The sequence below is a fragment of the Mobula hypostoma genome, chromosome X1, assembly GCF_963921235.1.
Source record: "Mobula hypostoma chromosome X1, sMobHyp1.1, whole genome shotgun sequence".
In the NCBI taxonomy this organism is placed as follows: Eukaryota; Metazoa; Chordata; class Chondrichthyes; order Myliobatiformes; family Myliobatidae; genus Mobula; species Mobula hypostoma.
Window position 1 is genome coordinate 12,242,694 of NC_086128.1, and position 118,277 is coordinate 12,360,970.

The 118,277-nt window shown below is 42.4% G+C and overlaps 1 protein-coding gene across 9 annotated transcripts; it reads left to right on the forward strand.

The window, feature by feature from the left end:
* The first annotated feature begins 535 nt into the window (after positions 1-535).
* On the forward strand, positions 536-116,957 carry LOC134340328 (cysteine/serine-rich nuclear protein 2-like). 9 transcript variants are annotated; one of them, XM_063037421.1, is made up of 8 exons: positions 10,175-10,266; positions 24,977-25,153; positions 31,816-31,972; positions 41,587-41,747; positions 82,625-82,792; positions 92,966-93,225; positions 102,185-102,481; positions 106,871-116,957. In XM_063037421.1, exons 5-8 carry the CDS (start codon positions 82,639-82,641, stop codon positions 107,852-107,854), a joined length of 1,695 nt encoding a protein of 564 aa, XP_062893491.1. In that variant the 5' UTR covers positions 10,175-10,266; positions 24,977-25,153; positions 31,816-31,972; positions 41,587-41,747; positions 82,625-82,638; the 3' UTR covers positions 107,855-116,957. The 9 variants fall into 9 exon arrangements, with proteins under 9 accessions (XP_062893493.1, XP_062893492.1, XP_062893494.1 ...); XM_063037423.1 differs by lacking the exons at positions 10,175-10,266; positions 24,977-25,153; positions 31,816-31,972 and adding an exon at positions 536-1,795; XM_063037422.1 differs by lacking the exons at positions 10,175-10,266; positions 24,977-25,153; positions 31,816-31,972; positions 41,587-41,747 and adding an exon at positions 536-1,795.
* The last annotated feature ends 1,320 nt before the right edge of the window (positions 116,958-118,277 follow it).

Genomic DNA, 118,277 nt, shown 5'->3' on the forward strand with positions numbered 1-118,277 from the left:
AGAAGCTGTTCAGCAACAATCTCCTGCCCCAACTAAGCGGCAAAGTGACCCAAAAAAAATGAAGGGAATCAATGTTATTTTCGATGTACTTGTTCCTTAAGAGTTGTCACAAATACATTGCTGCCCCGAATAACTGATGGACAAACTAACCAGTATCTAACAAATCCATGAAACTTTGGCTAATTGGGCCAAAATATACTGGTCCCAATGTGTCCCAATTAACTGGAATCCACTGTATATAGTTAGTGGCAGGATGGGGTGGGAGGGTGGGGAAGATGGGCATCAATTTGCAATTCGGGTTTTGAATCTTCCCCTCAGAACGAGAGCTATTTGCTAATTATGTGTAAAATATTTCATGCATTTGAAGTACATGATCCAATATGTAGATAAACACAACTAATACAGATAAATACAGTAGCTGGCATGAAGGGCCCATTTTTGACTATGACTCCATGCAACATTTCATCCATTATAATACAGGGAACTTGAGTGTTACCTGCACTTCAGCAATAATGCACCCATTATTTAAATGGAACTGTATAAACTTAAAACCATTATCGAAATTGAAACATTCACACAACAATTGGAGTTTTGTTTAAAGAAACTATCTATCTCTCACTACAAATGGCCATGATGCTTATACTGGCTCTGACCTGAGGAAATTGTAACCTTAAATACAACTCACACTTTCAAAAATCACACTTGTTCCTCTTTAGACTATATTATGACGAAGGGAAGGGGATTTCAATTTCATCTATAACTTCAAACAAGTGTGTTTGTCTCTATCTCTCTCCGTGGGGGTAGGAGTAGGTGAGGAAAGAAATATCAGTTTCAACACTGCATGGACAACATTTAGGTCTGTATTTTCTGGTAGCTTAGGATATTTACCAAGTCTCTAGAACAGAGTTTCTCAACCGGGGTTCTGTGAGAGGTCACTAGGGGCTCTGCGAAAGATTGTGATAAAATAAAAATAAACATTGTTCTTCAAACTTTGCGCAACTTGCGTGCAAGCATTCACAGTGGTGGGCAGTGACTGAGCAGCTGTGTTAACAATCTTTAGATCGAGGTCGCTCAGCCTAGTATGGCAGTGCGCAGTAGGACTGTATTTATTTGTTGAGTTCATTCTCAGTTTTTGACATGACAGAGAGGAGGCTATTCTCCCGCTACGTACAGAAATCCGATGGAAGAGTTCTCAACAGGGTGTCTGAACTTAAAGGTGAATTGCAGGAGTACTTAAAAAAAAAGTATGCCAGATTTTACCGAGTGCTCTGAAGATGAAGAATGTCTGCAGAAATTAGCCTACTTAACAGCCATTTTTCATCACATGAACCAGTTGAACAGGTCCCTGCAAGGCCCTGGAGAAAATGTTTTGACTTCAATGACAAGATTCTTGGATTTAAAAGGAAACTGACTCTTTGGCAAAATCATATTGCAAAAGGAAATCTTGAAATGTTTCCACCACTGCTTGGGCGTGAGGAAAGATATCAGAAAGTCTCGAGTGTTATCGAAAACCACCTGGAAGAACTGCAGAACAAAATTGAGCAGTATTTTTCCTCTCTTTCAACACAAGTGTATAACTGGATAAGGGACCCTTTCTCAGAGTCTTCCGCTCAGACTGATATCCTGACTTAGAGAGAAGTGGAAGAACTTCGTGTACTGAAGTCTGATTGTGCATTCAAGATGAGATTTACTGAACTGTCCCTGGACAAGTTCTGGATTTCTGTGAAGGAAGAGTATCCTACCAGTCATAGGAAAGCAATGAACATTTTGCTGCAGTTTTCAACTTCTTACATGTGTAAGCAAGCTTTTTCTTGTTTAACAATCATCAAGAGCAAGGATAGAAATAGTCTCATTTGAGTTGAAGGTGAAATCCGTGTGTGCTTATCTCAGTTCGACCCAGGATTGAGAAATTTATCATGTTTGCCTTATGAGTTTTTAAAATGTATGAACAAAAAATAAAGAGCAATTTCAAGAAAAGTAAGGTAAGCTAAGCTAAGCTTAACTATCTGTTTCCCCCCCAAGAAAGGTTAGCTAAAAATTCATTCTCGACTCAAAAGAGCATTGACAATTATTTTTGGATTATTATATCTACAACTTACTGATCAGCCTAACATACCGTGAGCTTTGGATATAATAATCTTTATGCAGGGGTTCCCTGAGGCCTGAAAATTATTTCAAGGGTTCCTGCAGGGCAAAAAGGTTGAGAAAGGCTGCTCTAGAATAATGACTAAGTGGCGTACTGCATTGATTATTCCATCACTGTTAGATTTTATCAAATGTACTTTAAAGTCCAAACAACATTACACCTCTGGCCATGCCAAACACTACCTTTGATTAGTGTTGATGATAATATTCACTTACACCAGAGGCAGCTTTTGAACTGAGCATTTACAATCGACTTCTTGAACCAAAACAATCGATCAGAATACTCCTTAACTGGAGATGTGACTAAATTGAACAATAAATAAATGTCAAGAGATTCTGCAGATACTGGAAATCTGGAGAGAGAGACAGCTGGAGGAAATCAGCAGTTCAGGCATCTATGGATGAAGATGAAGGGTCTCAGCCTAAAACATCAACTGTTCATTTTCCTTCACAAGTGTTGCCTGACCTGCTGAGTTCCTCCAGAATTTTCTGTCTATTACAACACATGCCCTAAACTTTCCAGTATGCTCAATTTAATTATTTCATCATACTTGTGTCTCATCACTGAATATTTCATGTACAACAAGTCTTGTCTTGATATGCAATGCCATCCAAATTATTCACATGTTTTGGGGAGCATTTGAGTTGGGAGCATCTTGTTACATGACAGATTCAACCTTCTGGAGAAACTTTACAAGAAATTCAAGGCTAACTGAAATGAGTGGACTGACAAAATGTGGACTAAAAGGAACATTAGAAAATATGATCTGCTAGGTTTTTCCAGTATCAAGTTTCTAGAAATGTTAGATTTTTAAAAACTCTTTGCAGTTGTTACCTGGAACGTTGTAAACATTGACAGCAAAAGTTCTAGTTGGAAGGTGGCAAAGGGACAACTAATCCTTACACAGTATCAACACATGTATTTATAAGCTGCTGTCATATTTCTCCCCACACGAACAGCAAGGGAACCTTGATGAAGGAAGTAGAGAAAAATTGTTTGAACAGGAGCATGGTTAGTAACCAGAGGCCAAGATGGCAAAAGAGCCATGGAAGATAGGGAGAAAAGATTTGCTCTTTTCAAAACAAAGGCTAGATATTATGATGCTACTATGGCCAGAGTAGTGAAATGGAAATCATTTTATCAATCAACCTGTTTCTTGTGATCAAAATCAATTTTAAGCACATATATCTATATTTCTTTCATATTTTGGAAAAATAACTGCTTTTATCAATTATAAACCAATTGTTTATTCTGACTTGACTGTTTGTTCAGTGTCAATGAACAAACACATTGCCAATACTGTTAGCCAACTAAAGTAACAAAATTTCTGTAAGCTATCATTGTAATAAACTGTCTTACGTATTTAAGAGAGAGGTCGGTACACTTTTGAAAGACTGAAGAATTGAAGGCTATTTGAAACTAGCATAGAAGAGGAGCCAAAGCCAGAAAAGATTAGCCATGACTATATTGGGGGAGGTTTGACAGACTTTGTGTCCTTATCTTAAAGGATAGCAGACATACACACGAGGTTAGCAAAGTGTTGAGAGTGGGACTGACTGTTTAGAGTGCTCCTTCAAAATGCCAGCACAGGCACAATGGCATGAGGCAAGAACTGAACTAAACCATTGAATTTGGAGGATTTATTCAATGCCCCAAAGTGGAAAAAAACAATCGAATGGCTCCCTTTAAAACACAAATACCTTCACCGAGATTGTGAACATTGATCTGCACTTTAGATATCTATCAACCTCAAGATAAAAATATATCCCAAGTAAGCTGTTCCATTGACACATCAATATTTACAACTACAAAAATTAATTCATTCACCTGCAGTTAGAGGAACAAACCTAATTATTCAGCAATCGAAAGCCAGCTAATTCTTCCCAAATACTTCCCAAAAGTGAATCACCGAGGTAATCTAACCAAGATAGGAATGAGCAAGTGAGGAAGCAAAACATTACACAATACTAAATCTTTCAAATCTGTATTAGTACTACACCCATATTTTGCATTTCATAAAATCCTATCACCTTTAAATTAAAGTCAAATAAATAACTCACAAGAGCAGGGTTGCAGCTATTCTGGGTCCCACCCAACAAGTCATTACTGGTATTTAGAAGTTGAAACTTGAATGAATACAGGGCACTCAGGAACTGATAACCAAACAGTTAGAATCTCAGGAACTCTTGAACCTCTCACATAGTTTTAAGAGCTGGTGTTTCTGATGATATTTTATTTTACCGACTGCAGTAATGCTGTAACAAGGTTCTTCATGAAGGACCATTGTTGGCAGAATTTCAGATAGTGATGAAAAGACATACAGGAGCGAGGTATACCAGCAAGTTGAGTGGTGTCACAGCAACAACCTTGCAATCAATGTCAATAAGATGAAAGAGCTGATTGTGGACTTCAGGAAGGGTAAGACAAGGGAACATGAACCAAGCCATATAGAGGGATCAGAATTGCAGAGAGAGAGCAATTTCAAATTTTTGGGTGTCAAGACCTCTGAGGATCTAACCTAGATGCAACATATTGATGCAGCTTTAAAGAAGGCAAGACAGCAGCTACATTAAATCAGGAGTTTGAGAAGATTCGGTTTATCAATTAAAACACTTGAAAACGTATCTACAAATGTACTATGGAGAGCATTGTGATTGGCTACATCACAGTCTGGTATGGGGAGGGGGTGGTGGAGGTGGGTACTGCACAAGATTGAAGTAAGTTGCAGACACTTGTAACATTAGTCAGCTCTATCACAGGTTCCAGTCTCCATATTATCCAAGACATCTTCAAGGAGTGGTGCCTTAGGAAGGTGGCATTCATCATTAACGATCCCCACTACCCAGGACATGCCCTCTTCTCACTGTTACCATCAAGGAGGAGGTACAGAAGCCTGAAGGCACACACTCAGCGATTCAGGAACAGCTTCTTCCCCTCTGTCATCAGATTTCTAAATGGACATTGAACCCTTGAACACTACCTGACCACTTTTTTTTATTTCTGCTTTTGCACTACTTAAACTATTTAATAGATATACTGTATATACTTACTGTAATTCATTTTTTCCTCTATATTTATACATACTGTATTTCAGTGTCCTGCTGTTAACAAATTTCATGACAGATACCAGTGATATTAAATCTAATTCTAATTCTTGTGCCTCAAGAGGACTCAAGGAGCTGGCCATGATTTCAGCCCCACAACCTACAAGGTTGGGCAGCTCATTCATTTTTGTAAACGACAGCAAAATACAAGCTCCCATCAAAGAAGTGGAAAATAGTGACAATTAAAAAAAAACAAAGCTATATCTTGGTTTTTCTTAAGTTTGATTCACTGTAGTTTCTACATTACCAGACACTCAGGTACTTTCCAAATACAGCCAACTACAGCCTGAAGTTGGGACAAGCACTGAGGCATGCAAGAATGATACACAGTTTCATACTGGGCAGTCTCTCAATATAAGTCACCAGCAGGTGAGACAGAGGATGATGAGGACTAAATGCTCCAGATGAGGAACTCTAAAACATCACACTTTCTAAGCAGGAGTGAGGTCAGGGCATGAAGGGATATAGGGAGAAGGCAGGAGATTGGGACTGAGAGGAAAATTGGATCAGCCATGATGAAATGGCGGAGCAAACTCGATGGGCCAAATGGCCTAATTCTGCTCCTATTTCTTATGGAAATATCCTTAAGCCAAGTCAGCTTGCATAATTCAAAAGATTAATCAAAGTAGCAGAGTAGTGGGTGGGTAGAGGAAAACTATAGGTGTATGTGTCATGAACACAAGAGATTCTGCAGGTGCTGGAAATCCAGAGCAACACAACAAAGTGTTAGAGGAACTCAGCAGGTCAGGCATCTATAGTAAAGAATAAACAGTTGATGTTTCAGGCTGAGACCCTTCAAAGTAAATTTATTATCAAAGTATATATATATGTCACCATATACAACCCTGAGGTTCGTTTTCTTGCGGGCATAATCACAAATCCAATTACCGTAATAGAATCAACGAAAGACCACACCAACAGGGTGGACAACCAGTGTGCAAAATACAACAAACTGTGCAAATTCAAAAGAAAAAATAAATAATAATAATAATAAATGAACAATAAATATCAAGAACATGAGATGAAGAGCCCTTGAAAGTGAGTCTATAGGTTGTGAGAACAGCGATGGGGTGAGTGAAGTTATCCCTTTTGATTAGAGAGCCTGATAGTTGAGGGGTACGGACTGAAAAGGAAGGGGGAAGAAGCCAGAATAAGAAGGTGGGGGGGGGGAGGAAGGAGTACAAGCTGGCAGGTGATAGGTGAAACCAGGTGAGGGGGAGGGGGTTAAGAGATGGGTGGGTGAGTGAGAAGGGATGAAGTTAGAAGTTGGGAACTAATCTCCTGTGGCATTATTTTGCTGGATATATGGAGTTATGAACACCTGGCACGAGGCATTTATCCTACCCGCCTCAGAAAAACTATATTGACCCAGCATTACTATCTTGACAAAATTATGTAGCACCTTGCACACTTTCAGGATGTTCCAAAGTATTCCACAATCACTCTGCAAGTAAACACAGCAAGATTTTATTTTAAAAGCCAGTGTTTATCGTAACAGGTAACCAAATGTCCAGGACACTGGCAGAAGAACAGCTCTGTAATTCTTCCAGTCCTGCAATGAGATCTTGATCAAGTTGGCAGCCATGGGGGCCTTAAGTTTAAATGCTTTATTTAAAAAAACTTTTGCAGCAACACAGCAGGCTCTTGGTGGTTAAATGAAAAATCGCCAGTCTGGTTAGTGTGCTCTAGTCTAAGAAGCATGAAACCACAACTATCAAAAAGCAAGCAGGTCAACACCAGAGAAGGGGCCAGTGCTCCATTGATGATTGCAAGATTGAGCTGGAATAATTTCAAAGGAACTGAAATTAAATAAGGGGGATAATTGTAGGTGAGTTAATGCAATGAAACATTCTGGAAATACAAGGTGGTGAGAACCCAGTGATTTTATTTCTGTGGTTTCCACCCATCCTAATCTGGTTTCTAAATTACATCTCATTACAGTCTCTGTGCCAGGAAACACTTCACATGTTTCACTGTCTATCATGGACAATCAAAGAAAATTGTTCCTCTCACTTTCCAAATAATTGCCAAGTCAGAGAGGAAAAGTGGAGAAATGCACAGTTGCATGACAGGTTGAAGGTGACAGTCATTTGGATTAATTTTTTTCTCAAAAAAGGCAAGCTGACTTTTACAGGTTTGTTGCACAACTGGAAAATGAGAACAGCAGCTGTTGAATAATAAAGAAAAGCAACTTTTCAATACTATGAAACAATCTTTGGCAGATCAACAAATCAAACCTTAAATGTGGAGTAACGTAACTATTTTGGAGCATAATTTGCTGCGCTGTCACACTAACCACTACGTAGACCATTATGTTCTTTTATATGTAATCATAACTACCATCCTCTTCTCCCAATAGATGGTGATTCATTTCTCATCACATTGTCTAGACAATGAAGTGTCTGCTGGCTCTTTGATGAGGAGAGACAGAAAAATTGTAGTGAAATCCAATTCTCCTCTCAACTGACAACTTCACGGTGGATGAAACATTGGCTGATGCCTGGCACAGTACTCATTCTCTTGTCTAATCCAAAGGAGTAGCCAACTTTCATTTAAATTGCTAATGTCCAGGATGCTTTTAGTGCAAATCATTGTTGTGTAAGCCAAAGTGGTTGTACGCTTGCACCACCACAAAAGCAAGTCAGACTAATCTACGTAGAGGTACTGGAAGAGGGGAAAATATTCTGCCAAGGATGTGTTGGTAATTAACCAGAGATTATGGGGCATTTCCTTACACCCCCTCACCCAATCAGAATAGATAGGTGCCTGTGTTTAAAGGTGAAACAAATGGAAATTCCTATCTATACAACACCCCACAGTCAAGCTCTTAAAGAATCAACAGGAGCAAAGCTTGAATCTTTTTGCTGAGGTCATTTAAATAGAAACCAATGGATTAGCCTACACTTTAAAAAAATAATCACAACTTGGCATTGCACTCAAACATCTGGTACAATACATCCTTAAGTACACAATTCATAAGACTGACTCACCAGGAAATGGTGGAAGGGATTTTCAGCCAAAAGTAAATATTTTAATCCAGGTCTATCAGATTTTCCCTTCATCAGTGTTAAATCAAAAGGACAATGCATTATTTTTAAACAAAATGCCAATGGGAACTACCAGTTTGGAGTTAGAACTTGTAAAGATGTTTTCATACCCAATTTAGAGCAACTAACCTGCTGTCCCTCCATTACACCATATGACTGAAGTGACTTTCAAACCATTTCCTCAGAAGGGAATACTAACTTGCTCTTCTTTTAAAAGCATTATTAATCAGCATTCTTTTTACCTCTTTCATCCACTGACCAATCAAAGGTATCAATAAAGAAAATTATTTCCTCAATACAACATGGCAATCTATCTAAAAAAACATGCTCCTAAAATTAATTGATTCAAATTACTTAGCAAATGCTACAACTCTTTTCCATTGGTTCTTCCAGAATCATTCATTGTAGCAAAAATTTCATTCCAAAATGTTCACACTGAACAGTCCCACAGAAAGACACACAAAATATAAACTCAATTACATGTACAGAAGTTCTTGATCATTATCAAGAGATCAGGTGAACAGTGGCGCTATGCTCAGCTAAATACGCTTCCAGTTACCAAGTAGAGACAATACATATATACTGCAGGTCTTCCATGGAGGAAAACTATTAAATTTTAAGGCACATTTGAAGTTCTTATTTAACTCAGTGTACATAATGTCAATACAAGCATAAAGGCAAAAGCCAGCAACTTCCTAATTAAGGACATTAGATTTTAGCTGGATGCTTTACTTTACATTCAAATAATTTCTTCAAACACATTTCAACCAAGCTCCACAATTCAGTACTACATGTACACACACGTTAGACAGTATCTCAATACTGTAGTCATTACCAGCTCTGTATCAAAAAATTATATAGAAATAAGAATGTATCCATTACAAGTAATCAACGATTAGATAGAGCCACAGAACATCAGTTTTAAAGTATAATTGTTGCACAAAATACAGTATATCAAGAAAATGAACATCAGTAAACCCTTAAGTAAACTTTCATTTTTAATTTGGAAATTATCCATTAAGTCCTTCGAGTTACTAAGGTAGAATTCCGAGAGAAACATAGACTCCTACTCTGGAAGTAATCATTAAAATTAAAAGGACTGAATAACCAAATGTGGTGGTACCTCAGTAAGTGGATTAGTACATGCAAATACAGCACTGAGAAAAAAGTGAGGTAACTTCAGTTAATTAAAATTAGAAAAACCAAAACGCAATTTCAGATTTTTAAAAAGTCATTCATCAGTAAAGATCCCGAGAAACACACAGCAAGTATAATTTTAACCACAAGCCCAGAGAACGCCTTGACCTTTTTTACTGTCTCGGTCCGGCCAAGTTTTGACATCTACATTTCCCCAACATCACACACTTTTTGGTCATATTTATTTTCTCTTTACCTGTTCGGATATTCTTCCTCTGATTATTTTCCAAATGTCAAGCGAAAATGAACTTTTCCGGCAAACGATCACTCTCTCACGCGCAGCTCGACCAACACACCTGCCGCCTCTGCCCTATTCTAATTTCCCAGACTGACGGCGCTGCCTCGAGTTTTGAAGCCACGCACCAGCAAATGACCTCAGCGCGTCCGAGTCAAGGATCCGTCATCCTTGCGAGTCCTCCAGACTGTAGAGGGCGCTTGAGTTTAACGTATGAATTGGGATAAGGTTGAAGTCCGTTTTAATGAGTACTCCCACTGGTCCTCCGAGTTTGAAAAGAGTGTTGCAGTCGCAGTTGGCTTGCGATCGTTCGGTCCCTGACGTCAAACTCTGACAACAGTACCCCCTAGAGGATTGGGATATTTTAGTGTTCAGCGGAGATACGCCGTCCGCTGGGCTGTAGTCGTATTACCATGCTTTCTTGCAACATTATGGAATGGTCGAGATTCAGGGTCATACGGGGAGAACATTCGACCTTTGATATCAACGCCGGCCGCTTCATCCCATTACTCAGAACTCATTCTAAGTTACAGCACAGTAAGTGTTCAAGTTTATCATTGTCATGGGCATACATACCCTGGGTATAAATGCCATGAAAATTATCTTTTTGCAGCAACAGTACAGTACATTAGCAAGTGTTCATCCAGGTGCATTATAAATATGATGAGAGGGTTCTATCTCACTTTCAAACAGTGAGTTCCAGAATCTCACCAGTATCTTGGTGAAAATATTTTTCCTCTAATTTATTACTTTAAATATTTCTGGTCAACACTAGTATCACATTGAATGGCAGAGACCCCTAACCAAGGAAACACTCTTCATTGGTAACATTCAGTAAAGATTCATATGGAAAAAAAGTCTTAAAGTGAAAAAAACTTTCGAAGTGACTAAAAGATACTCAATTGGCAACTAAATAAGACTTAACAGCAACTCCAGGCTCAAAATCATTCCCATGATTTTTGGCCTCTGTTAATGTTAACTGCAACCAAGATAAATATACCAAATCAATCTACCACAGTAAGCATCATTAGGTGGCCAGATTGTTCCAGAGTTAAATTACTTTGTAGAGTCAAAATTTGATCCTATAAAATAATTCTGGAAAATGGCGGTGTACTTGGACACAGCGGCCACGGGGTCCAGTCAAAGGTGTAGTTGTTCATCTTGTCTGTCTTTTTTGCAATCGCAAGTCACTACTGGATACTAAGAACATCAAGTACTGCAGAACTATCCCATCAGTGAGTTGCTTGGTAGCGATGGAGCTGGACTTAATATGTACCACTGTTGTTGTCACCTGGACTTGTTGTGTAACAAGTTGTTGGACTTGTTATCCAACAGTGCATTGGATGGTGCACAGTCGGGAAAAAAAAGGTGCAAGTGATTGCCTTGGACGTTTTTATTGTGATCGCAAGATCCTGTTGGACATTAGTAACTGCAAGTCTGGTTTACAGATTCATTGGTAAGACCAATGGCAGGGGAGTTGCGTTGCTTCAGTTATGGCGAGGACTAGGCCTAGGCCTTGGCCTTGGGGTCACATGTTGCAGTCACCCAGGGGAGGAGACACCGAGGCAGTGTAGGAGAGGCCTCTGGCATGCTGGAATCCATTATAGCTTGGGGCCTGGCCCTCGTGTCAGTGCTGCCCTCTGGTGCTTGCACAGTGGTAGAACAAACTGGGCACTCGGACTTGGGCTATACTTTTTTTTCTCTGTAACTGTATGCTTTTCTGAAATTGTACCCATATGTGTTATTTGTGCTATGTGCAGTGTGCTGTGTGCTGTTGGTAATGCGTTTTGGCCCTGGAGGAACGCTGTTTTGTTTGGCTATATTCAAATATGGTTGAATGATATTAAACTTGAAATAAAATGGGAATAGTGTACAGTTAAAGTAACTGGGTTTTTGATGGTTGGCAGATTCAGTGGGTTGAAGGGATTGTTTCCATATGGTATAACTCTATGAAACAATATTGACTGATTAAAATCCCAAAATTCTGATCAGTCATTGTCTCCAAGTTCCAAACTATATTAATAAAAATCTTCACACTTAATACTCCCATGCCAAAGTGGCAATTGTGTACTCAGAAGCAAATTACAAGAAGATCAGGTCCCAGAGTTATCTCTGCAGTATTATGCTCGATAGTTGTAGAGCTTTACACTGCTCCAGCTGAGATGATTTGACTCCTTGCAGACTGGGGGTCAAATATGAGAGCTTCGTCCTAAGAAAAGCAGATATCATTAGACATCACTGATGGCTGCAAATCTTACTGAATTTGAGAAAGGGTGGCACGATGGACAGGCAACGGAGCTGCTGCCTCACAGCTCTGGCAACCCAGGTTCAATCCCGGGTGCTGTCTGTTTGAGGTTTTTCGATTCTCCCCGTGACAGATGGATTTCCTTTGGGTGCTGTGGTTTCCAACCACATCCCAAACATATATTTCATAGATTAATTGACCATTGTAAATTGCCTCGCGCGGTAGAGTCTGAAGGAAGTCTGGAGAGAATAAAATGGGATTAGTGTAGGACCTTGTGTCTATTCAACCAACATAAAATGATGGAGTGGAGACCAAGTTTACAGATCAATTCATTAATTGGTTGAATTATTACTTCAAGCATCACCGGAAATGCCAGGAACAGATAATAAGCTCCCTCATGTGCATGGGGAACCCATTGATTGGTGTAAACAAAGCTGGATTGCAATTGACCAAAAAGACACTAAGATAGCACTCTAACATCATAATTATTACTAGTTATGGTTGTGAAAAACTGAAATAAGGAACTGAAGTCTGTTGATGTTATTTAGGTTTTATTGAAATAGGGAAGACATTACCAAAAAAAACCAAAAGCATAACACTTATGATGAAGCTCAGCTGTGATTGCAGCAAGAACTTTACCTCTGCTGAAGGAAATTAAATTTGCTTGAAGATGTGTCAATTGTAAAGGCCATATTTTTGTCCAAGAGCAAATGTGTGAATGGCCTCTCCTACCATACTTATCTATGTATTCATCACCATTTGCTGAAAAGAATTCTTTCTGGTGAAGAAAATATTGATGAAAATATGTTTAAGCAAAATTGTAAGAGTTAAAATTCTAGCTAAATTCAACTAATTAAACTAAAAAACATCAGGAATAAATCTCATTGATGTTAGTCACACAAAACCACAGGTTGTCATAAAAATCCACCTGGCTTTTGGGGAGGAAATCTGTCATCCTTACCTGTTCTGGTTTGTATGAGACTTCAGAACCACCAATGTGGTTGACTCTTAATAGCCTTCTTGGCTCATGGGCAAAATAGGGATGGACAATAAATGATGACATTGCAGGTGACCCCCACATCCCATAAGCAAATTAAAGCATTTGCAAATTAAAAAGGAGCAAGAAATAGTTCCAGATTTAAGAAAGTAATATCAGCTAGGGGCTTGAAGGTACACCAGGGCAGGATGAAATGCTTGAAGTAGACAAGACTGAGACCTTGCATCAACCAGTATACCTTGAGGGAAAGGATGAGTAAGTCAAATGAAGTTCAGCGGCAGGATGGAACCCAAAATCAACAGAGCATCAGTAGCCCAGGCATGGTCTCAGAAGAGCACATCAGCACTACAGACCACGGCTCACAGGAAAGACAAGGCCAGCCAGCAGAAAAGAAGTTGCAGGTGAAAAAGCCATGTGTGAAATGGCTGAAAACCTGCAACAAGAAAGAGTGGGCAACAGTTGACGAGGATCTATGCAGACTCCTCAGTGAACTAAAGGGCTGATTTGGGAAGAGAACTGAGAGGATGGGCAACCTCATATACAACTACGGAATAGAAAGATTTGGAGTGGGGGAAATAATTAAGACAAAGCTGTCAGCACAGCCCAAATCAAGAAGACAAAAGGAGATAGAGGGTGTCATTAAGAAGAGACAGCAACTGAAGAAACAGTGGAGAAGATCAACAACAGAGGAAAGAGAAGGAATCAGCATCCTGCAGGCAGAACTAAAGGCACAACTGTCAACTCTAAGGAGAGCAGAAAACCTCAGGCTTCAAAGAAAGAAGAAAGAACACACTGGAACATGATTCTATAAAGGACCCCTACAAGTTCATGAAAAGCATTTTCACAAAGCAGAAGAATGGAACTGCTAAGTTGTCAAAGGAGGAGTTGGAAGATCATCTGAAGCTGAGATACTCAAACAGCTGGAGAGCTGAACACATCTTAATACCTTCAGATATGCCACCCATCCACCCTCCACATCAGCAATTTGACCTCAGTTCCCCCAGATATAGTGAGATAATAAAAGTAGTAAAGCGGGCGAGGGCTGCTTCAGCACCAGGGCCAAATGGAGTTCCGTAGAAACTCTACAAAAATGCACCAAGAGTCCTGAACCTCTTACGGAAACAGATGAAGGAGGTATGGAAGAATAAGCTTATTCCTTGAGAATAGCAGTAGGCAGAAGGAATTCTAATTCCTAAAGAAAAAGATTCCTCAGAAATTGGACAGTTTCAGCAAATAAATCTATTAAATGTTGAAGGGAAAATATTTTTCAGTGTCATAGTACAAAGGGTGTCTATTTATCTGGAGAAAAACAACTTCATCAACACACATGTGCAGAAGGCAGGGAGACCGGGTTTCTCTGGCTGCTTGGAACACACACGTATAATTTGGCATCAAATACAAACTGCTAAAAAGGAAAGAAATGACCTCCATGTCTTGTTCTTACACCTAGCCAATGCCTTTGGGTTGGTCTCACATAACCTCCTGTGGTCTGACATGTACTAGAATGTGTTACAACCCTGGTCAAAGCCTGCTTTCGAGATCTCCAGTTCTCATTGATAACCGCAGAGTACAACACAGCCTGGCAGCCTGTGGAGACAGGCATAAGGACATGTTGCACCATCTCTCCACTGGCCTTTACTATGGCAATGGAAGTAATCAGTAGAGTTTCTAAATGGGTAGTAGAAGGAGAACGACTGGTCAGGACTCTGCCTACTGCCAATCTGGGCATTTATGGATGATTTAACCATCCTGACAACTATCATCCCATATACCAAATGGTTGCTTAAGAAGCTCCATTTAAACATCAAATGGACCTGAATGACAATTAAAACAAATAAGTCTGGGAGCATTTCTATAGTCAAGGGAAGGCTGGTCGACTATAAGTTCCATGTGGATGGGAAAGTAATTCCTACCGTGTCAGAAATGCTAGTTAAAAGCTTGGGGCGTTGGGGTGTTGGTATGATGTAAACCTCAGTGATACAAATCAAGTGAAACTGCTGAGAGAAGAAATCATCAAGGGGCTTAAAGCCATCGATAAGACCTTGCTGCCAGGTATCCTCAAGCTCTGGTGCCCTCAGTTTGGATCGCTCCCTTGGGTGTTGTGACCACTGACTCTGTATGAAGTCCCATCACTCATGTTGAAAAGCGAGAGAGGACAGTAAGTTCCTTCACTGAGAAGTGGATGGGCCTACCAAGATCACTAAATAACATCTACCTGTATGGCAAAGGAGCTCTGGAGTTGCCCGTCACAGGGCTGACTGAAGAGTTCAAGTGTGCCAAGGTGAGGCTTGAGATGACTCTCTCTGAATCTCATGACAGAGTTGTCCAGGATACTGCACCCAGGACCCTAACAGGGAGAAAGTGGTGTCCAGCAGAGTCAGTAAATCAGGCAAAAGCAGCACTCAGGTTTGCAGACATGCTGGGCCAGGTGCAATCTGGAAGAGTGGGCCTTCACACTGGCTCAAATAGGCCCATTTGGCAAAAGGTGATGACACAAAAGCAAAGGCGAGTTATGGTTGTGGAGGAGGTACAGCGACAGGAGGAACAGATGAGGTATGCAAGGGCAGTGTCTCAGGCAAAACAGAGACAGTGGACTAGGTGGGAAAACATTGGGAAAAGAAAATTCAGCTGGAAAGACTAATGGGAAAAGGAAGGAAGAAAGATTAGCTTCCTTATAAGAGCTGGTTATGATGTTTTCCTAACTCCCAAAAATCTGAACCAGTGGCTCAGTGAAGACCCAGCTTGTCCAGTCCATGGAAGAGTAGCAAACCTCAAGCACATCCTCTCATCTTGCAAGATAAGCATCACTCAAGGAAGATGCACATGGAGCCACAATCAGGTCCTCAGATGTTTGGTATCCATTGTGAAGAAGCAAAGGCTGAATAACAACTCTAAGCCCCATATGACTGGAAGAACCACCATCACCTTTGTCTGGCAAGGACAGACAGAGCCACCCTCAGTGACATGGTTGGTGTCAGGCATACTGGAGTCTGCTCGTGACTGGAACATGGCTGTTGACCTTGCCAAGAGGTTAATATTTGCCCCGGAGATAGTCACTACCACCCTCAGACCAGATTTGGTCTTGTGGTCCAGCAGTCTGAAAGCTGAGGTAATCTCAGAGCTCACAGTGCCCTGGGAAGATGCAGTCTGCGAGGCGTACGAGTGGAAACTTGTAAGATATGCTGAGCTGGCCACAGATGCCAGGCAGCGTGGATGGAAGGTGCAGATTTTCCCAGTAGAGGTTGACTGCAGAGAATTTGTGGCTACTTCCATGGCTAGATTGCTGAAGGGATTGGGAGTCTGAGGCCAGGGCCAGCGGCAAGCTATAAAGGACCTTCGGAGGTAGCCGAGTGAAGCAGCCACTGGTTATGGATGAAGAGGAGAAATGGCAGATGGGCCCTAAAATGACCCATGGGTGGCCAGATGTGAAGGGGGTGCATCTGGGATGCCAGGTCGCACTGTTGAGCCCTCTGGAGATGTAGTGGGCTTAAATTGACTTAACATCCGGGGGTGGGCGGGGTTGCACACATGATGACCCCTGGGAAGCATCTGCCACCCACCAAGCCCCACCTCAAGATCTCTATGCTACGACCCGAGTTAAGATCTGCTTATCAAAGGGATTGAAATATCTAGTCTTATGAGGACCTCCAGCACCCAGGGCATGCCCTTTTCTCACTGTTACCATTGGGTAGGAGGTACAGAAGCCTGAAGGCACACACTCAGCGATTCAGGAACAGCTTCTTCCCCTCTGCCGTCCGATTCCTAAATGGACATTGAATCCGTGAACACTACCTCACTTTTTAATATACAGTATTTCTGTTTTTACACATTTTAAAAATCTATTCAATATATGTAATTGATTTACTTGTTTATTTATTATTATGTTTTATTTTATTTATTATTATTTTTTCTCACTGCTAGATTATGTATTGCATTGAACTGCTGCTGCTAAGTTAACAAATTTCATGTCACATGCCGGTAATAATAAACCTGATTCTGATTCTGATTTGAACTATGACAATTTAGTGGGTTTAATTGCCCTACTGTATCCAATTAGATTAGATTCAACTTTATTGTCATTGTGCGGAGTACAGATACAAAGCCAAAGAAATGCAGTAGGCATCTGACCAGAAATGCAAAGAGTAGTGTTATTTACAAAATAACTGCGAATAAAAAATAAGTGCTACAGCACACAAATATAAAAGTACTGAGACAGTACAATATGAATGCAATACTGCTTAGCGCTGTGATGTGAGGTTCAACAGGGGTCACAGTCTCAGGAAGGAAGCTCTTCCTGTGCTTCCTGGTGCGGGGGCGGAGGCTCCTGTAGCGCCTACCAGATGGGAGGAGAGTAAACAGTCCATGGTTAGGGTGAGATGCATCCTTGATGATGCTTTTCGTCCTGCCCAGGCAGCGTTTATGGTAGATGTTCTCAATGGTAGGCAATTGGGTGTCGATAATCTGCTGGGCAGTTTTCACCACACACTGGAGTGCTTTGTGGTCCGATACGGGACAATTGCCATACCACACTGAGATGCAGTTGGTGAGTATGCTCTCAATGGTACAGCGGTAAAAGTCTGTCAGTATCCTGGGACAGAGGTGAGCTTTCTTGATGCTCTGCAGGAAATAAAGGCACTGTTGCACCTTTTTGATCAGGATGGAGGAGTTCAGGGACCGGGTGAGATCCTCAGAAATGTGGACACCAAGGAATTTGAAGCTTGATACACACTCCACTACAGCTCTGTTGAAGTAGGTGGGGACGTGAGTGTGGCTCCTTGCATGCCTGAAGTCCACAATGATCTCCTTGGTCTTTACCAATTCTGTACCAAGCTGACACTCAGTGCTAAGATTAATGCTTAATTTCCCCAATGTCAGTTAATTTGCTTCAGGAAGATCAGTGGACTTTGTGCCCACTTAACTGCTATGAAACAAGTGTAGTACATTTGTCAAGTTGATCCACCACTGATTCATCTATTACATAAGCTTCTCCATATCTCCTTGAAGGCTATTACTATCCTCTTCAAGATTCACTATGCCTCTGACTCTAACCCTACACCTAAGCATCTTTGTTTTAGACTTGCTCTTAAAAGTACGAGACAGTGAACGGAATCTGGAGCATAACAGAATCTGGAACTCTTACCCATCCATTGTCACTAATTTAGGAGTCGCTGGAAACAAAATTGGGCTAACAGGGTCCTTCTTGGCAATTCGAAAACTTCCATCCACAATATTTGTTGACCATAAATGGGAGTCCCTGACAAAGCACAAGAGGTTTTATTAATGGAGTTAGTGTAACTACGAGTATGTTCAGGAATAAAATTAAAACCTTTCCTGAATCCTACGCAATCACGGCTAATCTAAACCGTGACACAAAACATTTGTTTAATCACCTTTTTCAAAGCCTCCTCTGTATATATAGTCAGTTCTTTATGGGCTCAGATCAGGGAACTATCTCTATTCAGAGATAAAGGGGCAGGATTTGGCTGATAATCTAATTTCACTCTTTCAACCTTTTCCCATATCACACATGATAGTGGCCACAGCTGGATCTAGCTTTCCCTCTGAGTATTATCCCTTACAATATCTTTGCCTGGCAATTATATATCAGACAAAGGTACTCTGCTACTGTCGTTGAGGAAATCAAAATAGGGAAATGACCCATTTGAGTTTGGGTGCATAAAAGTTTGGGGCAACGTTTATCACGGGGCATGTACATCCAATGTGTGGGAGTTGAATTAATGGGCACTGGTGATCACATTTTCCTTTCCAAATCTTGTATGCAGTTCACATTAACATATCATAATGATATGATCCACTTTATTCACAATTGCCAACAGATATCTCAAAGTACCCTAATGGTCCCACCTTTGTCTACAAAGAATACTTGGTTTAATCAGTTAAAATTCCTTAAAGTTTAAATGCTGAGCTCCTACCTCATTCTAAGTAAAGTAGATGGCATACCATTGCCTTGATCACGGGTACTACATGATCCCTCAGATGCAACTGCTAACATTGGCCGGAAAAGGTTCCCAAAATGCTTCTGCGTCTTTGTGTCTACTGGTCTAGCAGCCAGCAATGGACTGAGCAACAGTAAGCCTGTGCAGTGTTTAAGCTTCAAAAAAAAAACAAACACATTGGTAATGGATTCTTTTTATGTTGTGTCCTTTCAAATCTGCTGAGGTACAATTTCTCACCTGAGCAAAACATGTTTTAAATACTCGGCAAGTCATTTGTGGCGAGAGCTGGAGCGTGCACAAGGAAACAGATGTGCTTGTCCTTAATGGTTCAGGATAAATGTGTGCATGCACATCCATAACTTGACAATATATATATTTTTAAAACTATTATTGGATCTCAGGCTCTTGAGATAGTCAAATGTTTCAGATTAATGACCTTGCATCAGAATTTCTCTGTACCTTGAAACTTGTTTATCTTATACTTTTCACAGTTGTGATAAACAGTCATTGACCCGGAACACTGTTCCTCATTCCACTGATTCAGCCTGACCTGAGTATTTGCAGTATCCTGTCTTTATTCTAAATGTACATCCAGAAATCTGCACCTACCTGATTGAACAAGTTGATCATTTGATTTAAGTGCCTTTGGCGATTCTGGCATATCAGTCGCTGTCTTGTGTCCCAGTGCTGTATTGTAGATATTAGACGTGCTTTGAGTCTGCTGGCAAATCTGCACAGTTTCTCAGGAACCTCTTTATCTTTATTGCTGAGATCTAATATCCTGCTGTTCAAATATTTTCTTGAGAGAAATAATTATATAAAAAGGTGATTAATAAACCTGCCCTCTTGCTTTAAATGTTTCTCTGCCACTATATTCTGATCGATCTGTTTCATAGCTTAAATTACAGGCCTAACTGAGTATCCCAGCTTTTCCCTGGAAGACTGACTGTTCTGGAATGCACTGGCTCAAGAAAAGCACTGCATTTGAAAAGCCCAGTGTACTGTAATAACACTTCTCAAACCTCTATCACCTTGAAGGATGAGGGCAGTGGGCACAGGAAACGCCACCATCTGCAGGTTCCTGTCCAAATCACACACCATCCTGACTTTGAAACATGCCACCTGTGTTCAAGAAAGTGGCTCACTCCCAACATCCTAAGCTCTGTGAGGGACAGACAGACAGTAAATGCTGGCCTTGAACAATACCTAGATCCTGAAAAATGAATGCAGAACATTTTTTTGCGGGAGATGTCACCAACATTAGTCCAGAAATCCATTCCCAGGCTCATGTTGCCACATCTCTTGAGACCAATAATCAGATAGTTTTCTACTCGCACTGCCTTTAGTACAATCATGCAGGGTGTCAGAAATGAAAGTAATCCTATTGCTCTGCACTCATAAACCCCAAGTAAGGGTCACTGGGTGGTAATGGAGCCAAAGACCCTGCTTAGGTTCCTCTTCTGATGCTGCAGTCTGCTGGACACATTGGGATCTGTTCGGGCTAAGGTCTACACATACTGGGAACCAAACATGATAGTTTGCTGATCTGTATAGGAGTACAACATGAGCATCTAGCCCTTCAAAGCTGCTCAACTTCTCACCACCACAGTCTTAAATGGCTAACCCTTTTACCCTGAAACCACTGTCTTTTGGTCTAGTTACTCCAATGTGAAGAACCATCCTCTCAGCATCTATCCTGTCAATGCCTTGTTGAATTTTGTTTGTCTCAATGAGATCATCTCTCATTCTTCTGAACTCCAGTGATTACAAGCCTATTTTACTCAACCTTTCCTTATAAAACAGATTTATTACCAGTAATATCATGTATCAGACACGCACAGACCAATAAAGCCTTATGATTGATCCTTCAATTTTAGGCATTGGAGGGATTACAACAAGTGGTGTCTGCAAGCAGAGAAGGGAATAAAACATAGACTGGATCCCAGCTCCTGATCTTAAACAATGATATCTGGCAGAACTGAATTTCCTTTGACCATGATTCATTGTCAAATAGCCCATAGACACCCGAGCTCGTCAGTGCTAGCTTAGGGCCTGAAAAAACCTTTCAACTACTATCATATCCAATGGAAGATCCACCTGGACAACATAGGATGTTGATCTAGTGAAGCCACATCTGAGTGCAAGTCACTTTGTTTAGGAAGGGGAAAATATTTGTGGGACCTCACTTCTCAAAATAATTTTTTTTCATGGAATGTGAGTGTTACCTGCAAGACCAACATTTAATGCCCATCACTAATTCTCATTTGACTGATTGGTTTATTGAACCATTTCAGGACACTTCAGAGTTAACCACATTAATTGAATCTGGAGTCACATATTGGCCAGACCGAGGAAGGATGGCAGATTTCCTTTGCTATTGAACCAGACGTGTCTTTACAACAATCCTCTGGTTTAGTGATTACCATTACTGGTATATTTATTTAATTATCTAAATTTAAATTCTCAGTTGACATGGTGGAACCCTAGCTCACAGCTCAGATTATTAATCCAGGTTTTTGAATACTAGCACAGTAACATCAGCATTATGCATATTATGCATCCATGTAGCACACCTTATTGTGTATGCCAGGTATATTCCAACAACATTTCATTGCTGTTGTGTGGTTCAACAAAGAAGCCTTCCAATGGACAGTTCTGTGAGAATACCATCCCTTGTCTGTTCTCCGAAGGAAATGTTGTTCACCTTGGATACTTCCAGGACAGGCTTTTGCTCCTCTGGTTTTCTAAAGGGAATATTTTCCCCTTGGGCAATCCTTTGTTCTGCATCTCTATCATGCCTATCAACAAGAATATTTTACAGCATACTCTCACAAACAACTATGAGATGTACAGTACTGTACAAAAGGTTTAGGCACATATATATAGCTAAGGTGCCAGGGATAGGGGTAGGGGTGGTGCGGGCCAGCCCTGAGACACCAGACAAGGTTGTTTTATTCTAAGTAATTGGTTTATTGATCATTATAGAATGTCTTTCTGGTGCTTCCTGCTCTCTCCCCTCTCCCTGCCCCCTTTCCACTCTCAGTCCACAATAGAGACCCGTATCAAAATCAAGTTTATCATCACTCACATATGTCATGAAATTTGTTTTTTTTTTGTTGCGACAACAGTACAGGTCTTAGGCACCCTAGCTATATATATATATTTGTGCCAAATACTTTTGCGTAGTACTGTATAATCAGTTAATCTCTCTTGGTTGAGGGAGGAATGTTGGCCAAAAAATGTGATTTATTTCAGCAAATTCTGTCAGACAATCTTTATCTTGGTTTAATAATTTATCTGATTGATGGCACCTCTGAACTGCTGCTGGAGTGCTGTCCTGGATTATGTGCTCAATACCTGGAGTAGGTATTGAGCTCACAAAGTTCTGACCTACGGACACTCTAGAACCTTGTTAATTTCTGTTCTCTTCCAAGTATTCAAAAATCAGTATGTATGCACATATTTATATTGATCCTGCCCCCTCTTAGTCCACTGCTGAATTCTCAAAATAATAACAGCTATTCGTCTACCTAAAGATTTGGATACGATGGAAAGCGACATATTTTCTGAACAGATAGGCCAGTCGGAGCTGAATAGTTGTTAGTGTTTTGTGTATCAGGTGTGTAGCAATGGCATTCAGTTGTTTGGAAATGATGCCATCATACTCTGCTTGGTCCAAAATTTTACAGGTTGCCCTGAGGTATATAACATTCACAGTATATGATATTTCCACAATCTTCTTGTCTTTTCCCCTGGGTTGAATTGTTCTTCCTGTTATCGCTGATGGAGTCACAGGGAGCGAAATCCCTTCCTTCTTACTGTATTCAGTCTGCAGTTTTACTTCCTTTCTATAAAGCTCAAGGGCACTGTTACTGGAGTATAAGTTACTGATTACCTCTTGAATCCTAACTAACTGATCCATTCCAGCCTGGGAGGACATTTTCTCCAGTGCTAGAATTGTATTTAAGGCTTGCAATGTCTTTTCATGGAAATGTGTTTCTTCCCGTGACAAGCTCTGGTCCTGTTTGGTTTCTTCAATGAAATATTGAACTTGGGCGCTCAGTTCATCAAGGGCAATCTCTTGAATAATCCCAAATCTGGAAATTTCCTCAAGAAGCTCTGCAAAAACAATTAAATCAGGTTGCTGCTCCTTTGATCTCTCTGCCAGGTTTTCCTCCAATGGCTTTCTATCTTGGACAGGTTGCTCTATACGTTCTTGTTTAAGCTTTTGCATGGAAATTTCTTGAATCATGTTTTCAATCACTCCATAAAGATTATTTAACTCAGACTTGAGAAGTGCTTGCACTTTACTGATATCATCTGGTGCAAGTTCTTTACCACTGTGCAGCCCATGCTCTAGTGAATACAGAACAGCAGTTTGAAAATCTGTTAGCAAATCCACAACCATCTGCTGGGCTTTGGTCTTGAATGTTTCTTCTTTCTGAACCCATGCCCTCTGTTTCTTCCCTGAATTCAGATTGGATTTAGTTATCTTCCCCTTCACTGCATCAGTAAGGATCATTTCCAATTTGGGTGATCTTGTAGGGGTTATCCTTCCAATGGATAGCTTTGTGGAAATACTTCCCCTTGTAGATTTTCCAAAGGGAAGGTTTTCCTTCTTGCTTACTTCTGGAGCAATCTTTTGTTCCTTTGGTTTTTCAAAGGGAATATTTTTCCCTGAGACAACTCTTTGCTCTACAGTTCTATCCTGCCCACCAAAAAGAATATTTTTGGGCTCCTCATTCAAGAGACCTTTCACCCTTAAATTTTCCGCAAGAATTAATTTTTGCTTTGACGTTTTCACCAGTGCTACACTTTGGCTTATTTTGTTTGCCTGCTTTGTTTCTACCAGCAAATCAGCAGGCGAAGGCAGCTCTTCAGAAGTGACTTTCCCACCATTTTGTAGTTGCTCAATTTTGGATCTCAAACATTTGATGGTTTTTTCCAGGTCCTGGTTCTTGCTGGACACCTCCTTGTAATGATATTCTGCTAATTCTGCACGAGTTTTGAGGGCACTGCTGTGTTCTTGAAGACGTTTCAGTTCAATAATCAGATTACAGTCAGCACTCTGAGATCCAAATGACTCGGCCTTTCTTAGTTCATTTTCCACCTCAGAGTATTCCTGTGACCGAATGAGAAATGCCTTGTGAAGATTCCCTATGAATTTTCCGATATATCTGAAGGCAATTGTCTGGACTTTCTTGCAAGGAAGATACCTTGTGATGTCTGTTAGTATCACGTCAATCTCTCCCACTGCTGCTTCCAACTGTTTCCCATTGTGTGGTTCCACCATTTTGGCAGTGTTCATTGGTTGCATGTCCTGGAGATACATGAGCGATTTGAGTTCTATCTTTTTCTCTCTCCCCCGTTTGCCAGTGATGTCTTTGCTGCCAGTTTCTGCAAATAATCAGAGTGTATAGCCAATCACTCAGCACATCATTAAACCCAGGAATGTTCTGATTTTTTTTAAACAATGGTGCTATATTAATACAAGCTTTATATATTCTTTCAACCAAAATTGTATGTCAGCAATCTCAAGACATTTATCATTGTTAGCATGGTTAGTGAAAGCACCCAGTCCTTAGTCTGGGTGCTATCACTCTCCACCTCAGGCTGATGGAGCAATTCAATACTGAGGCGCTGCGGTACCGTGGAGAGTTAGAAACGTTCAACCTAATCCTAACCTTCCCATGCAGGTGGATCTAAAAGATTCCTGAACACAGTGTGAGGTCAAACTATGGAAAACAGATCCAATTATCTGCCGAGAAAAGCAATTGAAAACGTAACTAGATTTGCTTGCCTTTACTCTCCTTGCTGTTTTGTGTGCAAAGTGACTCCCACACTGGAGTACAAAATAGTGATTTCACTTATGAAATAACCTAATGGTTGAAGAATGCAGTCTGTGAACTTGACAGACGATGTAATGCATAAGGTCCTACCCTAACCTGACTTCTTTGAGGAAAGTTTGCACTAAATGGTGACTCCTTTGCTTGCATCTTCAGAAAAAGCTCTTTTTCTATCTTTAGTATCTCTATTTTTCCCTTTCAGGGTTCTTTTGAAGACCCTAACCTGGAGTTTCACGCTGATTTCGGTTCATGCGGGGATGTGATCCGCTCTCGGATGTCACAACTGGCCGTTATCCAACATGCCAAGGGCGCAGCCCAAGAGTTTGGCTTGCCTTTGGAGGCCTAGGATCTTGGGGCTCTGGAGTTGGGCGGATTGAAGGTCAGTGTCCCAACAGATCATTGTGTCGTGGGAGCTGGAAGATCTTAGGCTGTGTACCCAGAGACCTGAAATCTTTGGGCACAGAGCTCGGAAAAAGCGACGCTACAGTCCTTTAAGTTGTCTGTTATGTCTCCCCTCTCGCTGTGAAACAGAGACATCGTTTTCTCCCTTATTACGGAGAGAGAAAACCTGTGGTATGTCAAATACCAGGTGAACAAGTAGTCTTTGGGGTACTGCAAGTCTGTGTCTTTGCCATTACTTTGCTCACGCTTGAGTGCTCGGTGGCGGGTGCTGATGCTTTTCTTTGCCAGTGGGGGGGGGGAATCGTGCTTGCTGCCGCATACGCGTGGGAGGGAGGGGAGCTGGGGGGGTACTTTGGGGTTCTAACATTTAACTGTCTTTCATTCTTTGGGGCACCCCTCTGTTTTCATGGATGGTTGCAAAGAAAACGCATTTCAGGATACATTTATCTGACATTAAATGTACTTTTGAAACCTTTGTGACCAAGCTAGCAATGCTCATTACCTCCCTCCTCACCCCTCGCGTGTTGAAGCTCTGATTTCTGAATGCTCAGTCTGGAAATAAGAGGCAGCCATGAAGGAGTGTGCATGCCTGCAAGAGTGGGAAAAATGGTAGAATTGTCCACAGAAGCATTGAGGAGTCTGCACGCTGGGTGAACCTATTCCCCCATGTGTAGGAGAGAAAGAAGTAGCCACATCCCCTGCCTTGCTTCAGTCCTTGCTGAAGTACAGCAGCTGGTTCTGAGCCACAAGGCACCATTATAACAGGTATAACATGCTATTCAAAAGTATAAACATGTTTGTTTAATTTAAACTGCCCTCAAAGTGAATGTGCCAACTGATTTTTTCCCGTTACCACTATTAATAAAAAATTCAATATTATTTTAATGTAATTTTAACTGGCTTGCCCACAACAGCCACAATTTTAAAAAAAAAGGTTTTCTGTCAAATTTTAATAATAATACAATCAGGTACAGTAATATTGTGGTAATGTTTCTCTCACCACAGATGTTGGCTGACCTACTGAGTACACGCAGGATTATTTGTTTTCATTTCAAATTTTCTGCATCTGCATCATTTCATTCTCTGTTATTGGTTTAAAAGTGATTTACAGGTGTGCACCAAGGAACCTGTAGAACATGAATGTAAATCCTCCCAAGAGGTCAAATTCAGTTTTTGAAAATACTGTAATTGGAAGTAATAAGCCCACAAAGCCAGTGACTTTATTGTTTGAGGAAAGGAACCTGACAGTCCCACACCTCTCAAGGCTTTCAGTTGTATCAAATTGCCATGCATAACAGTTCAAAAAGGCACACTACTGTCTTGGGCACCCCAAGTACTGCACTAAATTACAGTTTAATTATGATCTCCACATGCTGAGTATTAATTGTGTTTGAACTCCTTTCTTTAATATGAGCTCAGCTGATTTTATGGCTCTATCCATTAATGTTTGTTAATTTGACAAGTTAGCCTACATGGAGTTGAAGCCCATTTAAGACCATGTCACTCCAGGGAGCAATTTGATGCAATAGACCAGGTGATATCTTTTTCAGGGCTTGTTAAGGTGCCAATTAAACATGCAGATTTTCTCATGCTTGCCTTTCTTCCAGCATTATGTTAGGTGAAAGGTCTTTTATTTGAAAAGTTAATCTGTTTCTCCCTCCACAGGTGTTTCCAAACCTGCTGTGTATTTCTAGCATTTTGTTTTTGCTTTGAAATCAAGTCAGTGGTGTGGGCTACATATAACAATGTAATACTCAAGGTTTATTATTCTGGAATTGTTGTATCCCAATAAGAGACAGGTTGATTGCCAGGTAAGTCTCCATAAAAATAAATCAAACTAAAACCATCAGAGTGTGCATTCATAACCAAATTTTACATTAGGTCCAATAATATTATCTTTGTTAGTTTTAAATCAGAAATATTAATCTGACAATGTAATATCAGACATCACACTTGGCTTGCCTTGGGATAAATAAGGGAACATCCAAATTTCACTTCTGTATTTAAACTGTAACATCAAGCAGCTGGTAACAGTTCTCTCTTGCAAAAATAGTCCATCAAAACCTCTCATAAGGACTCTTGTCACCCTCGTCAAAACAATTTGTAAAACACAGGATAAAAGGGGAAGAAAGCGATGTCTAACAGTTGATCATAACACAATTATAATATTCCTATTACTTCATTAGTGTTGACTGTCTGGTGCACACTCTGTGTTCAATATTGCACCTTGCTGATCCTGCAAACACCTCGGAAGAAACAGATAAAACATTTTCCTCATGCTTGACGCTTCAATCTGAAACATCCAGGTCATTCGGCATAATCCTGCATTAGGCTCAGTCTCTCCTGCATCCTGCTTTATCCATGTTTAGTCTCATTATCATTTTCAGCAAAATTAATGAAGGTTTGTAAATGTACAAAGATTATTGGCTTTGCTATTGTTACAATGTATGGTCTTCAGTGATTCCTTTTCCAATTTTCTTCAATCTCTTTTGGGTACTGGCGAGGTATTTAGCTTCTTTGGAGCAACCCTAAAAATGCTTTTCATCTGAATTAAGGTTCTCTGCATAAGAATGCTGCTTGGTCCAATATCTTATGATAAGCTGAGGCTCATGTTCATGTACAGCTCCTTGGCAATTCCCAACATTGTAGTCATGATCCAAAGGCATTGCAGTCACTTTATGGGAATTTTTAACCTTGGATAATTGCTGAGTTTTGGTGTCTAAAAGATGGTTTACTGAAGATTATCAATGACAATCTTTTAGCATGCCCAAGTAATTCTAAGAAACATTCAGTTAAAATTTGAAAAAAAGCTCAAAGCTGAGTTTGCTGTCCAGGATGCTGCCCTCCTCCCCATTTTACAAGAATATTGAAATCATCATTCACTTTGAAATCATCCAACACTAAATCAATCTTTCCCCAGATCTCAAAACTGTACATGGGATACAATGCAGAACCAAACACTGCTCTGAATTTACCTTTTGATTTAGCTTTTAAATGCTCACGTTGAAGGCCAAACAGGGCTTTGGATAATATATGTAGATGATCTATGCAAGTTTGGGAAGAAGCCAGTCTTGTTTGCACTTTCAAGTTAACTTCCTCAATCCATTCTGTTGACAACTTCTCAGCTTCTTCACCTTCCTCCATCTCTTCATCAATTAAAATTTGACCTGCTCAGGATATGAATAATGTTAATTTAATGTTTTCAAATAAGCAATTTGGATTTTGCATAGAGCCACATGTTTACAACAAAATATTCATTTTCAAGCACATCAAAGTGAAGAATGCAGTGCAAGTGAGTGAAGCACTCAATGTTTTGAAAATGGAGTAATATAATTGAGAAGCACTCTTAAATCGGAGGATCATAGCATTGGAGAGTGTGATGTAGAGTAATGCACTGTCTATGATGCCAATCATATATTCCAAGGGTAGGGCCAGCATTGTTAGATACAGAGTGAAAATTCCTGCATGCTCCTATCAAATATTCCTTGTGCAGGGACAACACAGATTAGACACTGAGTAAAGTTTGCTCTACCCTTTCCTATAGACGCTCCTGGTTCGTGGGTGAGACATAGAATAAAGTTCCCTCTGCACTGTCATATCACATATTCTGAAGGTGGAGAAACACAAGTCAGATACAGAGAAAAGCTCCTTTTACACTCACTGTCACACACTCCCAGGGTAGAACACTGAAATAAATCTGAAGGAATGACTTGCATTTCTGTAAAGTCTTTCAAAAAATCAAGAATCTCTGAGCCAGAAAAAGTCAAAATGAAATATAAAAAGGTGGGGGCGTAGCACTGTTGATCGGAGATAGTGTCACTGCTGCAGAAAAGGTGGACGTCATGGAGGGATTGTCGACGGATTCTCTGTGGGTGGAGTTTAGGAACAGGAAAGGGTCAATAACTCTACTGGGTGTTTTTTTTTATATAGGCCGCCCAACAGTAACAGGGATATCGAGGAGCAGATAGGGAAAAAGATCCTGGAAAGGTGTAATAATAAGAGTTATCATGGTGAGAGATTTTAATTTCCCAAATATTGATTGGCATCTCCCTAGAGCAAGGGGTTTAGATGGGGTGGAGTTTGTTAGGTGTGTTCAGGAAGGTTTCTTGACACAATATGTAGATAAGCCTACAAGAGAAGAGGCTGTACTTGATCTGGTATTGGGAAATGAACCTGGTCAGCTGTCAGATCTCTCAGTGGGAGAGCATTTTCGAGATGGTGATCACAATTCTATCTCCTTTACATAACATTGGAGAGGGATAGGAACAGACAAGTTAGGAAAGCATTTAATTGGAGTAAGGGGAATTATGAAGCTATCAGGCAGGAACTTGGAAGCTAAATTGGGAACAGATGTTCTCAAGGAAAGGTATGGAAGAAATGTGGCAAATATTCGGGGGGTTTTTGTGTGGAGTTCTGCATAGGTATGTTCCAATGAGACAGGGAAGTTATGGTAGGGTACAGGAACCATGGTGTACAAAGGCTGTAGTAAATCTAGTCAAGAAGAAAAGAAAAGCTTACAAAAGGTTCAGGGAGCTATGTAATCTTAGAGACCTAGGAGATTATAAGGCTAACAGGAAGGAGCTTAAGAAGGAAATTAGGAGAGCCAGAAGGGGCCATGAGAAGGCCTTGGCGGACAGGATTAAGGAAAACCTCAAGGCATTCTGCAAGTATGTGAAGAGCAAGAGGATAAGACGTGAAAGAATAGGACCTATCAGGTGTGACAGTGGGAAAGTATGTATGGAACTGGAGGAAATAGCAGAGGTACTTAATGAATACTTCAGTATTCACTATGGAAAAGGATGTTGGTGATTGTAGTGATGACTTGCAGCAGACTGAAAAGCTTGAGCATGTAGATATTAAGAAAGAGGATGTGCTGGAGCTTTTGGAAAACATCAAGTTGGATAAGTTGCTGGGACTGGATGAGTTGTACCCCAGGCTACTGTGGGAGGTGAGGAAGGAGATTGCTGAGCCTCTGGAGATGATCCTTGCATCATCAATGGGGACAGGAGAGGTTCTGGAGGATTGGAGGGTTGTGGATGTTGTTCCCTTATTCAAGAAAGGGAGTAGAGAGTGCCCCGGAAATTATAGACCAGTGAGTCTTACTTCAGTGGTTGGTAAGTTAATGGAGAAGATCCTGAGAGGCGGGATTTATGAGCATTTGCAGAGGCATAATATGACAAGGAATAATCAGCATGGCTTTGTCAAAGGCAGGTCATGCCTTACAAGTCTGATTGAATTTTTTGAGGATGTGACTAAACTCGTTGATGAAGGAAGAGCAGTAGATGTAGTGTATATGGATTTCAGCAAGGCATTTGATAAGGTACCCCATGCAAGGCATATTGAGAAAGTAAGGAGGCATGAGATCCAAGGGGACGTTGCTTTGTGGATCCAGAACTGGCTTGCCACAGAAAGCAAAGAGTGGTTGTAGACAGGTCATATTCTGCATGGAGGTTGGTGACCAGTGGTGTGCCTCAGGGATCTGTTCTGGGACCCTTACTCTTCATGATTTTTATAAATGACCTGGATGAGGAAGTGGAGGGATGGGTTAGTAAGTTTGCTGATGACACAAAGGTTGGGGGTGTTGTGGATAGTGTGGAGGGCTGTCTGAGGTTACAGCGAGACATTGATAGGATGCAAAACTGGGCTGAGAAATGGCAGATGGAGTTCAACCCAGGTAAGTGTGAAGTGGTTCATTTTGGTAGGTCAAATATGATGGCAGAATATAGTATTAATGGTAAGACTCTTGGCAGTGTGGAGAATCAGAAGGATCTTGGAGTCCGAGTCCATAGGACGCTCAAAGCAGCTGCGCAGGTTGACTCTGGTTAAGAAGGCATACGGTGCATTGGCCTTCATCAATCGTGGATTGAGTTTAGGAGCCGAGATGTGATGTTGCAGCTATATAGGACCCTGGTCAGTCCCCACGTGGAGTACTGTGCTCAGTTCTGGTCGCCTCACTACAGGAAGGATGTGAAAACCATAGAAAGGGTGCAGATGTGATTTACAAGGATGTTGCCTGTTTGGGGAGCATGCCTTATGAAAACAGGTTGAGTGAACTCGGCCTTTTCTCCTTGGAGCAACAGAGGATGAGAGGTGACCTGATAGAGGTGTATAAGATGATGAAAGGCATTGATCGTGTGGATAGTCAGAGGCTTTTTCCCAGGGCTGAAATGGTTGCCACATGAGGGGACAGGTTTAAGGTGCTTGGGAGTGGGTACAGAGGAGATGTCAGGGGTAAGTTTTTTTTTACGCAGAGAGTGGTGAGTGTGTGGAATGGGCTGCTGGCAATGGTGGTGGAGGCGGATGCGATAGGGTCTTTTAAGAGACTTTTGGGTAGGTACATGGAGCTTAGTAAAATAGAGGGCTGTGGATAACCCTGGTAATTTCTAAGGTAGGGACATGTTCGTCAGAACTTTGTGGGCCGAAGGGCCTGTATTGTGCTGTAGGTTTTGTATGTTTCTAAAAACAAAAGAGATTGGATACAGACTGAATCTTCCATGGCAGAGCATGGTTAGGTACAGAATTAAGCTGCTTCTCCACTATTCCATGACACACACACAACCAGGGCAGTGTCTGCATGCATTACAAAATATAAGATGCAGAATAAAACATCTTTAACAATATTTTGTCATACACTTTCAGGGTAGGATCAGAAACAGCACTGTTTCCATTGGAGTGGAGGGAAATCAGCAACGAGCGGCTGTAGTGCAGGTTACTGAAGACTGAACTAGGAGAAGGTGCAGAGAGAGAGAGAGAGGTTGTTTTCATCTACTTTTTGCCAATGGCAAAGATTAAGAAGGTGGGTGTGACTCTTCCATAGCTATTCCATCCTTTCTGGTGGCGGAGCTCTCTCAAACTGCATGGCTGCAACAGCAGCAAACACTCCCATGCCCCAGTCATTATTTAAACTAATCAGATCAAGGAACAGTTTTCAAAAGTTATATCAATTACAAAATGACACCTGAGGCCAGTGTAAAGGCAGTGGCTGCGGTCGTTAGCTTTTTGGCCATTGACGTAGCCTCAGAAATGAATGGGAATGTTGTATTTTATTTATTTATTTAGAGATACAGCACAAAGTAGGCCCTTCCAGCCCGTCAAGCCATGCTACGCCCGACAAACCTGGTTAACCCTAACCTAATCACAGGACAATTTACAATGACTAATTAACCTACCTGGTATGTCTTTGGACTGCAGGAAGAAACTGAATCACCCAGGGAAAACACACACATTCTACAGGGAGGACGAACAGACCTGTTACAGGTGGTGACAGAATTGAACTCTGCACTCTGGAATCCCCCAAGCTGTAATAGCATCATGCTAACTGCTACACTATCATGATACCCATTTCTGGAAGGCCAAATGTGCTGCGGCCTTGTCCACAGCAAGGAGCTTACTATGAATGGGGCTTTCCTGCCAATGAGCTTCTTGTTCCCTGTCTGCAACATCTGGGGGAGTTAAGGTCACCAATTCTGTTTGATCTTCAGGAGAGCAGGTTCTAGTATGTCTTCTGCTGCTGTACAGAGCAGCAACAAACAGTCAATACAGTGTCCAGTTTTGGGGAACTACAGCCACCATGTATTTTGGACCTTGGATGGGGCACAGTGTGACACCTACAAAAAGATAGTGCAAATTCAGAAGAGCTGTTCCAACCTCTATATTTTCTTTTCAATGTTGGCACCCCCGGTTGTTCTCTCCTCTGCCCTGTGCCAGAAACAGTGGTCACAATCTTGGCTCAAAACTGCCCAGGAACTGCCTAACCAAGCAGGAACTATTGCAAATATTAATAATGTAAATTGTTACCTGTCAGTATAAATAGTGTGACTAGTTATCTCCCTCTCTTCCTCTTGGGACTTGCACTGGCTAGATTTCCAGCCCAAGGAGTTCTGCTTTGCCATTAGTTCTGGCAGTGGGATCACAATGGAGTTGTAAAATAAAGACAGAACCTGCTAAAAAATACTCAGAAGTCAAGCTGCATCTGTGGGAAGAGAAACACAGCTAAAATTTCTGATTGAAGACCCTTCATTTTGACCTGATTAATTCTCTTTCTTTCCAGATGCTGTTTACCTGCTGAGTATTTCCAGAATTTTCCTTTTTTTTTAAATTTCCATGATGGAGTGGGGTCTTTTGGCACAGATGAGACTCTCATCACCTGGTGTGGGATAGGTGTGCCAGCCACCAGTTGTGACTGCCTGGTAAAGGATGGGTACAATGAGATGCACTGGGGTAACCTAGAGTACATCACCTTGTGCCTCCTAATGAATTACAGTGCAACTCATCCCCACTGGGGATTTCCTTGGAAACGAAGGTTAGATACAATGAAGTCCAGCTGGCTATTGACCAGCGGTTTAAACTGATGCTGGTCCTGAAGTCGATCAGTGTAATTTTAAAAAAGATAGTGAAGGCTTAGATGTGAACTGTACCAAATTTGTGGGGGGAGGGCAGGGAGCCTGCTAAAACAGATAAAACATCTCTTATGGATAGAGCTGTTGACATTCTGATGCCTAAGAGGGTAATCTCTGCCTTTTAAGAAATTGTTGCCTGGTCTCCCTTCCTCAGCACAAATTACAAGATCTATGCCAGGAACCTATCTGCCCATCTATGCTCTCACATGATCTATCCTAATTAGTCCTAGCTGATCTTGTATTGATTCATTTATGACAATGTCCATTTTGTATAGGACCTGGTCTACCTATCCTAAAGCAATGTGCTTCAGAAACCTTTGTTTCCCTTGTCTAGGAAAAGGTGTTTGATAAAGTAGATTGCAAACACCTTTTTGAGATTATGTATGTATTCAGATTTGGGTTCCATTTTGTGGCCCAGGTTTGAATTCTGTATGCTGCTGCAGAGTGTCTGTCTATAATTAACAGGTCTTTGATAGCACTTTCACTTTGGGAAGGATGCTTCAGATCTGGCTAATTCATCTGCATGGAAGCATTTCTATGCCTTCATTGGAAGAGGTTGATGAATTTGGCTTTAAAGGTGCTAGGTTTGAGAGTCATCCTCTCAGCTTACACCAGTGACATGCTCCTTATAGTCACATTTCTTCTTGACTTGTAGAGGAATGGTGAGTATTTTTTGGCTGCATTCTTCAAGAAATATTCCTGATTCCTTGTATTCAGTGTCTGATGCGCCTCTATTTGCATGGAGCATCATGCACCTTTAATTGGGAGTCTACCTGAGCCCTGCCAAGGGAGCGTAGCTGGCAAAATGGCAGGAGCTGGGAGCAAAAGTCACCACTTGGCTAGGGCACTGGACAGAAGTGCTCTCTTACGGCGTCTGAGTGCTGGTCATAAACTAGCTGGTCATGCTGTGTTACCAGTTGGTCACTTTGGTCTTGTCCCCCTACTTTTGCTGCCAAGATTCAAAAGAAACTATTGTCATTTTTTCTGGGGAAAGAAAATACTGAGTCTCCTTCACTGTTTTGATATTCCTGATGGAGGAGGGATTGACTGTACCCAGATTGTGATTCTTTGGATGCTGTAGAGATACTGTACATGGAGCATCCTCCCAGATGATGTGCATTGGTGACAGCATCCAGGGCCACTGCCTTCAGAACAATATGCACCTCTCATTGGCAAGCATTACCTATGCTTCCTCTGAGAAGTTGCTCATCTTTCACCAGGACCTTGTCAGGGTCTGGGGCAAGGTTTTATCCACTAACAATGCTCCCTCACTGATGAAGAGGTGCACTCTGGCTTTCTAAATGTCTGAAATATGGGGATGAACCAGACGGTGAAGGAGTTTCCATACGACACTAAAGTCACTAGTCAAAGCCTCGGGGACCCTTATCACTGTGGATATCAAGTGATCTAAAGGGTGTGGGATGATCCTGACTGAGCTGATCCCTGCTTCTCCTTAATTGCTCATCAGATCCAAATCCTTGGAGACAGTTTCACACAATTTGAGCTATTTTTCAGAAATGCACTCTTTGCTGTTCCACACCACACAACAGGTTTCCTGAATAGGCTTTGTTGCATTTGTCCACTTCCTCACCCTCATCTGCTATCCAACCACATTGTGGTGGTCTGACTTCCATCTGGCAATGACAGGGTCCACAATACAAGTTTCTGCATGTGTGATTCTTCCCTGTTTACACTGGGAACCTAGGCTAGAGAATGTTACATATAGGGTTGTGCAACAGGTTTTTAATCTTCATGGATACCAAGGCCACATAATTACTGTTGCCTGCTGGAGTCAGTGTTCCATGTATATTTGGAATGTGTGAGATTGTAGGGGTTGCTCCTTGAGTTCTGTTTGCACTTCAGCCCCAAGCACCTGAACTTTGAACTCTGGGGTGGTGGTTATAGGATGGGAGTTGCAAGTTGGTCAGGGGACCTTTTTATCAGTCTGCTCCTAGTTGTGGCCAATCACCGATCCAGGCAACAGGCTGCTAAAGATTGCATCTGTGCTGACTACCTGCCCCTTGAGCACAACACTTTCACTGGAAGTTATCCATGATTGGTGACCAAGAAAGCAGAAGGGCTTGGATGTAAAGGATGTTTTAATTTTTTGTTATTTTCAATAAAGTTCCTTTCAGAACAAATAAACCCCAAATTGCCTGGATGGTAAGGCCAAATAAACAGATTAAAAAGGGAAAAAAACAAGTTAAATAAAGAATCAGCTTCTTCAATCTTAAAAAAAGAAAATAAAACCTGGGTTGGATAAGGAGTTAAGTTCTGTACAATGTCTGAAGCACCAAAAGCAGATAGAGGAGAGTGTAAAACTGGACAAACTGTAAAAACAGCATTGTACACAATCCAGCCAGTCCTAATGAATGGATTGGGTTACAATTGCTTCCTGAGTACATAAAGCCACTGGAGACTGTCAAGTTTATATTAATCACATACTGCTGTTTGACAGCCACTGTAGAACACACTTAAGGATTTCCTCTTTGGTGTTGGTGCCAGTTGCAAACTCAGTGATTGTATCTATCAAGCACTCCCTGTCTTTCTTCTCAGAGGTGAAGGTGACATTTTGCACTTGGTGGTAGTCACATCTTGCGCTGTTCAGTGCAAAATTAATTTTGTCCAGAATGTCCTTTAAGCGGTCTGCAATTTCCTGTTGGAAAATATTGAAAGGAGAAATCAAAGGAAGGTAAATATTCAAGCAAATAGTTGCATAAATCTGGACTTTTTGTTTTGGAGACTTTACTTGATGCCATTAAATTCTAAAGGCACATCACTTTCCTCATCCTATCCACATCTCTGCTGTTTAAAATGGAAAATAACAACTGTATTTCGTTGAAGAATGACTTGCATTTTCTATAGCTTTTATTGCTGCTGAAGGACTCTCAAATGAGTACTGTGCATATCTACTACTGGGGAAAAATGCTGCAACCAATAGTAAGGTCCCACAGAACAATGAAATTGATGTTTAAGTCAGCAATGTTGCCAAGGCCATTATGTGGGAGTAATCTAATGCAATCATCATCATCATCCCAGCTCAATCCCACTAGTAGGACCCTCCGTTCAAATTCCTAGCTCATTTCAGATGTACTCAATGACCATAGAAAACAATCTTTTGTTTCATAGTGTCTTTACTAACTTGCAAGCTAGTCTGTTTAGGAACATAAGAAGTAGGAGCAGGAGTCGGCCATCTGGCCTGTCAAGCCTATTCCACCATTCAATAAGATTTGGGTGAACTCAGCTACACCTACCTACCTTTTCCTCATAATTCTTAATCCCTCTGCTGTGCAAAAATCTATCTAACTGTGTCTTAAATATATTTAATTAGGTAGCCTCTACTGCTTCCCTGGACAGAGAATTCCACAGATTCACTAATCACTGGCAAAACCAGTTTCTTTTAATCTCTGTCCTAAATCTATTCTCCAGAATCTTGAGGCTATGTCCCCTAATTCTAGTCCCACTTACTTGTAGAAACAACTTTCCTGCATCTATCTTATCTATACATTTCATAATGTTATATGTTTCTATAAGATCCCCTCTCATTCTTCTAAATTCTAGTGGGTATAGTACCAGGCATCTCAATCTCTCCTCATAGACTAAACCCTTTATTTCTGGAATCAACCAGGCGAACCTCCTCTGCACCACCTCTAAAGCCAGTCTATCTTTTTCAAGTGGATGACCTTGCATTTACCAACATTATATTCCATCTGCCAGGCTTTACCCATTCACTTAACCTCCTGTATGTGTATCTGTCTGCATCCTTTGTGCGATTTGCTTTTCCTCTCAATTTAGTGTCAGCAGCAAACTTAGATATGCCACACCCAGTCCCCTCTTCCAAATCATTAATGTATATCGTGAACAGTTGCAGACCCAACACTGACCCCTGTAGCACTCCAATCACCATTGACTGCCAACCAGAGCAACACCCATATATCCCAACTCTCTGCCTTTTCAAGTTCAAGTTTGTCATTCAAGCGTATACATGTATTCAGTCAAACAAAAATTGTCCTCTGGGACCAAGGTGCAAAACACAGTACATATATCACATACAGCACATAAAATAATATTAATGCAATAGTATTAACAGATAATCAAAAAAATCTGTCGATATACAAGTTGACATAAGGTGCATATACGACACATGTAGTTAAATATACAACAATATAATGCTACTGGTGCTGTACAGGGAGGTAGCAGGGTGTTCTGAAGTCTCACAGTCTAGAGGAAGAAGCTGTTACCCTGCCTAACAGTCCTTGTTCTTAAACTGTGGTAATTTCTGCCTGATGGTAGGAGGTCAAAGAGATTGTGGCGTGGATGGGAGTGATCCTTGACAATGCTAAGGGCTCTGCGAACACAGTGCTTCTGGTATATGTCTTGGATGGGGTGGAGAGAGACCTCTATGATTCTCTCAGGAGCCCTCACAAGCTGTTGCAGAGCCTTGCTGTCAGATGCCTTGCAAATCCCATACCAGACGGTGACACTCTCGATGGTGCTCCGGTAGAATGTGGTTAGAAGAGCGGGGGGGGGGGGCGGAGAGGGGAGCCTCAATCTCCTCAGGAAGTGGAGACGCTGCTGTGCTTTCTTGTCTAAAGAGATGGTGCTGAGGGACCAGGTGAGATCATCTGTGATGTACACTCCAAGAAACTTGCTGCTCTTAGCTATCTCCATGGAGCAGCTATTGATGTGCAATAGGGAATGATCAGCCTGCTCCTTCCTGAAGTCTACAATTATGTCTTTAGTCTTGTCCACGTTGAGACTCAAGTCGTTGTGTTCATATGAGTCCACAAGCTGCTCTACCTCCTCTCTGTATGCCGGCTCATCATCGTTGCGATGAGGCCAACCACTGTTGTGTCATCAACAAACTTAATAACGTGGTTAGAGCTGTATCCGGCAGTACAGTCATACATCAGCATTGTGAACAACAGCGGGCTGAGTATGCAGCCCTGTGGGACGCCAGTGCTGAACATGATGGAGCTAGAAATTATGTTGCTAACACGATTCTATTATTTAACCAATCCTCAATACATGCTAATATATTACCCCCAACTCTATGCATGCTTATCTTATGGATAAGTCTTTTGTGCACCACTTTATCAAATGCCTTCTGGAAGTCCAAGTATACAACATCCTTCTGTTCCCCTCTATCCACTACTCTTGTTGGTTCCTTAAGGTTGTCATAGCCGGGGTGGGTGGGGGGGGGGTTAGTGGGGTGAATCTCCCACTACTTATTAAATGTTCCCAATAGCGTGCATCTCAAATAGCCTCTGACAACCAAGTCCAGCTTCTGGCCTTCACGTGTAGCTTAACTACTAAGCCCAGCAAACCATTTCTACTGACAGGTGAAGGGCAAAGGCAGGTTACTGGCCCCTTAAAACTAATCACTTTGGGCAGTTGGGGCTCATTAGCTATGGTTGGCAGCTTATCTAGGAGAAGGAAAACTCTGATCTCAAAACTCTGCTATCTTGCAGCTATACCCACTCATGGGAATGCTTTGGGAATAGCCCCTGAGGGAAAAATCCGGAGCTGGAGTCCGTAAGGCAGTCCTACATTGAGTTCAATGCTGGCTGACAACTCTTGCTCGCCGCTGGTGCCAAATTGTACAGGTCTCAGCCATTCCTTTGGATTCATCAGCAGTGTGGAGAGGGGGAGCCTGCTACATGGGCAACAGCTTGCTCTCCATATCATACCGCATATAACAGCTAGAATGCAACACCAATGGTCAATCCCAACCAATGGATGGCCTCAGCAACTGATCTTGTTATATTCTCAAAGAACTCCAGTAAGTTTGACAAACAGATGCCCTTCCTGAATCCATGTTGTCTTCCTGATGGAATTATTTCTATCCAGATGTCTCACTATTTCTTCTTTAACAATAACTTCAAGCATTTATCCAACTACAGACATTAAGCTAACAGGCCTATATTACCCACCTTTTGCCCGCATTATTTTTTTAAACAGTGGTATTACACTGACTGTCTTCCAATCTGCTGCGACCTCCCCAGAGTCCAGAAAGTTTTGGAAAATTATCACAAACACATCTACTGTAACTTCCGCCATTTCTTTCAGTACTCTGGGATGTATTCTATCAGGACCAAGGAACTTGTCTACCTTTAAGCCCACTTGTTTGCTCATTGCTGCCTCTTTTGTGACAGCGATTGTATTGAGGTCTGCATCTCTCATTGCATCTATAACATCTCTTTTTGGCATGTTAGACGTGTCCTCCACCGAGAAGACTGATTGTCATTCAAGGCCTCGGCCATTTCCACATTACCTAATATTAATTCTCCCTTCTCGTCTTCCAAGGGACCTACATTCACATTAACATTATTTTTTGTTTTATATAATTATAAAAAAATTACTACTTGGGCTTCAGTGTTCTCATGCACCCTCCCCACACAATGACTTCCCACAAGCCCTGACTAATCATTTGTCCCTGCTGAAATAAAACAAAATTCTTTGAGTACTTTTGCACTCCCCTCTCCTCAAACAAGTAATTTAGAAGTATACTGCATTTGCTAATTAAACACACAAATACAAAAAAAGACAGTAATCAAGGTCCAGAAGATGACCCATTACCATCTTATCTGCATAGTGTGCAGTGGGCAATAAACAGCAACCTTTATAGCAATCCCTTGCATTGTTTCAATCCAACCCATCACAATGAAGCCCGATCTTCATGTATACTGATAATAATAGAAATCTGAATTTAATTGTTTTCCCTGGATACAGTATCAATAGCCTTGGTGGTACCGCTTGGTTTTTCAAGACACTTTTTGTTGGTAATTCATGTGTCTGAAGCAATCAAGAGGGTGAGAATCACTGCTGCCTGGCAAACCATAGGGTTTATGCCAAGCTTGAGGACTTAATCTTTGACCACCCTTCCTCAAATGGACAGAGGCTGCACTGTCCTCAGTGCGAAGATGAAAAACAGCAGGGGTGGGGTAGAAATACTGGCATGAGGTAGTTAGGCTGTATGGTCTGTTTCTGTGCATACCATGTAGGTTCAGTGGGAAAAGTTCTGTTCCTCCATCATGCTGTCAAAGTTCACGCCAGACTAACTTAGACTCATCATGCAGTTAATTCTCCTTCTCAGAAGTATGGTAATTCTTGCCCTCAAAACTTTGCAGTAAAGTGAATTGATATTGTTAATATCCCTATAGTGCTCAATACAGCATTACAGTAAGAGAGATTTAATCTTAAAATGTTTTAATTAAAATGCTTGTATTCCTTAATTTTCCCAGTGAGTTTGAATTAAAGCCTTTGTTGTCAATAAGGTATGCTTTTGTTTTCTGTTGAAATGGGGTGAATAATGAAGATAGCAGAAGGAATTAAAATGGCTACTAGAAATACCAAGCAGGTCAGCCAGCCTCTGAAAAGAGAAACAATGGATGAAAGATAATTGACCTGTAACTTTAACTCTGTTGCTTCAGATGTCCCATTTCCAGCATTTTCTGTTTTAAGTTCAGATTTCCACCATCTGTTGCATTTTGCTTTCGGAGCAACACAGGTAAATTGATGGAGGCGAGGGTGAAGGTAGGAATGATTCAGAGAAACACCAAATGATGTAGATTGATAAAGGCTACACTGGCCAAAATACTAGTCTTCCTGATTCCTGCCCATGTACTACCAGACAGGCAGCCACGAGGAGGGCTCAGGAGCGACCGCCCCGGTGGGACGTCTTCAGTAAATAAACTCACTAGTGTCCAAGAACCGCTGAGCAGTTGAAGACAAAATAAATCGACCCACATTTTCGGACTTTGTGGTTTTGCTGCTGTAACAAATGCTACTTCGCTGTTGGCTGTAGCTGGAATTATGCTGAAAGCCGCTCCTCCCTTCAGCACTGGCTGTTTAACCGAAAATAAATATTACGAAGGTGTACACCGTCCACCCAAATATCATCCTTTTATCTTTGGGGCAACTGTTGTGATTTTTAAAAAAGATTGTTTTATTTTCTCTTGAAAACTGATCATATTTCCCATCGATATTTTTTTTACCTGTCTTGCTCTAGCCAGCTGCGCAGCGTCGATTTTTCCTATAATCCGTTGGACTGATGTGGAGAGCTCGCAAACACTTCCCTTGGGCGCCAGAAGTGGCTCCTCACTGCTATCCATGGACTAAACTTTGATGCAGCTAATAGAGGACAACAATCGCCGTTACAGAAAATGCAGCGTACGTTCGTTGACTTTTGCCTAACAGTGAATGTGAGGATGTGTTTATACCTTCAACCACGTGTCATGAATGGATGATTGTTTACCTGTGTTACCAGCAGCGTTGGCCAGAAATTGACGTGACTTTCGTCAGTGTGGATTTCACGGATGACAGGGGCTTTGGAGCGGCGGAGGCTGAGGGGAGATCTGATAGAGCTTTATAAGATTATGCGAGGCATAGATAGAGTAGACAGGATTTTTTCCCAGGGTAAAAATGTCTAATACTGTATCAGAGGGGATGTATTGAAAGTGAGGGGGGTAGGTTCAAAGGGAGGGGGGAGCTTTTTTTACTCAGAGGGTGGTGGATGATGGAATGCGTTGCCTGGTGTAGTGGTAGAGGCAAATACATTAGAGGCTTGCAAGAGACTTTTGGATAGGCACATGAATGTGAGGAAGATGGAGGGATATAGACATTGTGTAGGCAGGAGGAATTAGTTTTCGGCACAACATTGCTCCTGTGCTGTGCTGTTCTATGAAGCTAACATGGGCAGTTTTCATTTAAGGTAATTGACACATTAACTGTTTCTTTCTCCACATTGCTGCCCGAGCTGCAGCATTTTCTGCTTTTACTTCGGATTTTCAATATTTGAAGGTCTTGGTTTTTATTCTACTGCTCTTTTCTCTGCTGCTGAAAAAGTGCCCAAAAAACACAAGCATCCGGATGAAGGTGGCGTACCACAATTCCCAGACCGCATTTGGGCACTTTCAGGCAGGCGCTCTGGTTATCCGCGTGACGTGAAACACGTCAATAAATAGCGGAGCTGAGACCAACGGCTTCCATTGTTACGTAGTAACGGTACTGAGGAGGGGCTGCGGCAAGTCAGTTCTGTTAACAGTTTTTACTGGCCCTCTCTAATATCAGTCAGCCCTCTTATCTTCAGGCCAATAACTGTCTACATCTTATTGATGAAAACAATCGTAAATATCTCCACCGGCTTAAAAAAAGAGCACTTTCATTAACACGGATCTCTTTGGGAGAGGGGTTGTATGTATATTTTCTAAAGTCTCCTCTGGAGAAAAGACTCGCCCAGTCAAGCGCCATTTAAATCCCTGTACAACTCTTAAATAGGAAGGCAATTAACGATTATAATCTACACTTAAGGTAGGGAAATTTATTTTCGCTTTTGAATGGTTATTAGTCTGTTATAATAGGGATATACGATCGCGCTCTATTTTTTTATGTTTAACGGTCGAGTGGGCTTGACACCGTTTGTGATGCGGTTTCCGGGATAGTCGCCGGTAAATTTTCGTTAGAGCCAGTGATGAGTTGATGTTAAACGTCACCACCTTATTGCTCTATTATTTAGCTTCTTGTAACGGCATTGACCATTCACTCAGTAGTTAGCCAAGTCTTTAAATCTAATTCTTTCATAGTTGCAGTTATTTTTAAAGTCAGCTGCAGTGTACTGCGTGCATTCTTCTGGTGATAGCTGGTGAAACATACAATATACGTTTGCTAACTTGGTGTTCTTATTTGAACCTCTACATATCTCTGTATTATACATTTCTCTGTAGTAAGTATCGCTTTTTGTTCTGCCTCGATTGAAATTTACGCTGATCTAATCTTTTAATGTAAGCTCACTAATAGTTAATTTGGTAAAATGTAAATACCGGTATTAAGGAGCTGTGGTTCTTTAAATGTATTATTGCCCACTGTGCGAATTAGATGGTTCTCCTCATGTTATAGATAAATTATGTATTTAAGGTATTAAGGAAATGTAATGGGAAGTATACTATGACACCACTGATAATTTCAGGGTTTGGTTTTATAATTTCTGTTCAAATGCTACTCATGCCTATTTGGCAATACTTAATTTTAATCTATGATCCTATTAAAGCTATTGCTAAAATGTCTGTAAGCTTTAACAGGAAGCCTGCAAAGAAACAACAACTTGCATTTAGGTGGTGCCTTTTGTAATAAAGTGTCACGAGCTTCATATGCATAAGCAAGTTCAAAAAAAATTGTCACTGTGCAACAAGAAATTAAGACCCAGATGAGGGGAAAAAGTTTTTAAGGAGTGTATTGTATTTAAGGCATGAAGATAGAGGGAAAGCAGTCGCATGTGAATGCTGGAGGAACTCGGCAAGTGAGGCAGCATCTATGAATATCCTTCTAAGTTCCTCCAGCATGTTATGTGTGTTGCTCAAGATTTCCAGTGTTTGCAGAATCTTTCATGTTTATCTTTTGAATTGTATCTCAGTGATGCTGGCAAAAAAAAACTTAAAGGTTGCACATTTCAACTGCTTGTGAATGCAATGGATAGAGGAAAAAAATCTTTTGCCACTTGAACAATGGATGTGATGATTAGATGAGGTTAAAGCAGTACATTGTTGATATGGCAAGGTGGCACACTGCTAGTGGGCACCAATAATTTTGGCTTGACATTTTTCCCTGTACCACACTTGAATGCAGAGATACAGCCTTTTCCCAGAAGGAAGGATGACTCAGACACCTTTTGATACCTTTGGTGAACACATGCAATGTTGAGAAAAGGCAGCTTTCCAAAATAATACGATCAAATCTTTCTAATACAGGGAACCAAGGCAGATGGTACTGTTTTCACCAGATTACATGCAAAGAGAAAATCTGTGTTCAATTGTTAATCCATTTTTGTAACTTGCTAACTTAAAGGGTTAGTGGTGTCTCAACTTGCATTATTGCTTATTTTGACTATTGAATGTCATTGAAAGGCAGGAGAAAAATAATTCACTCGCTGTAGCCACTTGGTTTTGCATACAGTGTGTTTGGTTTGTCTTATCTGGAGTGTACTGTATTCAAGCCAAAAATAAAATGTGTTTTGATTTCCCCTGTCATATTGATGAGGAGAAACCTCTTGTCTGTTCTCTCCTCTCAATGACTGTTTATTGTGCATGCAAGACTTTGACTGTTCAACCTGACAGTCATCAGTGGTTATATCTATTTGCAAAGTCCACCGGTTGTGATGCAAGATGTGTAAGCTTCAATGCGCATAAGTGAGTATTTAAATTTGTGCCAAGGATTGCCCCCTCTTGCACACCGTGCCTTCCCAACCCCACGCCCCTGACCAACTTCCACGCAAGCCTTTGACTATTTAAGTAATTTATAATAAAAATCACCATTATCCAATGCAACAGGTCAATATTTCACACAACTGTTGTGGGAAATGATGGTTCTTGAATGTTTTTTAAAAATGAAAGATCTTTGACCCAAGTTAAGAAGATTAACTGAGTGAAGACAACGTGTGCCAATATAACATCCTGCTTGTACAGATTCTTTGAGAGTGAAGACAAGTACTTGAGATTGTATACTGTATACATTATCTGACCATAAATGGATCTATTTGAGATTAAAACTCAGAACTTTCTTGTGTTGGGTGTTCTTGTCCCTTGAGTCATAGAGAGGAGAGAACCAAAGATAAGCTTCCCTCATCTGTGTAAAAGGAGGAAAACAAAACGCGTATTTTATTTTCGGTATCAATGCAGTACGCTCCAGCCGATAAGCCAAACCAGGCGCTTTGTATGGAAAACCAAGTGGTTACAGCAAGGTTTTCTTGTTTTTCTTCAAAGATTAAGATTAGCTTTATTTGTCACATGTACATAAAAACAGACAATGAAATGTGTCGTTTGCACGAATGACCAACACAATACAAGGAAATGCTGGGGACAATTCTCAAGTATCATCATGCTTCCGGTGCTAACATAGCATGCCCACATCTTACTAACTCTAACCTATATGTCTTTGGAATGTGGGAGGAAACTGGAGTTCTCGAAGGAATCCGAAGTGGTCAAGAGGAGAACATTTAAGCTTCTTACAGACAGTGACGGGAATTGAAGCCCAATTGCTGACTCTGTAAAGTGTTATGCTAACTGCTATACTACTGTGCTCACTTGTTTCAGTAATTTCTTTTAAAGTTACAAATACAACCAATGCAACAGACCATGATTACTATTACCATCCAGACCAGTGATAAGAAATGTTGTGTGATGACTTAAGTGTATAATTGGGCAAGAGTTCAGAGCACTCAAACTCAAGTTGAGAAGCAAATTCAAAGCAACAAAGGCAATCTGGGGAAACATTTCTCTGCAATGCCTGCAATGTGTTGTTTTGGTGGGGTGGCAAAGGCAGATGTGTGGCTTTCTGAAGGGAATTGAATGAGTAAGAATTATAGGACCCGGTGGGTTGGTTGTGGGGGGGGGGGCGGTCATGGACAAAGGACAAGCTGTGCTTCTCATGTGAAGGGCCAAATGCCCTTGTGTAGTGACTGCTTATTCGATAGTGCATATCTGCCTTCTTCTCTTTAACAATAAAAATTGGTGACAATATCCAAGAGTTGAATGTTAGCATTCTTAATGGATGTTGTAACTTTACATTCATTCCTCCCTGCTCCCTAAAGAAAATTGCCCTCTGTATCTTTAAACTTAAATCATCCATTTCCTGATGCTATTTGATTTTGCACTCATTGGCTGTGTTGTTGGTCTTGTCTGTTTAAATAAGTAAAATGCATAGTCCTCCAAAAGATCGAGCCCCTTCTCCTTCCCCACCCAGTCATTTTTGTTGTCTGAAAAGAGCAAGAAGAGAGTGAAATATTCTTGGGGTGGATGTAGGGGGAAAATGTTCTCTCCAAACCAGTCCAGGAAGATGACATTGAACCCCCTCCATCCCCACTCCATGGTTCTTGAAATTCTACATCAATCAGGCCAAACTGGCACAATACAATTTACCTTAAGAGATGGGTTCCACTACATTGAATCAATAGCATGAAGCTCCGATCAGAATTAGAATCAGGTTTACTATCGGTGACATGTGACGTGAAATTTGTTAACTTAGCAGCAGCAGTTCAATGCAATACATAATCTAGCAGAGAAAAAAATAATAGATAAAATAAAACATAATAAATAAACAAGTAGGTCAATTATGTATATTGAATAGATTAAAAAACTGTGCAAGAACAGAAATACTATATATCTTAAAAAGTGAGGTAGTGTCCAAAGCTTCAATGTCCATTTAGGAATCGGATGGCAGAGGGGAAGAATCTGTTCCTGAATCACTGAGTGTGTGCCTTCAGGCTTCTGTACCTCCTACCTGATGGTAACAGTGCGAAAAGGGCATGCCCTGGGTGCTGGAGGTCCTTAATAATGGATGCTGCTTTTCTGAGACACTGCTCCCTAAAGATGTCCTGGGTACTTTGTAGGCTAGTACCCAAGATGGAGCTGACTAGATTTACAACCGTCTGCAGCTTCTTTTGGTCCTGTGCAGTTGCCCCCCCCCCCACACTCCCCAATACCAGACAGTGATGCAGCCTGTCAGAATGCTCTCCACAGTACATCTATAGAAGTTTTTGAGTGTATTTGGTGACATACCAAATCTCTTGAAACTCCTGATAAAGTATAGCTGCTGTTTTGCCTTCTTTATAACTACATCGGTATGTTGGGACCAGGTTAGATCCTCAGAGATCTTGACACCCAGGAACTTGAAGCTGCTCACTCTCTCCACTTCTGATCCCTCTTTGAGGATTGGTATGTGTTCCTTCATCTTACCCTTCCTGAAGTCCACAATCAGCTCTTTTGTCTTACTGACGTTGAGTGCCAGGTTGTTGCTGCAGCACCACTCCACTAGTTGATATATCTCGCTCCTATACGCCCTCTTGTCATCACCTGCATTACCAGATATCTTGGGCTCTTCTGCAATCCTAATCAATTAACCTAGCCTGAAATTCCAGGGAAAGAAGTTTGTAGTCAGCTGCTTAAATGACCTCCAGTTCCCTCAATCTCAATGGACCCTTGAGAATGTGACTTCTTGGTTTTAAAGCCAGAGGGTTTAGAATAAATGCAAAGAGCTTGATATATGTCAGCCTTTTTGGTTCTTCTCTGTGTGCTCTCTGGCTGCAAATCCTTGGAAATATGTTCCCTGTTCAAACAATGTGCTGGCTCTGCAGCAAGCACTTGCCATTTGCACTTTGCTCCCTGCAGCTCAGGGAGCAAAAGTGCTGAGAGAAATTGAGCAGTTTGGATTAACACCTGGTAATGGCAGTTCCTTTCCATGGCCTCTGGTTTCTTGGTCTATGAACCCAGTGCAGGCCACTTTTGCCTTCTCCCCAAGGTCTACATTGCCATGATAGATTTATTGTTCAGCTTGTTCTCCAGCACCCTCAACTCATTCTTCCCATCCTTGCTGTTCCCTTATACCCAAAGCTCTCCCCAGCTACTTGTGAGATGTGCACTGTTCTATGCCACTCTAATCTTCTTTTCACATACAGTAGATGTCCAATCTTTGGATATTCTCCAGGACTGTCCCCTACTTCTTTCTGAACAGGGGGCCCAACTGGCCTCATCTGCCTCTAGCCTCCTCCACTTGTTTTCATTTGAGCAACTTCTTTTTCTGCACTCACACCATCCACTTAAAGATCTTTCTCTGGGGTTCTCTGCAGATACTAGCTCTTTTTTTCCAGTCTTGCTTAGTTCCCCTCCCTTACTATTTTTCCCAATACATTGAGCATATTGTTGCCATTTCGTGCTATGACCCAAAATAATGAATTTGACAACGCTCCTTCCAAGTTCTACTACTTACCTACCTTTGCATGCTGCATCTCAGATTCTTACTTTATTTCCTTTGTCATTTCCAGGGACAGGAATATTATTGAGCAGTATCGATTGTAAACTTACCAACTCCTACGGTGATCTTGGCTGCACTTCATCCAGTCTTTTAGGTTATCAATCTCTGTAAGTTGTGTTCTGACAATGTCACTGTCCCTAGCAATGCTTCTGTTAGATCTTCTGTTTTCACTCACTGATGATTTGCCATCCATCGTAGTTGATAGGACTTCAACAGTCTCTTCCTTTCATCGCTTTTATTCTCAGTCTTACCCTGCCCTTCCAAAGGCATTTAAGGTTGTCTTTTATTTGGCTTCGATAGTACTAGCCTTCACATACTACCACCATCAAACATCTCATGCCCTTCCCAGTCTTTACAGTGTTCCAAGAGGTTGATTTTGTCAATGATATTCTAGTTCTGAATCTCCCCTAATGTTTCAAGTATATTTATTATCAAAGAATGTATAAATTATACAACCTTGAGATTGGCTTGCTCACGAGTAGTCACAAAGTAAGAAACCTGAGAGAACCCAGTTAAAGAAAAAACATAAAAATGAAAGCCCAGCACTGAATGCACAAGAGAAAGAAAGGAAAAAAATACAAATCATGAAAACAATTGAAGTCAACAACAGTATTCCGAACCAAAAATAAGTCCTCAAATCAGTCCAGATTCCGAACACCAGAGCATCCTGCAGTAGGCCCAAAGCCTTGCTCATCAGTTCATCATACTAGCAGGCATGAAGCACGGCAGCCAGGCAGTCTTCATAGCCTCAGCACCGTGAAGGTGACCATCGCGGACACGGAGTGAAATTGGCTCTTGTCCCAACGGATACCCTGTCTTTTCTATTGGGGCCGATGTTTGAATTGACCCAACAACAGAACAGCAAAAGGCTCCGGACCTTGGAAAGAGGATCACAGAGAATGGGCAAAATTGGCTCTCACCTATGATCTGGGCCAGCATTTAAATTGTCTAAACAGCGTGTTGTACCTTGCACTAGGGCTCAGGGACCGCTGCTGCGAAAAGCTCCGGGGCTAGACCACACTGCCCCGCGACTTGCTCTAGGCACAGATCTCGTTGCCCAGCCTGAAGCCACTTTCAAGCTCTTCAAATCAGCTCAGTGCCCAGAGCGATTCAACCTGACACTCGGGCCAGTTGTAAAAGTATCAAGATTGAATTTCCTCTATCAGGGCCCCGACTTCTTATGGTGACTAGAGTGATCCAACCTCACGCCCAGGCCAGTTGTAAGGGCATTGGAATTCCATTGCATCGATTCATACCCCGAACTATCCTTGCCATCGCTTGCCCCTTTAATATCTACATCAATAACTTAACACAATTTACCTCAGAAAAGGTATTTTTTGTACATTTTTAATTGGATTTCTTGGCTTTTTGACTACCAGGAAGCTGTCACACACGTTTGGTAGTGCCATCTTAACCAGAAGTCCACTCATCATGGCACCTTACTGTGCCAGATGTGCTGTTGCCCTTTTGTCTTCTCCCTCTTCCAGTCCAATTCTCCACTTTGTAGGTGAAGCAGAGCTTTCAAGTTAGTGCAACACACATCAAAGTTGCTGGTGAACGCAGCAGGCCAGGCAACATCTCTAGGAAGAGGTACAGTCAACGTTTCGGGCCGAGACCCTTCATCAGGCCTCGGCCCGAAACGTCGACTGTACCTCTTCCTAGAGATGCTGCCTGGCCTGCTGCGTTCACCAGCAACTTTGTGTGTTGCTTGAATTTCCAGCATCTGCAGAATTCCTCGTGTTTGCTTTCAAGTTAGTGCTGTGTTCACTAATGATGTGAACATCTCTGCATTGTGCAGACAAATGCAGACTGTGTGACCTCTTTACAATTTGGTTTGTGAGGATGATTTCAAGCTGTCAGTTTCCTGTTGCTTTAATTCTCTGTCCCATTTTCACTCTGTCCTTGACCACCTCCGCTGTTCCAATGAAGCTCAATGCGAGCTTGAGGAACAGCACTACATCTGATTAAGCACATGTAGTCTTCTGGGGTTGACATAGAGATCAGCAATTTTAAATACTGATTCTACCATTCACACTTATACCTTCTCAGTTCATATTTTTTCTTATTTCCATCTCCCTTTACCTTGTTAGAAACATCGAAAACCTGTCATCCCTTCTACCATTTAATCATTTCTAGTATTTTACATCACATTTTCAGCATTTGCAAAATTGTCAATATTTTTACAATGTGATAACTTTGCGTGTATATCTACCTGAGAAATCAGTTGGGGCTTTGTTTCAACATCTCTGAAAGGCATTGCAGTACTTGGGTTCTGGAATCTCTGGGACTTGAAACAACAGCCTCTGATTCTGAGACAAGAGCACAACCCACTGATCCACAGCTAACATGGGGACAGAACAATGAGCTGGCGTTGAAAGCATTTGGAAGTGCTTTTTGCTTAATGATATTTGTAATTTTTTTTTGTTAGGATGTTTGTCATTAGCAAGGCCAACATTTATTGCCTATTCTTATTTACCTTTGAAGTTGATCATGAGCCATCTCCTTCAATAGTTAATCCTTCTGCCAAAGGTACTCCTAAAGTGCTGTTGGGGAGGGAGTTCCAGGATTCAGATCCAGGGATGATGATTTACAGTGGATTCCAGTTAACTGGGGCACGTAAAGACGAGTACACTTTGGCTCAAGTAAGCTGCTGCCCCAATTAACCAAAGTTTCATGGAAATAATTAAAAAGGTATTTAAAAAAAAGACAAGCTGCAATTTAACTAAGTAGCAAATTGTGTATTTAAATGAAATAAAGAACAAATTAGAACACTATCAGTATTACTACAGTAGTATAAAACTATTAGTTCTTATCAACATAGGAATTCATCCGTTGTATGTTGCCAGGTTCTTTTGATTAACTGTAAATGATCAAAATCAGCACAGGCACCTAATGCTGATAATGTGCTGCTTTCATTGCCTTCCAGCATGAAGTAGTGTTGTAATCCAGGAATGTCATAAAGGACCCCACACACCCTGCTCCTGAACTATTTGTCCCATTCCTGTCAGAGAGGAGGCTATGTAGTATCCTGGATCCAGAGTAACAATTATTTTGTTCTCCTTACACCTGTGTACAGCAAATGACATTAAACAATCTTGAATCTTGAAATTTTCTGTCAGAAAATTATCAAAAGTCACATTCGCTTGTGTTATCCATTAAGGTTGAAAGATGCCGATTTTTTTTAAAGGTAGTGATTTTTGATCATTTTAACATAGAACATAGAATAGTACAGCACAGTACAGGCCCTTCGGCCCACAATGTTGTGCCAACCCTTAAACCCTGCCTCCCATATAACCCCCACCTTAAATTCCTCCATATACCTGTCTAGTAGTCTCTTAAATTTCACTAGTGTATCTGCCTCCACCACTGACTCAGGCAGTGCATTCCACGCACCAACCACTCTCTGAGTAAAAAAAACCTTCCTCTAATATCCCCCTTGAACTTCTCACCCCTTACCCTAAAGCCATGTCCTCTTGTATTGAGCAGTGGTGCCCTGGGGAAGAGGTGCTGGCTATCCACTCTATCTATTCTTCTTATTATCTTGTACACCTCTATCATGCCTCCTCTCATCCTCCTTCTCTCCAAAGAGTAAAGCCCTAGCTCCCTTAATCTCTGATCATAATGCATACTTTCTAAACCAGGCAGCATCCTGGTAAATCTCCTCTGTACCCTTTCCAATGCTTCCACATCCTTCCTATAGTGAGGTGACCAGAACTGGACATAGTACTCCAAGTGTGGCCTAACCAGAGCTTTATAGAGCTGCATAATTACATCACAATTCTTAAACTCTATCCCTCGACTTATGAAAGCTAACACCCCATAAGCTTTCTTAACTACCCTATCCACCTGTGAGGCAACTTTCAGGGATCTGTGGACATGTACCTCCAGATCCCTCTGCTCCTCCACACTACCAAGTATCCTACCATTTACTTTGTACTCTGCCTTGGAGTTTGTCCTTCCAAAGTGTACCACCTCACACTTCTCCGGGTTGAACTCCACCTGCCACTTCTCAGCCCACTTCTGCATCCTATCAATGTCTCTCTGCAATCTTCGACAATCCTCTACACTATCCACAACACCACCAACCTTTCTGTTGTCTGCAAACTTGCCAACCCACCCTTCTATTCCCACATCCAGGTTGTTAATAAAAATCACGAAAAGTAGAGGTCCCAGAACAGATCCTTGTGGGACACCACTAGTCACAATCCTCCAATCTGAATGTACTCCCTCCACCACCACCCTCTGCCTTCTGCAGGCAAGCCAATTCTGAATCCACCTGGCCAAACTTTCCTGGATCCCATGCCTTCTCACTTTCTGAATAAGCCTACCATGTGGAACCTTGTCAAATGCCTTCCTAAAATCCATATAGATCACATCCACTGAACTACCCTCATCTATATGCCTGGTCACCCCCTCAAAGAACTCTATCAGGCTTGTTAGACATGATCTGCCCTTCACAAAGCCATGCTGACTGTCCCTGATCAGACCATGTTTCTCTAAATGCCCATAGATCCCATCTCTAAGAACCTTTTCCAACAGCTTTCCTACCACAGATGTAAGGCTCACTGGTCTATAATTACTTGGACTATCCCTACTACCTTTTTTGAACAAGGGGACAGCATTTGTCTCCCTCCAATCCTCCGGTACCATTCCCATGGACAACGAGGACATAAAGATCCTAGCCAGAGGCTCAGCAATCTCTTCCCTCGCCTCATGGAGCAGCCTGGGGAATATTCCATCAGGCCCCGGGGACTTATCTGTCCTAATGTATTTTAACAACTCCAACACCTCCTCTTCCTTAATATCAACATGCTCCAGAACATCAACCTCACTCATATTGTCCTCACCGTCATCAAGTTCCCTCTCATTGGTGAATACCGAAGAGAAGTATTGAGGGCCTCGCTCACTTCCACAGCCTCCAGGCACAACTTCCCACCTTTATCTCTAATCGGTCCTACCTTCACTCCTGGCATCCTTTTGTTCTTCACATAATTGAAGAATGCCTTGGGGTTCTCCTTTACCCTACTCGCCAAGGCCTTCTCATGCCCTCTTCTTGCTCTTCTCAGCCCCTTCTTAAGCACCTTTCTTGCTACCCTATATTCCTCAATAGACCCATCTGATCCTTGCTTCCTAAACCTCATGTATGCTGCCTTCTTCCACGTGACTAGATTTTCCACCTCGCTTGTCTCCCATGGTTCCCTCACCCTACCATTCTTTATCTTCCTCACTGGGACAAATTTATCCCTAACATCCTGCAAGAGATCCCTAAACATCGACCAGGAAATTTCAAGATTGCTTAATGTCATTTGCTTTAAAAACTGTTTGCTTTCAGCACAGTGTAGTGTCTAATGGCCACACAAGTGTACATGACTGATGCTAGTTAGAAACTGTTCGGCAACAGTCTGCTGTCCCAATTAAGTGGCGCAGTGTCCCAAATAAATGCGGAGAATCCGGCTATTTCTGTCAATTAGTTTTAATTCTTAAGAGTTGTCTCAAATAAGCGGCTGCCCCAATTAACCAATGGCCCAGTTAAACAGAATTCACTGTACTTCCAATCAGGATGCTGTCAGACCTGGTGGTGGAGTCCCGTGTCCTGCTGCTACCATCCCTCTTTGTGGTAGCAGCAATGTGTTTGGTAGATACAGTCAAAGTAGTCTTGGTGCGTACCAGCAATGCACTTTTGTATATGGTCACATTGCATCATTGGTGGAAGAGCTGCTTGTTAAGCAGGCTGCTTGGGCCTGGCTGGTGTCAAGTTTAACTGTTGGAGTGACACTCATAAAGCAAGTTTTCTGTCACACCTGACATGTACCTTCTGAGAAAGTCTTTTTGCATCAGGAGGGGAGTTGCTCAGTACAGGATACTCATCCTCTAACCTGGTCCTGTCCTGTTGAACGATTTACAAGGGGCCTATTATGCAGCAAGTATTTCTGCATTAAGTTTGGGTGTTATGTGGAATTGGTTCAGTTATGCCATTATTGGTCACCAATAAATATTGCTCTAGTTGAAACTGTTAAATATTATTTTTCAATGAAGATTCTAAAAGATGTTGCATTCAATCTCTGGATGAAAGTATATTTTTAAAAGGTTGGCATACAATGGAGCACTGCATTCAGGTGAAGGCACAAATATACCCCTTCTACCCTTTTAAGCTGTCTAGTCCTTTCATTTAAAGTACATTTAGATAAGGAATCCAAAACAAGATGACTGTACTGTTAAGCTTGGAACTAGGGCATTTGGGAATGGAACCAGGACGTAATTCTCCACTGAATGGGTAGTGGAAATCTGGAACTGGTTTCTCCTTCCTGTCCACCAATAGAAGTTGTTCAAACTGGAGGTTGATTGAAAGTTTCCAGAGCCATTGATGTAACTTTATACCAGATAAGACCACTGAGAGTTACATAATCATGAATGAAGTGTCAAATTAGCCATGGTAGAACAAACTTGAGGGGCTGAATGGCCTCCTGTTTTGAGGGATGTAAACATGCAGTTCCCCTTAGGACTGGAGCCAGAAAAATGTCTCAAGCCATGTCAAGGAGAACTATTATACAGAGAGACCATTCCGTCCATTGTCATGATGACAGTAAAAAGCTCTGAAATGAAGCAAGCTGTTTCAGTATGAATAGTCATATATTATTCTTTGCATAAATATAGATTTGCTGGTCTCTGTCAGGAATATGTGCAAGAGGCAAGGTTTGCTGAAGTGTGGGGTGTCTTGATTATCAACAGAAATAAGTGGCTCTTCATTCAATGATGCATAGTATGCAAGTAGGTCTGGCATTTTCCATTGCTGGCAAGCTTTGTTATAACGAACTGTCTTCATTCTTTCATCTAAACTCCTTTTGTGCTTGATGCACATATTTGCCTGGTGGTTGGTCATGATGTCAAAAATATGGTAGAAGAGTTGATGGTTGATCTTAATTTATCTTTTAAAAAAAATCTTGCATATGCTTCTGAACTGGGAAGCCCTGAGGACCACCACAGTGATTTTTGGGTTTGAGATGAGCTAGTTTGAGTTAAACCAGCAGTGGCTGATGCTTGCAGCTTAGCGATGGTTCTTGATGACACAAGGTTGAGGGTGTTGTGGATAGTGTGGAGGGCTGTCAGAGGTTACAATGGGACATTGATAGGATGCAAAACTGGGCTGAGAAGTGGCAGATGGAGTCAACCCAGATGAGTGTGAGGTGATTTATTTTGGTAGGTCAAGTATGATGGCAGAATATAGTATTAATGGTAAGACTCTTGGCAGTGTGGAGGATCAGAGGGATCTTGGGGTTCGAGTCCATAGGACACTCAAAGCTGCTGTGCAGGTTGACCCTGTGGTTAAGAAAACATATGGTGCATTGACCTTCAGTAATCGTGGAATTAAGTTTAGGAGCCAAAAGGTAATGTTGCAGTTATATAGGACGCTGGTCAGACCCCACTTGGAGTACTGTCCTCAGTTCTGGTCGCCTCACTACAGGAAGGATGTGGAAACCGTAGAAAGGGTGCGGAGGAGATTTACAAGGATGTTGCCTGGATTGGTGAGCGTGCCTTATGAGAATAGGTTGAGTGAACTTGGCCTTTTCTCCTTGGAGCGATGGAGGATGAGAGGTGACCTAATAGAGGCATATAAGATGATGAGAGGCATTGATCTTGTGGGTAGTCGGAGGCTTTTTCCCAGAGCTGAAATGGCTATCACGAGAGGGCACAGGTTTAAGGTGCTGGGGAGTAGGTACAGAGGAAATAACAGGGATAAATTTTTTACACAGAGAGTGGTGAGTGCGTGGAATGGGCTGCCGGCGGCGGTGGTGGAGGCAGATACAATAGGGTCTTTTAAGAGACTTCTGGACAGGTACATGGAGCTAAGAAAAATAGAGGACTATGGGTAACCCTAGATAATTTCTAAGGTAAGGACATGTTTGGCACAGCTTTGTGGGCCGAAGGGCCTGTGTGGTGCTGTAGGTTTCCTATGTTGCTATGTTTCTTCCCGGTACTCCTGATATCACTGCCACTGGCTATAAAAGTATCGGACACAGATGACTTCCCAGTTAAATGATGGTACTTGGTGAATAGTTAAAATGATGCATAGAGCAATGCCTGCACAGAATTCCCTCTTCTATTTTTTTTACCTAATGATAGCTTTCTCATTTAAACTTTAATATTTCCTCACTATGTTGAACCTTTATTGCCAATCAATGTTTAGCTCTTTTTAACAAGGTTTTTTTAAAATCTAGGAGTGAAAATTGCTTAGTAACCAATGAAATGATGCTTGAATTTGTATCATTTCTTGTCTTGTTGGGACTCCAGCACATGGCACTCAATGTGGCATGCATTTTTTATTGCACTGTGACAACCATCTCATCGGGTCTTGATGTTCACACTCAGTGATACTTAAAATTTTTATGGTGCTGCAATTATATTATATCTGTCTTCTCCCTGCCTATGATGGGCTGGTTCTTGATGCAACACTGGCAAGACTCTCTCTTAAATGAAATAAAATTTAAGGAGATAATTGCTGCGTACAGCGGAGTTGGAAACCAAAATGATCTGTTACACACTCTGAATTGATTGATCCTTTGTCAAAACTAACATACAGATGTGCATCCCCTCTCAATCTGTTGCATGTGCCTTAATTTAGCATCATGATGACCAGTAGATAGTTCATTTGTTACTGAGCAATTAGTCAAATTATGCACCAACTTATTATATCTGTCACCAGCAAATTGTAATGGGTGCACTTTACATTGTTATTTATGATCCCCATAAATTCTCTGTAAAGAGTTGTACTATTTATAGGACGTGCCTTTACTTTGTTATGGAGCATTGTACATAACATAATTAACTTGACCAGAGCAAGTCCTGTTACTACTGGTGCAAACTGCCTCCAAGGAGATGATGGCAATGAAGGTAGCCCAATTACCCAGGGTGTTTCTCTTGGTAGCGGAGTTAAGAGGTGGAATATTCTCAGATCATGTCTTGAATACTTTGCGTGTATTTAAATAGCAGTGAGTATCTGAACCATAGTGGATTCAGTGATATGGGTTTTAGCAGGTCTTGTGACATAACCAAGAACAAATAAGTGTTTTACTGTGTCTTTATGGCATGCAGCAAACTGAAATACAGCAGACTCTTAGGATAAAAGCAGATTTACTAAAATGTGAGAAATGTTACTTGTTCTGTTACCTCCAAGGCAAGGGTTTCCGACTTGGTGTTCACGGACCCCTTGGTTAATGATAGAGGTCCATGGCATAATAAAGGTTGAGAACCTCTGCTCTAAGGGAAGCTGAAATTGTGATTCTCAAATCAGTATCCACGCTGGCATAGGTCAAGTAAGTAGAAAACTTAATTTATTTTGTATTAATAGTAACATACAAATTCTCTTCTAATGCGAGCTCAGCTGGTAAAATAACTAGGTGAGGAGTGTTTTCAGTTTGTTTTTTTTTGGAGGGCTGCAGAAATGGAAGAAGGGGAAAAGGGGGAAATGGAAGAAGGGGGAAAAGGGGGAAATGGAAGAAGGGGGAAAAGGGTTTTTTGGAAAGGTGTTTTGTTGGGTTACAGGTGATCACAGTTGGCCAAGGCTGGAATTTAACATGTAAGCTGTTAAATATATTCTATGCTTTGGGATCAAAGTGAGCACTGTGAATAAGATTGGATGAAAGCGTGAAATGTAATATTTTGCAGAGCAGTGAAGTGAGACAGAATGGACTGCTTTTCCAGACATGAGCAGAGTGGGTGAATGATTTACTTTTGCAGTGAATATGGAATTTCTTCCTCCTAACCAAACCATTCCTTGTCCTGCTGCAGAGATTTCTTGAGATTTTGACATCCTTGACCTTGAACTTGAACTTTGGACGGACACACTGCCTCGACTTCCTGTGGTTGACATTTGGGTTTCCTCAAATGGCTGTGTCATCAGCTTCTGTTACAAGTCTGATTCCTCAATCACAGTGTGATCCCATCCAGTTCAGTTCTGTCTCTGTTGTGGGCTAGACTCATGTCAGGAGTGTACCCAGTGGTCTATGGTTTTAAATGGGCCAGCACAACTGAAAAGAGATACTTTCTATTTATGGTGGAGAGGGAGGATAACAGAAACAGCAACATGCTCACAGGGAGTATAATGAAGGGGTCAGCACTTGACTGAAGGGGGAGCTTGGGGTTGATACTTAAATTTCTTGCTGGACTTGCTTTGAGCCGTGCTCGGTAGCTAGATGGCAGCCCTCTTTTTGTCTGTCAGTCAAGTTTATTGTTATACGCACAAGTACTTGTATGGACAGGTGCAATCAAAAGCTTACTTGCAGCAACATCGCAGCACGTAGCATCAGAGACATAGCATTCAGAAGAACAACATTAATCCTAAATTAGACACCATTTTACAATAAAACACAATTAAAATGAAAATGTCCATTTTAGTGAAAGGTGATCATACTGTTGCTAAACTGCAGTGATTAGGATCTTGCTGGTTGGTTCAAGAACCAAATAGTTGAAGGGAAGTAGCTGTTTCTGAACCTGGTGGTGTGGGACATCCTGCCTAACGGTAGCAGCGAGTAGATTGCACACTCATATGGTGGGGATCTTTAGTGGGTGTTCACTACTTGTGGTATTATCTGCTGTAGGTACTACTGAGGGTGAGGAAGCATGTGCCCATGATTTATTGGGGAGTCCACTACTGTCTGCAACTTGCGTTCCTGTGCATTTGAACAGCCATACTAGATCATGATACAACCAGTCAAAAGACTTGCAGTAGTGCATTTGTAGAAGTTTGAACGTTTGATGACAAGCTGAACCTGCTTAACGTCCTAAGAAAGTAAGTGCGTAAATGTTTCAGAGGGAGGGAGCCGGATGTGTCAGTGAGAGTTGCCATCAGGCTGAGTTGGTGGGGCTGTCATCAGTGTCGATTGTCTTTTGAAGGAGAACTCTGTAGCACTCTGCTTGGCTGGAATCGGTGGCTCAATCTTTGAAGGTTTGTTGGGATGGAGAGGGATCAGTAAAGTGGACTTTAGGTGTGAAAACAAATTGCACTACTGAGCCTGTACATATTTAAAGCTTTGCTTTATCTACTGGGCTTAGTCCCTGCAGCTGAAGGTGGGTGAATACTAATCCTTTCAGTGGTTCCTAATATTTTTTGTAAAAAAAACCCCATTTATTCACACTCAGTTAAAATACACACCACCCCACAAATACCCATTTTAGGAAGCTGGGGCTTTCTTGAGAAGTGAAGTACTGCCCTCTCCAGCTAAGATGGTTGGATGTGGAGTATATCTTAATTTATTTTTACTTTTGTGAACTTTCTAGATGTGCTCAGCATTATTTAAGCCTTGCAAACTCTCTGTACTCTTTTACTCCTTGTCTTACCATCCGAGATATTGCCAAAGTTTCACAAAATGTTCAGCTGCAGACTCTCCGTAAATAATTTTCTGCTGACTGTTTACCATGTCTTTTACTTTCTTCTTCATTTCCAGCTAGTAAAACACAGCAATGGAGCTCCTCTTAAGCTGTACACTTAGAGATTCCATATGCTTCTTGGCATTGGAAGTAAGCTGACTGCTGCCATTCACTATTCCTTCACTGCCTCATGTTGAGCCAATTGCCTTCATTCTCATACTTACAAACTTATCTGCTGAAACACCCATTCCTGCTTTTGGCATCTCTATCCAACCTGAATTTGAACTCATCCAAAAGCTCTGCTGCCCATGTCCTAAGATGCACCAAGCCTCTGACTGTAAACTTCAATTTGTTCTCATTCTACCAACATAAAGGTTTTTTAAAATGTCCATCCTTGAGTTCTACTCTGTCTCTCTGTGGCCATGCTTCTCTGTATTCCTGGACCTTCTCTAGCTCTCAAGTGTCTGCACCTTTGCACCTCCTGTTCTGCTTCCCCCTCTGCCTCTACATCAAAACCTTTTCTTCTTTCAGCTTTGTATAGTCTTTTTATAGGCCTTTGTAGTAATAGCCCTTGAAGTGGTCTATATCTATAGATATTCTGTGTCTATTATTGCATCCCTAATATTCAAGAGGGAAGCTGTACCAGCAATAGATGGCTGAAGGACACATGGTAAAGGAAAGTGAGCAGAAAAGTTTGTTCAGACAGGCAGCAATTGGTGATCTGGAGCCCGTTGCCTGTAAGAGTGGTGAAAACAGAGCCAAAACAGACTTTCAGCAGGGAAATAGATTGACATTTGGAGAATAGTTTAACCCTTTGTTCGGCTAGCGGCTTAATCTAGGAGATGATAGCCCCTGGCTCATCCAACTTAGGAAATCTTGTTTGGGTGGATGCTGTGCAATGTGTCCCCTGTTACAAATCAGTACCATGAAATAACAAACAGTACGTAAACACGAGGAAATCTGCAGATGCTGGAAATTCAAGCAACACACATCAAAGTTGCTGGTGAACGCGGCAGGCCAGGCAGCATGTCTAGGAAGAGGTACAGTCGATATTTCGGGCCGAGACCCTTCGTCAGGACTAACGAAGGGTCTCAGCCCGAAACGTCGACTGTACCTCTTCCTATAGATGCTGCCTAAACAGTACACAATATGTGATTAAACAATTGAGCTTTATAATTCTTAATTTGACTGTATGGTTAGTAAAGAAACAAAAGAAAAGGGCCCATTCTCATGAAACAGTCTAATGTGCAACACTGGAGCTCACAGTGTCATCCATTTGTTTCTGTCATCCTCTGAGCATAGGTTTGGACCCTCGCTCTTCAGTCCACTCCGTCTGGCAGTCTACCAACTCTCTCCATTTGCGTCCTCTCTCTTTCCATTGTTCCCCGGCAAAAAAACCGCGAAATCCCTGCTCCCAGACACACAAGAAAGAACAACATCCCCTTCATTGGCTAACATTCCCCATTATCTAGTCATAACCCAAACATTGCTGCTACAGAGAAACTATTACCTTAGCCTTAGCAGTGAAACATTACAGAGAGGCCATTACATTAGCAGTGAAACCTTGCAGTGTGTTGCAACAGTTTTGGGGGAATAAGAAAGGTATGACCACATTAATGGATTATATTATAGACTACCCAACAGTCTGAAGGATTTAAAGGAACAAATTTGTAGAGATCAGTGTTGCAAGAAACATGAGGTTGCGAGAGTATGTGATTTTTAACTTTCCACATGTTGACTGGGGCTCCCATACCATAAAAAGGCTGGATGCGAAAGAATTTCTCAAATGTGTTCAGGAAAGTAATCAGTACATAGAAATCCCAACTAGAGAGATAGCAATACTAGACCTCTTATTAGGGAATGAGACAGGGCAGGTGACAGAAGTTTGTCTAGGGGAGCACTTTGCATCTGGTGATCACAATGCCATTAGTTTCAAAGTAAATATGCAAAAAGATGGGTCTGCTGGACAAAGACCAATTCTGATTATATCAGAAATGATCTGGCAAATGTGGATTGGAAAAGTGAAGGAGAATCCCAAGGAATTGTACGGATATGTTAAGAGCGAGACTATTATAAAGGACAAAATTGATCCTCTGGAAGATTAGAATGGTAATCCATGTCTGGAGCTGAAGGAAATGAGGGAGATTGTAAATGGATTTTTTGCATCTGTATTTACTCAAGAGATGGACACAGTCTATAGAAGTGTGGCAAAGCCGCAGCAAGGTCATGGACCCTATACGTATTACAGAAGAGGTGTTTACAGTCTTGAGGCTAATTAGGGTGGGTAGATCCCCAGGGTCTGACAAGGTGTTTGCTCGGACCCCGTGGGAGGCTAGTGCAGAAATTACAGGGGCCTGAGCAGAGATATTTAAATCATCCTTAGCGACAGGTGAGGTACAGGAGGATTGGAGGATAGCTAATATTGTTATTTAAGAAAGGCTCCAAGAATAAGCCAGTAAATTATAGGTCGGTGAGACTGACATCAGTTGTGGGAAAGTTATTGGAAGGTCTTCTGAGGGACCAGATATATAAGTATTTGGGTAGTCAGGGACTGATGAGGGATAATCAGCATGGCTTTGTGTGTGGTAAATCATGACTAATCAGTCTTGGAGGGCTGTGGTCTGAGTGCAGGTTAGTGGGACTGGGCAGATTAATGGTTTGGCAGAAATGACTGTTTCTGTGCTCTAGTGTTTTATGACTCTGTGGCTAATTCTGTCCCAAAGAAAACAAGTAAACTAGGGTTTTTATAACAACTTGGTAGTTTTAAGATCGTTGCTAAGAATTTTTCCCAAGCAATGCCAAGTTATTTAATAACTAAATTTAAATTCTGCAGCTGCTACACTGGTCTTTTGTGTGAAAGTGAGGCCCAGTTGTTAGAGGAGATGCAACAGTGTTTTACAGATTGTGTTAAAGGAGGAGAGAGGAGTTTAGGATTGGAATTCCAGAGCTTGAAACTCAAACAGTTGAATGCAGCACACTAGTGAAGGAGAGATTAAAGCAAAGATGATTGAGATTGGAATTGGAAGAGTGCAGAGATTTGGCATAGATGTTGGACTGTGGAGATTAAAGATGGTTGGAAACAAGGTCATAGTAGGCTCAGAAAATGAAGATGAGAATTTAAAAATCAAGATGGTGTTTCATCAGGCATCAATATGGGTCAGTATGCAAAGTAATGATTGGTGAATGGGACTTTGTGAATGGAGACAGGCTGTCTCAAGGCAGTAAACCAGCTGTATTGGACGAAAGTTCCAAAAATCAGGTCTGTTATTTGGTGAAATTAACAGTGCCATTTGTGTGTTAGATATAATAGTACTGAGATTTTTAGCTGGAGGGAATATTTTCAGAAGAAGGTCTTTTTCATCCCCCAACAAAATGCCCTAAAATCAGCTGCAGTTAGTATTTAAGTTCTACCTTTTAAAAATACTTTCCATTTGGTGCCCATTGTTGTTAATAAGGGGTTCACTTGGCTATGAATTGTTGGATCTTCAGTTGGTTCCATGACAGTGAGGAGGCAAGTGATCGGATCAAAAGTTCTATGAGGATTATGTCTTTTCAAAGGTACAACTAAAGCTGACTGTGGCTGATTTAACACATGGTGCTGTTGATTTCACAAAATAATACAGCTGGTTTACTGTCTTGGGGTTGACTAAGTGATAGTTCTTTGCCTAGGGTGGAGCCTACCATGAACACGTGTATGAAGATTACTGACCAACTCGAGTCGTCCACATTGAATGACGTTCAAAAACTGGCACAGATATAGATTGCTGTACATTCCCCTTCCCCACAATTTAAATGTTACTTCTGAAAGCAAATGAGTCTCTCAAAAAAAAATGTTGGTATAGTTTAAAATTCTCAGGGATTGTCTGAAAATTTAAACACCTATCGAATGGATTAATAGTTGTTGGTGTATCTGGCAATTGTACATGGTGACCTGACCCGGAGTGTGCAAGAATGGAAGGCATGTGACATGTTTTTAAATGGTTTGTGGCAAAATGTTTCCATGGTAATGTTCATTTGATTGTTGAGTGTATTTTAAAAGAAGCTTGCAACAAGGCTGCCCAGTTTTTTTTTCCTGTCCTATTTATGAAATTTTACCAAACAAGCACCTGGTTTATTGCATACATTTAGCCCCTTGATTCTTTATACATGCAGGACAATTTTGACCTAAACCTACTGCTGAATTGACTACTTTTTCTTGAGGACTCTTGGCTGTATTTTTCAAAGCGTCTCCTTGGCATTGCGATCGGTCTCCACAAAAGTCTTCCCTGGCATGTAAGCAAGACCTGATGTGTTGTCTTAATGTGCAGTGAGCTGCATGAAAAGCTTAGATACCGTGAAGGAGATGAGCAATCAGTGATCTGTTTTTGAAGGTACAGGGTGAGGGAGGCAAGTTAGGTTGAGGTACAAGGGAACCTCTGAGCTCTTTGAACAGCACCATAGGGTCATCAATGTCCACTTGAGCAAGTGGATGGGTATCTGATGTGCCGAGTTGATAGCTAGGAGCTGTTATGTTATGCAGGACATGCATTCCATTCACAAGCAAATCTCCCTCAGCATCTTTTTGCCTATAATGACATTGGGCCTATGCAAATTCCAAAGGGACAGTCTCTCATGAGTTGCAATCCCACTCTTCTTTTTCCCAGTATCCTGAAACTTGTTCTCTCTCACAACCCGCCAAATACCCTTTGATTCTTTTTGCCATTATCCTACAGCAAGGGGTAATTTAGTGGCCAATTAACTGACAAGCACGTCTTTGGGCTGTGGCAGGAAACTGAAGCACCTGGGGAGAAGCCCACATGGTCACTGGGAGAGCATGCAAACTTTACATGGACAGCAGTGGAGGCCAGGTTGTGACATTGTATTGCAAAAGGAAGTTGCACAAGGTATATGTAAGCCAATTGCATAAACTGTTGAAGGAAAAGAACATGGAAGGATTGTGCACGTCAGAATTGGTATTTTGATAAAGTTGGAATTGGATGTTAATGGTCTGGGAGCTTTTGCTCTGGCATTTTACTGTTGCCGCTTTCAGTCATGGCAGACTTGTTTTCTTCTCTGCTTCCCTTTTGTTTAAATTCACTGATCATCATTCAGGTTTAGATAATTAACTTAGGAAATAGAAGCTGGAATAGGTGACTTGCCCTTTCAGTCTGCTCCACCATCAATCAAGATCATGGCTGATCTTTCCTGTGCTCTGCACAAATCCCCCGATCCTCTGAATGCTGAGAAATCTGTCCACGTCTGCTTTGAATGAATTATGATCCTCCACAGCTCTCTGGAGCGTCAAATTCCAAAGGATCACCAGCTTCTGAATGAAGAGGTTTCTCCTCAATTCAGTCCTAAATGGCGGCTACATATTCTGGCTCTGACCCCTGGTCCTAGACTCCTCAACCAGGAGAAGCGACCTGCTTGCCTTCAGACGGTTGAGCCCTGTAAGAATCTTAAGTTTCACTGAGATCTCCTCTCTTTTTAAACTCAAGTGAATGCAGTCCCAGCCTACTCAGTCTCTCCTCATTTGCAAACCTGGGAACATCTTTCCTGCACTGAATTCCTTAAAGGGTTGTGTGCTTGTTCTGATTGTTCTTGGCAAAGATGTCATGTCACGAGTGAAACCCAAGTGAGACTTGAGTAAACCAGCATGAAATACAGATTTCCCCCGCCATCCGAAGGTAGAGCGTTCCTATGAAACAGTTCGTAAGCCGAAATGTCGTAAAGCGAAGAAGCAATTACCATTTATTTATATGGGAAAATTTTGTGAGCGTTCGCAGACCCAAAAATAACCTACCAAATCATACCAAATAACACATGAAACCTAAAATAACAGTAACATATAGTAAAAGCAGGAATGATATGATAAATACACAGCCTATATAAAGTAGAAATACCTTTCCACGATCATTACTGAACTGTTCTCTGTAGCGAAAATCTCACGCAAGCGCCGTCGGCAGAAAATCTCACGCAAGCGCTGTTGGCAAGAACACTCTCTCCAGTAACCTTTAAGCGATGAAGCTGCCAAATCATACCAAATAACACTTAAAAATACACAGCCTATATAAAGTAGAAATAATGTATGTACAGTGTAGTAACACTTACGGGAATCGGGAAGATAGCTTGCTGAGCACACTGATGATGGTGTGTTAGACTGAGTTGTCGCAGGTTGGGTGGTGCAGTGGCCCCCACCCTCCAGGCCGCCGAGCGATACATTGCCACGAAGCATGCAGGAATGCAACGGTAGCCGGGAGGCACACAGCACATCTTTAAGAAAAAAGCCAAAATAAACAAGTTAATTAATTAGGTGCCGCCCAACACGTAATTGTCGGCCCAGATCAGTGCCAATTTCCAATTGCGTCGTCTCTGATCTGGGCCGACAATTACGTGTCGGCAGCGCCTAATTAATTAGCATGTTTATTTCGGCTTTTTTCTTAAAGATATGCTGTGTGCCTCCCAGCTACCGTTGCATTCTCCGCGAATCAGTATCTGTCCGTGGCCTGGGGGTTGGGGTGGTGGGACACTGGGGTGTCATCTCGTCGTCTGTTTCCATTAGAGCAGGCAGCTCATCTTCTTCTATTTCTGCCCGCCTCGATGTCGAAGGTCGAGGTTCGTTGTCTGCTGTGGCTGATGTGGAAGGCTTGCTTGACTGCTGAGCCTCACACATTTTTCTATCACACAGTTCTTTAATAAGGACTCAAACCATCCTGCAAGTATTTCCTAAACCGACGTACCCTTTCAAAATTAAAGTCGTACTTTATTATTACTCATTCAGTTTCGATTGTTATCCTTTTTTCTTCCAATTGCATCAGCTCTTCATCTGTCAGTTCTTGGTGATGGGATGCCAAAAGCTCTTCAACGTCATGTTCATCAGCTTCCACAAACCGAACTCACGTTGTCCTTACTTTGTTCACCACGTTCAAAACACTTAATTATGTCTAGTTTTACCGTAAGTGTAACACCCTTACGAGCTCTTTCAGGCTTTTCTGATGCCATAGAACTCATCTTGCAAACGGCTGCTCACAGGCACGTGTTTAAGCAATGCCGGTGAGAATCCGGGGAAGAGCAGCTGCTCGGTGCGTGCTGCCTTTTATCGCGGGCTGATTTTTTTGTGCACTGGTTTTTTATTGTGCGCTGAATTTTTTTTCGTAACAGTGAAAACACCTTCTGAAAGCGAAAATAGGGTACTAATGTAGGTCTTTCATAACAGTGAGGTTTCGTAAAGCGAACATTCGAAAAGCAGGGGGACACCTGTATAATTTTATTTCAGTTGTGGATTTCACTTATTTCCATTTACCTTTTCTCTGTTTTCAGTGTTTAAAATAAAGAAAAATGTTAGTTGGAGAATGCATTGCTTGCATTCAGAATTGAACTGTCCTTGGGTATAATTTACATTAAGGAGACTGATCCTTCAGGACAAAGCAACAAGTTTAATTGGTAACCAAATCATCACTCTAAATATTCGTTCCCTTCATAACATACAGTGGCCGTAAGTGTGTACTTGCCTAAAATACTCTTAATAGCATTTCCTCAACTTGTGAACTCTACCATTAAAAAGGACAAGGGTAGTGGATTTGACCCAGTACGTTGTAGGTAAAACCCTCCCGTCCATTGAGTACACCTACATGAAATGTTGCCATTAGAAAAGGCAGCATCCATCATCAGAGATCCTCACCACTCAGGCCATGCTCTTTTCTTGCTGCTGCCATCAGGTCGAAGACACAAGTGCCTCAGGACTCTCACCACCATGTTCAAGAACAGTTACTACCCCATGACAACACACATCAAAGCTGCTGGTGAACGCAGCAGGCCAGGCAGCATCTCTAGGAAGCGGTACAGTCGACGTTTCAGGCCAAGACCCTTCGTCAGGACTAACTGAAGGAAGAGTAAGTATTCTTACTAACTCTTCCTTCAGTTAGTCCTGACGAAGGGTCTCGGCCTGAAACGTCGACTGTACCTCTTCCTAGAGATGCTGCCTGGCCTGCTGCGTTCACCAGCAGCTTTGATGTGTGTTGCTTGAATTTCCAGCATCTGCAGAATTCCTGGTGTTTACTACCCCATGACCATGAGCTCTTGAACAAAAGAGGATAGCTACACTCTTAAGGGCTCATTTAAGGATTGTTTTGTTATTTCATGCTCATTTATTGCTATTTATTTATATTTGCATTTGCACAGTGTGTTTACAATTTATCTTCCTGATGTTTAGAGTTTATAGTTATTATTCTATAGGTTTAAGTATGCCCGCAGAAAAAGAATTTCAGGTTTGTATGTATGTACTCTGATAATAAATTTTACTTTGAACTTCGTCTACCACCAACTCCAGGTTCCCGCCAAGTCTGACTTGGAAATATCTAATCTCTATTGCTCAGTTGAAATCCTTGGACTCCCTTTGTAAGCGAACCTTCACAAGAAGGATTGCAGTAGTCATGAAAGCACTCCATCTTGGGCCATCCACTACATAATGTACTGGTTGGGCACAGGAGTACATTCAGCCAGAGACTCATTCCACCGAGGTGCAACACTGAGTATCATAGGAAGTCATTCCTGCCTGTGGCTATCAAACTTTACAACTCCCCCCTTGGAGAGTCAGACACCCTGAGCCAATAGGCTGGTCCTGGACTTATTTCCACCTGGCATGATTTACGTGTTACTATTTAATTATTTATGGTTTTATATTGCTATATTTATACTCTATTCTTGGTTGGTGCAACTGTATCAAAACGCAATTTCCCTCGGGATCAATAAAGTATGTCTATCTATCTACTCTTCACTACCACTCTCATCAAGGGATGATCAATAATTGCTCACTGTGCCAGTGCCACCTAGAGCTCATAAAGACCACATGGCATAGGAGTGGCAATAGGCCATTTGGCCCATTCAGTCTGCTCCACTATTCGATCTTGGTTGATTTATTTCCTCATTCTCCTGCCTTCTCCCCAAAAACCTTTGATGCCCTGACTAATCATGAACCTACCAACCTCCACTTTAAATATATCTGCTTTAAATATTTCTTAAATGAATGAATTAATAAGTTTGGTCACTTCAGAATGTGGTTATTTAACTTTGAATCTCCTGGTTCAATCTTCTGATTCCTCGTGTTATGACCTATGTATCACTAAAGGCCCCATTTGATCATTTGTGCAGAATCTAAGCTGTTCTTGCTGTTCTTTTCAATTGAACATCACTCCCATGTCTTCATGAAACTGATAATGTTTATCCTTTTGGAAAGTAGCAAGTTGGATAAGTCACTGGGACCAGACGAGATGTACCCCAGCTATTGTGGGAGGTGAGGGAGGAGTTTGCTGAGCCTCTGCCGATGACCTTTGCATTATCAATGGGGACAGGAGAGGTTCCGGAGGATTGGAGGGTTGTGGATATTGTTCCATTATTCAAGAAAGGGAGTAGAGATAGCCTAGGAAATTATAAACCGGTTAGTCTTTCTTCAGTGGTTGGTAAGCTGATGGAAAAGATCCTGAGAGGCAGGATTTATGAACATTTGGAGAGGCATAGTATGGTTAGGAATAGTTAGCATGGCTTTGTGAAAGGCGGGTCATGCCTTAAGAACCTGATTGAATTTTTTTGAGGATGTGACTAAACACATTGATGAAGATAGAGCAGTAAATGTAGTGTATATGGATTTCAGCAAGGCATTTGATAAGGTAGCTCATGCAAGGCTTATTGAGAAAGTAAGGAGGCATGGGATCCAAGGGGATGTTGCTTTGTGGATTCAGAATTGGCTTGCCCACAGAAGGCAAAGAATGGTTGTAGATAACAGGAATTCTGCAGATGCTGGAAATTCAAGCAACACACATCAAAGTTGCTGGTGGACGCAGCAGGCCAGGCAGCATCTGTAGGAAGAGGTGCAGTCGACGTTTCAGGCTGAGACCTTTTGTCAGGACTAACTGAAGGAAGAGTGAGTAAGGGATTTGAAAGTTGGAGGGGGAGGGGAAGATCCAAAATGATAGGAGGGGGAGGGATAGAGCCAAGAGCTGGACAGGTGATAGGCAAAAGAGGATACAAGAGGATCATGGGACAGGAGGTCCGGGAAGAAAGACAAGGAGCGGGGAGGGGGGGACCCAGAGGATGGGCAAGAGGTATATTCAGAGGGACAGAGGGAGAAAAAGGAGAGTGAGAGAAAGAATGTGTGCATAAAAATGAGTAACAGATGGGGTACGCGGGGGAGGTGGGGCCTTAGCGGAAGTTAGAGAAGTCGATGTTCATGCCATCAGGTTGGAGGCTACCCAGACGGAATATAAGGTGTTGTTCCTCCAACCTGAGTGTGGCTTCATCTTTACAGTAGAGGAGGCCGTGGATAGACATGTCAGAATGGGAATGGGATGTGGAATTAAAATGTGTGGCCACTGGGAGATCCTGCTTTCTCTAGCGGACAGAGCGTAGGTGTTCAGCAAAGCGGTCTCCCAGACCCGATGCAGACTGGGAGACCGCTTTGCTGAACATCTACGCTCTGTCCGCCAGGGAAAGCAGGATCTCCCAGTGGCCACACATTTTAATTCCACATCCCATTCCCATTCTGACATGTCTATCCACGGCCTCCTCTACTGTAAAGATGAAGCCACACTCAGGTTGGAGGAACAACACCTTATATTCCGTCTGGGTAGCCTCCAACCTGATGGCATGAACATCGACTTCTCTAACTTCCGCTAAGGCCCCACCTCCCCCTCGTACCCCATCTGTTACTCATTTTTATGCACACATTCTTTCTCTCACTCTCCTTTTTCTCCCTCTGTCCCTCTGAATATACCTCTTGCCCATCCTCTGGGTCCCCCCCCTCCTTGTCTTTCTTCCCGGACCTCCTGTCCCATGATCCTCTCGTATCCCCTTTTGCCTATCACCTGTCCAGCTCTTGGCTCTATCCCTCCCCCTCCTATCATTTTGGATCTCCCCCTCCCCCTCCAACTTTCAAATCCCTTGCTCACTCTTCCTTCAGTTAGTCCTGACGAAGGGTCTCGGCCTGAAATGTTGACTGCACCTCTTCCTACAGATGCTGCCTGGCCTGCTGCGTTCACCAGCAACTTTGATGTGTGATGATTGTAGATAGGTCATATTCTGCATGGAGGTCAGTGACTAGTGGTGTGCCTCAGGGGTCTGTTCTAGGACCCCTTCTCTTTGTAATTTTTATAAATGACCTGGATGAGGAAGTGGAGGTATGAGTTAGTAAATTTGCTGATGACACAAAGGTTGGGGGGTGTTGTGGATAGTGTGGAGGGCTGTCAGAGGTTGCAGTGGGATATTGATGGATGCAAAACTGGGCTGAAAAGTGGCAGATGGAGTTTAACCCAGATAAGTGTGAGGTGGTTCATTTTGGTAGATCAAATATGATGGCAGAATATATAATGGTAAGACTCTTGGCAGTGTGGAGGATCAGAGGGATCTTGGGGTTTGAGTCCATAGGACACTCAAAGCTGCTGTGCTGGTTGACTCTGTGGTTAAGAAGGCATATGGTGCATTGGCCTTCATCAACCGTGGGGTTGTGTTTAGGAGCCAAGAGGTAATGTTGCAGCTATATAGGACCCTGGTCAGACCCACTTGGAGTACTGTGCTCAATTCTGGTCGCCTCACTACAGGAAGAATGTGGAACCTATAGAAAGGGTGCAGAGAAGATTTACAAGGATGTTGCCTGGATTGGGGAGCATGCCTGATGAGAATAGGTTGAGTGAACTCGGCCTTTTTTCCTTGGAGCAATAGAAGATGAGAGATGACCTGATAGAGATGTATAAGATGATGAGAGGCATTGATTGTGTGGATATTCAGAGGCTTTTTCCCAGAGCTGAAATGGCTGCCACAAGAGAGCACAGTTTTAAGGTGCTTAGAAGTAAGTACCGAGAAGATGTCAGAGGTAAGCTTTTTACGCAGAGAGTGCTGAGTGTGTGGAACGGGCTGCTGGCAACGGTGGTGGAGGCGGATACGATTGGGTCTTTTAAGAGACTCCTGGATAGGTACATGGAGCTCAGAAAAATAGAGGGCTATGGGTAACCCTAAGTAATTTCTAAAGTAAGGACATGTTCAGCACAGCATTGTGGGCAGAAGGGCCTGTATTGTGCTGCAGGTTTTCTGTGTTTCTATCCTCAGAAGCGACAAGAAAAAAATTAGTTTTGTGTACTTTTAGCATTCCCCAAAGTTATTTGTGGGCAATTACCAAGGCATATAGAAGAATATTTGGGTTACTCTTCATCATCACTCTCTATGGTGTTGCACCTCTTTACTAAAGGCAGTGAGCAGAACCTTTCCACTGAAAGTTTGATCAGCTATCAAAATAGCTGTGAATATGCAGTTTGCATGTACTAACTGTTGGATAGTGACCAACAATTGCCACAGCTCTTCAGCATTTACTGCAGAAAATGCGATATTTATGCAAAGACATGCTGAAACTTGTGTGCAGGCAGACACTCAGACAGGCATCAGTGTCATCCAGAAAGCTGCACCTGCATCCAGCCACGTTCCATAGGCCTGTGTGCATCAAGAATGTAATGTTGAGGGGGAAAGAAATGAAAACAGAATGCTGGAGGCACTCAGAAGTTCAGACCACTACTGTCGGAAAAAGATAACGCTTCACTTAATAAATACAAGATGCTGCAGATGCTAGAAATCCAGAACAATGCACACAAAATGCTGGAGGAACTCAGCAGGTCAGGCAGCATCTGTGGTCTAGCTCTCTGAATTTCTTAGCCAGTCAACTTTTGGATTGAAACCCTTCATCCAGACTGATTAATTCCAAGTCCAGATGAAGAATCAGAATCTGGTTTAACATCACTGGCATATGTTAAATTAGTTGTTATGCAGCAACAGTACATTGCAATATATTATAAAAACTGTAAGTTACCGTAGAAGTGTATATATATCTTAGAGTTAAATTAAGTAGTGCAAAAAGAGGAGGTAGTGTTCATTGGTTCGATGCCCATTCAGGAATCTGACAGCAGTGGGGAAGAAACTGTTCCTGAATTGTTGGATGTGTGTCTTCAGGCTTCTGTTCCTCCCTGATGGTAGCAATGAGAAGAGAGCATGTCCTGGGTGATGGGGGTCCTAAATGATGGATACCACCTTTTTGAGGCATCGCCTCTTGAAGATATCCTGGATGCTAGGAAGGTTAGTGTCTATGATAGAACTGACTGAGTTTACAACTTTCTGCAGCTTTCTTCAATCCTGTGCAGTGCCCCCACCCCCCACCCCATACCAGATAGTGATGCAGCCAGCTAGAATGCTGTCCACAGTACAGCTGTAGAAACTTGCGAGCGTCTTTGGTGACATACCACTCTTCTCAAACTCCTAATAAAATATAACTGCTGTTATGTCTTTATAACTGCATTGATATGTTGGGCCCAGGTTAGATCCTCAGAGATGTTGACACCCAGGAACTTGAAATTGCCCTTTCTTTTCACTTCTGGTCCCTCAATGAGGATTGGTGTGTGTTCCCTCATCTTTTCTGAAGTCCACAATCAGCTCTTCGGTTTTATTGATCTTGAGTGCGTAGTTGTTGCTGTGACACCACTTAACTCGCTGACGTATCTCCCTCCTGTACACCCTCTCCTCGCCATCTGAAATTCTGCCAACAATAATTGTGTTGTCAGCAAATTTATAGATGGCATTTGAGCTGTGACTAGCCACACAGTCATGGGTATAGAGAGTAGAGCAGTGGCATGATCTCAACCCAGAATGTTGACTGCCCATTTTTTCTCCACTGATGTTGCCTGACCTGCTGACTTCGTCTAGCACTTTGTTCCTTAACTGAAAGCTGGCATGGTGGGGTGCTTCCTTGATGTTGGCACTCGTGTGCAGGGTGCTCCAAGGGTTGAGCTGGATTCTTGGTTCCTTTCTTCAGTCAGACTGAAACCTATGCCCTTCTGATTTGGATAAAGAATACTGCCTACTGAACCATATCCAATATTCCAGAGTAGATCAATAGTCAAACCCTCTGAATTTCTTGACCGGCCATTTGAGCTTTCTGCAAATGAACCCCTGATCTCTGCATTCTGGCTTGAATGCTAACCTTTTTGTAGTTTTGTAAAATGATAAGAAGCAAGAGTGTGAGTGTTTTCCTTCCATGCTGAGTGAACCAAGGGAGATACTTTATAGGGAAGTAGAGACATTTTGTGTGGGTGAATCCAAGATATTTTTCCTCTTTATTAAAAAAAATTAGCACAGCGGGCCACTATGGACACAGCCATTTCCAGTCAGTAATTTCAATAAGATTGCACTATTATAAATGAACACTTGTATGTTATTGAAAGGCTCTTCCTTGTTTGTCTCTGCAGCTCTGTAAGAGAGCTTGAAAAATCACTGATTCTCTGTATGCATAAAAATGCAGCCTGCTTTCCTTTTCGATCAGCGATCTCAGCTGAATATCTGTCAATGTCCAGATTTGGCTGTTGAAATAGAGCTAGTGGTTCCAATTCTGTGTGCTTTTTCATCTTTACAATTGCACAAGCTGCAATTGAAATTCTGTGCTTATCACGTGGCTTCTACATTTCTGCATACTGGGAGAAATCTCTATACCTGCCTCCTGTATCCTTGGTTTGCTGGGCAAAAGGGTGGCAAGATGTTCCGTAGAGGGCATTCTTTTTATTAATAATTGTGTAAAATGTGGTGTGTCATCTGTGAACTGTGGAACTTTGCAATGTTGGTACATGTTGCCTATCCGATATTGAACTGTCTTGATAAGCCTAGGCCCTTTCAGAGGGCATTTAGAAGAGTACCAACACTGGAAATGGCATTCTTAAGAGCCCCTACTCCTTAGCACAAACGCTTGATAAGTGAGAGCCAAATGGCACATTGTGAATCATTTAAAGTGATTAGAATCAACCACATGGGGTGAGTAGACTGGAGTTGTAAATAGTCAGATTGGTTAAAAACAGTGAATTAGTTGGAATTTTACAACAATACAGAAGTTTTTAAAACTTATTCACAAATATAAATTCCACAGGTGCAGTGGGTGAGTTTGAATTTTCTGGATTGTTGAGCAGCCTTCATAATCAAGTTAACTGCCGTGTCACCACTGTTTCCTGGTTAGTTGATGAAAGACCCATCAGGGTGAAAATGGGGCCAAGTGATAGAACCTGATCACAGGGTTGCATCCTGTATTGGTGTCACTTCCATAATGGCAAGTTGGTGATGTTGATTGAGTTCTAGGATATATTTGCTGATAGTGGCTGTTTCTGATGCCATCTTGAGTGGTCTTTTGGCCATGGTGTATAACAGGATCTGAAGTTTGGGAAGGTTGTGTGACTTTGAACTACCATTTGTGCAACAAGTAGCTGCTGCCTGCTTGGTTGGTGCCACAGTCCAGGGTGGTCCAAGCCTTGGGCTGGAAGTCAGATACTTGGCCTACTCCAGCCACAAGGAATTTGTTTCTAACTTGGGTCCACAAATCCTTCCACTGGGTCATATGAGGATTGATTCCATGATCTGATGTCTGGGGCTTCTTGTGCCTAGACAGCACTGGAGGTGGTCTGTATAGGTTCTATAAGCTCTCATCCGACTGGAATGAAGGCTGACGAGCGACTGGCTACATTTTTTGATAAAGCTTAGAGTGGAATAAACTGATGGGTCAAGATGTGCAAGGCCAAGGAATGACTAGATTTGTGCCTGTTTAAACTCCAGTTTAGTAATTTTAATGCTACCAGCAGAGCACTTGCTTTAGCAGTTTGCCCATTTTCCTTAGTAGAGAGGCTGAGCTGCCAATTGGAAGTGTGGCAGTTTGTAGTCCGCTTGATTTCATTCAACATTGGTGGAATGGCTGTGCTGGTTAACTACACAAAATGGGCCTTGTACATTTGAGTAAATTGAATAAGATCCCAGGGTGAATTCTGGTTTTGCAGCTTGTCACAAGGATGTCCCATACAGATCTATTTCAATAATAAAATCTTATTGAAGGGTTAGTGGATTTGCCAAAGGTCCTTTTTTTTCTAATCTTCATTTGAGTTGGTATTGAAGATTGGCAGATGGATGTCATTATAGAATTGCAAAGGCATAGGATCAGGCTATTTAGCTCATTGAATCTGCATAGCTGTCCATTAGTCCCTTTCCTTCACTTGTTTCCTGGACAATTATTTTCCATTTATCCATTCCCTCTTGAGGGCATTAATTGGCAGTGCCTCCACCACGGCTATAGGCAAGGAATTCCAGATCATCATGGGTCTCTGAAAGCCCAGCTTCACCGCCTCTTTTGCCATATCTTTGCTCTTCTGCTGTGAGTTGTCACTTAAATTAGCTGGCATGCAATGAACACAACATTTCTTCACAATGTTTATTGATTTTAAGCCTCAGACCTGTGAGTGCATTCATTAAAGCTGCATTCAGCAGTGACTGCTCTGAAGTGGCCTTCAAGCACAGATTAGATCACGACCGCCTGATGCAAAGAAGCATGTGATGTGGTTGCTAGGTGCACTCATTCCCAGCATCACAAAGTGAATAGCATCTGCTTGGAGCAGATGTGCAGGGGTTGTCTTGAGAAAGGAGAGAAGGCAGATTGGCACTTAACTGACAAATGAGCACTGGTGAAGAACAAAGGAAATCCAGGAACAGGTCTGGATATTTGGTTGTGTAATGCTGTTTTGTTTTTCAATGTTAAGTTATTGATAATCAATTCCTACTCTTACCCACCCCCCAGCCTCCTCACTTCCAGAATGAAACAGTAGCCACAGTTTCTGGGTCGTTGTTTTTATTTTGGGACCAATTGGGCCAGACATTTCCTGGTTCTACAAGTCACCTTTGGATCCCCCTAGTCTGTTTCTGCCTTGGACTATAAGAACTTTGTTTTCCCTCCACAACTGGAGCAATGAGGGGGATCTTGGACTGTGTCTTGCTTATGGGCTTGCTAGGGCAATGCAGCCTTGCTCTTGAATCGCTGTCCTGGGAGACTTGCAAGGTCATGCAAATCACTGTATTCTGGAAGGATGTATTTTCCCCAACCATATCAGCACTGTAGATTCCCAAGAGCTCCAATTTTCCCAGCTTAAACCCTTCATAAATGAGAAGCAAATGGATAGTTGAAATGAGCAATGTGTGCTCTGTTAAACCTGTGTCTTTGGCTGATGGCTCCTTGCATTGTAATGGATGTAGTACATTTTATTTTTAGCTAGGATATTGCAAGCTGAATGAATAGTGCCACAGCAACCTCTCACTCAATGTCAGCAAGACCAAGGATCTGATTTCAGCAGGAGGAAACCAGAGGTCCATGAGCCAGTCCTCATCAGGGTTTCAGAGGTGGCAGGGTCAGCAAATCTAAATTCCTCAGTCTTATTTCGGTAGATCTGTCCTGGGTCCAGCATGTAAGTGCCATTACAAATAAAGCATGGCAGCACCTCTACTTTCTTAGAAGTTTGCAAAGGTGTGGTATGACATCTAAAACTGACAAACTTCTACAGATGTGTGGTGGAGAGTGTATTGACTCATTGCATCATGGTCTGGTATGGAAACACAATGCCATTGAGTGGAAAATCCTACAAAAAGTCATGGATGTAACCTTGTCCATCACCATTGAAGCCCTTTCCACCATTGAGCACATTTGCATGGAGCAGTGTCATGAGAAAGCAGCATCCGTTGTCAAGGACTCCCATAATCCAGGTCATGCTCTCTTACTACTGTCATCAGGAAGAAGGTACAAGAGCCTCAGGACCCACATAACCAGGTTCAGGAACAGTTCTTGCCCCTCAACCATCAGGCTGTTGAACCAAAGGGGATAACTTCAGTTGCCCCAACACTGAACTGTTCCCACAATCTGTGGACTCACTTTCAAGGACTCTACAACTTCTCACTATTTATTGCTTTTTTTTTCCTCTCTTGTTTTGTGTTTGTAGTTTGTTGTCTTTTTCACATTGTGTTTTTTGTCCTGTTGGATATGGTCTGTCTTTGATTCTGTTGGGATTCCTATATTTACTGTAAATGCTCGCAAGAGAATAAATCTCAGGATTGTGTATGGTCACACATATGTACTTTGATAATAGGTGGTTTACTTTGATTTTTGAGGACGTTTTCAGTGTTGTCCCCTGGTGCTCCAGTTTTTGTCCTTCAACTAAAGTCATGACTGCTTTTGCAGCTCTTGCACCCACAAATAGAGACAATAAGTTCAATTTGAGCTGTAATGGCTTGAGGCAGGGACCAATCCCAGGGCAGCAGTCTGCTTGCAGTTTAATATTGGAAAGGGAGGAAGGAAAGATGCAGCCACATTAAGGTTTAGAATCAAGGGGAGGGATGTTCTGAGTGGGAAATATTAGTGAACGGGAAGGTAGGTTGCTTTTCTATTTTTTTTTTTGGAATTGGCTCCAGTCCTGGTGACACGCACAATGCTGGAGGAACTCAGCAGGCCAGGCAGCATCTATGGAAAAGAATGCAGTCGATGTTTTGGGCTGAGACCATTCATCAGGACTGGAAAACTTCCTTGGTGTAGGCAGACCTGAGCTTTGCCCCAGGAAAAGGAGCTGTATCATTCTTTCCAGTAGTTTTGAGTTATCCCCATTCACTGGAAGCCCCACTGTGTGTGATTGTCTTCTTACTCTCATTTTACTTGTCAATAAAGGAAAACTTGGCTGCCTAGAGTTGAAATAAGTAATGTATTAAAGTGATTGAATATTCTTGTTCAGCATAACAAATTTGCCCCAAACACCTGGAGCTGGGGTTTATAAAAGCTCCTTTCTGTTTCTTGTCTTCAAATGCCTCCAGAATTTGATCAAAACTGGGGTCCATCCACCTTGGCGTATTCTGCAATTGGTTGTGGACAAACTTAATCATGCCTCAGTTGGGTTGCAGTGCAACTTCTAAGTGATGATCCCTGTTCACCATTGTTAGTGACAAGCCAGAACTGGAAAATAGCTCCCAAGGATCTTGGAGCTGGGATGGGGGTGGGGGGGGGGTGGTGGTCAGAGTTGATACTTGAGAGTCTTCATCAAAATTCTGGAGGATCACTGCCCTCATCAGATCCTCTCAGCCCAAAGTATCAACTCTCTTTTTCTTTCCATAGGTGCTGGCTGACCCACTGAGTTCCTCCAGCATTTTGCGTGTTAAGTTGCTCCGGATTTCCAGCATCTGCAGAATCTCTTGTGTTTATCATGGGTGGATCATTTAGAGTGCTACTCCTTACTATCCAGGGATTCTTGCTGGAAGAACTCAGTGTTAATATTGGCCAAATGTTGGGCCACAGTGTTGCCACCTTTCAGCCAGCTTATATATACTTCCTGTCACAGTATCTTCTGTACAACATAATTGCACAATTAAGCAATTATGTTGTACAGAATTGCATGAGACTGGTTCATCAATGTTGTGTGTTTTGCTGATTGAATAACTTCTGGGCACACATGAATGTAGGGAGTGCACACCAATGCCCAACAGGAGTCAATAACCAGCTCGTTTGGCGTTTGGTGCCAAGCAAGGGATAGTTACTAGCCTCTGAGACACATAGAGGATGTTTTTGTAGAAACAATCCCTTGGGATATTTTATGCCTTTCTAAGTGTGCAGAACTGAAATGTCTCTCTGAATTAGTTGGTGGTTGTTCTGATCCCACAACCTTCCACCTGACAGGGAGGGGTGGAGGGCAAGTACACATTCTAGCAGATCCCTAGAACCAGTGAGGGTTACTTAGCTATGGTTGGAAGTCTGGAGCGGAGAGAAAATGAACATTTGTTCGAACAACTTGCCCCAAATTGAAGTACTAAGGGCTCATTTACAGTTGATGTTCCAAGGAGTCTTGATAGGGGTGGGATGATGATAACTGATTCTTCGCTTATGAAGATTAGGAGAGAATATCTCCATCGCTGTAGGACTTTTCTTGCCGCCTGTGCTGTATAAGTTTATAGTGAGGATCGGTGTGCTTGGACTGATTCTACTCTTTAGGCTGGGGGACGTTCCACAATGGCACAGCGAGCTGTGGTGACTGCAAGGCTATTGGAGTTTTCCAATAAGAGTGTTGGAGTTTTCCTGCTCCTACACAGGCTGCCTGGCAAGGCTAATGAGTCTTATCTATCCAGGTTTGGAATCAGAGTTGTCGTTCTCCTAGGCTGGCTGCCAGCCAAGGCTGATGAGCCTGGCTTGCCTGCCCAATCATACCGCTGGACACTCGGTCGTGCCATGACGTAGCAAACTCAGTAAGAACAGGGACACCACGTGAAGGCGTTGCTATGGGCACAGTAGTGTAGGAGTGGCCATATGCGAGTGACCTCCTGCATGGTAAGCCAAACAGTGGTCCCACAGCGATCACTATATCCTGGAAAGGAAACGCTATGGAAGACACTTCACTTTCCTTTGGTGAACAGGATATCCAGCCACGACTCATTTGTCTCCAAGGGTGGAAAGTGTGCTACTAAAGCACTCGACTACTGGTGAATTTTCTATGTAGAATACTACCCAATTTGTTTTGGCAAGAGTAAAGCTTAGCAAATGATTTCTAATTTCTCAAATTTCATACTGAGAAGCCTTGTGTGGGAAAGCATTGAGTGGGGGTGGTGGATCCACAAGTTCATTGGTATCAAAGTGTTCCAGAGTATGTTAAAGAGTCATAGAGTTCTGTAGCTTAGAAACAGGCCTTTCAACCCACTCTGTCCATTTTGACCATCATGTCTACTTATTCTAATCCCACTTGCCTGCTCTAATTCCACATTCCTGTATGCCCTGCTCATTCAAGTATCTGTCAAGATTCCTCTTAAATAACGTTACTGTCCATTCCTCCACCCCCTCATCTAGCAGCTTTTCTAGGTACTAACAAAGTGCCCCTCAGATCTCCTTTAAACTTCCTCCCTCACATTAAACCAATGCCCTCTAGTTTTAGACCCCCTAGCATGAGAAGCCAGCACTGGCGATCTACCCTATCTAGATCTTGTATAATTGCATATCTATATCTTGCAGGTGAGGTCTGGGCCTGACGTCCCGCTCACCCAGGGAAAGTGTATGCGCAATACATTGCCTCTCCTTTCCCGGTGTAGTGATCGCCGCGTGGTCACGGTCTGGCCTGCTAGGCAGGAGGCCACTGCAAATGGCCTCTCCTATATTACTGCATCTGTAGCAACACCTTCTCGACGGTGCCCCCCCCCCCCGCCGGTTTCCAGCAAGCTTGCTACGTTATGGTGCGACTGAGTGTCTGGCGGTATAACTGGATGGGAAGGCTGGGCTTGTTAGCCTTGGTTGGCAGCCAGCCGAAGAGAAGGACAACTCTGAATCCAAACCCAGGCAGGTGGGGCTTGTTAGCCTTGTCAGGCCATCCACCTAGGAGAAGGACACTCCTGCGTAACTCCTATGACCCGAGGACCTCGCTGTCACCGTCCCAGCTTGCAAGGCTATGGCAGATGAACCCAGGTGTAAAGGGTGGGGCCAGTACTGCACACACTTGCTCCACCTAAAATACCATTGCACAAGCAGAAGGACACGCCCACGTCTATGACCATTCTCCCCGACCATTCAGCCACTGTGGCCAGGCCTGCCTGTCCCGTATTGGCCTCGTCAGCCACCCGCGAGCCTGCAGAAGATGTGGGCAGCCCCCTTCCTAAATCTTCGTTCGCGAAGTGAAGCCAAGCCATGATTGATTGATCTTGCATTGCTAATGGTCTAGGATGTAAGGTAATGAAGGTTCGATGAAATGGTGTGAATCTTTTGACTTTTTATATAAGTGGCAAGTTGTTTGCTGAGGGAGTGCTACCCTTTGGGAGGCGGAGCATCAAGAATTCAGTCAAGACTTTAAATCCCATTGGCCCCATGTGGATGTGAAAGAACCCTGGCACCATTTTGAGGAAGAACTGGGGGTGGGGGGAGATTCTCCCTAGTTTCTACAGCCCAAAACTTAGTCCTCCATCATTAACCCATTTAAAAAAAAAATTGGAAAATTAGCATACTCCCCATACATTTAATTATGACAGTGCATTGAGGTAGTGCAAGAGGAATCAATGAGAATGCAGGATAAACTGCTACAGTGACAAAGTACAGAGCAGGCGGACAGTAAGGTGCAATGACCACAACAGGGTAGATTGTGGGGTTAAGATTCCATCTTATCGTACTAGAGAACCACTTAAAAATTACACAGGGTAGAAGCTATCTTTGAGCCTAGTGGTACATTAGATTAGATTAGATTCAACTCTATTGTCATTGTGCCGAGTACAGATACAAAGCCAATGAAATGCATTTAGCATCTGACCAGAACTGCAAAGAATAGTGCTATTTACAAAATAACTGCAAATAAAAAGTGTTACAGCACACAAATATAGAAGTGCTGAGACAGTACAATATGGATGCAGTACTGCTTAGCGCCATGATGAGAGGTTCAGCAGTGTCACAGTCATGCTCTCAGGTTTTTGTATCTTTGGCTTAGTGGAAGAGAAGAGGGAATGTCTGGAGTGGGAGTGGTCTTTGATTATGTTGGCTACTTTATTGAGGCAGTGAGAAGTACAGACAGTCTACAAGTGGGAGGCTGGTTCCTGTGATGTGCCGAGCTGTGTCCACAACCCTCTGCAATTTCTTGTGGTCACGGGCAGAGCAGTTGCTGTGCCAAGCCATTTGTGCACTGAGGCAAGATGCTTTCTATATTACATTGATAAAAATTAGTGAGGGTCAATCAAAGGGGACTAAGCCAAATTTCTTTTGCCTCCTGAGGAAGGAGTGCTGGTGAGCTGCTTTGGCTGTGGTTGGACTAGGATAGACTGTTGGTGATTGGTGAACAGATATTCTGTTCACTTTCACATTGCTGTTTGTGGAGACTTTTGCGCATGATTTGCCTGCTCAAATTACAACTTCAGCTGTACTTTTGCAACACGGAAACATCGCTTTATTTTGTGTAATTCTGGTGATATGAAGATGGTAATGCACATGGTGATGGCTTTTATTTGCTTATAAAGTGAGGAAAGTTGATAGATGCCCTTGTTGTGGTATTAGCTCTGTGCTATGACACTGTCCTTTTCTTTAACAGGGTGAGAAATAGAGATGGCAATGAGCAGGAGCCTGAAGCGCCGATTTGAAGAGCTGGATGCTACATCCTTCTGTTCTTCAGCCAAGGAATCGGATGATGATATCTGTAACAGCGACAGTGCAGACAGCTGTGACAGCCTCAACTCTCCCAGCTCTCGAGAATTGTGCCGTAGGTGTCTAAAGCACTTGAATGGGGCATGGGCAGCCCTTCCCTTTAGCATTGCAGCATTAGTGTATGTCTGAAGGAAGGGGCACCTCCCTAGTTTGAAATACCCTCACTAAGGGAAGCATCTTATCACCATCCACACTCAGTCCTTCCACAGAATAATGCATGTTTCAATAAAATTATCACTCATTCCTCTATAGAAGAGTGAGTATAGGCCTAATCTGCATAACCTTTCTAATTTGTGAAGTCCTTTATCCCCAGCATCAACCCAGTGAGCCTTCTGCACTGCCTCTAAAGCAGCACATCCTTCATTAAATAGGGAGAGAAAACTGTGTGTGTGCTCCAGGTACAACCTTGCCAGCATCCTGTAAATTTGCATCAACCACCCTCACTCCCTGCACCTCACTTTAATAGCCCATATTCCATGCAATAACAAATATTTTCATTATCTTTGTCAATGCATTGCTGTATCTACAAGAAATCCTAGATCAGTTTGTACTGCAATATTGTCATTTTTTTCTATTTAAATGTTTTTCATTCTTCCTTCCATAGTGGATAGCTCACATTCTCCCACATTATATTCCATCAACTAACTTTATGCCTGCTCACTGAACCTGTCTTTATCTATTTACATGCTCTGTCTTTTTGTTAACTGACTTATCTTTATATAAGCAAATTTGGCTACTGTATGCTCAGTCCCTTCAACAAAGTTATTAATATAGACTACAAATTGTTAAGACCTCAGCATTAATCCCTGTGGTACTCAACTGATTGTAAATCTGAAAATGACCCATTTATCCTGACTCTTTTCTGTTGGTTAGCCTGTCCTCTGTTCCTGCAGATACATTACCCCAAACCTAAGTACTCTTGAAATACTTGTTGATACCACTATCCCACATTATGAATATGTATTGTCATGTGCACGTGGTTGAGAGCTAGGGCTACTGGTCAGCTCTTGCATCATTGGGTTGGGCTCCAAGGCTGCCTAATTCCAAGAGCAAGTGCCTGGGCTGTTAGATAGAACACTTTGAAGTTCTGTTCACAGTAATCTGGCCATGGAATGACATCTTTAATTAGTCTTTCCCTAATATGAGAAGTGATTAGTGAAAACAACTGTAGATCCCCTTACTATCAGAAATTATAACTGGGAACAAAGAAATGAAAGAATAATTGAACATGTACTTTTGGTTCTGTCTTTGCAAAGGAGAACACAAACCAAATACCTTAGTGAGCCAAAGGTCCGGCGGGGGGGGGGGGTGGAGGGTGGAGAGAGAAGAACTGGAGAAAATCATAACAAGTAAGGAATAATACAAGAGAAATGAGTGGGACTTGAGGCTGACTAATACCCAAAGCCTAATGATCTGCATCCTAGAATACTAAAAGAAAAGGCCCTGGAAAGAGCGAAGCATTGGTGGCCATCTTTTCAAAATTTATTGGACCCTGAAGTTGTTCTTGCAGATTGGAGGACAGCAAATCTAATGCCACTCTATCGAAAAGTGGGAAGAGATAAAACAGGAAATTGTGGACCAGTAAGTTTCATATCAGTACTGGGAAAAATGCTGGAATCTGGTGAACCTGTGGAATTCTCTACCACAGAAAGCAGTGGAGTTTAAGTCAGTAAATGTATTTTAAGAAAGCAGATGGCTCTATTCTTTAATATTTAAAGCTGTTCAGGGATATGGGGAGAAGATGGGAATGGGTGCTGAAGTGGATGATCAGCTGTGATCAGGTCAAATGGAGCAGAGCACTGCTCCCATTTTGTATGTTTTTAATGGTGCCATTCCTACAGTGTCTCACAGAAACATAGAAAACCTACAGCACAATTCAGGCCCTTCAGCCCACAGAGTTGTGCCAAACATGTCCCTACCTTAGAAATTACTAGGCTTACCTATAGCCCTCTATTTTACTAAGCTCCATGTACCTACCCAAAAGTTTGTGAAAAGACCCTGTCGTATCCGCCTCCACCGCTGTTGCCAGCAGCCCATTCCACACACTCACCACTCTCTGAGTAAAAAAAAAACTTACCCCTGACATCTCCTCTGTACCTACTCCCCAGCACCTTAAACCTGTGTCCTCTTGGGCAACCATTTCAGCCCTGGAAAAAAGCCTTTGACTGTCCACACGATCAATGCCTCTCATCATCTTATACACCTCTATCAGGTCACCTCTCATCCTCCGTCGCTCCAAGGAGAAAAGGCCAAGTTCACTCAACCTATTCTCATAAGGCATGCTCCCCAATCCAGGCAACATCCTTGTAAATGTCCTTTGCACTCTTTCTATGGCTTACACATCCTTCCTGTAGTGAGGTGACCAGAACTGAGCACAGTACTCCAGGTGGGGTCTGAGCAGGGTCCTGTATAGCTGCAACATTACCTCTCGGCTCCTAAATTCAATTCCACGATTGATGAAGGCCAATACACTGTACGCCTTCTTAACCACAGAATCAACCTGCGCAGCTGCTTTCAGTGTCCTATGGACTCGGACCCCAAGATCCCCCTGATCCTCCACACTGCCAAGATTCTTACCATTAATACTATATTCTGCCATCATATTTGACCTACCAAAATGAACCACTTCACACTTATATGGGTTGAACTCCATCTGCCACTTCTCAGTCCAGTTTTGCATCCTATCAATGTCCCACTGTAACTTCTGACAGCCCTGTACACTATCCACAACACACCCAACCTTTGTCATCAGCAAACTTACTAACCCATCCCTCCACTTCCTCATCCAGATCATTTATAAAAATCATAAAGAGTAAGGGTCCCAGAAAAGATCCCTGAGGCACTTCACTGGTGACCAACCTCCGTGCAGAATATGACTCGTCTACAACCACTCTTTGCCTTCTGTGGGCAAGCCAGTTCTGGATCCACAAAGCAATGTCCTCTTGGATCCCATGCCTCCTTACTTTCTCAATGAGCCTTGCATGGGGTACCTTATCAAATGCCTTGCTGAAATCCATATACACTACGTCTACTACTCTTCCTTCATCAATGTGTTTAGTCACGTATTCAAAAAATTCAATCAGGCCCGTAAGGCACGACCTGCCTTTCACAAAGCCATGCTGGCTACTCTTAATCATATTATACCTCTCCAAATATTCATAAATCCTGCCTCTCAGGATCTTCAACAACTTACCAACCACTGAAGTAAGATTTCCTGGGCTATCTCTACTCCCTTTCTTGAATAAGGGAACAACATCCACAACCCTCCAATCTTCTGGAACCTCTCCCGTCCGAATTGATGATGCAAAGATCATTGCCAGGGGCTCAGCAATCTCCTCCCTCGCCTCCCACAGTAGCCTGGGGTACATCTCATTGGGTCCTGGCGACTTATCCAACTTGATGCTTTCCAAAAGCTCCAGCACATCCTCTTTCTTAATATCTATATGCTCAAGCTTTTCAGTCTGCTGCAAGTCATCACTACAATCACCAAGATCCTTTTCCATAGTGAATACTGAGGTAAAGTATTCATTAAGTACCTCTGCTATTTCCTCCGGTTTCATACATACTTTCCCACTGTCACACCTGATAGGTCCTCTTCTTTCACGTCTTATCCTCTTGCTCTTCACATACTTGCAGAATGCCTTGAGGTTTTCCTTAATCCTGTCCGCCAAGGCCTTCTCATGGCCCCTTCTGGCTCTCCTAATTCCCTTCTTAAGCTCCTTCCTGTTAGCTTTATAATCTTCTAGATCTCTAACATTACCTAGCTCTCTGAATCTTTAGTAAGCTTTTCTTTTCTTGACTAGATTTATGCCATTGTACACCACGGTTCTTGTACCCTACCATAACTTCCCTGTCTCATTGGAACGTACCTATGCAGAACTCCACACAAATACCCCCTGAACATTTGCTACATTTCTTCCGTACCTTTCCCTGAGAACATCTGTTCCCAATTTAAACCTCCAATTTCCTGCCTGATAGCCTCATAATTCCCCTTACTCCAATTAAACACTTTTCTAACTTGTCTGTTCCTATCCCTCTCCAATGCTATGTAAAGGAGATAGAATTGTGATCACTATCTCCAAAATGCGCTCTCACTGAGAGAGCTGACACCTGACCAGGTTCATTTCCCAATACCTGATCAAGTACAGCCTCTCCTCTTGAAGGCTTACCTACATATTGTGTCAAGAAACCTTCCTGAACACACCTAACAAACTCCACCCCATCTAAACCCCTTGCTCTAGGGAGATGCCAATCAATATTTGGGAAATTAAAATCTCTCACCATGATAACTCTTATTATTACACCTTTCCAGGATCTGTTACCCTATCTGCTCCTTGATATCCCTGTTACTATTGGGCGGCCTATAAAAAGCACCCGGTAGAGTTATTGACCCCTTCTTGTTCCTAACCTCCACCCACAGAGACTCCGTAGACAATCCCTCCATGGCATCCACCTTTTCTGCAGCTGTGACACCATCTCTGATCAACAATGCCACGCCCCCACCTCTTTTGCCTCCCTCCGTCCTTTCTGAAACATCTAAAACCTGGCACTTGAAGTAACCATTCCTGTCCCTGAGCCATCCAAGTCTCTGTAATGGCCACCACATCATAGCTCCAAGTACTAATCTACGCTCTAAGCTTATTTGCTTTGTTCACAATACTCCTTGCGTTAAAATAGACACATCTCAAACCTTTGGTCTGAGCACGACCCTTCTCTATCACCTGCCTATCCTCCCTCTCGCACTGTCTACAAGCTTTCTCCATTTGTGAGCCAAACTCCTCTTCCCCAGTCTCTTCAGTTCGGTTCCCACCCCCTAACAATTCTAGTTTAAACTCTCACCAATAGCCTTAGCAAACCTCCCCACCAGGATATTGGTCCCCCTGGGATTCAAGTGCAACCCATCCTTTTTGTACAGGTCACACCTGCCCCAAAAGAGATCCCAGTGATCCAGAAATCTGAATCCCTGCCCCCTGCTCCAATCCCTCAGTCATACATTTATCCTCCACCTCTATTCATATACTCACTGTCACGTGGCACAGGCAATAATCCCAAGATTACTACCTTCACAGTTCTGCTTCTCAACTTCCCTCCTAACTCCCTGTAGTCTGTTTTCAGGACCTCTTCCCTTTTCCTACCTATGTCATTGGTACCAATATGTACCACAACGTCCGGCTGTTCTCCCTTCCGCTGCAGGATATCTTGGACGCAATCTGAAACATCCCAGACCCTGGCACTTGAGAGGCAAACTACCATCTGAGTTTCTTTCCTGCGTCCACAAAATCGCCTGTCTAACCCCCTAACTATAGAGTCCCCTATCACTGCTGCCATCCTCTTCCCTTCCCTACCCTTCTGAGCCACAGGGCCAGACTCTGTGCCAGAGGCACAGCCACTGTTGCTTCCCACAGGTAGACTGTTTCCTCCCCCCCCCCCACCCCCAACAGTACTCAAACTGTACTCAAGGGGTACAGCCACAGGAGTACTCTCTAGTATCTGACTCTTCCCCTTCCCCCTCCTGACTGTGATGCACTTGTCTGTCTCCTGGGGCCCCGATGTGACCACCTGCCTATAACTCCTTTCTGTCACCTCCTCGCTCTCCCTGACCAAGTGAAGGTCATTGAGCTGCATCTCCAGTTCCCTAACTCAGTCCCTTAGTTGCTGCAGCTCGACACGCCTGGTGCAGATATGGCCGTCCGGGAGGCTGGGAGACTCGAGGACCTCCCACATCTGACACCGAGCACAGAAAACTGGCCTCACACTCATACTACTTCCTTTCCGCAATTAACACAGGTAAACCTACCTTGCCGCTTCCCATTACCGCCAAAGCCCTATCACTCTGCTGCCTGCTGGATATGGTAGTCTTCTTTTTAAACCTTTTGCGCTGTACTGGCTGACATCACGTGCCTGCGCAGTCTCACCTCTCTTTTACCCCGAGCAGTAAAATCTCCCTTCACTCCGAAAAATCAGCCATTCACTCGCAGCTTTCTTGCTCCGAATCCAGTCTCAAATGGTCGCTGGATACCCGACCACAACAACAGGGCAACCTACTGCTGTTTGTTATCCTGCTGCAATGGGTATCTGGTGAGGATGGTATTAGGTTACATCCCCTTGCTTGCACTCAAAGCCAAGATAGCTTCTTGGCCGAGTAACTGTAAGGCACCAAAGCTGGATGCAGGACATTCAGAAGGGCGATGGAAATGTGCGTTAATTTTTGAGGCCACACTTTGCATTTTCAAGTGGAAAGGTTACAAAATGTGTGTGTGTGTATATATATATTTTTTTTCCCCACCACTTCCTCTGCCATTCCCACCACTGCTCAGGGTAAAAGAGTTGGCGCATGGTTAAGGCGTCGGTCTGGTGATCTGAAGGTTGCTAGTTCAAGCCTCAGCTGAGGCAGCTCATTTGTGTCCTTGAGCAAGGCACTTACCCACACATTGCTCTGTAACGACAAGCTGTATGGGTCCTAATGCCCTTCCCTCGGACATCGGTGGCGTGGAGAGGGGAGACTTGCAGCATGGGCAACTGCTGGTCTTCCATACAACCTTGCCCAGGCCTGCGCCCTGGAAACCTTCCAAGGTGCAAATCCATGGTCTCACGAGACTAATGGATGCTTATATATTCCCACACACAAGTGCATTTGTGGGAATAGAAAATAAAGTCAAAACCCAAGTAGTGTGTGAATTTCTACCTAATTTGTTGAATAAGGTTCCCAAAAACCTGTTGTTCAGTAAAGTCATTTTTCCTGTGCAACGTTGAGTCTATTTGACCTCCTCTCTGGGGTTTTGTGCCTTTATGTATTAAAACAAAAAAAAAAGAAAATTGTCAAGTAAGTAAAAACGGAAGCGTGTTGCTCAGTGGTGGAAGTGTTTTTGTTCCATGCAGAAAGAAAGAAAGCACGACTTAGCAACTGGTAGGCTTCTGTTGATGCATCTGAATGGGATGTGTGACACCAGCCCCATCCACTGCAGGAGGATGTTTAAAGATAGCAGGGGCTGCTGGCCCTTTTGCCAATGCATGTTTAAAGCTTGCGAGTCTTTGCTCTTCCCCTGCGAACACTGATATGTAAGGAGCTAATTGCCAGTTCCCTGGGAATAACTATTCTCTCTGTTAAAAAATTAATGGAACCCAAATAACAGGGCTTCAAAATGCCACTGTTTATTCTTACTTGTCTTTTCTCTTTTAAACCTTCATAAGATGAAATAAGGAATACAAAGCTGTCAAAAAAAAATGGTGACGGTAATGTTAGCTATTTTCCAAGTTTTGGAACATCCTGCTCTTAATTTTATAATAGCCAAACAGCTAGTTCATGCTATGGCCTAGTTTTTAATCAATCCTGTGAATATTGCTTTTCTTGGAGCGTTTTATCAATGGCAACAGCTGACCAAACATATGCAGTCTTCATTTATCATGACAAAGGAGGTTTTTCAGCCCATGACTGCTAGCCCTAGTTATCTTAAGCTTTCTACCCATCACCTCATCGATTTCAAATTGTTATTAAATTTTCTCTCAACAGTTGCTGCCTTGACTGTTCATGTGACAGCCAGACAGTTGTTTACAAGCTTCAAGTCTTCAGTGTTAAAGCATTTCTCTTGTCAGCTCCCCCCATGCCCTGAACTCTCAAACAGCCTTGCAATAAATTAATGACTGATGTTTATCTAGGAAAGAAAATTTTTGGGTGGGGAGCAAACCAATGGGAACTAGTTTAATTTTGAGGCATAAACTAACTTTGGCCATCACATTCTTTAAATAGTGGCTTTCTGTTCACCAGCTTGAGTTTTCCTCAAGCACAGAGAAGGAGATACTTTTGGAATTGGGATGTTGGAAAGTGGGTCTGTGGCTCTGAGTTGTTCTAAAGAGTGAATTACCCTTGGTTTGAATTTGGAGCGATTTTCTGTTGAGTGCTGGTGGGTCAAGCTGTATCTTGCTAGTATTGCGGGTGTAGCTTATTATGTTCCTGCCAGTGCTGCTAAGTGTGTGTGTGTGTGTGGTATCTTTCAAATTTAAAATTGGGCAGTATTCATCCATGGCCAGTGATATGGTTGAGATCAGAGGCTTTTCTGATCAGGCTCTGGATGTTAATTGACTCAATCACAAGCTGGTGGGAAAGAATTAGCAGTGAACTTGCTGCATAGATGAGTGGGTCAGGAAGGGGCAACAGAAACAGTTAAATTGAGGGGCAGGGGCAAATGTTGTCTTGGAAAGAGTGTACAGGCTTTTAAACAGCTGGGCTGTAAAAGAGAAGTGTTCATAGTGGGCTCCAGAAGAAACAATTATCTGTGGAGATCAAATAAACAGGCTTTACAAAACTGCTGAGGTGGTGTTTGTTTCCTGAAAATCTGAAATGTTGCTCCTAGAAACCTGTTTCCCTGTCTCTGTGAAAGGCTCTGTTCCATTTCAACCACATTTCACAGCTGATTTCCCTTTGCCCGGATGCTGTCTGTTTTTTACAAAGGAACAAGCTTCTTATTTTGATGTAATCCCTCCACCAGTGCTTCATGTGATTGATGGACCCTGAAGAACTGGTTGTTAATGCTCTGACCTTTGGGCTCATGATTGGACTAAAAAACCTTTCTCCTTTAAGACCATAAGATCCTAAGACATAGGAGCAGAATTAGATCATTTGGCCCATTGAGTCTGCTCTGCCATTTCATCATGACTGATTTATTTTCCCTCTCAATCCTGTTCTCACGCCTTCTCCCTGTAGCCTTTAACACCCTTATTGATCAAGAAGCTATCAACCTCCCCTTTAAATATACCCAGTTTGGCAGTGAATTCCATACTGTAGCCTTTAACACCCTTATTGATCAAGAACCTATCAACCTCCCATTTAAATATACCCATTTGGCAGTGAATTCCATACTGTCACCACCCTCTGGCTAAAGAATTTCCTCCTCATCTCTGTTCTAAAGGGATATCCTTCCATTCTGAAGCTGTGCCCTCTGGTCCTAGATTCCCCCACTATTGAAAATATCCTCCCTACATCCACTCTACCTGTGCGGCGCATGACCAAGTGGTTAGGGCATTGGACTAGCAATCTGAAGGTTGTGGGTTCAAGCCTCGGCTGAGGCAGCAGGTGTGTCCTTGAGCAAGGCACTTAACCACACAATGCTCCAGTCTACCCAGCTGAAAATGGGTACCGGCAAAAATGCTGGGGGTTAACCTCGCGATAGACTGGCGTCCTATCCGGGGGCGGCGGGGGGGGGGGGGGAGTCTTGTACTCTCAGTTGCTTCATGCCACGGAAACAGGCATAAGCACCGGCCTGATGGGCTACAAGGCTTGTGACAGACTTTAATCCACTCTACCTAGGTCTTTCTGTCCCTCCACCAAGGATTCTGAATACTCAGCTGGGTTGTCCTTGCAGTCAAATCCACCTCTAACTTTTAGAAGTGATATAGTGGCAAAACTTTGAAAATTCACCTCGTTCCGACTCTGGCTGTAGTGGGGTGGAGGGGTGCATCCCATTTAGTATCATTGGGGAAAATTGCAGGGCTATAAGGAAATAGCAGAGGATGTGTTCAATTGGATAGTTCCTTAGAAATGCATGAAAATGCACAAAAGTTTGAATGGTCTTCGATATGACAAGATTTTGTAATTGTCACATAGATGCAGCACAGACACAGGCCATTTGGCCCATGGTTTTTGCTGACCATCACCATGTATTTACACTAATGCTGCATCAATCTTTTATTCGCCCACATTCTCATTAATCACCCCCACTTGATTCTTCCACTCACCCACACACTAAGGATAGTCAACAGTCAATTAATCTACCAACCCACACATCTTTGGGATGTGGAAGGAAACTGGAGCACTCACCCTGTCACAGAAAACATGCAAGCTCCAGGTGCACAGCATCCGAGGTCAGGATCAAGCCTGCATCTCCAGCACTGAGGCAGTAGCTTCACCAGATCTGCTACTGTCCCATAGTGGCCAATAAATGTTGGCATTAGTACTCTTAATTTCCATTAGCCCAGGCTTCCTATTTGAAAATAGATGTGGTTTGAGACTATGGGTGTTTTGTGGCCAGTGGAGTACTTTTCCTGTATAGTAGTCACTTATGGAGGAAACTAAGGATCTTCAGAAATGGACAGGTAATCTGCATAGAGTGCCCACTCAGTGAATCTGAAAGCACACCATTTGAGTGTTACTCCTGTAACTATGTCTGCATCTACTCCCTCACTGCAATGTCCCCAGCACAATGACTGACAACCTCTCTGCCTTCTGTTTCAGCACCCTCAATCCTGAAGAAGCAGAAGCTGATGAGGGCCAAGAGTGTTCGTTTCGACCAAGTCACGGTTTACTACTTCACCCGCCGCCAGGGCTTCACCAGTGTGCCCAGCCAGGGTGGCAGTTCCCTGGGTATGGCCAGACACCACAGCTGTATCCGCAGGTACACACTGTGTGAATTTGCTGAGGAGCAGGAACATCTTCACCGACAAATGCTCCGTGACCACTTGAAAGAGGAGAAGCTTAATGTACGCAAAATGAAGGTAAAGGTCTACCCTGTTTATGATTTGTCCAAATGCTTCGATGTCAGGATTGTGGGGAAGTTCTGTCTTTCTAAATTCTGCTCTAACCTATTATTGCTTTTAAAGAGACCTAACATTCATTATAAGGATGAATGGTTACCCTTGCAAAACTCAAGGTTACTTTGGCAGATCCTTTTGGTGTCTGACCAAAGTGAAACCTTGGCACCATCCATTGTGAATATTTGATGCTCAAACTGGTTTTAAATTGAATGCATGCAAGTGCTTTTAAATTTCCACCAGCACCCAAGCCTTCCTATTTGCAGAAAGCTGAGCTCAAGTGGGATGAATAGTCCCAGCTGTTTGATCTTTCCGGTGTTGCTACAGGTACTGAACGAAGTGTTACAAGGATGCACATAGTGATGATCACCTGGGTTGAGAGCCAAGGAAGTGGGCCTCAGATGAAGAGTGCTATTATTCTGCTTTGCAAAACGTCAGCTATTTTGCTCACATCAGAAAAACATGAGCGTTGATGCACAGACAGAGGCAAAATGCTACTAGTTGAAAAATGAGGCATTGGAACATGCAGCAGGCTTGACAGTTCAAGTAGGGCTAAAGTTAGTCTTTGTGATCAGATCAGTTAGGTGGGGGTGGAATTGCTTCTTCGAAAGGATTTTCCACTTAAACTGGGATGTGCGGACCTTCTGCCAATGTAGTATTTTTGTAGTGCAGTCACTGTTAAGATGCAGAAGACAGCGTACTGCAAGCCCTCAGTTTATCTGGCTTGATAAACTGCTTCAGCAATGTTGATTGAAATATAAAAATTGTCTCAAGGACTCTAATTTCCAAAAAAAAGTTCCAATGGAAATTTTGTACCCACGTTGAGAGTTGGTGATGGAGTCCGTTGCTTTACCTCTATGAAGAGTGCAACAGTGGTATTTTATTACAACGCCCTGCCAACAAGGTGGTACTCCCCTTGGCACTGCATTGCAGGGTTGGCTTTAGTTTTTGTTTTCAAGTTTCTGGAATGGAACTTGAATCCATGATCTGACTGATTTTAAGATGCTTTCCACTGATTCACAGGACAAGGGGAAGGGTATACTGGATAAGTGTGTAGAACTCTTCTATTTGTGGAAGGTGTGTGTTGCTATGACTTCCCCCTTATGTTTAGCCCCCTGCTCTACTTTATACCAATTATTGTATGGTTAAATATAGCTCTATTTCCACATTTAAGTTTGCTGACGACACCACTGTTGGCCGAATCAAATATGATGATGTATCAGTATCAGACATCCCACCTCTCCCGGAAGTTCCGGGAGTCTCCCGCATATTAATAGTGGCTCCCTGATGCCCGCAAATTATATACAATGTCCCGGAAATTGATTTTTTTTTGAGAGCGAGCGTGAGAGAAAGTGCAAGAGAGAGCGAGCGCAAGAGCGAGAAAGCAAGTGCGAGTGAGAGTGACCGCGAGAGAGCGAGTGAGAGCGACCGCGAGAGAGAGCGAGAGCAAGAGCGAGAAAGCAAGCGCGAGTGAGAGTGACCGCGAGAGAGCGAGTGCGAGTGAGAGCGACCGCGAGAGAGCGAGAAAGCAAGCGCGAGTGAGAGTGACTGCGAGAGAGCGAGTGCGAGTGAGAGCGACCGCGAAAGAGAGAGAGCGAGAGCAAGAGCAAGAAAGCAAGCGCGAGTGAGAGTGACCGCGAGAGTGCGAGTGAGAGAGAGAGAGCGAGTGAGAGTGACCGTGAGAGAGAGAGAGAGCGAGAGCAAGAGCGAGAAAGCAAGCGCGAGTGAGAGCGACCGCGAGAGAGTGTGAGTGAAAGCGACCACGAGAGAGAGAGAGAGCGAGTGAGAGCGACCGTGAGAGAGAGAGCGAGTGAGAGCGACCGTGAGAGAGAGAGAGCGAGAGCAAGAGCAAGAAAGCAAGCGCGAGAGAGAGCGAGTGAGAGCGACCGTGAGAGAGAGCGAGAGCAAGAGCGAGAAAGCAAGCGCGAGTGAGAGTGACCGCGAGAGAGCGAGTGAGAGCGACCGCGAGAGAGAGAGCAAGAGCAAGAAAGCAAGCGCGAGTGAGAGTGACCGCGAGAGAGCGAGTGAGAGCGACCGCGAGAGAGCGAGAGCAAGAGCAAGAAAGCTAGCGCGAGTGAGAGCGACTGCGAAAGAGAGCAAGAGCAAGAAAGCAAGCGCGAGTGAGAGCGACTGTGAGAGAGAGAGAGCGAGAGCAAGAGCGAGAAAGCAAGCGCGAGTGAGAGTGACCGCGAGAGAGCGAGTGAGAGCGACCGCGAGAGAGAGAGTGCGAGAGCAAGAGTGAGAAAGTAAGCGCGAGTGAGAGTGACCGCGAGAGAGCGAGTGCGAGTGAGAGCGACCACGAGAGAGAGCGAGTGAGAGCAACCGTGAGAGAGAGAGAGAGCGAGTGAGAGCGACCGTGAGAGAGAGAGAGAGAGAGCAAGAGCGAGAAAGCAAGCGCGAGTGAGAGTGACCGCGAGAGAGCGAGTGCGAGTGAGAGCGACCGCGAGAGAGAGCAAGAGCGAGAAAGCAAGCGCGAGTGAGAGTGACCGCGAGAGTGCGAGTGAGAGTGAGAGCGACCGTGAGAGAGAGAGCGAGAAAGCAAGTGAGAGTGACCGCGAGAGAGAGAGCAAGAGCAAGAAAGCAAGCGCGAGTGAGTGACCGCGAGAGTGCGAGTGAGAGCGACCGCGAGAGAGAGAGAGTGAGTGAGAGCGACCGTGAGAGAGAGCAAGAGCAAGAAAGCAAGCACGAGTGAGAGTGACCGCGAGAGCGAGAGCGACCGCGAGAGAGAGAGAGCGAGAGCAAGAGCGAGCGCGATTGAGAGCGAGAGAGTTCCAAAAAAATGTCAGAGTAGCAGAGTGTTCCAAAAAAAGAAAATATAAAACATACGCCACCCCAGACTACACTAAAGTGTACCCCTGCCTAATAGGGGTCAAAAATAATGACAGTGTTGCTCGCTGCACTGTTTGCAACAGTGACTTTTCTATTGCCCATGGTGGGTTAAGACTGTAAAAGACATGTTGAGGTGAGTTTAACAGGTGTCATTCATTCATTAGCATAGCTAACGTTATTTAAACTAGCTGGCTAGCTGCTAAGGAGCTACTCTATTGCAGACATCCCACCTCTCCCGGAAGTCTCCTGCAAATTGATGGTGCTACCTCCCTGAAATGAGTTTTTGCAGGGTGGGGTGTCTGCAGTATATTTAGGAGGGAGGTTGAAAATCTGGTTGAATGGTGCCACAACAGCAACCTCACTCAATGTCAGCAAAGCCACAGAGCTGATTATTGATTACCGGAGGGAGATATTGGAGCCAGTCCTCCTCATAGTATCAGAGGTGGAGAGGATTAGTAACTTAAAATTCCATAATGTTATCATATCAGAGGATCTGTCCTAGGACCAGCACGCAAGTGACATTACAAAGAAGGCACAACAGTGCCTCTACTTAGAAGTTTGCGCAAATTCAGATTGTCATCAAATACTCTGACAAATTTCTATAGATACACTGAAGAGTATCTGAGCTGATATGCAAATGCCAATATCCAAGAATGAAAAAACTTACAAAAAGTCTTGTTCATCAGAGGCAAAGCCCTCCCTAACATTGAGCACATCTATAAGGATCACTCTCGCAGGAAAGCAGCATCTGTCATCAAGAACCTTCACCATCCAGACCATGCTCTCTTCTCACTGCTGCTGTCAGGCAGGAGATACAGGAGCCAAAGGTCCAACACCACGAGGCTCAAAGGTCACCACAGCCTTCAAACCCGCCTTCTGGCAACACTTGCTGTTGTGTGCTGCCAGCAGCTTCTTTCAGACTATTTGATAGGTGTACAGTTTTAAGTGATGGGAGCTGTATTCAATCCTAGTCAGTGGAGGAAAGTGTGAATAGATATTGCTTGGAACCTGACACCTTGTCCCCTCTTCTAATTCCATGGTTCATTTCACCAAAGTATAAATGATTTTAGGACACTGAGTACTGTGATTATAGCCAGGCTACAAGCTAGGAATTGAGTATTAAGCAGTAGGCTATTTGAAGATTTTTCATTGAGAACTTGGCAAGTCTGCAGCCAGTCATTGCCCCACCTTTGCCTGTAATTGTTAGACTTGACTGTTCCTTTCAATAGAGTTGCTATGTGTACGGAACAAAGTGTTACAATTGCATGCAGGAGATGGAACATGGTGGTGATCACCTGGGTTGATTACTTTGATAATTGGAGGAGCAGGGTGTCTTAACACATTGTCAATTTACGGTGGCATAGTTTGCACACTGCCTTATTGGTGTGTGTTTATTGTGCCTTTTTTGAAATAGCTGCTTAAATGAGAAGCTCTTCATCGGGCAGTGCAATCTTGTGTCTGACAGGATTACTGGGAGTTTTTGAATGTTTGCAGAGCCTTTGGAGGAGGGTTGATGCTTTTGTCCATTCATAGTTTGCCACCAGGGATGAGTGGCTCAGTTCTAGTAATTTCTCTCCATTCCCACAAGAGGAGAAAGCTAAGGGAAGCAACCTCTGGGTTCTCTTTAGAGTAGTAGTCATGAGAATCTTTTCGTGTAAATCCAAGGGATAAGGGAATGGGTTCCTTGGTTTAACATCTTGTAGAAAAGGGATGGGTAAGATCCAAGGTAAAACTGGGAGCAGCATGCTGGGATGATTGAAAAGGAAGACAGCCAGCTTTAAATGAGAAGTGACATAAGAAATGGGAGTAGGCCTAGGCCATACTATCCCGCAAACCTGCCCCACCATGAAGATCATGGCTGATCTGATCTAGGCCTCGGCACCACTTTCCTTGACGGTCTGAAGGTCCAAAAGCTGTCTGTCTCAGCTTGCATAAATTCAGTGACTCAGTCTCCACAGTTCTCTGAAGGAGAGAATTGCAACTATTCACAGCCCTCCATATGAAGAATTCCTCATCTGTCTTAAATGGATGACCCCTTATTGTGCCTCCCTAGGGAAACATCTTCTCAGTATCCACCCTGTAAAAAATCCTGTGTGTTTCAATAAGATCACTTAATTCCTTTAAATTCCAGTGATCATAGACCCAAGCTGTTCATTGTTCCTCATAGGACACCCCCTTCACTCGAGAAAACAGTGATGTACCTGAAGGAGGAATAAGAGTGGCAGTTCAGTTTGAGCAAGTGCTGTAGTTGGTTTATGGGGGATATTGTTTGATGTGAAGTGCCACTGTTCTTCCACTTAGAAAGAGCAACTGTATTGATTAAAAAGCACGTGAAAGGAGCTCAAAGTTGCTTTTAGTATCCTAAATTCAGCTTTCTTCCTTAGTTAATCTTCTAGCACTTGAATGTGGAGTGTGACTAGCATTTGGACATTAGTGTGTACATTTCAGTCCACTACTGCAGCCTTGATTTGTGGAGCTCAGATCTTCAGCGCATCTGTGTGTGTTTTTATAATTTAAAAAATCTTGCATTTTTGTAGGTGTCCTTGTATAGGTGGCATGCAAGGAAATCTATAACTGAAATAGATTTTCATTTATGGGTGTGGAGCAAAATGATTCTGGTTGTAAAATCATAAGTAAATAGCTTTCAATAAGATTCCACAAATGCACATCAAAGCTCCCAAGGGCTATGTGTGTTGTAGAAACAAGTGCAAAATGTACCCAGTTGCATCAGAAATCAGTATCTTCTATGCAGACATATGTTATGCCTTTGGCATTTGTATTTTTTCCCCAATTACAGGTGTCCCCCACTTTACGAACGTTGGCTTTACGCCACTTTGCTTTTACGAAAGACCTACATTAGTGCCTGTTTTCAGTAATCAAAAGAAATCCAAAGAGGATTTTCGCTTTTACGAAAAAAGGCGCCCACTTTAAACTTGTGTTTATCCCGAGAAAGGCTACCATGACCGTGAAGCCTTGCACGGGCAGGTGTACGTGCGCATGTGTGTATGTGCTGATTTTTTTTCTACAAATCGGTTTTGGCTAAATCTTCGTGATTCTGGCAAGTGAAACTACGCTGTACATACATTATTTCTACTTTATATAGACTATTATATCATTCCTGCTTTTATTATTATTTGATAGTATTATTTTAGGTTTTATGTGCTATTTGGTATGATTTGGTAGGTTATTTTTTGGGTCTGGGAACACTCAAAAATTTTTGCTTCTTTGCTTTACACCATTTCGGCTTACGAAAGGTTTCATTGGACCACTCTACTTTCGGATAGCGGGGGAAACCTGTACCATGTCATCGATTTTATTTTTCTTTCTGGAAATCATGATAGAATTCCTATAGTTTCACAGCCCACTTGCTGTAACGCCTTATTATTGTTGTCTCGAAGGATACTCAAGCCAGTCTTGAATCACCAGAATCCTGAGAAATGGATCAGTTCTTGTTACTATGGGTTTCATTATGAATGTTTTTGATAAATTTTGTAAGCCAAAAATGCCTATCAAAGCATGCCCAGGTTCCACTTTGTTTTTTTAAATGCGCAGTCTGGTATCAAGTGTGTTCTTGGGGTAAATCCCAAGGACATTTAGTTGCTAAAGTAAGTGGGATAGGTCACTGATGAAGCTACATTTGGAATGTGTGTAATTTGGGACATGCTGGCTTCAAGCATGTCCCAAGCAGAACATTGGGCCTGATCCAGAAAACAGCAGCCTATTTGCCTGGTACCCCTTCCACCATCCTAAATTTTGGTTCCCTCCACCGCTGGTGCAAAGTTCCTACAGTGTGTACCATGCCAGTGATGCTACAATACTGAAGAACAAATGGAAGCCCAAAATTAAGTTGTGAATAGAGGAGATGTCCTGTTTTATTGAAGGAATAAACCTCAATAAGTTGGCAGTGAATGGGGGAAGGTGATACGTTGGGCCAAGGGACAGTGGCTCATGATGCTGGTCTGTGGAATGAGCCTTAAATGAAGCATCTGGAATTGGGTAGTTTTAAAGTAAGCGAGAGGAGAGGTCCCAATTTTTAAAAAATTCTTAAATTAAACAACAGGTTCACACCCCTCCCCTGCCCTGGCCCTATCTGCAGTGGAAACAGGACCTATTCAGTTGGGACTATGTGAGTTTAACTGCCTTTATTTTAAAAAAACTGTAACTGCTCAATTCATGATCTGAGTGATGATGGAAGAGATAATTATAGATTACCACATGATGGAAATCAACAGGCTGTGAGAAATGGTTTGCACTGTCACTATGGTCTCTCCATGATGAAAACCCAAACAAATGGAATAAACAGTAAAGGTTTCTATTATTCTCAGCACAAGCTCTTGCTACTTGCACCTAATTCACTGTAGACTGCCAATTCACTATTGACCAGAAGTTTGTGCATGTCAATTCAGTACAACTGGGCATGGACTGCCCTCCATTTCCTTGTAACGTTGCTTCAAGGTGGATGCTCCCTTTTTGCTTACTAGCATAATTTTTGTCACAAATCCCTCCACCCCACCCCCCAGCCTCACAAGTAAGACTGCAAACAGTCCATGCTCCCAGCATTGCAATATTTTAACTGGCCTTGAGAAGCCCATCTCGGGTGACTGAGCTTGATGGTTGCTACAGTACGAATTGCTTGTTGAAACTGGGCTGTCCACTAAAACGGGATAATCTTTAGTCGAAGGTTGCAGCATTGCATCGTTGTTTGAGTAATTCTTTTTCTATTGGTTTTCTTCCTGCAGACCGAGGCCCTGATTAGTGATCAGGCTGACGATGGCAAAACAGTGACAACTTTACCAGCCTAACAAAGTTCATACAAATTTTCACTGGATTTATCTTTAAAATGGTTCAGAATTCTATGCGGATTATCAATAAACTACTTTTATGACCTTTGTGTCCTTTTTTCCTTTGAGTTTTTAAAAAATAAGTATTTTGTAATAAACACTGTAACCTCGCCTTGCATTCCTGCTTTCTACACTAAACAAAGGAAATCTTGGGGGCTGTTGTGTGAGGAGGAGGTAATTGCAGGTTTTGAATGATTTGCACAGGTACCTCCCAGAGCAGCGTGGGCATCCCTGGAGCACTAAGTGATGTTGATTAATCCTCCTCCTGCCTTCCCCTTCCCCATATCAAGTGATGATACAAAAATGGTGGATGGACAGCATGGTGCGTGGAGATTACTCTGCAGCCACTGTTGTTTTTTTTTTGTCCTTGTATCAAAGACAAGATCTGTCCAGCAGCCCATACCAAATGATGTCAAAACAGTCTCCTTGAAAATGGTTCTGTAATTGGGAGGAACCTTCAAATCTGGGTCCTGTGATTGAGAACACAGTACTGAAATGCCATGGTTGCTTTGGGCACCTACAGTAGATTGACCATAATAACATCCATCATAAATTCACTATGCAATCCACAGGTGGGGGGAGGGGAACCCTCCAGGATTATTCTGGACTCTTCAGAAATAAACATTTGTCTTCAGAACAACCCAGAGGGAAAAGCTTAGCCATATATGTTTAAAACAAATTAAAACCTTTCTCATAAAATCAGTCAGAAATGTTCTCCATGTTGGTTAATGAGTCTGACTTTTTAATTGTGAAGGCATGACAGAGCAGGTGTGTTAAGCAGCCAAACAGTGTGTGGGTAGGGCAATTACAGGTGAGGGTTGTGTGACAAAGCCTCCTAGGATGTTGTCAGCCACAGTTGGCAGAAAGAGTTGACATGTGAGGCATGGTGAAATGATGCCATGTGGTGCCATACTGAAGAGTTGAAAACCAGGGTTCAGGATTGAAAGACCACCCATTTAAGACTATGGTGAGAAACTTCTTCACTCAAAAGGTTATGAACCTCTGATTTACTCCCACTCAGAGGGGCATAAGGGCTCATTTATTAAGTACGTTCGAGGCTGAAACTGATGGATCCTTTGGACAGGAAATTGGGAGATTGTGTGTAGCCAACTAGAGGGTCACCTGTGATCTCAGTAAATGGCACAGCAGAATCGGGCTATCTGGCTGGCTCACAACTTAAGATTCTTGCATAGGACTTGGTATTTGCACTGCAGATACCCAGACTTAAACCACTCTAATCTTCTCCCCAACAGCTGACCAAGAATGGTACGGTTGAGTCGGAGGAGGCCAATGTGCTCACCATTGATGACGTTTCCGATGATGACATTGATGTGGACAGTATTGAGGTAGATGACTATTTCTTTTTACAACCACTACCCACAAAAAGGCGAAGAGCTTTGTTACGTGCATCGGGCGTCAACAGGATTGACACGGAGGAAAAGCACGAGCTACGGGCCATTCGCTCATCCAGGGAGGAATGCGGGTGTGACTGTAGGTTTTACTGTGATCCCGAGGTGTGTCCCTGTAGCAAAGCAGGAATCAAATGCCAGGTAAGGTCAAAGTTTCTGGCCAAAAGGAATGACTTTTATGCAACTTCAGGAAAGCAAGTTGGCTTTTTTGTGCAAGCATTTTTTTGTGATTTTCTTTTAAACATACTTGATACTATGGGAGTGAATTATAAATTCCAAGCAAATACATTGCAGATTTAAAATAAAACCTGAATTGGGTAGGTGGGATAGTGTTGGTTGATGCATGTTGTTTAACACCCATGTTCACCTTACCACCAGAAGGATAAAAATCCCTTTGGTTGTACTAATGCTTGTAGTCTTTCCTTGTATTGTGTTTCTGCCATGGAACTAGGCTTCTCTGGAGTTAAGAACATAAAACCAAAGCAGGGCAAAGCCTGCAAGACTGATTCATGACTTGATACGATCTGGCTGATCCTCAACGTTGTCCACTTCCCTGCTGGATTGCTTAATTCTAGGTGTCCAATCAGTCCCACCTTGCATGTGCTCAGTGGCAAACATACACGGGGGGAGAGAATTCCAAAGATTTCTGAAAGGGATTTCTCCTCTCAAAGCTAAATGGACAGCCACTTATCATAATGTAGTCACTGGTTCCAGACATTCTCGCCAGAGGGAAATGTGACATCACTAATTCTGGCCTCCTTTGCAGCAATTCTAATTTTGAATTCTCTCCTCTTCAGGAGATCTCGAGAGGCCACAAGTGTCCATTGCAGCCAGTGGAAACCTGACTATCAAGAAAGGATGAAGATTAACTTTATTTGTCACATGTACATCGAAACATATAGTGAAATGCGTCGTTTTGCATCAACAACCAACACAGTCCGAATATGCGCTGGGGGCTGCACACAAGTGTCACCATGCTTCTGGAGCCAACATAGCATGCACACAACTTACTAACCCTAACCCGTATGTCTATGGAATGTGGGAGGAAACCGAAGCTGTCAGAGGAAACCCACATAGTCGGGGAGAATGTACAAGCTCCTCTCGGATGGTGGTGGGAATTGAACTCAGATTGCTGCTGCTGTAAAGTGTTAGGCTATCTACTACTCTGGCTTTGACACTTGCTGCCAGTGAATAATTTGGCCTTTACATAGTTCATGTCATTGATCCCCTGTCAACCCAGAATAAGTGTGTCATAAGGCTTGATTGGCATGCTGAGTGAGCCGATGCCTTTGCCTCAGTTGATGGCTATGCTGGTTCATGAGATGCTGGAAGTAAACATGCAAGTGCAGAGAGAGAGTTAAGGAGGCCAGTAGTGCATTCACTTTTATTGCAAGAGGGAATGGGTCCAGAGAAGTAAGGAAGTTTGCTGAGGTTGCACAGGACTTTAAGACCACACTGCAGTCTGTGTATCTGAAGGAAGGACATAATTGCCTTGGAGTCAGAGCAGTGTAAATGCACTGGATTGGTCCCTCGGATGGAGGATTACTCGAGGAGAAAGTGAGTAAGATTGGCCTAAACTCATTGGAGTTTAGACGAATGAGAGATGATCTCATGGGAGAGTCTTAAACCAGTAGGCAGACTACAAAGATGAGGGGTGGTTAGGACTGAGATGAAGAACAACTTCACAGTTGGCATTCTGTTCCCATGTCATTTATCAGCGTAACCCTCTGTTCCTTCTCCTTCATATGCTTGTTAAATTCACTTCAATCACTCTGCAGCACGTTCACATTGTCACCAGTCTTTAAATAGTTTCCATGATGAGCTATGTTCTTTTTGTATCTTTTCTTAAAATTGTCCATTGTTTTTAAAAAAAAAACACTCAACTAGGTCGCCTCTCAACCTACTTTTGTTCATGGAAGGGGATTCACACAGATTGCTGCTTGCATCGCTGTAGCGTATTTTGTTTAATAAAGCATCCCCAGCTATCCTGTTATTCTCAAGTCTTTGACGTGAGATATTTAACTCTCTACTCCCCCCCCCCCCCCGGCGCGCATTCTCTCCCTCCCCCCCCCCGCCCCGGCGCACGTTCTCTCCCTCCCCCCTCGGCGCACGTTCTTCCCCCCCCCGCACACCCTCTCTCTCCCTGTGCATCCTCCTCTCCCCCTCTCCCCCTCTCCCCCACCTCCACCTCCTCTCCCCCTCTCCCCCTCTCCCCCACCTCCACCTCCTCTCCCCCTCTCCACTCCCCCTCCTACCCCCCTCCCTACCCCCTCCTACCCTCCTCTCCTCTCCCTCCTCCCCCCTCGCCTGCCTGTGTGCGCTCAAGGATACTTTTTGTTCTGGGTAGATACGAGATAAATGAGTTGTAGGTTGCTAGAGGGTTAGAGGTTAGCTTGATTCATCATTCATCATGTTATAATAAGTCAGTGAACATGTTTGCTGATTAAATGTTAGAACTAGTTATAGCAACCATGTAGGTGTTGTAAATCTAGGTAGTGTCACTAATTGTGGATGAAAGTGGGTGAGATGGGAGAAAGTGCTCACCCTAACTTAATCTTCATGCAAGACTTGCTTTCAAAGCAGGACCTTGGGCATAAACCTGTCCGGCTCTTCATGATGGTACCATTATTCTTTTTTGAAGGGCAAGCCATGCCAAAAGATCTCGGCTGAGAAGTGGCAGATAGAGTTCCAGTTTGAGAAAGTGTGAAATTATATACTTCGGAAGATCGAATTTAGAGACAGAATACATGGTTAATGGCAGGATTCTTAGCAGTGTGGAGGAACAGAGAGATCTTGAGGCCCACATTCATAGATCTCTCAAAGTTGCCGTAGAAGTTGATAGGATGGTTAACAAGATGCATGGTGTATTGACCTTCGTTGGTCAGGGAACTGAGTTCAAGAGCTCTGTCTGAGGTAATCTTGCAACTCGAAACTGGTTAGATCACACTTGGAGTATAGTGTTCATTTCTGGTTGCCTCATTATAGGAAGGATGGGGAAGCTTTAGAAAGGGTGCAGAGGAGATGTTTTCCATCCAGGATGCCACTTGTATTAGAAAACATCTTATGAGGAAAGGTTGAGCAATAAAGGAGGATAAGAAGTTACTTGATAGAGGTGTATAAGATAAGAGGGGCAAAAATAAAGCCAGACATCTTTATACCCGGGGTGGAAATAGCTAATACGAGGGGAGATTAATTTTAAGGTGCTTGGAAAGAAGAATAAAGGAGGTGTCAGAGGTGGCTGTTTTTTTTACACGAAGTGGTGATAGAGGCAGATACGTTAGTGACATTTAAGAGACCCTTAGCTAGACATATGGATTAAAGAGAAGTGGAAGGCTCTGAGGGAGGAAAGGATTAGATTGATCTTAGGGTAAATTAAAAGATCAGCACAACAATGTGGGTTGTAATACTGTAAGGTTTTGTTCATAATTGGCTGAAGAGATTGTCCCCAAACAATGGATTGTGCTTTCTGCAGGTTGGAGGCAGGTAGAGCAGTGCCTGTGGTAGCCTATACATGGGCACCTGGAATTAGCCCTGACCTTCCATTTGTGACACTGATTGAAATAACTGCTTAGAAATGATAGAGTTTGAGGGGACCCAGAGTAACATCCAAGCTTCTAATGCCAGTAAGAGAGACTTCCTGCTTGGAGGGTGTCATCCTCGATTAAGTATCTGGACCCAATTGTAACCGCCAGAATTTGGTGGTTGGAAGAGGTGGGGAATGGATTGCTCAATGTCTCTCGGTTTAATTTTGTTTTTAAGCAACATCTGAGCTGACTTGTCTCAGTGATGGTCAATGTTGCTGGTAATGTTTCAATGTTAAGTAAATGCCCCTGAATATAAGCTCACCGAGTTCCATGGAGATTGAGGGGCCTGTATTTCTCTAGCACCTTTCAGGATGTCCCAAATCACTTCATGACTGATGAATTTCTTTTTAATTCTGATTGCAGTTGTAGGAAAAATAGCAGCCCATCATGAGTACAAAGCTAGTTCCCACAAACAGGAAGGCAGTAATAGCCAAGTAGTGTCTGTTATGTTGACTTCCAGGTCATCCTTGTCTTTTTGGAATAGTGCTGTGCAATTTTTTTTCTTTCTTTCCCCTCAGGAATGACAGGGTTTTGTTTGAAGTGCAGCGCCTCAGATGGTATGGTATGGTATGGCCACTTTCTCAGCACTGCATTGGATATTTCAGCCTGAATACCATGTAAGATTTGAACCCACAATCTACAGGCTCAGACGAGGGTGCTGCCAACTGAGATCCAGCTGACTCAAATGAGTGATGCAGAGGACTGAGCTGCCCCCCACCTTGAAGGGTTAATTAGTAAGGGCATCAATGGTTATGGGCAATAGGCAGGAGAATGGGGCTGAGAGGAAAAATAAATCAGCCATGATCGAGTGGTGGCGCAGACTCAATAGGCTGAAATGGCCTAATTATACGCCCACTGTATGTCATGTGTGGTGTGATGTTGCCAATCTTTAAAGAATTGCATTTGTTCTTCTGACCTATACTAACACCACTCTCTTGTCCTTAAGGTGGACAGGATGTCTTTTCCCTGTGGCTGCTCCAAAGATGGCTGCGCCAACACAGCTGGCCGGATAGAGTTTAACCCCATCCGCGTCCGGACTCATTACTTGCACACCATCATGAAGCTGGAACTGGAGAACAAGCAGCAGGACTTGCAACAGCAGCAGCTGTCACTGACCGTCTCCCATTCCCCCAGTGACAGCCACATGGAAACACAGGACTATCAGGAATTTGCTGCTGAAAATTACGACTTGGAGAATGAGACTGCTGTGATGCACTTACAGTCTGCTGAGGAGATGGACAGGAAAAAGGAAGAAGAGGCTGACTTAACCAGTTCTAGTGTAACCATGGATACCACTGTAGAAAGCCTAGAAGTATGTATATTAGGAGATGCAGTAGCTAGTGCCAGTGAAACATGCCAAGGCCTAGCAACACCAGTTGTGATCCAAGCAGAAGTGACTCCTGTTTCTCCTGTGTTGTGCTTTTCTGACAGTGCTGTTCAGGATAACTCGAAGCCTGAGGAACAGACATATTTAAGAAACTCCACAGTGTTGTATTATCAAATAGACCCAAGCTGTGCTGTAGATGTGAACTGCAGCGATAGAGAGGCTGAATATGTGCAAGCACCTGTAGAATCAAGGTACCCAAAGGAAGCCACTGTAGAAAATTTGGTTGCTGCTGCCAGTAGCTCCTTGGCATCTTGTGTGCCTGTCACAGAGCACTTTTCTCTAAACACAGGGACCTCCAATTGCCATAACATCCAATATCCCTCAATAGAAGACTGCACTGTGTTAATAAATGGCAGTAGCAATGTTCACACAGAAAATACTAAGCAGCAGCCCCAATTACATTCAAACTTTCAAGATGGCCATCTCAGGGCTTCTGAGGGGGAGCTTTGTGCATCTGAGCCAACTGTGCAAGGCATGTTTTGCCAGTCTGTAGGTCTGAAAACCCCAGGGGAAACCCCAGCACTGAACCCAGTAACTCTGTAATCAGTTTCTGTAGCCAGTTTGCAAAATTGCCTGTAGCTTTTTGCTGATTTAAATGTTTATTTATTTAGGTTTTTTTCCAGTAAAACACAAAAAAAAATAAAGAAAAACTGGAAGATTGAAGTTAGGGTTTGTTAAAAGAAAAGGCAGAGGATTTATTAAATCTAGATTCCAACAGAGACTCTCCTCTTTCTGATTACCCGTAAAAATGGAGGTAGAAGATGAATGTAGACTGCAGCAGCCTGGTTTTGAGATTTTGGATTAGAGTGGGTAACATTTGGTCCCTTTATTTTTTTAAAGAAAAGTTTCTTTATCCCCTTGATCGCACACACACATTTGAGTAGTGGTTTGCGCCTGTGGAGCAAATGCTTCAGATTAATTTTGCATTTAATTTCAAGCCTTTTCCGGCATCAGTGAATTATCCGGTATTTCTCTGACTGAGCCACCATTGCTCTTGGCTCCCCAGTAGATTAGTGTAATTTTGTTAGATAATTTCCCCAAAGGGAATATGTAGTCTTGAATGGAATACTAAGGCAAAAAGAGGCAGTTCAAAATATAGGGGCCAAATTGGGGGTTTCTAAAATGAGCACAGCCAAGCCCTTAATTGTAAACTGTACACTTAAAGTCCCTGCATGTTGGCTGCACCACCTTGGATTGGACAGAAGTTGGTTCTTGTACCTGTCACCTTAAATGTCACCATTCTACCCAATGGTTACTTGTTCCCCTGTTGCATGCTGATTAAGAGGCATTGACTGTGAGAAAGTATTTGGTAACCTTCTTTTGAAAGGGAGGGCTGCTGATATCAAAATTCACCTAAGTAATGCAATGTTTGAACAGTGTGTATTTGAAGGATGCCTTTATTTTGTCTGAATGCTTTTTTACATGGAGATAGTGCCCCCCTTTTTAATTCTATTTAAACTTTTATTTGCACAGAATCTAGAAATATGCACAGTCTAGTGCTGGATTCACACTCTTAAATCTGCTTTGTGAAACCCAAATCAGGATCTGCAAAGTACTTTAAAATGTCCTCTTGGTGAGTGGATGGTATTTATGAGAAAATTTCAATTGCTTTTTTTCTGCCATTTCTGATTCTACCAGTTAAGGGAAATGTATTTGCCCGTTTCCCTGAACAGTTCGCAACTTGTGTATACACATATATAAAAACCTAATCCACCTTTGGCATTGTGTAGCCATGGAGACTACTTTGGTTGTAGCTTGATGCTTAAACTTGTCTCTGCACAATGTGAACATTTGTAAATGTGTGCCAATGGTAGACCAGTACTGGGCTTGGCTATTCATCAACACAATGCTCTGTGTGAGAGTCTGTCCCTCAGTCTTTTCAGAATATCTTATCTCTTCATACCCTTTTAACCTAAAATTAAAACCTGCAATGATCATTTTGCAGTTTCTGTTTGGGAGGATGATTGTGTGCACAGCAACGTAATGTCATGGTGTTAGGGTGGGGAAGAGTATTCTATGTGTGAAAGGAGCCCATTGTTTTCCACAGTGAGGGAGAATCCAGGGTGAGCTTTGCTTGTGTCTTAGAATCCCCAGGCTGCCCTGGTGTTAGTGGAACTCTGTGAATGGTATGCTACTTGCAAGGGAAGAGAAGAAAACTGACCCCCAATCTTTCCTTTTCTTGAAGAAAATATCACATCAGCTGACCTTGCGGGTTGCGTGTGTTAGTTATGATACGTCTTTACAAGTAACAACTCCATGATAGCTGTAGCATTCTTATCTTGCACGGTAGCTGTTCGGTATAATGCTCTCTCTCTGTTCTCTGTCTTTTGCACCAGAAATTTCTTAAACCCGCACCATTCCCTTCCAAAAACAATACTCTTATTGAAGAGGAGATGAGTGACTAAACAGGTAATGTTTCAACAATGTAACCCGATTCCCTCCATGTTGAGAGGCCAAGCTTCATGCTGTGCAAGAGCAGCCTTCTATAGTCCAGCAAGTCAGTGCTTGGAGGGAAGAGGTTTGGGATGCTGTGAATTTGCTGCTTTGCAGGTCTTGGGAGGTGATCTTTTTGAGGATGAAACAGCTGGATGTCTCTGGTGCCTTTTCATTTCTTGCTTGCAAACCTGCTTTTGTTGTTTAGTTTGTATTACATATCGAGGCTTTAAATACCGCAAGATCTCTCAACTTCACCTGTAGTTAAGGCAACTGAATGTAGCTTTTCCTGTATTTATCGGGGTTCAATTTCATTAGTTGCATATACACACATTTGTTTTCTTAGTTAAGAAATTTCATGACATATGCTGATGATGTTAAATCTGATACTGATTTAGTTTTTTGACAAGTGTTGCTCATCCCCAATTACTTTTGAGAAGGTGGGGTTGAATTGCCTTGAGCTGTTGCAGTCCTGAAGACTCTAGTGTGGAGAGGAAGTTGTAGGATTTAGACCCAGAAATTAAGGGTTCGTGACATAATTCCAAGTCAGGATAGCGTGCAACCTTGAAGGGAACCTGCAGGTGGTAGCATTTCCTTGCACCTACTGCTCTCGTTCTAGGCAGGAGAGGAGAGGAGAGGAAGTGGAAGTCTTTGCAAGTTGCCAGTAACTTGCAACCAGGCCACACTGCATTGTTAGATCAAGTTCAGACACCAGCTGAAGTGATTATTTACTTATCGTCTTGTTGCTTTGAGTGTCTGTCTTTCATTAAGAGGAAAATTGTGTGTGTGTGTGTGTGTGTACATGTGTAACTGTGTTTCATAATATTCATGTAATATTGGCAAGTGGGAAGAAGGGATTAGTTTTATTTTAACCAGAAGGGTGAGTGAGTAACACTAAGTCAAGCATACTCTCCTTTTACACATGTGCCTCAGTGCCCAGATGCCTGTTTTCCAGATACAAGATTGTTTAATGTAATTTCCTGTACATAAGTGTAAGGAGAACAAAATAATTGTTACTCCAGATCTGATGCAGCACCAAAAAAGAAACACAGGGCAAAAAATACAATAATAAAAAAAAACACCATAAATATAAATACACAAGTATGTGATCTCCACCTGGTTGCTGTGAATTAGAAACAGTGATCCCAGCCCTGATTTCCAGGCACTCTGCAATACTTTTCCCTCACCTTAACTCTCACTGTGGCTTTCCATCTGCCAACTTTTCACTTATCAGTTCCTGGATTTAAATAGAGCTCCTGTTCTACAGAGCATTGCCAGTGGTTTTTGGAAGTCTGCCTCTACCCAGGATGGCATGGAGGAAAGTTGCTTTATCTCTGTGGGAAGGAAATATATTGAAATTTGGATCTAGTTTTGCTAGGAAAGTCCTGATGAACCTGGTCTTAATGCAGATAGGCTGGTGGGAGAAGTCCTCATACCATCCCCAAACAAGGACAATTTGGTGGGGATGGTCTTTATATATCTTATTCTAACTAACAACAATTTGGTGAGGACAGTCCTTGTGTACCTGCTGGTAATTCAGGATGGAATAGAGGTGCTCAATCGACATTTACCTTCAAATGATATCTTTGTATCAGGATAGCCTCAATCCTTGAATTGTCATGGGTGTTTATGATGCCCTGACCCTGAGAATTATTTATATTTTTTCCATCCTGGTCACATTGCAAATCTAAATTTTAAAATCCAGTCCAGTAGTGAAGCCTGTAAAATGCAACTTGGATGTATCCTCTTGTACTGCTATCAATGTGTAACAGCTTGATTTAGTCATTCAGGTCATTGCATTGAAAGCACACTGCAAGGAGCAAGATGGTAATCTGAAACTATGAAAGGTTGTGCTCAAATCTAGTTGCATCTTGCATCCGAAAGGCACCATTTAAAAAAATTAATGTATACTTTGTTTTTTTTTGGTTTTCTGGTCATTCGATTTGTCCACTGAAAGTGATGAAGTATCCACTTCTGTCTGAATGTGTGTGTGGCTGTCAGTCTGTGTTCGCTTTTCATCTTACTATCTCAGAATGGTACTTATTCTAAGCCACTGGGCTTATCACAGAGAAAAGAAAGAATCTAGATTGCCCATACCTGTTCTACATTAATTTTACACAGCTATTCAAAAATTTTACTTTCTTTAAATCACAGTATGCTGTTTCAAATTCTGCTCTCATCTCTTTTAAATAGATCTAGTTCCATTTAATAAAAAATGAACTTCCTCTCCTCTCTGACCTCTGCTCAGATTGCTCTTTGGGCCCTTAAGGACTGTATGAACAGTCTGACATATTCTGCATTCTTTCCTTGTGCCTAATCACTGCTGTTACACAGGGTCACAGTTGGACCTCTGCCACTGCACAGTTCCACATGCCATCAGCCTCCCTGCTTAGCTCTGAAGCTGCAGTGTGCTCGCACTGAGTCCAACCTTCACAAAGAGCCAAATGCTCTGAGTTCAGCACCGTTACAGTGTGGCAGTAAGGGTCTGGAGAAGGCTTAGCATGCAGCTCTGACCATGACCCTACAAGAGGTCAAGGGCTGTATGCAATGTTACTTTGATTAAATTTAATCCAATTCCAGCTGTGCAGCATGAAGCTGCACTCCTAACGAGCACACTTCGAAGGGCTGAATCTGTTGATTCAAGAATTGCATAGTAGGCTGGGTTTACTGGCTGCCACCCCAACTGGCTGTCAATCTTTGTTTTTGAAATTACTGACTCTTTCATACAATTCCCAAATCTGGCATCTGCCTCAACTAATATTCAACTGAAACTGAATTGTTTGTTTGAAATAACTGGGGCTGTCAACCACCTGTGTGGAGTTAAAGCTACCATTGACTTTATACACCTTTTTTTTGGGAAAGCACTTTGGTTAAAGCCACGTGGGGAGTTTATTTAAATATATTTGAGTCTTATGAATAAAAATGTAATTTTTTTGTTTAAACACTACATATTGACCGGCTACTAGTACTGATTGGTTTATTTATAAGGAATTATTTGAAAAAGTTGAGTGCATGAGAAATCCTGTTTTAAACAGAGTGTGTATATAATACTGGGATCAATTTTATTTTTAAAAAAGTATGAATATATGATTGTGATTGAAGTTGAACAGATGCCATGTTTGCGAGGGTTAGAATGTAAAAGGAGTGCAGCTAAATGTGGCTCACAGTTTGCTCAGTCAGAATAAGAATGGATTCCTCACTGCCTGCATTACATTGAGGGAACAAGACAGGTGGATGAAAAATTACCCTGACTGGCCAAACTCATTTGAAGGCAATAAGTTTGGCCACTGTGAAAATGGAACATTATCACATTAGACACAGTTGTTCTGTGGCTGAAATTAAACAGTGTTGTAAAGACACTGTCAGAGCAATGTTATTCCTGCATTTAACTCTCCTAAGTTTGGAAGTGCTTGATACTAATATATAGTGTTCAAAAAGGAAAATGATCTTCACTGGGAATTCACTAAGATGCAAGAACAGGCGTAATGGATGCTGCTTATTCAAAGTAAGGCCAGCATTTAATGCCTATGTTAAGTACTGTTGAAACAAGAGTGTCTTGCCACTGCGGAGGGCAGTTAAGAGTTGAACCATATTGCTCTAGGTCTGGAGTCACAAAGATCAGACTAAGTAATGATGGCAGATTTTCTTCTGGAAGGATATTAGTAAACCAAATAGAGTTATTGCCATTTTAAGCAAGTGGTGTAAGTTTTTGGAGCTGGGGGAAAGGGAGAAGGAACGTTGATAATTTTTTTAATCCATAGTTGTCACTGTTGCACTTTGTTAGTGGCCTTATGACCAGTTTGTTGCAAATCTATCTGTAGATACTGTACATAGAACAGAATATTTCTCACTGCTGCCTCCTTGAGGAGGAAATTAATCTTACAATCAGTGGTGAAAATAATTGAGGCAAATTATTTGGCCTGGAGGTCAAGGAGATGACCAAAACAAATCAAATCATTAGGTCCCTGCTTCAACAGTGCACTACTATGGGAAAAGCCAGCTATTTGGAGTGCACTATGACTTGGAACATGAGGGGAGTAACTGATCCTGAACTGTTGTAAAGCAGTCTTGCAGGTCAACTCCCCCAGTTTTAATAGGCGGTGAGGCAGGAGGAAAGCAAGAGTCTGTAGAGGGTTTTCAATTTTTATTTAATGGGTGTGTGAAGGAAGTGTCATCACTTGTAACATGGTGTTCCTGCCACCACTGGAACTTTATACAGTTAATGCAAGCACTGTGCTGTTAGGGCAGCAAAAACAGAGCTACTCTGTAATGTAGCTGCACAGAAGATTGGACCATGTTTGGATTACTACCCTGTATTCAAGTGCTCTGCATTAGAAGCTACTGCAAAGCAAGTGTACAAGTTGCTAACAGTTTTTATGTAGCGGCCTTCTGCATTGTACCAGTTGCTTACATACAGATAAGAAAATGCACTAACATGCAAATTACACACCATATTTTATAGTAAATCTGCAGGGCCAAGAGGTGAAATTGCCTCTCCTTTTAAAAAGTTGCTGAACTATTGTACTGTTGGAGAAAATAAACTGAAATTAAGCCTGTAATTTAATACAGGATGGGCATTCTCAGTGCTTTTAAAGTGACCAAGAACTAAAGTATTTATGTGAACAAATGCAAACTGGTTTAGGTCTAAGTTGCTTCGTGTTGATTTGTTATATGTTGGTTGTAATCCTACTTGTTTCTCTTCTCTGCCCTACCCCTTAATGGTAAACGAGTTACATTTTGCCCCCAAGCCATAAATAGGCATGAAAGCGCACAAACATCCCTGCACCACTTCTATTGCAATGCATCTGTTATGTCGCAAAGTTGTAGTCTTGACGCAAATTGCTACATTGTCGAGCGGCTGGCAAACATGGCAAAATGTTTTCTTTTCAATAAAGGCCTTTTGAACCAATTTTGCAAAGTGGACTTTGTGCCCCGAGTGGTTTGTGTAGTGTGATAATGGTACATTTGTGGACCTGGATTAAATGAGATGCAAAGCAAAAGAAATTATTTGGCACTTCTCATATGGTCTCTACTCAATTCTGCGAGCAATAGTTTTCTTCTACTACAGTTCGTATCTTCTGTTTCAGCACTGGAAGGTTGTGGATTCAAGTCCCACTCCAGAGGCTTGAACACAAACTCTAGACCAGCATTTCCAGTACAGTGCTGCAGGATTAGAGTGACAATGCTAAGGAGTGCTGAAACACCAAGGAAATACTGGGAGAATTGTGCTGGCAGAAGGCAGTGCTAAGATGTGTTGGGCTTTTGGAAGGTTATTACCAATGCAGCATCGCAATTTTAGTGCTTTTTTTTTCCCTATAACTAAAGAAGCTGCCAGCCTTCTCGGGTGGATGTAAAAGACTGCACAGCACTCTTAAGGAGCAGGGATGATCTCCCTACTCTCCTTTATACTTTATTGTCGCCAAACAATTGGTACTGCCCAATATTAATTCTACAACCAACAACAGGGAGCAGAATATCAAACATTAATTCATCGCTGATTATGGGAACTTTGTGTTTACAATTTGTCTCCTTCACTTAGTGGATAAATGTGTGAAAACCCCAAAATAGTTTGCTCTGAAGGAGATAAACCTTGGCATGGGAGGTGGTGGTGTGTGTGTGTTGGGGGTGGGGGGCAGGGAGGAGAAGACAGTAAGAAGGCTATTCATGGTATCAACAAATTGAAAAGAATGTGAGAGATTGCCACAGACTTGGAACTGTAACATAAAGGAGAACAAAGGGCATGGATTTGGTTACTTTCCTCAAGATTGTGCCTTATCAGTAAACATTTATTTGGAGGGTGATCATTTTATTGGACCATTGAGGGAGTACAACATCTTGCCTGGCACAATGTCCTATACTCTCACATTTGGCTAATAATTACAATTTCTGTTAAAGCAAACTGCTGAACACCTTGTTTATAAAGATCTTATTCCTTTAACTTTAGATAGTATATCTCTTCTCTCTGTTTAGTTGCAGATAACTGCTGCTACTAGTTGGTCAGGTTAAAAGGCTGCATACCAACATGAGGTATTGTAAAGTTGCCAGTCAACATTCAAAGGAAAAGTTGTATTCCTTGATGTTTAAAAATGCAGTGTTGGACTTGCTCTAATTATGTCCCAAATGCCAACAGTCCCTTCAAACAGTGGTCTGTGTAATCCTCATTTAAATCTGCTACAGATCTGCCATTGAAGGGTGGGATGTGTTGACAATAAGCACAAAGCAATTAATTTTGTCATCTGGATCTTATGCTCAAATGGAACTCTTTTCTGCATTAAAGCCATGTTGTTGGTTGATCCCTTTTTAAAAATCCAAACGGGTCTACTAAAGTTTCAGATTACAGTTGTCAATATTAACAATGTCATCAAATAAACTGCCACAGTCAAAGACTTTTCTCTCTAACAAAATTAATCCAAAATTAAGTGATGAGTCGTATCAAAGCTGCCATTGCTGCTGGTGCAAAAAAACATTTAAAATATTGAATAATTTGGTTAAATACTAGGAGGAATATAAGAATTTAGAATTTAATGTAATCTCTATTATTCTAACTGAATGTCTTCCTTATTTGAACTGGATCAATATTTAGTTTGTTTCAAGTGCCCCTTTCAGGCTGTCATAATTTTTTGTAGAAAATGATTATTCAGAGGAGTAATGTGTTCTGTTCACTATCCAATATCAGGCAAGATAATGCAGTTTCTACTTTATCTCAATGGAGAGTTTCAAACCAAAAGTCAGCTGAATCATAGTGTTGCTCATAGTAGAGCAGCAAACCCATGTTTTATAAACACTGCAACACTAGTCTATGTGAGGCATGATGTAAAATTTTGCTGCTAAAGTGTACATGTGCATAAAGTGGTACATGCCTTTAAGAGCCTGTGGCTGTGCCTTATTGGGTCAGTTAACATTGATTGCTCTAAAGCAAATCTTGAGGGCAACTGGAGGCCAGAGAAGTAAGTGTGATGGACATAGATGCAATATTTATATTAAATGATACTGATTGGTGTAAACCTGTTACATTAAGATTTTTGCATTCATTTCATGTATTTTGTAACCACTTACAATGTCATCAACAGAAGGGTATGGGGCTTCCACTCCATCAATTGGTATCCAACGCACAAGCTCAGCACAGAAAACAGCCTGTCAAAACTGCGGTTCAATCTCACCACTTTGGTGGATTGGTGACTTAAATGAACAGTATTTAATGCACACTACAGTACTGTTAAGTTAATCAGAATGGTAATACATAAACTGAGCAAATACATTGTCACATTCTGCTCCATAAATGAACAAGCACAGTAATGTAGGATTTGCCTTTTGGGTAATTTGTGGTCTAGTTCCTGAATCGCATTGGTTGAAAGCATAGGCAAATTCAATCTAATATGAATCTAACTGCTACTCTTATCTTCCATTCCCACTTTATCAGTGGTAAACAACAGTGGTGACCATAATCTGGTGGATTTCTTCATTAAGATGGAGAGTGACATAGTTAATTCAGAAACAAAGGTTCTGAACTTAAAGAAGGGTAACTTTGAAGGTATGAGGCGTGAATTAGCTAAGGTAGACTGGCAAATGACACTTAAAGGATTGACGGTGGATATGCAATGGCAAGCATTTAAAGGTTGCATGGATGAACTACAACAATTGTTCATCCCAGTTTGGCAAAAGAATAAATCAAGGAAGGTAGTGCACCTGTGGCTGACAAGAGAAATTAGGGATAGTATCAATTCCAAAGAAGTAGCATACAAATTAGCCAGAAAAAGTGGCTCACCTGAGGACTGGGAGAAATTCAGAGTTCAGCAGAGGAGGACAAAGGGCTTAATTAGGAAGGGGAAAAAAGATTATGAGAGAAAACTGGCAGGGAACATAAAAACTGACTGTAAAAGCTTTTATAGATATGTAAAAAGGAAAAGACTGGTAGGTCCCCTACAGACAGAAACAGGTGAATTGATTATGGGGAGCAAGGACATGGCAGACCAATTGAATAATTACTTTGGTTCTGTCTTCACTAAGGAGGACATAAATAATCTTCCAGAAATAGTAGGGGATAGAGGGTCCAGTGAGATGGAGGAACTGAGGGAAATATATGTTAGTAGGGAAGTGGTGTTAGGTAAATTGAAGGGATTAAAGGCGGATAAATCCCCAGGGCCGGATGGTCTGCATCCCAGAGTGCTTAAGGAAGTAGCCCAAGAAATAGTGGCTGCATTAGTGATAATTTTTCAAAACTCTTTAGATTCTGGACTCGTTCCTGAGGATTGGAGGGTGGCTAATGTAACCCCAGTTTTTAAAAAAGGAGGGAGAGAGAAACCAGGGAATTATAGACCGGTTAGCCTAACATCGGTGGTGGGGAAACTGCTAGAGTCAGTTATCAAAGGTGTAATAACAGCACATTTGGAAAGCGGTGAAATCATCGGACAAAGTCAGCATGGATTCGTGAAAGGAAAATCATGTCTGACGAATCTCATAGAATTTTTTGAGAATGTAACTAGTAGAGTGGATAGGGGAGAACCAGTGGATGTGGTATATTTGGACTTTCAAA

Bases quoted from the DNA above. Each gene is read 5' to 3' on its own strand.
- LOC134340328 (XM_063037423.1), top strand. From the start codon at position 82,639: ATGGCAATGAGCAGGAGCCTGAAGCGCCGATTTGAAGAGCTGGATGCT. The intron at 82,793-92,965 runs GTAGGTGTCTAA...CTTCTGTTTCAG, and splicing joins CAGCTCTCGAGAATTGTGCC to CACCCTCAATCCTGAAGAAG. The intron at 102,482-106,870 runs GTAAGGTCAAAG...CTTGTCCTTAAG, and splicing joins AAGCAGGAATCAAATGCCAG to GTGGACAGGATGTCTTTTCC.